We start from the raw sequence: 144,179 nt of genomic DNA, 5'->3' as shown, positions 1-144,179 counted from the left end.
TGGTATATTTCAGAGAACAATGACTCTTATTGTAAAAAAAGATATATCCTCATACAAACCTAGAAAGAAGCTTTCTGAGTCTTCTTTGTGATGTGTAATATCATGTCAGAGAGTTACACTGTTCTTTTAATTGAACAGTTTGCTAATACTGCTTTCTTGGAATCTGCAATGGGATATTTTGGAGTGCATTGAAATTTGTGGTGACAAAGGAAATATCCTCATATAAAAACTAGAAAGAAACTTTTTGAGAAACCATTTTGTGATGGGTTAATTCATCTCACAGAGTTACACGACTGTTTTCATGGATCAGTTTGGTAGTACTGTTTTTGGGTAAACTGAGAAGGGGTATTTTGGATGGCATTGAAAAATATGGCGACCAAGGAAATATCCTCATATTAAAACTAGAAAGAAGATTTCTGAGAAAGTTCTTCATGATGTGAGAAATCATATCATCGAGTTACTACTTTCTTTTCATGGAGCAGTTGGCTAGTGCTGTTTTCCCATAAAAAAGGACATTTTCCAGATTCTCATGAAAAAGGAATCTGCAAAAGTACATTTAGGAGCACATTGAGGCTTATTTTGAAAAAGGGCATATTCTCCATGAAAAACTTGAAAGAAGCTTTCTGAGAAATTGCTTTGTGATGTGTGAATTCATCTCTTAGAGTTACACAGTTGTTTTCATTGAGCAATTTGTTCACACTGTTTTCTTGGAATATGCAATGGGATATTTCAGAGTGCATTGAAGCCTACGGTGACAAAGGAAATATAATCAGATGAAAACCAAAAGGAAGCCTGTTGAGAAACTGCTTTGTGTTGTGTCAATTTATCTCACAGAGTTACACGGTTCTTTTCATTGAGCAGTTTGCAAACACTGTTTTCTTGGAATCTGCAATGGTATATTTCGGATTGCATTGAAACTTATGGTGACAAAGGAAATATCCTCTGACAAAAACAAGAAAGAATCTTTCTGATAAACTGCTTTGTGATTTGTGAATTCATCTCAGAGTTATGCGATTTTTTCATGTAGCTGTTTGGTAGCACTGTTTTCAGGGAATCTAAGAAGGGATATTTTGCATTGCATTGAAGTCTATGCTGACAAAGCAATTATCCTCAGATAAAAACTGGAAAAATCTTTCTGAGAAAGTTCTTCATGATGTGTGAATTCACCTAACAGACTTACACCGTTCTTTTCATGGAGCAGTTTTGTATCACTGTTTTATGGAATATGCAAAGGGATATTTGGAAGCGCATTGAGACCTAGTGTTAAAAAGGAAATATCCTCACATAAAAACTAGAGAGAAGCTTTCAGAGAAACTTCTTTGAGATGTGTGGATTCATCTCTCAGAGTTACAACTTTCTTTTCATGGAACAGTTTGCTAACACTGTTTTCGTGGAATCTGCAAAGGGATATTTGGGCATGCATTGAGGCCTATGTGGATAAAGGAAATATCCTCATAGAAAAAATTGAAAGAAGATTTCTGAGAAACTGCTTTGTGATGTGTGAAATCAAGTCACAGAGTTACATTGTTGTTTTCATTGAGCAGTTGCTAACACTGTTTTCTTGGAATCTGCAATGGCATGTTTGGGAGTGCATTGAAGCTTATTGTAAAAAAGGAAATATCCTCAGACAAAAACTAAAAATAAGCTTTCTGAGAATCTGCTTTGTGATGTGTCAATACATCTCACAGAGTGTTTCACTGTTTTTCCATTGATCAGTTTGCTATAGTGTTTTCTTGGAATCTGCAATGGGATATTTTGGAGTACATTGAAGCTTGTGGTGACAAAGGAAATATCCTCATATAAAAAGAGAAACTTCCTGAGAAATCGCTTTGTGATGTATTAATTCACCTCACTGAGTTACATGATTGTTTTCTTGGATCACTTTGGTAGCACTGTTTTTGGGGATCCTGAGAAGGGACATTTTGGATTACCTTGAATCCTGTGCTGACAAAGGAAATATTTTCAGATAAAAACTAGAAAGAAGATATCTGAGAAACTGCTTTCTGATGTGTGAATTCATGTCACAGAGTTACACTGTTCTTTTCATTGAGCAGTTTGCTCACCCTGTTTTCTTGGAATCTGCAATGGGATATTTCAGAGTGCTTTGAAGCTTATGGTTACAAATAAAGAGCCTCATAAAAATAGAAGGAATCTCTCTGAGAAACTGCTTTGTGATGTGTTAATTCATATCACAAGGTTACATGATTGTTTTCATGGATCAGTTTGGTGATGTGTGAATTTATTTCACAGAGTCAGTCACACCTTTCTGTTCATTTAGCAGTTTGCTAACAGTGTTTTCATGGAATCGGCAAAGGGATATTTGGGAGTGCATTGAAGTCTATATTGAAAAAGGAAATATCCTCAGATAAAACCAGAAAGAAGCTTTCTGAGAAAGGTCTTTCTGATGTGTGAATTTATCTCATAGAGTTACACCTTTTCAATCATGCAGCAGGTGGCTTTCACAGTTTTCATTTAATCTGCAACGGGATATTTGGGAGTGCATTTAGGCCTATAGTGAAAAAGGAAAAATCTTCAGATAAAAACTAGAGAGAAGCTTTCTGAGAAACTGCTTTGTGATGTTTGAATTCATCGCATAGAGATACACCACTCTTTTCATTGAGCAGTTTGATAACTCTGTTTTTGTGGAATCTGCAAAGTTATATTTGGCAGCATGTTGTGGAATATAATATATAAGGAAATATCCTCAGATAAAAACTACAAAGAAACTTTCTTCAATACTGCTTTGTGATGTGTGAATTCATCTCACAGAGTTACATCTTTCTTTTCATTGAGCAGTTTGCTAATACTCTTTTCATGGAAACTACAAAGTGATACTTGGGATCTCATTGAGGTCTATAATGAAAAAAAAAATATCCTGAGATAAAAACTAGAAAGAAGTTTTCTGTGAAAATGCTTTGAGGTATGTGAACTCATCTTACAGAGTTACACTGTTCTTTTTATTTATAAGTCTGCTAAAATTGCTTTCTTGGAATCTGCAAAGGGATAATTCAGAGCTCATTGAAGCTTATGGTGAAAAAGTTAATATCCTCAGACAAACACTAGAGAAGCTTTCTGAGAAACTGCTTTGTGATTTGTGATTTCATCACTCAGTGTTACACGACTCTTCTCATGGATCAGTTTGATAGCACTGGTTTTGGGGAATCTGAGAAGGGATATTTTGGATCGCAATGAAGCCTATGATGACTGGAGAAATATCCTCAGATAAAAACTATAAAGAAGCTTTCTGAGAAAGTTCTTTGTGATGTGTGAATTCATCTCACAGTTTTACAGTTTTCTTTTCATGGAGAAGTTTGCTAACACTGTTTTTGTAGAATCTGCAAATGGACATTGGGGAGTGCATTGATGCCTATAGTGAATAAGGAAATATTCTCATAGAAAAACTAGAAAGAAGTTTGCGGAGAATCAGCTATCTGATGCTTGAATTCAACGCACAGTTTCACTGTTGTTTTCATGGAGCAGTTTTCTAACACTGTTTTCTTGGAATCTACAATGGCATATTTCAGAGTGCATTGAAACTTAATGTGAAAAAGGAAATATGCTCAGACAAAAACTAGAAAGAAACTATCAGAGAAACTGCTTTGTGATGTGTGAATTCATGTCAGAGAATTATACTGTTCTTTTCATTGAGCAGTTTGCTAACACTGTTTTCTTGGAATCTGCAATGGGATATTTCAGAGTACATTGAAGCTTATGGTGACATCGGAAATATCCTCTTATAAAAACTAGAAGGGAGCTTTCTGAGAAATTGTTTTGTGTTGTTTTAATTCATCTGACAGAGTTACACGATTGTTTTCATGGATCAGTTTTGTAGCACTGATATTGGGGAATCTAAGAAGGGATATTTTGTATCGCATTGAAGCCAGTGGTGACTGAGGACATATCCTCAGAAAAAACCTAGAAAGAAGCAATCTGAGAAAGTTCTTTGTAGTGCATGAATTCATCTCACAGAATTACACCTTTCTTTTCATGGGAAAGTTTGTTAACACACTTCTTGTGGAATCTGCAAAGGGATATTTGGGAATGCATTGAGGCCTATAGTGAAAAAGGAAATATCCTCATAGAAAAATCAAAAAGAAGCTTTCTGAGAAGCTGCTTTGTGATGTGAGAATTCAATTCACAGAGTTACCCTCTTCCTTTCAATGATGAGTTTGTTAAAACTGTTTTCTTGGAATATGCAAGATTTTCCGGAACACATTGAAACTTGTTGTGAAAAACGAAATATAATCAGACAAAAACTAGAAAGATATTTTCTGAGAAACTGCTTTGTGATTTGTGAATTCATCTCAGTGAGTTTCATGATTGTTTTCATGGATCAGTTTGATAGCACTGTTTTGGGGGAGTCTGAGAAGGGATATTTTGGATATCATTGAAGTCTATGGTGACTAATGAAATATCCTCAGATAAAAACTGGAAAGACGTTTTCTGAGAAACAGCTTTGTGATGTGTGAATTCACTTCACAGAGTCACACCACTGTTTTCATGGAGCAGTTTCGTAGCACTGTTTTTGGGGAATCTGATAAGGGATACTTTAAAAAGCATTTAAGCTTATAGTGACAAAGGAAATATCCTAAGATAAAAATTGAAAGAAGCTTTTTGAGAAAGTTCTTCATGATGTGTGAATTCATCTCACAGAGTTACAACTTTCCTTTCATGGAGAAGTTTGCTAACAGTTTTTGTGGAATCTGAAATAGGATACTTGGGAGCACATTGAAGACTATGGTGACTGAGGAAGTATCCTCAGAGAAAAACCAAAAAGAATCTTTCTGAGAAACTTCTTTGTGATGTGTGAATTTATCTCACAGATTTACACTTTTTCTTTCCTGGAACAGTTTGCTAATACTATTTTCATGGAATCTGAAAAGGGATATTTGTGAGTGCATTGAAGAATAAGTTGAAAAAGAAAATATACTCATATAAAAACTAGAAAGAAGGTTTCTGTAAAACTGCTTTGTGATGTGTCTATTCATCTCACAGAGTTAAACGATTCTCTTCATTGAAAAGTTTGCTAACACTTTTCTTGTGGAATCTGCAATGGGATATTCCAGAGCACAATGAGGAATATGGAGAAAAAGGAAATATCCTTAGATAAATACTAGAAAGAAGCTGTCTGAGAAACAGCTTTGTGATGTGTGAATTCATCTCACATAGTTACACCATTCTTTTCATGGAACAGTTTGGCAGCACTGTTTTTGGGGAATCTGATAAGGGATATTTTGGATGCAATGGAAGCCTAGGGTGACAAAGCAAATATCTTGAAATAAAAACTAGAAAGAAGCTTTCTCAGAAACTTCTTTGTGATGTGTATATTCACCTCACAGAGTATCACCTTTCTCTTCATGGAGTACATTGCTAACACAGTTTTCATGGAATCTGCAAAGGGATGTTTGGGAGTGCATTGAGGCCTATGGTGAAAAAGGAAATATCCTCAGAGAAAAAGTAGAAAGAAACTTTCTGAGAAACTGCTTTGTAATGTGTGAATTCATCTTACAGATTTACACTGTTCATTTCATTGAGCCGTTTGCTAACACTGTTTTCCTGGAGTCTACAATGGAATATTTTGGAACGCATTGAAGCTTATGGTGACTAAGGAAATATCCTCATATAAAAACTAGAAAGAAACTTTCTGAGTAACCACTTTGTGATGTGTTAATCCATATCAAAGAGTTACATGATTCTTTTCATAGATTAGAATCTATGAAAAGATTTTGGGGAATCTGAAGAGGGATATTTTGGTTTACATTGAAGCCTATGGTTACAAAAGAGATATCCTCAGATAAAAACCTGAGAAAGATCTTTGTGATGTTTGAATTCATGTCACAAATTTACACCTTTCCATTCATGAAGGTTTTTGCTAACACTGTTTTCATGAATCTGCGAAGGGATATTTGAGAGGGCATTGAGGCCTATAGTGAAAAAGGAAATATACCAAGATAAAAACTAGAAAGAAGATTTCTGAGAAATTGCTTTGTGATGTGTGAATTCATCTTACAGAGATACACCATTCTTTTCATTGAGCAGATTGATAACACTGTTTTTGTGAAATCTGCAATAGGATATTTGAGAGTGCATTGAAACCTGTGGTGACAAAGGAAATATCCTCAGTTAAAAACCAAAAAGAAGCTTTCTAAGAAACTGCTTGTGTTGTGTCAATTCACCTCAGAGAGTTACGTCTTTGTTTCCATGGAGCAGTTTGCTAACACTATTTTCGTGGAATCTACAATAGGATATTTGGGAAGGCATTGAAACCTATGGTGACTAAGGATATATCCTCAGAGAAAAACCAGAGTATTTTGTAAAAATTGCTTTGTGATGTGTGAATTCATCTCACAGATTTACACTTTTCTTTCATGGAGCAGTGTGCTAATACTATTTTCATGGAATCTGAAAAGGGATATTTGCGAATGCATTGAGGAATATCTTGAAAAAGGAAATATACACATACAAATACTAGAAAGAGCTTTCCGTGAAACTACTTTATGATGTGTCAATTCATTTCACAGAATTACACCATTCTTTTCATTGAGAAGTTTGCTATCACTTTTTTTCATGGAATCTGCAATGGGATATTCCACAGTGCATTGAGGAATATGGAGAAGAAGGAAATATCCTCAGATAAATAACAGAAAGAAGCTGCCTGAGAAACAGCTTTGTGATGTGTAAATTCATCTCACATAGTTACACCATTCTTTTCATGGAGCAGTTTCGCAGCACTCTTTTTGGGGAATCTGAGAAGGGATACTTTGGATCACATTGAAGCCTAGGGAGACAAAGGAAATACCTTCAGATAAAAATTAGAAAGAAGCTTTCTCAGAAACTTCTTTGTGATGCGTGTATTCACCTCAGAGAGTATCACCTTTCTGTTCATGTAGCAGATTTCTAACACAGTTTTCATAGAATCTGCAAAGGGATGTTCAGGAGTGCATTGAGGTCTGTGGCGAAAAACGAAATATCCTCATAGAAAAAGTATAAAGAAGCTTTATGAGAAACTGCTTTGTGATGTGTGAATTCATCTTACAGATATACACTGTTCATTTCATTGAGCCGTTTGCTAACAGTTTTCCTGGAGTCTACAATGGGATATTTTGGAGCACATTGAAGCTTATGGTGACCAAGGAAATATCCTCATATAAAAACTAGAAAGAAACTTTCTGAGTAACTGCTTTGTGATATGTTAATTCATCTCACAGTGTTACACAATTCGTTTCATGAATCAGTTTTTTAATACTGTTTTTGGGGAATCTGAGAAAGGATATTTTGGATCACATTGAAGCCTATGGTGACAAGGAGGTAAATTCAGATAAAAACTAGAAAGAATCTTTCTGAGAGAGTTCTTTGTGATGTTTGAATTCACGTCACAGATTTACACCTTTCTATTCATGAAGCCATTTGCTAACACTGTTTTCTTTGAATCTGCAAAGGGATATTTGAGAGCACATTGAGGCCTATAGTGAAAAAGAAAATATTCTCAGATAAAAACCAGAAAGAAGATTTCTGAGAAGCTGCTTTGTGATGTGTGAATTCATCTTACAGAGTTACACCCTTCTTTTCATTGAGCAGTTTGATAGTACTGTTTTCTTGGATTCTGCAATGGGATATTTCGGAGCACATTGAAGCTTATTTTGACAAAGGAAATATCTTCAGACAAAAACTAGAAAGAAAGTTTTTGAGAAACATCTTTGTGACGTGTGAGTTCATCTCACAGAGTTACACCACAGTTTTCATGGAGAAGTTTGGTAGCACTGTTTTTGGGGAATCTGAGAAGGGATATTTTGAATCATCTTGAAGCCTTTGGAGACAAAGAAAATATCTTCGGATAAAAACTGGAAAGAAGCTTTTAAAGAAACTTCTTTGTGATGTGTGAATTCATATCACAGCGGTACACCATTCTCTTCATGTAGCAGTTTGCTAATACTGTGTTCGTGGAACCTGCAAAGGGATATTTGGGAGTGCATTGAGGACTCCAGAGAAAAATGAAATAACCTCAGATAAATCTAGAAACAAATTGCCTGAGAAACTGCTTTGTGATGTGGGAATTCATCTCACAGGGTTACACTGTATTTTTCATTTGGCAGTCTGATAACATTGGTTTTGTGGAATCTATAATAGGATACTTGGGAGCACATCGAAGCCTGTGGTGACTAAGGATATATCCTCAGATAAAAACCTAAAAGAAGCTTTCTGAGAAACAGCTTTGTGATGTGTGAATTCATTTCACAGAGTTACACTGTTCTTTTCATAGATAAGTTTGCTAACACTGTTTTCATGGAATCTGCAAAGGGATATTTGGGAGCTCATTGAGGCCTGTAGTGAAAAAGGAAATATCCTCAGATACGAACTAGAAAGAAGCTTTCTGAGAAACTGTTTTGTGATGTTTGAATTCACCACAGAGAGTTACACCATTATTTTCATTGAGCTGTTTGATAATACTGTTTTCGTGGAATGTGTAATAGGATATTTTGGAGGGCGTTTAAGCCTATGGTGAGAAACGAAACATCCTCAGGTAAAAAGCAAAAGGAAGCTTTCTGAGAAACTTCTTTGTGATGTTTGAATTCATCTCACAGACTTACACTGTTCTTCTCATTTAGCAGTTTGGTAACACTGTTTTCTTGGAATCTGCAATGGGATATTTTTGAATGCACAGAATCTTATGGCGACAAACGAAGTATCCTCATCTAAAAAATAGAAGGAAGTTTTCTGAGTAACTGCTTTGTGATGAGTTAACTTATCTCAAAGAGTTACATGATTCTTTTCATTTAGAAGTTTGTTTGCACTGTTTTTGGGGAATCTGAGAAGGGATATTTGGGATCACCTTGAAGCCTATAGTGACAAAGTAAATATCCTCAGATAAAAACTAGAAAAAAGCTTTCTGAGAAAGTTCTTTGTGATTTGTGAATTCACCTAATAGACTTACACTGTTCTTTACATTGAGCAGTTTGATAACCCTGTTTTCATGAAATCTACAACAGAACATTTGGGAGGGCATTGAATCTTTTGGTGACAAAGGAAATATCCTCAGATAATAAACTGAAAAGAAGCGTTCTGAGAGATTGCTTTGGGATGTGTGAATTGATATCACAGAGTCACACTTTTCTTTTCATTGAGCAGTTTACTAACACTGTTTTCTTGGAATCTGGAATAGGATATTTGGGAGCACATTGAAACCTATAGTGACAAAGAAATATCCTTAGATAAAAATGAAAAAGATGCTTTTTGAGAAACTGCTTTGTGATGTGTGAATTCAAGTCACAGAGTTACACTGTTCTTTTCAACGAGCAGTTTGACAACACTGTTTTCATGGAATATGCAATAGGAAATTTGTTAACACGTTGAAGCCTATGGTGACAAAGGAAATGGATAAAAACTAGAAGGAAGCTATCTACGAAATTGCTTTGTGATGTGTGAATTCATTTCCCAGAGTGACTCTGTTCTTCTCATTGGGCAGTTTGCTGAAACTGTTTTCTTAGAATCTGCAATGGGATATTTCAGAGCGCATTGAAGCTTATGCTCACAAAGGAAGTATTCTCAGATAAAAACCAGAAAGAAGCTATCTGAGATATTTATTTGTGATGTGTGAATTCAACTAACAGAGGTTCAGCTTTCTTTTCTTGGAGCAGTTTGCTAGCACTGTCTTAAGGTGACCTGCAAAGGGATGTTTAAGAGTGCATTGAAGCCTATGGTGAAAAAGTAAATATCCTCAGATAAAAACTAAAAAGAAACTTTCAGAGAGATTGCTTTGTGATGTGTCAATTGATCTCACAGAGTTACACTGTTGTTTTCATTGAAAAGTTTACTAGCAGTGTTTTCTTGGAATATGCAATGAGATATTTCAGAGAGCAAGGAAACTTAGGGTGACAAAAGAAATACCCTCATGTAAAACCTAGAGAGAAGGTTTCTGAGGAAACGTTTTGTGATGTGTGAATTCATCTCACAGAGTTACAGGATTCTTTTCATGGAGCAGTTTGCTATCACTGTTTTTGGGGAATCTGAGAAAGGATATTTTGGATCGCATTGAAGTCTATGGAGACAAAGGAAATATCCTCAGATAAAAACTGGAGGGAAGCTTTCTGAGAAACTTCTTTGTGATGCGTGAATTGATCTCATAGAGTTAGAGTTTTATTTTCATGGAGGAGTTTGCTAACACTGTTTTCATGGAAACTGCAAAGGGATATTTGAGAGTGCATTGAGGCCTACCTTGAAAAAGTAAGCATTCACAGATAAAAATTAGAAATAACCGTTTTGAGAAACTGCTTTGTGTTGTGTGAATTCATCTAACAGAGTTACACAATTATTTTCATACAATAGTTTGCTAACACTGTTTTGGTGGAATCTGCAAAGGGATATATGGGAGTGACTTGAGGCCTATGGTGAAAAAGGAAATATCCTCAGATAAAAACTAGAAAGAAGCTTTCTGAGAAACTGCTTTGTGGTGTATGAATTCATTTCATACAGTTTCACGGTTTTCTTCAATGAACAGTTTGCTAACACTGCTTTCATGGAATCTGCAAAGGGATATTTGGGAGAGCATTGAAGCCTATATTGAAAAAGGAAATATCCTCAGATAAAAATCAAAAATAAGCTTTCTGAGGAACTGCTTTGTGATGTGTGAATTCATCTCATGGAGTTACACTGTTCTTTTCATTTACCACTTTGCTAACACTCTTTACTTGGATTCTGCAATGGGATATTTCCAAGCCCATTGAAGCTTATGGTGACAAAGGAAATATCCTCATATAAACACTAGAAAGAAGCATATTGAGAAACTGCTTTATGCTGTGGTAATTCATCTCACAGAGTTAACATGACTTTTTTCATGGATCAGTTTGGTAGCACTGTTTATGGGGAATCTGAGAAGGGATAGTTTTGATCACCTTGAAGCCTGTGGTGACAAATGAAATATGCTCAGATAAAAACTAGAAAGAAGCCATCTGAAAAACAGCTTTGTGATGTGTGATTTCATCTTACAGAGTTTCACCATTCTTTTCAGTAAGCAGTTTGATAACACTGTTTTTGTGCAATGTGCAATAGGATATTTCAGAGTGCATTGAAGCCTATGGTGACAAAGGAAATATCCACAGATAAAAGTCCAAAAAGTAGCTTTCTGTTAAACTGCTTTGTGATGTGAGAATTCATCTCACAGAGTTATACCATTCTTTTCATTGAAAAGTTTGCTAACACCTTTTTCATTTAATCTGCTATGGGATACTGGGGAGCGCATTGATTAAAATGGTGAAAGGGGAAATATCCTCAGATTAAAACTAGAAGGAAGTTTGCTGAGAAATATCTTTTTGATATGTAAAGTCATCTCACAGAGTTACACCATTCTTTTCATGGAATAGATTTTTAGCACCATTTTTGGGGAATCTGAGAAGGGATATTTTGGGTCACATTGAAGCCTATGGAGACAAAGGAAATATTCTCAATTAAAAACTGGAAAGAAGATTTATGAGAAACTGCTTCATCACGTGTGACTTAATCTCAGAGTTACAATGTTGTTTCCATTGAGCAATTTGATAACACTCTTTTCGAAAACTCTGCAATAGGATATTTGGGAGTGCATTGAAGCCTATGGTGACAAAGGAAATATCCTCAGACAAAAATCAAAAAGAAGCTTTCTGAGAAACTGCTTTGTGATTTGTGAATTCATCTCACAGAGTTGCATCTTTCTTTTCATGTAGCAGTTTGCTAACACTGTTTTTTTTTTTTTTTGAATTCACAAAGAGATATTTGTGAGTGCTTTGAGGCCTATGCTGAAAAAGGAAATATCCTCACATAAAAACTAGAAGAAGCTTTCTCAGAAACTGCTTTCTGATGTGTAAAGTCATCTCACAGAGTTACACTGTTATTTTGATTGAGCAGTTTGCTAACACCGTTTACTTGTAATCTGCAATGGGATATTTAGGAGCGCATTGAAGCTTATGGTGATAAAGGAAATATCCTCATATAAAAACTAGAAAGAAGCTCTCTGAGAAACCGTTTTGTGATGTTTTAATTCATCTCACAGAGTTACATGATCCTTTTCAAGGAGCAGTTTGGTAGCACTGTTTTTGTTTAATATGAGATGGGATATTTTGGATCGCATCGAAGTCTTTGGTGACTAAGGAAATATACTCAGATAAAAACTGGAAAGAAGCTTTCTGAGAAAGTTCTTTGGGATGTATGAGTTCATCTCACTGAGTTACACTTTTCTTTTCATAGAGCAGTTTGCTAAAACTGCTCTCCTGGTATTTGCAAAGGGATATTTGGGAGTGACTGGAAGCCTACAGTGACAAAAGAAACATCCTCAGACAAAAACTAGAAAGAAGCTTTATGAGAAACTCCTTTGTGATTCATGAATTCATCTCACAGAGTTACACCTTTCTTTTCATTTAGCAGTATGGTAGCACTGTATTTGGGGAATCTGCAAAGGTTTTTCGGGAGCCTGTAGAGGCTGATGGTGAAAAAGGAAATATCTGCAGATAAAAACTGGAGAGAAGGTTTTTGAGAAACTATTTTGTGATGTGTGTATTCACCTCAGAGAGATAAACCATTTTCTTGATTGAACAGTTTGGCATCACTGTTTTTGTGGTGTCTGAGAAGGGTTATTTGGGAATGCATTGAGGCTGATGGCGGAAAAGTAAATATGCTGCACAGACTAGAGCTAGAAAGGAGCTTTCTGAGAAATCTCTTTGTGGTGGGTGAATTCATCTCCCAGAGGTAACTACTCTTTTCGTGGAGCAGTTTGTTAACCCTGATTTTGAGGAATCTACAAAAGGATATTCAGAGCACAGAGAAGCCTATGGTGAAAAAGGAAATACCTTCAGATAAAAACTAGAAAGAAACTTTCTGAGAGACTGTTTTGAGTTGGGTGGGTTCATCTCAGAGTCAAATCTTTCTTTTTATTGAGCAGTTTGGTAACACTGTTTTGTTGAATCCGTAATGGGATATTTAGGAGCACATAGAGGCCTAAGGTGAAAACAGAAAATTATCCAGGTAAAAACTGGAAAGAAGCTTTCAGAGAAAATCCTTTGTGATTTGTGCATTCATCTCATAGAGATAAACGTTTCTGTTGAGGGAGTACTTTGGCATCACTGTTTTTATGGTGTCTGAGAAGGGATATTTAGGAGCACATTGAATCCTATGGTTTAAAAGGAAATATCCGTATATAAAAACTAGAAAGAATCTTTCTGAGAAACTGCTTTGTGATGTGTGAGTTCATCTCAGAGAGTTACACGATTCTTTTCATGGAGCAGTTTGGTAGCACTGTTTTTGGGGAATCTGATAAGGGATATTTTAGATTGCAATGAAGCATATGGTGAAAAAGGAAATATCCTCAGATAAAAAATAGAAAGAAGCTTTCTGAGAAAGTTCTTTGTGATGGGTGAATTCATCTCACAGGATTGTACCTTTCTTTTCATTGAGCAGTTTGTTAACACTGCTTTTGTGGAATCTGCAAAGGAATATTTGGGAGCGCATTGAGGACTATAGTGAAAAAGGAAATATCCCCAGATAAAAACTAGAAAGAAATTGTCTGAGAAACTGCTTTGTGATGTGTGAATTCATCTCACAGAGATACACTGTAGTTTTCATTGGGTAGTCTGATAACATTGATTTCATAGAATCTGTAAAAGATACTTGGGAGTGCATTGAAGCCTATGGTGTTATTGTGAGAGAGGAAGTATAATCAGATAAAAACCAAAAAGAAGCTTTCTGAGAAACTACTTTGTGATGTGTGAATTCATCTCACAGAGTTACACCACTCTTTTCATTGAGCAGTATGCTAACACTGTTTTCGTGTAATCTGCAATAGGATATTTGGGAGTACATTGAAGCCTATTGTGAAAAAGGAAATATCCTCAAATAATAACTAGAAAACAGCTTTGTGAGAAACTGCTTAGTGATATGTGAATTCATATCACAAAGTTACACTGTTCTTTTCATTGAGTAGTAGGTTAACACTGTTTTCTTGTAATCTGTGATGGGATATTTTGGAGTACATTGAAGCTTAAGGTGAGAAAGGAAATATTCTCAGACAAACACTAGAAAGAAGCTTCTGAGAAACTGCTTTGTGATTTCTGAACTCATCTCACAGAGTTGCACAATTATTTTCATGGAGCAGTTTGGTAGCACTCTTTTTAAGGAATCTCAGAAGTGATATGTCACATCACATTGATGCCAAAGGTGACCAAGAAAATGTCCTCAAAAGAAAACTAGAAGGAAGCTTCCTGATAAACTGCTTTGTGATTAGTGAATTCACTTCACAGAGTTACACATTTCTATTCATGTAGCAGGCTGCTAACACTGTTTTCATGGAATTTGCAAAGGGATATATGGGAGCACATTTAGGCCTATGGAGAAAAGGAAATATCCTCAGATAAAAACGACACAGAAGCTTTCTGAGAAACTGCTTTTTGATGGGTCAATATATCTCACAGAGTTACATCATTCTTTTCAAGGAGCAATTTGTTAGCACTGTTTTTGTGGAATCTGCAGAGGGATATTTTAGAGCGCATAGGAGTGCAAGGTGAAAAAAGAAAATTCTTCAGGTAACAACTGGAGAGAAGCTTTTGGACAAACTCCTTTGTGATGTGTGCATTCATCTCATAGAGCTCTACGTTTCTGTTAAGGGAGCACTTTGGCATCACTGTTTTTGTGGTGTCCGAGAAGAGATATTTGGGAGCATATTGAAGCCTCTGGTGGAAAAGGAAATATCCTCAGATAAAAACCAAAAAGAAGAATTCTTAGAAACTGTTTTTGATGTGTGAATTCATCTCACAGAGTTACACTGCTCTTTTCATTGTATAGTTTGCTAACACTGTTTTCTTGGAATGTGCAATGGGATATTATGGAGCACATTGAAGCTAATGGTGACAAAGGAAATATACTGATATAAAAACCGGAAAGAAGCTTTATGAGAACCCGATTTGTGATGCGTTGATTCATCTCACAATGTTACAGGATTCTTTTCATTGATCAGTTTGTTAGCACTGTTTTTTGTGGTGTCTGAGAAGAGTTATTTTAGGAGTGCATGTAAGCTGACGGTGGAAAGGGAAATATCCTGAGACAAAAACTACAAAGAAGCTTTCTGAGGAATTTCTTTTTGATGGGTGAATTCATCACACCATGTTACACCATTCTTTTCTTTGAGCAGTTTACTAGCACTGTTTTTAAGGAATCTGCAAAGAGATATTCGAGAACTCCTAGAGGTCTATGGTGAAAAAGGAAATAACTTCAGGTAAAAACTGGAGAGAAGATTTTCGAGAAACAGTTTTGTGATGTGTGTATTCATCTCATAGAGCTTAACGTTTTTGTTGATTGAGCAGTTCAGCATCACTGTTTAGTGGTATCTGAGAGGAGATATTTGGGGGCATTATGAAGCCTATGGTGAAAAAGGAAATATCTTCAGCTTTAAACTAGAAAGAAGCTTTCTGAGAAACTACTTTGTGATAGGTGAATTCATCTCACAGAGTTACACCTTTCTTTTAATTGAACACTTCAGTAACACTGTTTATGTGGAATCTGCAAAGGGATATTCGGGAGTGCACAGAGTCCAGTGGTGAGAAAGGAAATATTTTCAGATTAAAAAGTGGAGAGAAACTTTTTGAGAATCTCCTTTGTGATGTGCGCATTAATCTCATAAAGCTAAGTGTTTCTGTTATGGGAGCACTTTGGTATCGCTGTATTTGTACTGTCTGAGAAGGGTATTTGGGAGTGCATTGAAGGCTAGGGTGGAAAAGAAAATATCCTCAGAAAAAAATTAGAAAGAAACTTCCTGAGAAACTGATTGGTGATGTGTTAACTCATCTCACAGGGTTACATGATTCATTTCATGGAGCAGTTGGTAGTACCGTTGTTTGGGAATCTGAGAAGGGATAATTTGGATCACATTGAAGGCTATGGTGACAAAGGAAATATCCTCAGATAAAAAGAAAAAATAAGTTTTCTTAGAAACTGCTTTTTGATGTGTAAATTCATCTCACACAGTTACACTGTTGTTTTCATTGAGAAGTTTGCTAACACTGTGCTCTTGGAATCTGCTATGGGATACTTCTGAGCTCAATGAAGTTTAGGTTGACAAAGCAAATATCCTCAGACAAAAACTAGTAAGAAACTTTCTGACAAACTGTTTTATGATTTGTGAATTCATCTCCAAAAGTAACAAGACTGTTTTCATGGAGCAATTTGGCAGCACTGTTTTGGGGAAACTGAGAAGGGATATTTGTGAGAACTTTGAGGCCTATAGTGAAAAGGAAATATCCTTAGATAAAAAATAGAAAAAAACTTTCTGAGAAACTTCTTTGTGATGTGTGAATTCATCTCACAGAGTTACACTATTATTTTCATGGAGCAGTTTGATAACACTATTTTCTTGGAATCTGCAATAGGATAGTTGCGAATGCATTTATGTCTATTTTGACAAAGGAAATATCCTCAGAACAAAATCAAAAAGAAGCTTTCTGTGAAACTGCTTTGTGATGTTTCCATTAATCTCACAGACTCACAAAGTTCCTTTAATTGAGAAATTTGCTAACACGTTTTTCCTGGAATCTGCAATGAGATACTCCAGAGCTCATTAAGGAATATGGTGAGAAAGAAATATCCTATGTTAAAAACCAGAAAGAAGCTATCTGAGAAACAGTCTTGGATGTGTGAATTAATCTCACAGAGTTACACCACTCTTTTCATAGAGCAGTTTTGTAGCAATCATTTTGGGGAAACTGAGAAGGGATACTTTGAATAGCATTGAAGCCTAGGGTGACAAAGAAAATATCCTCAGATCAAAACTAGAAAGAAGTCTACTGAGAAACTGCTTTGTTATGTGTCAATTCATCTCACAGAGTTACACCATTCTTTTCATGGAGCAGTTTTGTAGCACAGTTTTTTGGAAGTCTGGGAAGGGATATTTTGGATATCATTGAAGCCTATGGTGACAAAGAAAATATCCTCAGAAAAGAACTAGAAAGAAGCTTTCTGAGAAACTGCTTTGTGTTGTGTGAATTCATCTCACAGAGCTACACTACTCTTTTCATGGAGCAGTTTGGTAACACCATTTTTGGGGAATCTGAGAAGGGATATTTTGAATCTCCTTGAAGACAAGGGTGACAATGGAAATATAATCAGATAACAACCAGTAAGAAACTGTCTGAGAAACTTCTTTGTGATGTGTGTACTCATCTCATAGAGTAACACCTTTCTCTTCATGGAGCTGTTTGTTAACACAGTTTTCATAGAATCTACAAAATGATATTTGGGAGTGAGTGGAGACCTATGGTGAAAAACGAAATATGCTCAGATAAAAACTAGAAGGGAGCTTTCTGAGAAAATGCCTTGTGATGTGTGAATTCATCTCAGAGAGTTACACCACACTTTTCTTGGAGCAGTTTGCTAACACTGTTTTTGTGGAATCTGCAATAGGATATTTCGGAGTGCATTGAAGCCTTTGGTGACAAAAGAAATAGCATCAGACAAAAAAAAAAGAAGCTTTCTGTGAAACTGCTTAGTGATATGTGAATTCACCTCACAAAATTACACCTTTATTTTCATGGCACAGTTTGGTAGCACTCTTTTTGGGGAATCTCAGAAGGGATGTTTTGGATCACATTGAAGCCTATGGTGACAAAGGAAATATCGTCAGACAAAAACTAGAAAGAAGCTTTGTGAGAAATCGCTTTGTGATGTATTAATTCTTCTCAGAGAGTTACATGATTTTTTTCATGGATCATTTTTGTTGCACTGTTTTTGGGGAATCTGAGAAGGGTTAATTTTGATTGCAATGAAGCCTAAGTTGATAAAAGAAATATCCTCAGATAAAAACTAGAAAGAAATTTTCTGAGATATTTCTTTGTGATATGTGAATTCATCTCACAGAGTTATACCTTTCTTTTCATGGAGCAGTTTCCTAATGTGGTTTTCGTGGAATCTCCAAAGGGATAGTTTGGAGTGCACTGAGGCCTATACTGAAAACGGAAATATCCTCAGAAAAAAACAAGAAACATTCTGAGAAACTGCTTTGTGATGTGTGAATTCATCTTACAGAACTTTACCATTCTTTTCATTGAGTCATCGGATAACACTGTTTGCATGGAATCTGCAAAAAGATATTTGGGTGTGCATTGAAGTTTATGTGGCAAAGGAAGTATCCTCAGATAAAAAACAAAAATAAGCTTTCTGAGAAACTTATTTGTGATGTGTGAATTCATCTCACAGTGTTACACCATTCCTTTCATTGAGAAGTTTGCTAACACTTTTTTCCTGGAATCTGCATTGGGATATTCGGGAGTGAATTGAGGCCTATGGTGAAAGAGGAAATATCCTCAGGGAAAACCTAGAAAGAACCTTTCTGAGAAACAGCTTTGTGGTGTGTGAATTCATGTCACAGAGTCACACAATTATTTTCATGCAGCAGTTTGGTAGCACTGTTTTTGGGGAATCTGAGAAGGGATAATTTTTATTGCACTGAAGCCTATGGTGAAAAAAGAAATATTCTTAGATAAAAACTAGAAAGAAGTTTTCTGAGAAACAGCTTTGTGATGTGTATATTCATCTGACAGAGTTACAGAATTCTTTTCTTGGACTAGGTTGCTAACATTGTTTTCATGGAATCAGCAATAGGATATTTGTTATCACCTTGAAGTCTACGGTGACAAAGGAAATATCCTCAGACTAAAACTAGAAAGAAGCTTTCTGAGAAACTGCTTTGTGATTTGTGAATTCATCTCACAGAGTTGCAGAATTCTTTTCATGGAGCTGTTTGGTAGCATAATTTTGGGGAATCTCTGAAGTGATATTTTACATTTCATTGAAGCCTATGGTGACAAAGGAAATATCCTAAGATAAAAAATAGAAATAAGCTTTCTGAGAAAGACCTTTGTGATGTGTGAATTCATCTCACAGAGTTACATCTTTAGTTTCAGTGATCAGTTTGTTGACACCGTTTTCGTGGAGTCTGCAAAGGGATATTTGGGAGCACATTGAGGCTTATAGTGCAAAAGGAAATATCCCCAGATAGAAACTAGAAAGAAGCTTTCTGAGAAACTGCTTTGTGATGTGTGAATTAATCTTACAGAGTTACACTGTTCTTTTCATTGATCTGTGTGCTAACAGTATTTTCTCGGAATCTGCAATGGGATATTTTGGAGCACTTTGAAGTTTATAGTGACAAATGAAATATCCTCATATAAAAACTAGAAAGAAGCTTTCTGAGAAACTGCTTTGTGGTGTGTTAATTCATCTCACAAAGTAACATGATTCCTTTAATGGATCAGTTTGGTAGCACTGTTTTTGAGGTATCTGTGAAGGGATATTTGGGATTGCATTGAGGCCTTTGGTGAAAAAGGAGAAGTTTTCTAGCACTTCTTCCAAGGAATCCGGAATGGGATATTTGGCAGTCCATTGAGGCCTAGGGTGTAAAAGGAAATATCCTCAGATAAAAACTAGAAAGAAGTTTTCTCAGAATGTGCTTTGTGATGCATGAGTTCATCTCACAAATAACACCATTGTTGAAGCCTATGGTGACAACAGAAATATCTTCAGACAAAAAGTAGAAAGAAGCTTTCTGAGAAACTCTTTGTGATTTGTGAATTCATCTCACAGAGATACACTGTTCTTTTCATGGAGCAGTGTGATAGAACTGCTTTTGGGGTATCTGAGAAGGAATATTTTGGATCGCATTGAAGCCTATGGTGAGAAAGGAAATATACTCAGATAAAAACCAGAAAGAAGCTTTCTGAGAAAGTTCTTTGTGATGTGAGAATTCAACTCACAGAGTTATACAGTTCTATTCATGAAACAATTTGCTAAAACTGTTTTCATGGAATCTGCAAAGTGATATTTGCTAGCACATTGAGGCCTATGGTGAAAAAGGAAATATTCTCAGATAAAAACTAGAAAGAGGCTTTTTGAGAAACTAATTTGTTCTGTGTGAATTCACCTTACAGAGTTACACCTTTCCTTTCATTGAGGAGTTTGATAAAACTGTTTTCGTGGAATCTGCAGTAAGATATTTGGGATCGCATTGAAGCCTATGTTGATCAAGGAAATATTCCCAGATAAAAACCAAAAAGATGCTTTCTGAGAAACTGCTTGTCATTTGTGAATTCAACTCACAGAGTAACACTGTTTTTTCCGTGGAGCAGTTTGCTAACACTGTTTTCTTGGTATCTGTAATGGGATATTTTGGAGCCCATTGATGTGTATGGTGACAAAGGAATTATCCTCAGACAAAAACTACAAAGAAGCTTACTGAGAAACTACTTTGTAATTTGTTAATTCATCTTACAGAGTTACATGATACTTTTCATGGAACAGTTTGGTAGCACTTTTTTTGGGGAATCTGAGAAGGGACATTTTGGATAGCATTGAAGCTTACATTGACAAAGCAAATATCCTCAGATAAAAACTAGAAATAAGCTTTCTGTGAAATTGTTTTTTAATGTGTGACTTCATCTCACAGAGTTAAACCATTCTTTTCATGGAGCAGTTTGCCAACACTGTTTTCGTGGAATATGCAGAGATGTTCAGGAGCGCATTGACGCCTATGGTGAAAAATGACATATCCTCAGATAAAAACAAGAAAGAAGCTTTTTGAGAAATTGTTTTATGATGTGTGAATTCATCTCACAGAGTTGTAGGATTCTTTTCATGAAGCAGTTTGATAGCGGTGTTTTTGGGGAATTTGAGAAGGGATTCTTTGGATCGCATTGAAGCCTATGGTGGAAAAGGAAATATCCTCAGAACAAAACTAGAAAGAAGCTATCTGAGAAAACACTTTATCATGAGTTAATTCATCTCCCAGAGTTACACGAATCTTTTCATGGAGCAGTTTGGTATTACTATTTTTAGGGAATGTGAGAAGGGATATTTTTTAATTGCATTGAAGCCTAAGGTGACAAAGGAAATATCCTAAGATAAAAACTAGAAAGAAGCTTTCAGAGAAACTTCTTTGTGATGTGTGAATTCATCCCACAGAGTTACCCCCTTCTTTTCATGGAGCAGTTTGCTAACAAGGAGCAATCTGCAAAGGGATATTTGGAACTGCAATGAGGCCTATAATGAATAACGAAATATCCTCAGATAAAAAGTAGAAAGAAACTTTCTGAGAAACTGCTTTGTGATGCTTGACTTCATCTTACAGAGATACACTGTTCTTTTCATTGAGCAATTTGATAACATTGTTTTTGTGGAACCTGCAATAGAATATTTGGGAGCTCATTGAAGCCTACAGTGACAAAGGAATTATACTCAGATAAAGACCAAAAAGAATCTTTCTGAGAAACTGCTTTGTGATGTGTGAATTCATCTCACAGAGTAACACTGTTCTTTTCATTGAACAGTTTGCTAACACTGTTTTCTTGGAATCTGCAATGTGATATTTCGGAGCAAATTGAAGCTTCTAGTGATAAAAGAACTATCCTCAGCAAAAACTAGAAAGAAGCTTTCTATGAAATTTCTTTGTGATGTGTGAATTCATCTCACAGAGTTACACAGCTCTTTCCTTTGATCATTTTGCTGACACTGTTTTCTTGGAATCCACACTGTGATATTTTGGAGCACATTTTAAGCTTATCGTGACAAAGGAAATGCCCTCATATAAAAAGAAGAAAGAAGCTTTCTGAGAAACCATTTTGTGATGTGCTAATTCATCTCACAGGGTTACACAATTCTTTTCATGGATCAGTTTTTAGCACTGTTTTTGGGGAATCTGAGATGGGATATGTTGGACTGCATTGAAATCTCGGGTGACAAAGGAAATATTCTCAGATAAAAACCAAAAAAAAGCTTTCTGAGAAAGTTGTCTGTGATGTATGATTTCATCTCACAGAGGTACATCTTTCTCCTCATGGAGAAGTTTGAGAACACTGTTTTTGTGGAATTTGCAAAGGGTTATTTAGAAGAGAATTGAGGCCTAAGGTGAAATTGGAAATATCCTTAAATAATAACTAGAAAGAAGCTTTCTGAGAAACTGCTTAGTGATTTTTGAATTCGTCTTACAGAGTTACACTGTTATTTCCATTGAGAAGTTTGTCTACACTGTTTTCTTGGAACCTGCAATGGGATATTTTGGAGCATCTTGAAGCTTATGGTGACAAAGGAGGTGTCCTCATATAAAAACTAGAAAGAAGCTTTCTGAGAAGCTGACTTGTGATGTGTTAGTTTATCTCACAGAGTTACACAATTCTTTTCATGGATCATTATGGTAGAAGTGTGTTTGGGGAATCTGAGAAGGGATATATTGTATCTCATTGAAGCCTATGGTGAGAAAGGAAATATTCTCAGGTTAAAAACTAGAAAGAAGCTTTCTGAGAAACGTCTTTGTGACGTGTGAATTCATATGACAGAGGTACACCTCTCTTTTCATCGGGCATTTTGTTAGCACTGTTTTCATGGAATCTGTAATAAGATAGTCCAGTGCACATTGAGGCTTATAGTGAGAAAGGAAATAACCTCATATAAAAACTAGAAAGAAGCTTTCTGAGAAACAGCTTTGTTATGTATTACTTCATATCACAGAGGTACATGATTATTTTCATGTATGAGTTTGGTAGCAATGTTTTTGGGGAATCTGAGAAGGGATATTCTCTATGGCATTGAAGTCTATGGTGACAAAGGAAATATTCTCTGATAAAATCTAGAAAGAATCTTTCTCAGAAAGTTCTTTGTGATGTGTGAATTCATCTCACAGAGTTAAACCTTCTTTCTCATGGAACAGTTTGACAACACTGTTTTCCTGGAATCTGCAATAGAATATTTGGGAATGCATTGAATCTATGGTGACAAAGAAACTATCCTTAGATAAAAACCAAAAAGCAGCTTTCTGAGAAATGGCTTGTGATGTGTGAATACATCTCACAGAGTTACCGCATTATTTCCATTAAGAAGTTTGCTAAAACTTTTTTCCTTTATTCTGCAAAGAGATACTTGAGAGCACATTGAAGAATATGGTGAGAAAGGAAATACCCTCAGATAAAACCTAGAAAGAAGCTTTCTGAGAAACTGCTTAATGATTTGTGAATTCGTCTCACAGAGTTACACTGTTCTTTGCATTGAGCAGTTTGTCTACACTGTTTTCTTGGAACCTGCAATGGGATATTTCAGAGCATCTTGAAGCTTATGGTGACAAAGGAAATATCTTCATATAAAAACTAGAAAGAAGCTCTCTGAGAAACTGATTTGTGATGTGTTAGTTTATCTCACAGAGTTACACAATTCTTTTCATGGATCATTATGGTAGCAGTATTTTGGGGGAATCTGAGAAGGGATATTTTGAATCTCATTGAAGCCTACGGTGAGAAAGGAAATACCCTCAGATAAAAATTAGAAAGAAGTTTTCTGAGAAACGTAATTGTGATGTGTGAATTAATCTGACAGAGTTACATCTCTCTTTTCATGGAGTAGTTTGTTAACACTGTTTTCAAGGAATCTGCAATAAGATAGTCTGGAGCGCAATGAGGCCTACAGTAAAAAACGAAATATCCTCATATAAAAACTAGAAAGAAGCTTTCTGAGAAACAGCTTTGTTATGTATTATTTTATCTCACAGAGGTACACGATTATTTTCATGGATCAATTTGGTAGCACTGATTTTGGGAAATCTGAGAAGGGATATTTTGGATCACTTTGAACCCTACTATGGCAAAGGAAATATCCTCAGATAAAAACTACAACGAAGCTTTCTGAAAAATTTCTTGTGATGTGTGAATTCATCTCACAGAGTTACACCTTCTTCTCATGGAGCAGTTTGATAACACTGTTTTCGTGGACTCTGCAATAGGATATTTTGTTGTGAATTGATGCCTATGGTGACAGAGGAACTATCCTCAGATAAAAACCATAGAGAAGCTTTCTGTGAAATGGCTTTGTCATGCGTGCATTCTCCTCACAGGGTTACACCTTTTTTTTTCATTAAGAAGTTTGCTAACACTTTTTTTGTTTATACTGCAATGGGATATTCGAGAGCGCATTGAGGAATATGGTGAAAAAGGAAATATCCTCAGATAAAAACTGGAAAGATGTTTTGAGAGAAACTGCATTGTGATATGTGAATTCATCTCACAGAGCTACACCATTCTTTTCATAGAACACTTTGGTAGCACTGTTTTCGGGAATATGAGAAGGGATATTTTGGATCACATTGAAGCTTATGGTGACATAGGAAATATCCACAGATAAAAACTAGAAAGAAACTTTCTGAGAAAGTTCTTTGCATTGTGTGAATTCATCTCACAGCGTTACACCTTTCTTTTATTGCACAGTTTACTAACACTGTTTTCCTGGAATCTGCAATGGGATATTTAAGAGCACATTGAGGCCTATGGTTAAAAAGCAAATATCAGAGGGGCAGAGCAATATGGCCGAATAGGAACAGCTCCAGTCTCCAACTCCCAGCACCAGCGACACAGAAGACCGGTGATTTCTGCATTTTCAACTGAGGTACTGGGTTCATCTCACTAGGGAGTGCCGGACAATCAGTGCTGGTCAGCTGCTGAAGCCCTACCAGCGAGAGCTGAAGCAGGGTGAGGCATCCCCTCACCTGGGAAGTGCAAGGGGGAAGGGAATCCCTTTTCCTAGCCAGGGGAACTGAGACACACAACACCTGGAAAGTCGGGTAACTCCCACCGGAATACTGCGCACGTGGGCATACCAGGAGATTATATACCACACCTGGCGGGGAGGGTCCCACGCCCACGGAGCCTCCCTCATGGCTAGCACAGCAGTCTGTGATCTAACCTCAAAGCAGCAGTGAGGATGGGGGAGGGGCGCCCACCATTGCTGAGGCTTAAGCAGGTAAACAAAACCGCTGGGAAGCTCGAACTGGGTGGAGCTCACAGCAGCTCAAGGAAACCTGCCTGTCTCTGTAGACTCCACCTCTGGGGACAGGGCACAGATAAACAAAGGCAGCAGAAACCACTGCAGACGCAAACTACTCTGTCTGACAGCTTTGAAGAGAGCAGTGGTTCTCCCAACATGGAGGCTGAGAACTGAGAAGGGACAGATTGCCTGCTCAAGTGGGTCCATGACCCCTGAGTAGCCTAACTGGGAGACATCCCCCACTAGGGGCAGTCTGACACCCCACATCTCACAGGGTGGAGTACACCCCTGAGAGGAAGCTTCCAAAGCAAGAATCAGACAGGTACACTCGCTATTCAGCAATATTCTATCTTCTGCAGTCTCTGCTGTTGATACCCAGGCAAACAGCGTCTGGAATTGACCTCAAGTAATCTCCAACAGACCTACAGCTGAGGTCCTGACTGTTAGAAGGAAAACTATCAAACAGGAAGGACACCTACACCAAAACCCCATCAGTACGTCACCATCATCAAAGACCAGAGGCAGATAAAACCACAAAGATGGGGAAAAAGCAGGGCAGAAAAGCTGGAAATTCAAAAAATAAGAGAGCATCTCCCCCGGCAAAGGAGCGCAGCTCATCACCAGCAATGGATCAAAGCTGGACAGAGAATAACTTTGACGAGATGAGAGAAGAAGGCTTCAGTCCATCAAACTTCTCATAGCTAGAGGAGGAATTACGTACAAAGCGCAAAGAAACTAAAAATCTTGAAAAAAAAGTGGAAGAATTGATGGCTAGAGTAATTAATGCAGAGAAGGTCGTAAACGAAATGAAAGAGATGAAAACCATGACACGAGAAATACGTGACAAATGCACAAGCTTCTGTAACTGACTCAATCAACTGGAAGAAGGGTATCAGCGACTGAGAATCAAATGAATGAAATGAAGCGAAAAGAGAAACCAAAAGAAAAAAGAAGAAAAAGAAATGAACAAAACCTGCAAGAAGTATGGGATTATGTAAAAAGACCAAATCTACGTCTGATTGGGGTGCCTGAAAGTGAGGGGGAAAATGGAACCAAGTTGGAAAACACTCTTCAGGATATCATCCAGGAGAACTTCCCCAACCTAGTAGGGCAGGCCAACATTCAAATCCAGGAAATACAGAGAAAGTCACAAAGATACTCCTCCAGAAGAGCAACTCCAAGACACATAATTGCCAGATTCACCAAAGTTGAAATGAAGGAAAAAATCTTAAGGGCAACCAGAGAGAAAGGTCGGGTTACCCACAAAGGGAAGCCCATCAGACTAAGAGCAGATCTCTCAGCAGAAACTCTACAAGCCCGAAGAGAGTGGGGGCCAATATTCAACATTCTTAAAGAAAAGACAACGCAGAATTTCATATCCAGCCAAACTAAGTTTCATAAGTGAAGGAGAAATAAAATCCTTTGCAGATAAGCAAATGCTTTGAGATTTTTTCACCACTAGGCCTGCCTTACAAGAGACCCTGAAGGAAGCACTAACATGGAAAGGAACAACTGGTACCAGCCATTGCAAAAACATGCCAAAATGTAAAGACCATCAAGGCTATGAAGAAACTGCATCAATTAACGAGCAAAATAACCAGTTAATATCATAATGGCAGGATCAAGTTCACACATAACAATATTAACCTGAAATGTAAATGGACTAAATGCTCCAATTAAAAGACACAGACTGTAAAACTGGATAAAGAGTCAAGACCCATCAGTTTGCTGTATTCAGGAGACCCATCTCACATGCAGACACACACATAGGCTCAAAATAAAGGGATGAAGGAAGATTTACCAAGCAAATGGAGAACAAAAACAAGCAGGGGTTGCAATACTAGTCTCTGATAAAACAGACTTTAAACCATCAAAGATCAAAAGAGACAAAGAAGGCCATTACATAATGGTAAAAGGATCAATTCAACAGGAAGAGCTAACTATCCTAAATATATATGCACCCAATACAGGGGCACCCAGATTCATAAAGCAAGTCCTTAGAGACTTACAAAGAGACTTAGACTCCCATACAATAATCATGGGAGACTTCAACACTCCACTGTCAACATTAGACAGATCAACGGGACAGAAAGTTAACAAGGATATCCAGGAATTTAACTCATCTCTGCAGCAAGCAGACCTAATAGACATCTATAGAACTCTCCACCCCAAATCAACAGAATATACAATCTTCTCAGCACCACATTGCACTTACTCCAAAATTGACCACATAATTGGAAGTAAAGCACTCCTCAGCAAATGTACAAGAACAGAAATTACAACAAACTGTCTCTCAGATCACAGTGCAATCAAACTAGAACTCAGGACTAAGAAACTCAATCAAAACCGCTCAACTACATGGAAACTGAACAACCTGCTCCTGAATGACTACTGGGTAAATAACGAAATGAAGGCAGAAATAAAGATGTTCTTTCAAACCAATGAGAACAAAGATAAAACATACCAGAATCTCTGGGACACATTTAAAGCAGTGTGTAGAGGGAAATTTATAGCACTAAATGCCCACAAGAGAAAGCAGGAAAGATCTAAAATTGACACTCTAGCATCGCAGTTAAAAGAACTAGAGAAGCAAGAGCAAACTCCTTCGAAAGCTAGCAGAAGGCAAGAAATAACTAAGATCAGAGCAGAACTGAAGGAGATAGAAACACAAAAAAACCTCCAAAAAATCAATGAATCCAGGAGTTGGTTTTTTGAAAAGATCAACAAAATTGACAGACCACTAGCAAGAATAATAAAGAAGAAAAGAGAGAAGAATCAAATTGACACAATAAAAAATGATAAAGGGGATATCACCACTGACACCACAGAAATACAAACTAACATCAGAGAATACTGTAAACACCTCTATGCAAATAAATTGGAAAATCTAGAAGAAATGGATAATTTACTAGACACTTATACTCTTCCAAGACTAAACCAGGAAGAAGTTGAATCCCTGAATAGACAAATAGCAGGCTCTGAAATTGAGGCAATAATTAATAGCCTACCAACCAAAAAAAGTCCAGGACCAGATGGATTCACAGCCGAATTTTACCAGAGGTACAAGGAGGAGCTGGTACCATTCCTTCTGAAACTATTCCAAATAATAGAAAAAGAGGGAATCCTCCCTAACTCATTTTATGAGGCTAACATCATCCCGATACCAAAGCCTGGCAGAGACACAACAAAAAAAGAGAATTTTAGACCAATATGCCTGATGAACATCGATGCAAAAATCCTCAATAAAATACTGCCAAACGGGATTCAGCAACACATCAAAAAGCTTATCCACCATGATCAAGTGAGCTTCATCCCTGGGATGCAAGGCTGGTTCAACATTCGCAAATCAATAAACATAATCCAGCATATAAACAGAACCAAAGACAAGAACCACATGATTATCTCAATAGATGCAGAAAAGGCTTTTGACAAAATTCAACAGCCCTTCATGCTAAAAAGGCTCAATAAATTCGGTATTGATGGAATGTACCTCAAAATAATAAGAGCTATTTATGACAAACCCACAGCCAATATCATACTGAATGGGCAAAAATTGGAAAAATTCCCTTTGAAAACTGGCACAAGACAGGGATGCCCTCTCTCACCACTCCTATTCAACATAGTGTTGGAAGTTCTGGTTAGGGCAATTAGGCAAGAGAAAGAAATCAAGGGGATTCAGTTAGGAAAAGAGGAAGTCAAATTGTCCCTGATTGCAGATGACATGATTGTATATTTAGAAAACCCCATTGTCTCAGCCCAAAATCTCCTTAAGCTGATAAGCAACTTCAGCAAAGTCTCAGTATACAAAATTAATGTGCAAAAATCACAAGCATTCTTATACACCAGTAACAGACAAAGAGAGAGCCAAATCATGAACGAACTTCCATTCACAATTGCTTCAAAGAGAATAAAATACCTAGGAATCTAACTTACAAGGGATGTAAAGGACCTCTTCAAGGAGAACTACAAACCACTGCTCAGTGAAATAAAAGAGGACACAAACAAATGGAAGAACACACCATGCTCATGGATAGGGAGAATCAATATCGTGAAAATGGCCATACTGCCCAAGGTCATTTATAGATTCAATGCCATCCCCATCAAGCTACCAATGAGTTTCTTCATAGAATTGGAAAAAAACTGCTTTAAAGTTCATATGGAACCAAAAAAGACCCCGCATCTCCAAGACAATCCTAAGTCAAAAGAACAAAGCTGGAGTCATCATGCTATCTGACTTCAAACTATACTACAAGGCTACAGTAACCAAAACAGCATGGTACTGGTACCAAAACAGAGATATAGACCAATGGAACAGAATAGAGTCCTCAGAAATAATACCACACATCTACAGCCATCTTATCTTTGACAAACCTGAGAGAAACAAGAAATGGGGAAAAGATTCCCTATTTAATAAATGGTGCTGGGAAAATTGGCTAGCCATAAGTAGAAAGCTGAAACTGGATCCTTTCCTTACTCCTCATATGAAAATTAATTCAAGATGGATTAGAGACTTAAATGTTGGACCTAATATCATAAAAAGCCTAGAGGAAAACCTAGGTAGTACCATTCAGGACATAGGCATGGGCAAAGACTTCATGTCTAAAACACCAAAAGCAATGGCAGCAAAAGCCGAAATTGACACATGGGATCTCATTAAACTAAAGAGCTTCTGCACAGCAAAAGAAACTACCATCAGAGTGAACAGGCAACCTACAGAATGGGAGAAAATTTTTGCAATCTACTCATCTGACAAAGGGCTAATATCCAGAACCTACAAAGAACTCCAACAAATTTACAAGAAAAAAACAAACAACCCCATCCAAAAGTGGGCAAAGGATATGAACAGACATTTCTCGAAAGAAGACTTTCATACAGCCAACAGACACATGAAAAAATGCTCATCATCACTGGCCATCAGAGAAATGCAAATCAAAACCACAATGAGATACCATCTCACACCAGTTAGAATGGCGATCATTCAAAAGTCAGGAAACAACAGGTGCTGGTGAGGATGTGGAGAAATAGGAACACTTTTACACTGTTGGTGGGATTGTAAACTAGTTCAACCATTATGGAAAACAGTATGGCGATTCCTCAAGGATCTAGAACTAGATGTACCATTTGACCCAACCATCCCATTACTGGGTATATACCCAAAGGATTATAAATCATGCTGCTATAAAGACACATGCACACGTATGTTTATTGCGGCACTATTCACAATAGCAAAGTCTTGGAATCAACCCAAATGTCCATCAGTGACAGACTGGATTAAGAAAATGTGGCACATATACACCATGGAATACTATGCAGCCATAAAAAAGGATGAGTTTGTGTCCTTTGTAGGGACATAGATGCAGCTGGAAACCATCATTCTTAGAAAACTATGGCAAGAACAGAAAACCAAACACCGCATGTTCTTACTCAAATAAAAACTGCAAACAAACTTTCCTAGAAACTCCTTTGTGATGTGTGCATTCATCTCATAGAGCTAAACGTTTCAGTTGAGGGAGCACCTTGGCATCACTGTTTTTGTGGTGTCTGAGAAGGGATATCTGAAGCTTTCTGAGAAACTGCTTTCTGATGTTTGAATTCATCTCACAGATTTGCACCTTGTTTTCCATGGAGCAGTTTACTAACACTATTTTCATGGAATCTGCAAACGTATATTCACAAGTGCATTGAGGCAAGCAGTGAAAACAGAAATATCCTCAGACAAAAACTAGAAAGAATCTTTCTGACAAACTGCTTTGTGATTTGTGAATACATCTCACAGAGTTACTTGGTTCATTTCATGTAGCAGTTTGATAGCACTGTTTTTGGGGAATCTGAGAAGGGATAATTTGTATTGCATTCATACCTATGGTGACAAAGGAAACATCCTCAGATAAAATCTAGAAAGAAACATTCTGAGAAACATCTTTGTGATGTGGGAATTCACCTCACAGAATTACACCGTTCTTTTCACTGTGATGTTTACTAAAACTTTTTTCATGGAATCTGTGATGGGATATTACAGAACGCGTTTAGGCCTATGGTGGAAAAGGAAATATCCTCATATAAAAAATAGAAAGAAACTTTCTTAGAAACTGCTTTGTGATGTGTGAATTCATCTCACAGAATTACACCCCTGTTTTCATGGAGCACTTTTGTAGCACTGTTTTTGTGGACTCTCAGAAGGGATATTTTGGATCGCGTTGAAGCCTATGGTGACAAAGGAAATACCTTCCAATAAAAACAAGAAAAAAGCTTTCAGAGATGGTTCTTTGTGATGTGTGAATTCTTCTCACAGAGTTACACCTTTCCTTTCATGGATCAGTTTACAAACACTGTTTTCATGGAATCTGCAAAGTGATGTATGGGAGCGCATTGAGGCCTATGATGTAAAAGGAAATATTCTCGGATAAAAACTAGAAAGAAACTTTTTGAAAAATTCTTTTTGATGGGTGAATTTATCTCACAGAGTTACACCTTTCTTTTCATTAATCAGTTTGGTAGCATTGTTTTTGGGGGTCTGAAAAGGGACTTCTAGGAGCTCATATAGGTCTATGGTAAAAAAGAAAATATCTTCAGATAAAAACTGGAGAGAAGTTTTTTGAGAAGTAGTTTTGTGATATGTGTATTCACTCATAGAGATAAACCATTTTGTTGATTCAGCAATTTTGAATCACTCTTTTTGTGGTGTCTGAGAAGGGATATTTGGAAACATATTGAGGCTGATGGTGGAAAAGTAAATATGCATAGATAAAAATTTGAAATGAGATTTCTGAGAAATTTCTTTGTGATGAGTGAATTCATCTCCCAGAGGTAAACTATTCTTTTCATTGAGCAGTTTGGTCACCCTGCTTTTGTGAAATCAACAAAGGGACATTAGGAGTGCAGAGAGGCCTGTGGTGAAAAAGGAAATACCCTCAGATAGAAACTAGAAAGAAACTTTCTGAGAGATTGTTTTGTGATGGGTGAATTGATCTCACAGAGTTAAATCTTTATTTCCATTGAACAGTTTGGTAACACTCTTTTTGTGGAATATGCAAAGGGATATTCAAGAGTGGAAAGAGGCCAAGGTTGAGAAAGGTAATATCTTCAGGTAAAAAACTGGAGAGAAGTTGTCTGAGAAACTCCTTTGTGAAGTGTGCATTCATCTCATAGAGGTAAAGCTTTCTGTTGAGAGAGCAGTTTGGCATCACTGTTTTTGTGGTGACTCAGAAGGCATATTTGGGAGTGCGTGGAAGGTGATGGTGGAAATGCAAATATCCTGAGACAAAAACTAGAAAGAAGCTTTTTGAGAAATTTCTTTGTAATGAGTGAATTCATTACACAGAGTTACACCTTTGTTTTATTTGAGCAGTTTGGTAGCACAGTTTTTATGGAAACCGCAAAGGGATATTTGGGAGGACTTAGAGGCCTAGGTGAAAAAAAGAAAATTTTCCAGGTAGAAACTGGAGAGAATTTTTTGGAGACACCCCGTTGTGAAGTGTGAATTTATCTCAAAGAGGTAAATGTTTCTGTTGAGGGAGGACTTTGGCATCACTGTTTTTGTGGTGTCTGAGAAGGGATATTTGGGAGTGCATTGAAGCCTATGGTGACAAAGGAAATATTCTCAGACAAAAACCAAAAAAGATGCTTTCTGAGAAACTGCTTTGTGATGTGTGAATTCATTTCAGAGATTTACATCTTTCTTTTCATAGAGCATTTTCCTAACACTATTTTTGTGGATTCTGCAAAGGGATATTCACAAGCGCATTGAGGCAAATGTTGAAAAAGGAAATATCCTCAGACAGAAACTAGAAAGAAGCTTTTTGAGAAACTGCTTTGTAATTTGTGAATTCATCTCACAGAGTTACATGATCTTTTTCATGGAGTAGGTTTGTAGCACTGTATTTGGGGAATCTGAGAAAGAATATTTTGGATCACATTGAAGCCTATGGTAACAAAGGAAATATCCTCAGATAAAATCTACAAAGAAACTTTATGAGAAATCTCTTTGTGATGTGTGAATTCATTTCACAGAGATACACCGTTCTTTCAATGAGAAGTTTGTTAACACTATCTTCGTGGAATCTGAGATGGGATGTTTGGGAGCGCATTGAAGTCTATGGTGAAAAAGTCAATATCCTCAGATAAAAACTAGAAAGAAACTTTCTGATAAGCTATTTTTGAATGTGTGCATTTATCTCACAGTGATACATTGTTATTTGTATTGAGCAGTTTGATAACACTGTTTTTGTGGAAACTGAAATAGGACATTTGGGAGCACATTGAAGCCTATGGTGACAAAGGAAATATCCTCAGACAAAAAACAAAAAGAAGCTTTCTGATAAACTTCTTTGTGATGTGTGAATTCATCTCACAGATTTACACTTTTCTTTTCATGGAGCAGTTTGCAAACAATGTTTCTGGGGATTCTGCAAAGGGATATTTTGTAGTTCAATAAAGCCTATAGTGACAAAGGAAATATCCTCAGATAAAAACCAAACAGAAGCTTTATGAGAAAGTGATTTGTGATGTGTGAATTCATCTCACAGAGTAACTCTGTACTTTTCATTGAGCAGTGTGCTAACACTGTTTACTGGAAATCTACCATTCGATATTTTGGAGCGCACTGAAGCTTATGATGACAAAGGATATAACCTCAGACAAAACTAGAAAAAAGCTTTCTCAGAATCTGCTTTTTGATTTGTGAATTCATCTCACGGAGTTACACGATTCTTTTCATGGATCAGTTTGGTAGCACTGTTTTTGGGGAATATGAGAAGGGATCATTGTAATCACATTGAATCCTATGGTGACAGAGGAATATCCTCAGATAAAAACTAGAAAGAATTCTTCTGAGAAACCTCTTTGTGATGTGTGAATTCCTCCCTCAGAGTTACACCATTCTTTTCATTGATAATCTGCAATGGGATATTCATGAGTTCATTGAGGAATTTTTTGAAAAAGGAAATATACTCAGATGAAAACTAGAAATAATCTTGTTGAGAAACAGCTTTGTAATGTGTGAATTCATCTCACGGTGTTACATCATTCTTTTCATGAGGCAGTTTGGTAGCACTGTTTTTGGGGATCTGTGAAGGAATATTTTGGATTACATTGTAGTCTATGGTGACAAAGGAGACAACCTCAGATAAAAACTAGAAAGAAGCTTTCTGAGAAGCTTCTTTGTGATTTGTGTATTCAGCTAAAAGAGTAACACCTTTCTGATAATGGAGCAGTTTGCTAACGCTCTTTTTGTGGAATCTGCAAAGGTATGTTTGGGAGAACATTGAGGCCTATGGTGAAAAAGAAATATCCTCAGTTAAAAACTACAAAGAAACTTTCTGAGAAACCACTTTGTGATGTGTTAATTCATGTCACAGAATTGCATGATTATTTTCATAGAACACTTTGGCATCTCTGTTTTTGGGGAATCTGAAAAAGGATATTTTGGATCACATTTAAACCTGTGGTGACAAAGGAAATATCCTCAGATAAAAACTAGATGAAAGTTTCTGAGCAAGTTCTTTGTGATGCTTGAATTCTTCTCACAGATTTACACCTTTCTTTTCATCAAGCAGTTTGCAAACACTTTTTTTTGTTGAATCTGCGAAGGGATATTTGGAAGTGCATTGAAGCCTATAGTGTATAAGAAATTATCCTCACATAAAAAAGAGAAGGAAGCTTTCTGAGAAACTGCTCTGTGACGTGTGAATTCATCTTAGAGATTTACACTGTTCTTTTCAATGAGCAGGTTGATAACGCTTTTTTCATGGAATTTTCAATAGGATATTTGGAAGTGCATTGAAGATTATCGTGACAATGGAAATATCCTCAGACAAAAACTGAAAAAAAGCTTTCTGAGAAACTGCTTTGTGATGTGTGAATTCATCTCACTGTTTTACACATTTCTTTTCATGGAACAGCTTGCTAACACTATTTTCGTGGAATCTGCAAAGGGATATTCATTAGCATTTTGAGGCCCATAGTGTAAAAGGAAATATCCTCATACACAAACTAGAAAGAATCTTTCTGAGAAACTACATTGTGAATTGTGAGTTCCTCTCACAGAGTAACACAGTTCTTTTCACGGAGCAGTTTGGTATCACTGTTCTTTGGGAATCTGAGAAGGGATATTTTTAATCGTATTGAAGCCTATGTTGACAAAGGAAATATTCTCAGATAAAAACTAGATAGAAGCTTTCTGACAAAATTCTTTGTGATGTGTGGATTCATCTCAAAGAGGTACACCATTCTTTTCTGGAGCCACACCGTTCTCTTCATTGAGTAGTTTGATGACACTGTTTTCATGGAATCTGCAATATTATATTCGGGAGTACATTGAAGTCTATGGTTACAAAGGAAACATCCTAAGATAAAAGAGAAAGAAGTTTTCTGTGAAACTGCTTTGTGATGTGTGATGTCATCTAACAGACTTACACCGTTCTTTTCACTGAGAAGCTTGCTAACACTTTGTTCATGGAATCTGCAAATTGATAGTCGGGAACACTTTGAGGAACATGGTGATAAAGGAAATAGCCTCAGATAAAAACTAAAGAGAAGTTTCTAGGAAACAGCTTTGTGATGTGTGAAAGCATCTCACAGAGTTACAACATACTTTTCATGGGAAGTTTGGTAGCCCTGTTGTTGGGGATCTGATAAGCTATATTTTGGATCGCATTGAAACCTATGGTGAAAAAAGAAATATCATCAGATAACAACTAGGAAGAGACTTTCTGAGAAACTGCTTTGGGATGGGTGTATTCATCTCACAGAGTTCCAGGATTTTTTTCTTGGAGCATTTTTCTATTCTGTTTTCATGAAATCAGCAACAGAATACTTGGGATCGCATTGAAGCCTATGGTGACAAAGGAAATATCCTCAGACAGACACCAAAAAGAAGCTTTCTGAGGAAGTAATTTTTGATGTTGAATTCATTTCACAGATTTGCACCTTTCTTTTCATGGAGCAGTTTATTAATGCTTTTTTTGTGTAATTGACAAAGAGATATTCGTGAGTGCATAGAGGCCTACAATGAACAATGAAATCCCCTCAGACAAACACTAGAAAGAAGCCTCCTGAGAAACTACTTTGTGATTTCTGAATTCTTCTCACACAGTTACACGATTCTTTTCATGGATCAATTTGGTAGCAGTGGTTTTGGGGAATCTGAGATAGGATACTTTGGATTGCATTGAAGTCTATGGTGACAAAGGAAATATCCTCAGATAAAAACCAAAAAGTAGATTTCTGAGAAACTGCTTTGTGATGTGTGAATTCATCTCACAGAGTTACACCATTCTTTTCATTGAGAAGTTTGCTAACAATGTTTTCATCGAATCTGCAAAGGGATATTTCAGGGTACATTGAGGCTTAAGGTGACAAAAGAAATACACTCATATAAAAACTAGAAAGATGCTTTCTGAGGAAACGCTTTCTGATGTGTTCATTCTTCTAACAGAGTTACATGATTCTTCTCATGGAGCAGTTTGGTGACACTGTTTTTTGGAATCTAAGAAAGGATATTTTGGATAGCGTTGAAGACTATGATGACAGAGGAAATATTCTCAGATAAAATCTAGAAAGAAGCTTTCTGAGAAAGTTTTTGTGACATGTCAATTCATATCACAGAAATACACCTTTCTTTTCATGGAGCGGTTTTCTAACACTGTTTTCATGGAATCTGCAAAGCAATATTTGGGAGCTCATTGAGGCCTACAGTGAAAAATGGAATATCCTCAGATAAAAACTAGAAAGAAACTTTCTGAGAAACTGCTTTTTGATGTGTGAATTCATCTCACAGAGTTACACTGTTCTTTTCATTGAGCAGTTTGCTAACACTGTTTTCACGGAATCTGCAATGGGATATTTTGGAGCACATTGAACCTTCTGATGACAAATGAAATATCCTCAGAAAAAACTAGAAATAAGCTTTCTGAGAAACTGCCTTGGGATTTGTGAATTCATCTCAAAGAGTTAAATGATTCATTTTATGGATCAGTTAAGTAGCACTGTTTTTGCGGGATCAGAAAATTTATATTTGGCATCATATTGAACTCTATTTTGAAAACTAAATACCCTCAGAAAAAAAAAACTAGAAATAAGCTTTCTGAGAAAGTTCTTTGTGACGTGTGAACTCATCTCACAGAGTTACACTGCTCTTTTCAATGAACAGTTTGGTAACACTGTTTTTGTGGAAACTGCAGTACTATATTTGGCAGCACATTGAAGCCTATGGTGATGAAGAAATATCCTCAGATAAAAACTAAAAAGAAAATTTCTGAGAAACTGCTTCATGATGTGTGAATAAATCTCACCGAGTTACATCATTCTTTTCATTGAGAAGTTTGCTAACACTTTTTTCATGGAATCTGAAAAGGGATATTTCAGAGTGCATTGAAGCTTAAAGTTACAAAGAAAATACACTCATATAAAAATGAGAAAGACACTTTCTGAGGAAATGCTTTCTGATATGTTAATTCATCTCACAGAGTTCCACAATCCTTTTCATGGAGCAGTTTGGTTACACTGTTTTGTGGAATCTGAGAAGGGACATTTTGGATAGCATTGAAGACTATGGTGGCAAAGGAAATATTCTCAGATAAAAATCAAAAAGCAGATTTCTGAGAAACTGCTTTGTGATGTGTGAATTCATCTCACAGAGTTTCACCTTTCTTTTCATGAAGCAGTTTTCTAACACTGTTTTCATGGAATCTGCAAGGAGTATTTGGCAACACATTGAGGCCTACAGGGAAAAATGCAGTATTCTCACATAAAAACTAGAAAGAAGCATTCTGAGAGACTACTTTGTCATGTGTGAATTTATCTCAAAGAGTTACACTGTTCTTTTCACACTATTTTCTTATAATTTGCAATGGGATATTTTGGAGCCCATTGAAGCTTTGGGTGACAAAGGAAATATCCTCAGACAAAAACTAGAAAGAAGCTTTCTGAGAAACTGCTTTGTGGTTTGTGAATTCATCTCACAGAGTTACACGGTTGTTTTCATGGATCACTTTAGTAGCACTGTTTTTTAGGGAACCTGAGAAGGGATATTTGGCATTGCATTGAAGCCAAAGGTTATCAATTAAATATCCTCAGATGAAAACTGGAAAGAAGCTTTCTGAGGAAGTACTTTGTGATGTGTAAATTCATCTCACAAAGATACAACATCCTTTTCATGGAACCGTTGGCTAACAATGTTTTCATGGCATCTTCAAAGGGATATTTGGGAGCACAGTGAGGCCTATTGTGAAAAACCAAATATCCTCAGATAGGAACTTGAATGAAGCATTCTGAGAAACGGCTTTCTGATGTGTGAATTCTTCTCTCGGAGTTACACTGTACTTTTCATTGAGCAGTTTGATAACACTGTTTTCGTTTAATCTGCAAAGGGATATTTGGGCGCGCTTTGAGGCCTATAGTGAAAAAGAAAATATCCTGAGATAAAAACTAGCAAGAAGCTTTCTGAGAAAGTACTCTGTGATGTTTGAATTCATCTCAGAGAGCTACACCATACTTTTCATAGAGCGGTTTGATAACACTGTTTTCATTTAATCAGCAAAGGGATATTAGGGAGAGTATTAAGGTCTATGGTGAAAAACTAAATATCCTCATATATAAACTAGAAAGAAGTTTTCTGAGAAACTGCTTTGTGATATGTGAATTCATCTCAGAGAGTTACACTGTTGTTTTCATTGAGCAGTTTGCTAACACTATTTTGTTGGAATCTACCAAGGGAAATTTGGTGGCAAGTTGAGGTCTATAGTGAAAAAGGAAATATCCTCTGTAATAAAATTGAAGAAGCTTTCCGAAAAACTGTTTGTGATGTGTGAATTCATCTCACTGAGTTACGACACTCTTTTCATGGAGCAGTTTTGTAGCACTGTTTTTGGGGAATCTGAAAAGGGATAATTTGAATCACATTGAAGCTTATACAATATACAATTGAAGCCTATACAAAGGAAATAACCTCATATAACAACTATAAAGAAGCTTTCTGAGAAAGTTCATTGTGATGTGTGAATTCCTCTTACAGAGTTACACCTTTCTCTTCATGGAGCAGTTTGCTAACATTGTTTTCATGGAATCGACAAAGTAATATTTGGGAGCACATTGAGGCCTATCGTGAAAATGGAAATAACCTCAGATAAAAACTAAAAAAAAAGCTTTGTGAGAAACTGCTTGTGATGTGTGTATTTGTCTCCCAGAGTTACACTGTTCTTTTCTTAGAACAGTTAGCTAACACTGTTTTCTTGGGTTCTGTAATCTGATATTTTGGAGATCATTAAAGCTGAAGGTGACAAAGGAAATATTATCATATAAGAAGTAGAGAGAAGCTTTCTGAGAAACAGTTTTGTGATGTTTAACTCATCTCACAGAGTTACAAGATTCTTTTCATGGATCCAATTGGTAATACTGGTTTTGGGGAAACTGAGAAGGGATATTTTAGATCTCGTTGTAGCCTATGTTGAGAAAAGAAATATCCTCAGATAAAAGTAAAAAGAAGATTTATGAGAAACTTCTTGGTGATGTGTGAATTCATCACAACGTGTTACACCTTTCTACATTTGGATATTTGGGAACGTATTGAGTGTTATGTTGAAAAACAAAATATCCTCAGAATAAAACTGGAAAGAACCCTCCTGAGAAACCGCTTTGTGATATGTGAATTTATCTCACAGTTACACCATTTTCATTGAGCAGTTTTCTAACACTGTTTCTGCAGAATCTGCAAAGGGATATATGGGAGCACATCAAGGCATATGAGGTAAAAGGAAATATCCTCAGTTAAAAACTAGAAAGAAGCTTTCTGAGAAGCTGCTTTGTGATGTGTGAATTCATCTCTCAGTGTAACAGTGTTCTTTTCATTGAGCAGTTTGCTAACACTGTTTTCTTGGATTCTGCAATTGGATATTTCTGAGTGCACTGAAGCTTATGGTGACACAGGAAAAATCCTCATAGAAAAAATAGAAAGAAGCTTTCTGAAAAACTGCTTTGTGATGTGTTAATTCATCCCACAGAGTTACATGATTCTTTCCATGGATCAGTTTGGTAGCACTGTTTTTGGGGAATCTGAGAATGGATATTTGGGATCGTATTGAAGCCTATAGTGACAAAGCAAATATCCTCAGATAATAACTAGAAAGAAGCTTTCTGAGACAGTTCCTTTTGATGTGTGAACTCACCTCACAGAGTTACACCATTCTTTTTATTGAGCAGTTTGATAAGACTGTTTTTGATGAATCTGCAGTAGGCTATTTGGGAGTACATTGAAGCCTATGGTGACAAAGAAAATATCTTCAGATAAAAACCAAAAAGCGGCTTTCTGAGCATCTGCTTTGTGATTTGTGAATTCATCTCACAGAGTTACATCTTACTTTTCATGGAGCAGTTTGCTAACACTGTTTTCGTGGAATATGCAAAGAGATATTTGGGAGCGCATTAAGGCCTATAGTGAAAAAGGAAATATCCTGAGATAAAAACTAGAAATTAGCTTTCTGAAAAACTGCTTTGTTATGTGTGAGTCCTTCTCACATATTTACACCATTGTTCTCATTGAGCAGATTGATAAAACTGTTTTCATGGAATCTGCAATAGGATATTTTGGAATGCATTGAAGCTTATGGTGACAAAAGAAATATCCCCAGATAAAAACCAGAAAGAAGCCTTCTGTGAAACTGCTTTGTGATGCGTGAATTCATCTCACAGAGTTACACCTTTCTTTTCATTGAGAAGTTTGATAACACTTTTTTCATGGAGCCTGCAGTGGGATATTCAGGAGCACAGTGAGAAATATGATGAAAAAGGAATTATCCTCAGATAATAACTAGAAAGAAATTTTCTGAGAAACAGTTTTGTGATGTATGAATACATCTCATAGAGTTACACCTTTCTTTTCATGGAGCAGTTTGTTAATGCTGTTATCATCTAATCAGCAAAGGAATATTTCAGAGCAAATTGTGGACTACAGTGGAAAAGGAAATATCCTCAGAAAAAAAAACCAGAAAGAAGCTTTCTGAGAAACTGCTTTGTGATGTGTGAATTCATCTCACAGAGATGCACTGTTCTTTTCATTGAGGAGTTTGCTAACACTGTTTTCTTGGAATTTGCAATGGTATATTTGGGAGCGCATTTTAGTTTATGGTAACAAAGGAAATATCCTCATATAAAAACTAGAAAAAAGTATTTCTGAGAAACTGATTTGTGATGGGTTTGTTGATCTCACAGAATTACAAGATTCTTTTCATGGATCAGTTTGGTAGCACTGTTTTGGGGGAATCTGAGGAAGGATATTTTTAATGGCATTGAAGCCTATGGTGACAAAAGAAATATCCTCAGATCAAAACTAGAAAGAAGCTTTCTGAGAAACTTCATCATGATGTGTGAATTCAACTCATAGAGTTACATGCTTCCTTTCAAGGAGCATTTTACTAACACTGCTTTCATGGAAACTGTAAATTGATATTGGGGAGCATATTGGGGTCTATGGTAAAAAAGGATATATCTTCACATAAAAACTAGAAAGAAATTTTCTGAGAAATTGTTTTGTGATGTGTGAATTCATCTCAGAGAGTTACAATGTTGTTTCCATTAAGCAGTTTGCTAACACTATTCTCTTGGAATCTGCAATTGGATATTTCAGAGTACATTGAAGGTTATGGTGACAAAGGAAGTATCTTTATAAAAAAAACTAGAAGAAGCTTTCTGAGAAACTGCTTTGTGATTTTTGAATTCATCTCACAGAGTTACACCATTCTTTCAATGGAGAAGTTTAATATCACTGTTTTTAGGGAATGTGAGAGGGGATAATTTTGATTGTCTTGAAGCCTATGGTGAAAAAGGAAATACCCTCAGTTAAAGATGAGAAGGAAACTTTCTGATAAACTTCTGTGTGATGTGTGTATTCATCTCACAGAGTAGCACAACTCTTTTCTTGGAGCAGTTTGGTAAAACTGTTTTCGTGGAATCTGGTATAGGATATTTGGGAGTGCATTGAAGCCTATGGTGGCAAAGGAAATATCCTCAGGCAAAAACTAGAAAGAAGCTTCTTACGCAAATGCTTTCTGACTTGTGAGTTCATCTCATAGACATACACGATTCTTCCCATGGAGAAGCATAGTAGCACTGTTTTTGGGGAATCTGAGAAGGGATATTTTGGACAACATTGAAGTCTATGGTGACAAATGGAATATTCTCAGATAAAAACTAAATAGAAGCTTTCCAAGATACTGCTTTGTGATATGTGCATTCATCTCATAGAGTAGCACAATTCTTTTCTTGAAGCAGTTTTCTAAAACTGTTTTCATGGAATCTGCAAAGGGATATTCTGGAGCGTATTGAGGAATACGGTGAAAAAGGAATTATCCTCAGATAAAAAGTACATAGAAGCTGTCTGAGAAACAGTTTTGTGATGTGAGAATTCACCTCACGGAGTTACACCACACTTTGCATGGTGAAGTTTATTAGCACTGTTTTTGGGGAATTGGAGAAGGGATATTTGGAATTGCATTGAAGCCTGGGGTGACAAAGGAAATATCCTCAGAATAAAACTTGAAAGAAGCTTTCTGAGAAACTGCTTTGTGATATGTGAAATCACCTCAGAGAGTTACAATGTTGCTTTCATTGAGTAGTTTGCGAATACTGTTTTCTTGGCATCTGCAATCAGATCAGATATTTCAGACCTCATTGAAGGTTATGATGACAAAGGAAATATCATCATATAAAAACTAGAAAGAAGCTTTCTGAGATACTGATTAGTGATGTGTTAATTCATCTCACAGAGTTACATGATTCTTTTCATGGATCCGTTTGGTATCATTGTTTTTGGAGAATCTGCAATAGGATATTTGGTAGTGCATTGAAGCCTATGGTGACAAACTAAATATCCTCAGACACAAACCAAAAAGAAACCTTCTGAGGAACTGCTTTGTGATGTGTGAATTCATCTCAGAGATTTACACCTTTCTTTTCATGGAGCAGTTTGCTAACACTATTTTCGTGGAGTATGCAAAGGTATTCACGAGTGCTTTGAGGCCTATTATGAAAAAGGAAATATCCTCAGACAAAAACTAGAAAGAAGCTTTCTGAGAAACGGCTTTGTGATATGTGAATTCATCTCACAGTGTTACATGATACTTTTCATGGAGCAGTTTGGTAGCACTGTTTTCTTGTAATCCACAATGGGACATTTTGGAGTGCATTGAAGCTTATGGTGACAAAGAAAATATCATCAGCAAAAAAAAAAACAAAAAGAAACTTTCTGAGAAACTTCTAAGTGATGTGTGAATTCATCTCAGAGATTTACACCTTTCTTTTCATGGAGCAGTTTGCTAACACTATTTTCATGGAATCTGCAAAGCTATTCACGAGCATATTGAGATCTATTATGAAAAAGGAAATATCCTCAGATAAAAATAGAAAGAAGCTTTCTGAGAAACTGTTTTGTGATATGTGAATTCACCTCACAGAGTTACACTGTTCTTTTCATTGTGTAATTTGCCAACACTATTTTCTTGGAATCTGGAATGGGATATCTCGGAGCACATTGAGGCTGATGGTGACAAAGGAAATATCATCAGACAAAAACTAGAAACAAGCTTTCTGAGAAACTGCTTGGTGATTTGTAAATTCATCTCAGAGTTACATCTTTCTTTTCATGGAGCAGTTTGCTAACACTGTGTTCGTGGAATTTGCAAAGGGATATTTTGGAGTGCATTGAGGCCTATGGTGAGAAAGGAAATATCCTCTGATTAAAACAAGAAAGAAGCTTTCTGAGAAAGTACTTTGCCAGGTGTGAATTCATCTCACAGTGTTACACTGTTCTTTTCATTGAGCAGTTTTCTAGTACAGTTTTCTTGGATTCTGCAATGAGGTATTTCAGAATACATTTAATCTTATGGTGACAAAGGAAATAACTTCATATAAAAACTACAGTGAAGCTTTTCGAGAAATTGCTTCATTCTGTGTTAATTCGTTTCAGAGAGATACACAGCCCTTTTCATGGATCAGATTGGCAGCACGGTTTTTGGTTAATTTGAGAAGGGATATTTTGGATAGCATTGAAACCTAGGGTGACATAGGAAATATCCTCAGATAATAATTAGACAGAAGCTTTCTGGAAAAGTTCTTTGTGAAGTTTGAATTCATCTCACAGAGTTACACCATTCTTTTCCTGGTACAGTTTGCTAAAACTTTTTCCTTGGAATCTGCAAAGGGATATTTGGGAGTGCATTCAGGCCTGTAATGAAAAAGGAAATATCCTCAAATAAAAACCGAAAAGAAGCTCTCTGAGAAACTTTGTGATGTGTGAATTCATCTCATAGGGTTACACTGTTCTTCTCATTGGGCAGTTTACTAGCACTGTTTTGTTGGAATCTCCAATGGGATATTTTGGAGCACATTGAAGCTTATGGTGACAAAGGAAATATTCTTAGACAAAAACTAGTAAGAAGTTTTCTGAGAAACTGCTTTGTGACTTGTGAATTCATCTCACAGAGCTACACGTTTCTTTTCATGTAGCAGTTTGGTACCACTGTTTTTGAGAAATCTGAGATGAGATATTTTGGATTGCATTGAAGCCTTTGGTGACAAAGGAAAATCTCAGATAAAAACTAGAAAGAAGTTTTCAGAGAACCTGCTTTATGATGTATGGTTATATCTCACAGATTTACACATTTCCTTTCATGGAGCAGTTTGCTAACCTGGTTTTCATGGAATCTGCAAAGAGATATTCCGGAGCACCTTGAGGCCTGTAGTGAAAAAGAAAATATCCTCAGATAAATACTAGAAAGAAGCTTTCTGAGAAACAGATTTGTGATGTGTGAATTCATCTTACAGAGCTACACCATCATTTTCATTCAGCAGTTTGATAACCCTGTTTTTGATTAATCTGCAGTAGGATATTTGGGAGCACATTGAAGCCTATAGTAACAAAGGAAATATCCTCAGATAAAAAACAAGAAGCTTTCTGTGAAACTTCTTTGTGGTGTGTGAATTCATCTCACAGGTTTACACCTTTCTTTTAATGGAGCAGTTTACTAACACTGTTTTCCTGGATTCTACAAGGGGATATTTGTGAGCACATTGAGGCGAAAGGTGAAAAAGGAAATATCCTCAGACAAAACTAGAAAGAAGCTTATGAGAAACCACTTTGTGATTTGTAAATTCATCTCTCGGAGTTACATGATTCTTTTCATGCAGAAGTTTGGTAGCACTGTTTTTGGGGAATCTGAGAAGAGATAATATGGATTGCATTGCAGTCTATGGTGACAAAGAAAATATTCTAAGATTAAAATTTTATAGAAGCTTTCTGAGAAAGTTTTTTGTGATGTGTGAATTCATCTCACAGAGTTACACCATTTTTTTTCATGGTGCATTTTGTTAACCCTGTTTCCCTGGAATCTGCAAAGGGATATTTGGGAGCGCATTCAGGCCTGTAGTGAAGAAAGAAATATTCTCGAATAAAAAACGAAAAGAAGATCTCTGAGAAACTGCTTTGTGATGTGTGAATTCACCTCGCAGAGTTACACTGTTCTTCTCATTGGACAGTGTGCTAACACTGTTTTGTTTTAATCTGCAGTGGGATATTTCAGAGCACATTGAAGCTTATAACAAAGGACATATCCTCAGACAAAAACTAGTAAGAAGCTTTCTGAGAAACTGTTTTGTGATTTGTGAATTCATCTCATAGAGTTACACGTTTCTTTTCATGTAGCAGTTTGGTAGCACTGTTTTGGGGGAATCTGAGAAGGGATATTTTGGATTGCAATAAAGCCTATGGTGACAAAAGAAAAACTGAGATAAAAACTGGAAAGAAGCTTTATGAGAAACTTATTTGTGATGTGTGAATTCATCTCACAGAGTTACACCTTTCTCTTCATGAAGCAGTTTGCTAACATTGTTTTCATGGAATCTGCAAAGTGATATTTCAGAGTACATTGAGGCCTATGGTGAAAAAGGAAATATCCTCAGATAAAAACTAGAAAGAAGCTTTCTGAGAAACAGCTATATGATGTGTGAATTCATCTTACTCTGATATACCATTGTTTTCATTGAGCAGTTTGATAACACTGTTTTCAAGGAATCTGCAATAGGATATTTGGGAGCACATTGAAGCTGAGAGTGAAAAAGGAAATATCCTCAGATAAAAACCAAAGAGAAGCTTTCTGTGAAACTGCTTTGTGATGTTTGAATTAATCTCACAGGTTTACACCTTTCATTTCATGAAACAGTTTGCTAACGCTCTTTTCCTGAAATCTACAAAGGGATATTCGTGAGCACAATGAGGTAAAAGGTGAAAAAGGAAATATCCTCAGATAAAACTAGAAAGAAGATTACTGAGAAACTGCTTTGTGATTTGTGAATTCATCTCTCAGAGTTACATGATTCTTTTAATGCAGAAGTTTGGTAGCACCATTTTTGGGGAATCTGAGAAGGGATAATTTGGATCACATTGAAGCCAATGGTGACAAAGAAAATATCCTCAGATAAAATCTTGAAAGAATCATTCTGAGAAACTTCTTTGGGATGTGTGAATTCATCTCACAGAGTTACACCATTCTTTTCATTGAGAAGTTTGCTAACACTTTTTTTCATGGAATGTGTTATGGGATATTCCAGAGGGCATTGAAGAATATGATGAAAAAAGAAATATCCTCAGATAAAAACTAGAAAGAAGCTTTCTGAGACACTGATTTGTGATGCATGAATTCACCTCACAGAGTTACACCATTTTGTTCCTGGAGCATGGTTTTTGGGGAATCTGAGAAGGGATATTTTGTATCACCTTGAAGCCTATGGTAACATAGGGACTATGCCCAAATAAAAGCTAGAAAGAAGCTTTCTGAGAAACTTCTTTGTGATGTGTGAATTCATCTCAAGTAGCTACACGATTCTTTTCTTGGAATAGTTTGCTAACACTACTTTTGTGAAATCTGCAATAGGATATTTGGGCATGTCTTGAAGCCTATGGTGACAATGGAAATATCCTCAGACAAAAATCAAAAAGAAGCTTTCTGATAAACTGCTTTGGGAAGTGTGAATTCATCTCACAGATTTACACCTTTCTTTTCATGGAGTAGTCTGCTAACACTGCTTTTGTGGAATCTACAAAGGTATATTTGAGAGTGCTTTGAGGCCAATGGTATCAAAAGAAATATCCTCAAATAAAAACTAGAATGAAGCTTTCTCAGAAACCACTTTGTGATGTGTTATTTCCACTCACTGAGTTACATGATACTTTTCATGGATCAGTTTCACAGCACTCTTTTCGTGCAATCTGCAATAAGATATTTGGGAGTGCATTGAAGCCTATTGTGACAAAGGAAATATCCTCAGATAAAAACTAGAAAGAAGCTTTCTGGGAAACTTCTCTGTGATGTGTGAATTCATCTCACAGTGTTACACCTATCTTTTCATGCAGGGGTTTGTTAACACTGCTTTTGTGGAATCTGCCAAGTGATATTTTGGAGTGCATTGTGTCCTATAGTGAAAAATGTAGTATCCTCATATATTAAATAGAAAGAAGCTTTCTGAGAAACTGCTTTGTGACTTGTGAATTCATCCCACTGACTTACACGATTCTTTTTAGAGAACAGTTTGGTAGCACTGTATTTGGAGAATCTGAGAAGGGATATTTTGGATCACATTGAAGCCTATGATGACAAAGGAAATATCTTCAGATTATAAACCAGATAGAAGCTTTCTGAGAAAGTTCTCTACGATGTGTGAGTTAATCTCACAGAGTTACACCTTTCCTTTCATGGAGCAGTTTGCTAACACTGTTTTCGTGGAATCTGCAAAGGAATATTTGGGAGCACATGGAAGCCAATGATGGAAAAAGAAATATCCTCAGATAAAAACTAGAAAGAAGCTTTCTGGGAAACTTCTCTGTGATGTGTGAATTCATCTCACAGTGTTACACCTATCTTTTCATGTAGGGGTTTGTTAACACTGCTTTCGTGGAATCTGCCAAGTGATATTTTGGAGTGCATTGTGTCCTATAGTGAAAAATGTAGTATCCTCATATATTAAATAGAAAGAAGCTTTCTGAGAAACTGCTTTGTGACTTGTGAATTCATCCCACTGACTTTCATGATTCTTTTCAGAGAGCAGTTTGGTAGCACTGTATTTGGAGAATCTGAGAAGGGATATTTTGGATCACATTGAAGCCTATGATGACAAAGGAAATATCTTCACATTATAAACTAGATAGAAGCTTTCTGAGAAAGTTCTCTATGATGTGTGAGTTAATCTCACAGATTTACACCTTTCCTTTCATGGAGCAGTTTGCTAACACTGTTTTCGTGGAATCTGCAAAGGAATATTTGGGAGCACATGGAAGCCAATGATGGAAAAGGAAATATCCTCAGATAAAACTAGAAAAAAGCTTTCTGAGAAATTTCTATGTGATGGGTGAATTCAGCACACAGAGTTATCCATTTGTTTTCTTTGAGTGCCGTGGTAGCACTGTTTTTATGGGATCTGTAAAGTTATATTCGGGAGCTCCTAGAGGCTTAAGATTAAAAAGTAAATACCTTCAGGTAAAAACTGGAGAGAAGCTTTTCCAGAAATGGTTTTGTGATGTGTGTATTCATCTCATAGAGTGTATCCTTCTTCTTGATGAAGCAATTCAGCTTAACTCTTTTTCTGGTACCTGAGAGGAGTTATTTGGGAGTGCATTGAAGCCTTTGGTGACAATGGAAATATCCTCAGAAAACAACAAAGACGAAGCTTTCTGTGAAACTGCTTTGTGATGTATGAATTAATCTCACAGAGTTTTACCATTGTTTTCATTGAGAAGCTTGCTAACAATTTTTAAGTTTAATCTGCAATGGGATATTCAGGAGGGCATGGAGGAATATGGTGAAAAAGGAAATATCCTAAGATAAAAAGTATAAAGATGTTTTCTGAGAAACATCTTTGTGATTTCTGATTTCATCTCCCAGAGTTACACGATTCTTTTCATGGATCAGTTTGGTAGCACTGTTTTTGGGGAATCTGAGACAGGATATCTTGGATCACATTGAAGCCTACAGTGACAAATGAAATATCCTCAGACAAAAACTAGAAAGAATCTTTCTGAGAAACTGCTTTGTAATGTGTGAATTCATCTTACACAGTTACACCATTCTTTTAATTGATCAGTTTGCTAACACTGTTTTTGTGGAATCTGCAAAGGTATACATTGGAGTACATTGAGACCTAAGGTGAAAAAGAAAACAATCTCAGATAAAAAGTAGAAAGAATCTTTGTGAAACTGTTTTGTGATTTGTGAATTCATCTCACAGTATTACACTGTAGTTTTCCTTGAGCCGTTTACTAACACTGTTTTCTTGGAATGGGCAATGGGATAGTTTGAAGCACACTGAAGCTTATGGTGACACAGGAAATATCCTAATATGAAAACTAGAAAGATTCTTTCTGAGAAACGACTTTATGCTGTGTTAATTCATCTCAAAGAGCTACACAGTCCTTTTCATGGATCAATTTGGTTGCAGAGTTTTTGGGGAATCTGAGAAGGGATAGTTTGAATCACATAGAAGCCTATGGTATCTAAGGAAATACATTCAGATAAAAACTAGAAAGAAGCTTTCTGAGAAAGTTCTTTGTGATGAGTGAATTCATCTCAGAAAGTTACAGCTTTCTTTTCTTGGAGAAGTTTGTTAACACTGTTTTCATATAATCTGCAATGGGATATTGTTGAGTGCATTGAGGACTATAGTGAAAAAGTAAATATCCTCATGTAAAAATTAGAAGGAAGCTTTCTGAGAGACAGCTTTGTGATGTGTGAATTCACCTTACTGAGTTACAACGCTCTTTTCATTGAGTAGTTTGATAACACTGACTTCGTGGTATCTGCAATAGAATATTTTCGAGGGCATTGAAGCCTATGGTGACAAAGGAAATATACTCAGATAAAAACAAAAAGAAGCTTCCTGAGAAACTGCTTTGTGATGTGTGAATTCATCTCACCGAGTAACAGTGTTCTTTTCATTGAGAAGTTTGCTAACACTTTTTTCATTTAATCTGAAATTGGATATTCAGGAGTCCATTGAGGGTTATGGTGAAAAAGAAAATATCCTCAGACAAAAACTAGAAAGAAGCTTTCTGAGAAACTGCTTTGTGATGTGTGAATTTATCTCACAGCGGTACACCATTTTTTTCATTCAGCTGGTTGATAACACTGTTTTCATGGACTCTGCAATAGGATATTTGGGAGCACATTGAAGCCTAGGGTGGCAAAGGAAATATCCTCAGATCAAAACCAACAGGAAGATTTCTTAGAACTGCTTTGTGATGTGTGAATTCATCTCACAGAATTACACTGTTGTTTTCATGGAGCAGTTTGCTAACACTCTTTTTGTGGAATCTGCAATGGGATATTTAGGATCGCCTTGAAGCTTAGGGAGACAAAGAAAATATCCTTAGACAAAAACTAGAAACAATCATTCTGGGAAACTACTTTGTGATTTGTGAATTAATCTCACACAGTTACATGATTTTTTTTCATGGAACAGTTTGGTAGCACTGTTTTGGGGTAATCTGAGAAGGGATATTTAAGATCACATTGAAGCCTATGATGACAAAGGAAATATCCTAAGATTAAAAACTATAAAGAAGCTTTCTGAGAAAATTCGTTGAGTTGTGTGTATTCATCCCACAGAGTTACACCTTTCTTTCATGGAGCAGTTTACTAAAACTGTTTATGTGGAATCCACAAAGGGATATTTGGGAGTGCACTGAGGCCTATAGTGGAAAAGGAAATATCCTCAGATAAAAACTAGAAAGAAGGTTTCAGGGAAACTGCTTTGTGATGTGTGAATTCATGCCACAGAGTTACATAGATCTATTCATTGAGCAGTTTGCTAACACTGTTTCCTTGGAATCTGCAATGTGATATATCAGAGCACATTGAAGCTCATGTGGACAAAGGAAACATCCTCATATAAAAACTAGAAAGAAGTGATCTGAGAAACCCCTTTGTGATTTGTTAATTCATCTCACAGAGTTACACGATTCTTTTTATATATCTGTTTGGTAGCACTGTTTTTGTGCTGTCTTAGAAGGGATATTTCAGAGCACATGAAGCCGATGGTGGATAAGGAAATATCATTAGATAAAAACTAGACAGAAGCTTTCTGATAAATTTCTTTGTGATTGGTGATTTCATCACACTGAGTTAATCCTTTGTTTTCTTTGAGCACATTGGTAGCACTGTTTTTGCGGAATCCGCAAAACGATATTTGGGAGCTCCTAGAGTCCTATGGTGAAAAAGGTAATAACTTCATACAAAACTTGGAGAGAAGCTTTTCAAGAAATGGCTTTGTCATGTGTATATTCATCTCATGGAGTTTAACCTTTTTGTTGACTGAGCAGTCCGGCATCACTGTTTTTGTGGTATTTGAGAAGAGATACTTTTCTTCATAATTTTTGTGATGTGTGAATTCAAATCACAGAGTTACACCATTCCTATCATTGAGTAGTTGGCTAACACTGTTTTCTTGGGATATGCAATGGGATATTTCAGAGATCATTGAAGCTTAGGGTGGCAAAGGAAATATCCTCAGACAAAAGCTAGAAAGAAGTTTTCTGAGAAATTGCTTTGTGATTTGTGAATTCATCTCACATAGTTACATGATCCCTTTCAAGGAACAGTATGGCAGCACTGTTTGTGGGGTATCTAAGAAGGCACATTTTCAATTGCAATTAAGCCTATGGTGACAAAGTAAATATTCTCAGATAAAAAGTAGAAATCAGCTTTCCAAGAAGATTATTTTTAATGTATGGGTTCATCTCACAGAGTAACACCTTTCTTTTCGTGGAGCAGTTTGCTAAAACTTTTTTCATGGAATCTGCAAATGGATATTTGTGAGCGCTTTGAGGCCTATAGTGAAAAAGGAAATCTCCTCAGATTAAAATGAGAAAGAAGATTTCTGAGAAACTGCTTTGTAATGTGTGACTTCACCTCACAGAGTTACATTGTTATTATCTTTGAGCAGTTTGATAACACTGTTTTCTTGTAATCTGTAATAGGATATTTGGGAGTGCATTGATGTCTACTGTGATAAAGGAAATATCCTCAGATAAAAACCAAAAATAATCTTTCTGTGAAACTGCTTTGTAATGTGTCAATTCACCTGACAGTGTTACACCATTGCTTTCATTGAGAAGTTTGCTAACACATTTTTCCTGGAATCTGGAATGGGATATTCCAGAGCTCATGGAGGAATATGGTGAAACAGGAAATATTCTCAGTTAAAACTAGAAAGAAGCTTTTTAAGAAACCGCTTTGTTATGTGTCAATTCATATTACAGAATTACACCATTATTTCCATGGAGCAGTTTGATAGCACTGTTTTGGGGGAGTCTGAGAAGGGATATTTTGGATTGCATTGAAGCTTATGGTGACAAAGGAAATATCCTCAGATAAAACTAGAAAGAAGCTTTCTGAGAAACTTCTTGTGATAAAAGTATTCATCTCACAGAGTAACACCTTTCTTTTTGTGGAGCAGTTTGCTAGCATTGTTTTGGGGGAATCAACAAAGGGACATTTGGGAGCGAGGAGAGACCTATGTTGAAAAAGGAAATATCCTCAGAAAAAAAAAAACTGGAAAGCAGCTTTCTGAGAAACTGGTTTGTGATGTGTGAATTCATCTTACAGAGTTCCACCTTTCCTTTCATGGAGCAGTTTGTTAACACTCTTTTAGCAGAATCTACAAAGGGATATTTGGGAGCACTTTGAGGCCTTTAGTGTAAAAGGAAATATCCTCAGATAAAAACTAGAAAGAAGGTTTCTGAGAAAGTTCTTTGTGATGCTTGAATTCATCTCACAGAGTTACACCTTTCCTTTCATGGAACCGTTTGCTCACATTGTTTTCATGGAATCTGCAAAGGGATATTTGGGAGCGCATTGATTCCTATAGTGAAAGAGGAAATATCCTCAGATAAAAATCAAAAAGAACCTTTCTGTGAAACTGCATTGTGAGGTGTGAATTCATATCACCGAGTTACCCTGTTCATTTCATTGAGAAGTTTGCTAACACTTTTTTCATGAAATCTGCAATGGGATATCCCAGAGAGCATTGAAGAATATGGAGAAAAAGGAAATATCCTCAAATAAAATCTAGAAAGAAGCGTTCTGAGAAACAGACTTGTGGTGTGTGAATTTATCTCACAGAGGTACACCATTCTATTCATGGAGCAGTTTGGTAGCACTGTTTTTGGGGATGTGAGAAAGGATATTTTGGATTGCATTGAAACCTATGCATGACACTGGAAATATAATCAGATGAAAGCTAGGGGAAGCTTTCTGAGAAACTTCTTTGTGATGTGTGTATTCATCTCTCAGAGTAATATCTTTCTTTTCATGGAGCAGTTTGCTAACACTGTTTTTGTGGATTCTACAAAGTGATATTTGGAAGTGAGTTGAGATCTATGGTGAAAATAAAATATCCTCAGTTAAAAACTAGAAGGAAGATTTCTGAGAAACTTCTTTGTGATGTGTGAATTCATCTCACAGAGTTACACCACCCTTTTCATGGAGCAGTTTGATAACACTGTTTTCATGGAATCTGCAATATAATATTTTGGAGCACATTGAAGTCTAAGGTGAGAAATGAAATATCTGCAGACAAAAACCAAAAATAAGTTTTCTGTGAAGCTCCTTTGTGATGTGATAATTCATCTCACAGGGTTAGACTTTTCTTTTCATGGCACAGTTTGATAGCACTGTGTTTGGGGAATATGAGAAGGAATATTTTGTACTGAAATGAAGCCCATGATGACAAAGGAAATATCCTCAGATAAAAACTAGAAAGAAGCTTTATGAGAAACTTGTTTGTGATGTGTGTATTCATCTCACGTAGTAACACCTTTCTTTTCATGGAGCAGTTTGCTAACACTGTTTTTGTGAAATCTGCAACAGGATATTTTGTAGGGCATTTAAGCTTTTGGTGACAAAAGAAATATCCTCAGATAAAAGTCAAAAAGAAGCTTTCTGAGAACCTGTTATGGGATTCATGAATTCATCTCACAGGGTAACAGTTTTCTTTTCATTGATCAGTTTGCAAACACTGTTTTCTATTAATCTGCAATGGGATATTTCACAGCACATTGAAGCTTATGGTGACAAAGGAAACATCCTCATATAAAAATTAGAAAGAATCTTTCTGAGAAATGGCTTTTTGATTCGTGAATTTATCTCACAGAGTTACACAATTCTTTTTATGGAGCAGTTTGGTAGCACTATTGTTGGGGAATCGGATAACAGATATTTTAGGTCACATTGAAGCCTATGGTGACAAAGGAAATATTGTCAGATAAAAACTAGAAAGAATGTTTCTGAGAACATTGGTTGGGATGTGAGAATTCATCTCACACAGTTGCACCTTTCTTTTCATGGAGCAATTTGATAACAATGTTTTCATTGAATCTGCAAAGGGATATTTGGGAGTGCATTGAAGACTCTGGTGATGAAGGAAATATCATCAGAGAAAAACCAAAAAGAAACTTTCTGTGAAATTGCTTTGTGATGTGTGACTTCATCTCACAAACTTACACCGTTCTTTTCATTGAGAAGTTTGTTAACACTTTTTTCGTGGAATCTGCAATGGGATACTCGGAAGTGCATATAGAAATATGGAGAAAAAGGAAATATCCTCAGATAAAAGCTAGTAAGAAGCCTGCTGAGATAAAGCTCTGTGATGTGCGAATTTATTTCTCGTAGTTACACCATTCTTTTCATCGAGCACTATGGTAGCACTATTTTTGGGGAATCTGCAATAGGATATTTGGGAGCACACTGAAGCCTATGGTGACAAAGGAATTATCCTCAGATGAAAATCAAAAAGAAGCTTTCTGAGAAACTGCTTTGTGATGTGTGAATTCAACTCATAAATTTACACCTTTCTTTTCATGGCGCAGTTCACTAACACTATTTTCGTGTAATATGCAAAGAGATATACGTGAGTGCCTTGAAGCCTATGGGGAAAAAGGAAATATCCTCCGACAAAAACTAGAAAGAAACTTTCTGAGAAGCTGCTTTGTGATTTGTGAATTCATCTCACAGAGTTACACCATTATTTTCATGGAACAGTTTGGTAGCACTGTTCTTGGGGAATCTGAGAAGGGGTTTTTGGATCGCATTGATGTCTATGTTGACGAAGGAAATATAATCAGATAAAAACTAGAAAGAAGCTTTCTGAGAAACTTACTTGTGACATGTGTATTCATCTCACAGAGGAACAATTTCTTTTTATGCAACAGTTTGTTAACTGTGTTTTCGTGGAATCTACAAAGGGATATTTGGGAGTCAGTTGACAACTATGGTTAAAAAGAAAATATCCTCAGATAAAAACAAGAAAGAAGGCTTCTGAGAAACTTCTTTGTGATTGTGTATTCATCTCACAGATTAACATCCTTCTTTTCATGGAGGAGTTTGCTAACAATGTTTGCTAGGAATCTGCAATTGCATATTTCAGAACACATTCAAGTTCATGGTGACAAACGAAATATCCTCAGATAAAAACTGCAAAGAACTTTTCTGGGAAAGTTTCTTGTGATGTGTGAATTCATTCCAAGGGTTACACCTTTCCTTTCATGGAGCATTTTGCTAACACTGTTTCCAGTGTTTCTCTTCCATGAAAACAGAGTTAGCAAACTACTCCATGGAAAGAAAGGTGTAACTCTGTGAGATGAATTGACCCATCACAAAGAAGTTTCTCAAAAAGCTTCTTTCTAGTTTTTATCTCAGGATATTTCCTTTGTCACCATAGTCTTCAAAGTGATCCAAAATATCCCTTCTGAGATTCCCCGAAAACTGTGCTACCAAACTACTCCATGAACGGTAAAGTGTAACTCTGTGATATGAACTCACAAATCGAAAAGCAGTCTCTCAGAAAAAATTGTTTTTGGTTTTTATCTGAGGATATGTCTTTTGTCACCATATGCTTCAATGTGCTCCCACATATCCTATTGCAGATTCCATGCAAACAGTGTTATCAAAGAGATCAATGAAAAGTATGGTGTAACTCTGTGAGTTGAATTCCCACATTACAAAGCAGTTTTACATGAAGCTTCTTTCTATTTTTTATCTGAGGATATTGAGTATTTCACCATAGGCCTCAAGGTGCTCCCAAATATCCCTTTGCAGATTCCATGAAAACAGTGTTAGCAAGCGACTCCATGAAAAGAATGGTGTAATTCTGTGAGGTGAATTCACACATCGCAAAGAGCTTTCTCAGATGGATTCTTTCTAATTTTTATCTGAGGATATTTACTTTGTCACCATAGGTTTCAATGCGATCCAAAATATCCCTTCTCAGGTTCCCCAAAAACAGTGCCACCAAACTGCTACAAGAAAGGAATCGTGTAACACTGTGAGATGAATTAACACATCAGAAAGCGTTTATTTAGAAAGCTTCTTCTAGTTTTTATATGTGGATATTTTCTTTGTCACCAAAAGCTTCAATGCACTCTGAAATATCCCTTTGGAGATTCCACAAAACCTGTGTTCCCAAACTACTCACACAGAGGTACTGTGTAACTCGTTGAAATGAATTTACACATCAGAAAGCCGTTTCTCAGAAAGCCTCTTTCTAGTTTATATCTGAGGATATTGCCTTATTGCGTTTTTCACTGCAGGCCTCAATGTGGTCCCAAATATCCCTATTAGGATTCCACAAAAAGAGGGTAAGCAAACTGCTCCAAAGCAAGAAAGGTGTAATTCTGTGAAATCAATTCACACATCACAAATAACTTTCCTAGAAAATTTCTTTCTAGTTTTTATCTGAGGATATTTCCTTTGTCACCTTAGGCTTCAATGCGATTCAAAATATCCCTTCTCAGATTCCCTGGAAACACTGCTACCAAACTGCTCCATGAAAAGAATCGTGTAAATCTGTGAGATAAATTCTCAAATCAGAAAGTAGTTTCTCAGAAAGCTTCTTTCTGTTTTATGTCTCAGGATATTTCCTTTGTCACAATAACCTTCAATGTTCTCCAAAATATCCCATTGCAGATTCCAAGAGAGCAGTGTTAGCAAACTGCTGAATGTAAAGAACAGTGGAACTCTGTGAGGTGAATTCACATATCACAAAGCAGTTTCTCAGAAGTCTTCTTTTTGGATTTTTTATGTAGATATTTCCTTTGTCACCATAGGCTGCAGTGTACTCCCTAATATCCTATTACAGATTCCATGAAAACAGTGTTACAAACAGATACACGATAAGAAAGGTTTAACTCTGTGAGGTAAATTCACACTTAACAAATAAGTTTCTCAGAAAGCTTCATTCCAGTTGTTATCTTAGGATATTTTCTTTGACACTATTGGCTTCAAAGTGATCCAAAATATCCTCGCTCAGATTCCACAAAAACAGTGCTAACAAACTGATCCATGAAAAGCATCGTGCAATGCTGTGAGATGAATTAACACATCACAAAGTGGTATATCAGAAAACTTCTTTTTAGTTTTCATGTGAAGATACTTCCATTGTCACTGTATACTTCAATACGGTCCAAAATATCCCATAGCAGATTCCAAGAAAATAGTGTTAGCAAACTTCTCAATGAAAAGAACAGTTTAACTCTGTGAGATGAAACCACACACCACTAAGGAGTTTCACAGAGCCTTCTTTCTAATTTTAATCCGAGGATATTTGCTTTTCACCATAGACGTCAATGCAATTCAAAATATGCTGTCTCAGACCTCCAAAAATAGTGCTACCAAACAACTCCATAAAAACTGAGGTGTAACTCTGAGAGATGAATTCACATGTCTCAAAGCTGTTTCTCAGAAAGCTTCTTTCTAGTTTCTTTCAGAGTTTATATCCTTTTTTTTTATTTTATTTTTACTTTTTCATGGATTGGAATAATTTTATTTATTTATTTATTATTATTATTACACTTTAAGTTGTAGGGTACATGTGCATAACGTGCAGGTTTGTTACATATGTATACTTGTGCCATGTTGCTGTGCTGCACCCATCAACTCGTCATTTACATCAGGTATAACTCCCAACGCAATCCCTCCCCCCTCCCCCCCCCATGATAGGCCCTGGTGTGTGATGTTCCCCTTCCCAAGTCCAAGTGATCTTATTGTTCAGTTCCCACCTATGAGTGAGAACATGCAGTGTTTGGTTTTCTGTTCTTGTGATAGTTTGCTAAGAATGATGGTTTCCAGCTGCATCCATGTACCTACAAAGGACACAAACTCATCCTTTTTTATGGCTGCATAGTATTCCATGGTGTATATGTGCCACATTTTCTTAATCCAGTCTGTCACTGATGGACATTTGGGTTGATTCCAAGTCTTTGCTATTGTGAATAGTGCCGCAATAAACATACGTGTGCATGTGTCTTTATAGCAGCATGATTTATAATCCATTGGGTATATACCCAGTAATGGGATGGCTGGGTCATATGGTACATCTAGTTCTAGATCCTTGAGGAATCGCCATACTGTTTTTCATAATGGTTGAACTAGTTTACAATCCCACCAACAGTGTAAAAGTGTTCCTATTTCTCCACATCTTCTCCACCACTTGTTGTTTCCTGACTTTTTAATGATCGCCATTCTAACTGGTGTGAGATGATATCTCATAGTGGTTTTGATTTGCATTTCTCTGATGGCCAGTGATGATGAGCATTTTTTCATGTGTCTGTTGGCTGTATGAATGTCTTCTTTTGAGAAGTGTCTGTTCATATACTTTGCCCACTTTTTGATGGGGTTGTTTGTTTTTTTCTTGTAAATTTGTTTGAGTTCTTTGTAGGTTCTGGATGTTAGCCCTTTGTCAGATGAGTAGATTGCAAAAATTTTCCCATTCTGTAGGTTGCCTGTTCACTCTGATAGTAGTTTCTTTTGCTGTGCAGAAAGTCTTTAGTTTAATGAGATCCCATTTGTCATTTTTGGCTTTCGCTGCTGTTGCCTTTGGTGTTTTAGACATGAAGTCTTTGCCCATGCCTATGTCCTGAATGGTACTACCTAGGTTTTCCTCTAGGATTTTTATGGTATTAGATCTAACATTTAAGTCTCTAATACATCTTGAATTAATTTTCGAATAAGGAGTAAGGAAAGGATCCAGTTTCAGCTTTCTACTTATGGCTAGCCAATTTTCCCAGCACCATTTATTAAATAGGGAATTCTTTCCCCATTTTTGTTTCTCTCAGGTTTGTCAAAGATCAGATGGCTGTAGATGTGTGGTATCATTTCTGAGGACTCTGTTCTGTTCCATTGGTCTATATCTCTGTTTTGGTACCAGTACCATGCTGTTTTAGTTACTGTAGCCTTGTAATATAGTTTGAAGTCAGGTAGCGTGATGCCTCCAGCTTTGTTCTTTTGACTTAGGATTGTCTCAGAGATGCGGGGTCTTTTTTGGTTCCATATGAACTTTAAAGCAGTTTTTTTCCAATTCTGTGAAGAAACTCATTGGTAGCTTGATGGGGATGGCATTGAATCTATAAATTACCTTGGGCAGTATGGCCATTTTCACGATATTGATTCTTCCTATCCACGAGCATGGTATGTTCTTCCATTTGTTTGTGTCCTCTTTTATTTCACTGAGCAGTGGTTTGTAGCTCTCCTTCAGGAGGTCCATTACATCCCTTGTAAGTTGGATTCCTAGGTATTTTATTCTCTTTGAAGCAATTGTGAATGGAAGTTCATTCCTGATTTGGCTCTCTGTTTGTCTGTTACTGGTGTATAAGAATGCTTGTGATTTTTGCACATTAATTTTGTATCCTGAGACTTTGCTGAAGTTGCTTATCAGCTTAAGGAGATTTTGGGCTGAGATGATGGGGTTTTCTAAATATACAATCATGTCAACTGCAAAGAGGGACAATTTGACTTCTTCTTTTCCTAACTGAATCCCCTTGATTTCTTTCTCTTGCCTAATTGCCCTAAACAGAACTTCCAACACTATGTTGAATAGGAGTGGTGAGAGAGGGCATCCCTGTCTTGTGCCAGTTTTCAAAGGGAATTTTTCCAGTTTTTGCCCATTCAGTATGATATTGGCTGTGGGTTTGTCATAGAAAGCTTTTATGATTTTGAGGTACGTTCCATCAATACCGAATTTATTGAGCCTTTTTAGCATGAAGGGCTGTTGAATTTTGTCAAAAGCCTTTTCTGCATCTATTGAGATAATCGTGTGGTTCTTGTCTTTGGTTCTGTTTATATGCTGGATTATGTTTATTGATTTGTGAATGTTGAACCAGCCTTGCATCCCAGGGATGAAGCCCACTTGATCATAGTGGATAAGCTTTTTGATGTGTTGCTGAATCCCGTTTGGCAGTATTTTATTGAGGATTTTTGCATCGATGTTCATCAGCGATATTGGTCTAAAATTCTCTTTTTTTGTTGTGTCTCTGCCAGGCTTTGGTATCAGGATGATGTTGGCCTCATAAAATGAGTTAGGGAGGATTCCCTCTTTTTCTATTGATTGGAATAATTTCAGAAGGAATGGTACCAACTCCTCCTTGTACCTCTGGTAGAATTCAGCTGTGAATCCATCTCGTCCTGGACTTTTTTGGTTGGTAGGCTATTAATTATTGCCTCAATTTCAGAGCCTGTTATTGGTCTATTCCGGGATTCTAATTCTTCCTGGTTTAGTCTTGGAAGAGTGTAAGTGTCTAGGAAATTATCCATTTCTTCTAGATTTTCCAGTTTATTTGCGTAGAGGTGTTTATAGTATTCTCTGATGGTAGTTTGTATTTCTGTGTGGTCAGTGGTGATACCCCCTTTATCATTTTTAATTGCGTGAATTTGATTCTTCTCTCTTTTCTTCATTAGTCTTGCTAGTGGTCTGTCAATTTTGTTGATCTTTTCAAAATACCAACTCCTGGTTTCATTGATTTTTTGGAGGGTTTTTTGTGACTCTATCTCCTTCAGTTCTGCTCTGATCTTAGTTATTTCTTACCTTCTGCTAGCTTTCGAATGTGTTTGCTCTTGCTTCTCTAGTTCTTTTAATTGCGATGTTAGAGTGTCAATTTTAGATCTTTCCTGCTTTCTCTTGTGGACATTTAGTGTTATAAATTTCCCTCTACACACTGCTTTAAATGTGTCCCAGAGATTCTGGTATGTTGTATCTTTGTTCTCATTGGTTTCAAAGAACATCTTTATTTCTGCCTTCTTTTCGTTATGTACCCAGTAGTCATTCAGGAGCAGGTTGTTCAGTTTCCATGTAGTTGAGTGGTTTTGATTGAGTTTCTTAGTCCTGAGTTCTAGTTTGATTGCACTGTGGTCTGAGAGACAGTTTGTTATAATTTCTGTTCTTGTACATTTGCTGAGGAGTGCTTTACTTCCAAGTATTTGGTCAATTTTGGAGTAAGTACGATGTGGTGCTGAGAAGAATGTATATTCTGTTGATTTGGGGTGGAGAGTTCTATAGATGTCTATTAGGTCTGCTTGCTGCAGAGATGAGTTCAATTCCTGGATATCCTTGTTAACTTTCTGTCTCGTTGATCTGTCTAATGTTGACAGTGGAGTGTTGAAGTCTCCCATTATTATTGTATGGGAGTCTAAGTCTCTTTGTAAGTCTCTAAGGACTTGCTTTATGAATCTGGGTGCTCCTGTATTGGGTGCATATATATTTAGGATAGTTAGCTCTTCCTGTTGAATTGATCCCTTTACCATTATGTAATGGCCTTCTTTGTCTCTTTTGATCTTTGATGGTTTAAAGTCTGTTTTATCAGAGACTAGTATTGCAACCCCTGCTTTTTTTTGTTCTCCATTTGCTTGGTAAATCTTCCTCCAGCCCTTTATTTTGAGCCTATGTTTGTCTCTGCGTGTGAGATGGGTCTCCTGAATACAGCAGACTGATGGGTCTTGACTCTTTATCCAGTTTGCCAGTCTGTGTCTTTTAATTGGAGCATTTAGTCCATTTACATTTAAGGTTAAGATTGTTATGTGTGAACTTGATCCTGCCATTATGATATTAACTGGTTATTTTGCTCGTTAGTTGATGCAGTTTCTTCCTAGCCTCGATGGTCTTTACATTTTGGCATGTTTTTGCAATGGCTGGTCCCGGTTATTCCTTTCCATGTTTAGTGGTTCGTTCAGGGTCTCTTGTAAGGCAGGCCTAGTGGTGATGAAATCTCTAAGCATTTGCTTATCTGTAAAGGATTTTATTTCTCCTTCACTTATGAAACTTAGTTTGGCTGGATATGAAATTCTGGGTTTAAAATTCTCTTCTTTAAGAATGTTGAATATTGGCCCCCACTCTCTTCTGGCTTGTAGAGTTTCTGCCGAGAGGTCTGCTGTTAGTCTGATGGGCTTCCCTTTGTGGGTAACCTGACCTTTCTCTCTGGCTGCCCTTAAGATGTTTTCCTTCATTTCAACTTTGGTGAATCTGGCAATTATGTGTCTTGGAGTTGCTCTTCTCGAGGAGTATCTTTGTGGCATTCTCTGTATTTCCTGGATTTGAATGTTGGCCTGCCCTACTAGGTTGGGGAAGTTCTCCTGGATGATATCCTGAAGAGTGTTTTCCAACTTGGTTCCATTTTCCCCCTCACTTTCAGGCACCCCAATCAGACGTAGATTTGGTCTTTTTACATAATCCCATACTTCTTGCAGGTTTTGTTCATTTCTTTTTCTTCTTTTTTCTTTTGGTTTCTCTTCTCGCTTCATTTCATTCATTTGATTCTCAATCGCTGATACTCTTTCTTCCAGTTGATCGAGTCGGTTACTGAAGCTTGTGCATTTGTCACGTATTTCTCGTGTCATGGTTTTCATCTCTTTCATTTCGTTTATGACCTTCTCTGCATTAATTACTCTAGCCATCAATTCTTCCACTTTTTTTTCAAGATTTTTAGTTTCTTTGTGCTGGATACGTAATTCCTCCTTTAGCTCTGAGAAATTTGATGGACTGAAGCCTTCTTCTCTCATCTCATCAAAGTCATTCTCCGTCCAGCTTTGATCCGTTGCTGGAGATGAGCTGCGCTCCTTTGCCGGGGGAGATGCGCTCTTATTTTTTGAGTTTCCAGTTTTTCTGCCCTGCTTTTTCCCCATCTTTGTGGTTTTATCTGCCTCTGGTCTTTGAAAGTGGTGATGTACTGATGGGGTTTTGGTGTAGGTGTCCTTCCTGTTTGATAGTTTTCCTTCTAACAGTCAGGACCCTCAGTTGTAGGTCTGTTAGAGATTGCTTGATGTCCACTCCAGACACCGTTTGCCTGGGTATCAGCAGCAGAGGTTGCAGAAGATAGAATATTTCTGAACAGCGAGTGTACCTGTCTGATTCTTGCTTTGGAAGCTTCCTCTAAGGGGTGTACTCCACCGTGTGAGGTGTGGGGTGTCAGACTGCCCCCAGTGGGGTATATCTCCCTGTTAGGCTACTCAGGGGTCAGGGACCCACTTGAGCAGGGTGTCTGTCCCTTCTCAGATCTCAACCTCCGTGTTGGGAGATCCACTGCTCTCTTCAAAGCTGTCAGACAGAGTCGTTTGCGTCTGCAGAGGTTTCTGCTTCGTTTGTTATTGTTTACTGTGCCCTGTCCCCAGAGGTGGAGTCTACAGAGACAGGCAGGTTTCCTTGAGCTGCTGTGAGCTCCACCCAGTTCGAGCTTCCCAGCAGCTTTGTTTACCTACTTAAGCCTCAGCAATGGAGGGCACCCCTCCCCAGCCTCGCTGCTGTTTTGCTGGTAGATCACAGACTGCTGTGCTAGCAATGAGGGAGGCTCCGAGGGTGTGGGACCCTCCCGTCCAGTTGTGGGATATAATCTCCTGGTGTGCCTGTTTGCTTAAAGCGCAGTATTGGGGTGGGAGTTACCCGATTTTCCAGGTGTTGTGTGTCTCAGTTCCCCTGGCTAGGAAAGGGATTCCCTTCCCCCTTGTGCTTCCCAGGTGAGGCAATGCCTCGCCCTGCTTCAGCTCTTGCTGGTCGGGCTGCAGCAGCTGACCAGCACCGATCGTCCGCACTACCCAGTGAGATGAACCCAGTACCTCAGTTGAAAATGCAGAAATCACCGGTCTTCCTTGTCACTTGCGCTGGGAGTTGGAGACTGGAGCTCTTCCTATTCGGCCATCTTGCTCCGCCTCCCAGAGTTTATATCCTTTTTGACAGTAATCCTCAATGTGCTATGAAATACTCCATTGCAGATTACACAAAAAAAAAGTGTTGGCAAATTTCTCAAAGAATAGAAAGGTGTAACTCTGTGAGATGAATTAACACATCCCAAAGCTGTTTCACAGAAAGCTTCTTTCAGTTTTTATCTGAGGATAATTTCTTTTTCACTATAGGCTTCCATATACTCCCAAATATCCTATTGCAGATTCCATGAAAACATGTCATCAAGCTGCTCAATGAAAAGAATGATGTGACTCTGTAAGATGAATAAACACATCACAAAGCAGTTTCTCAGAAAGCTTCTTTCTTGTTTTTATCTGAGGACATTGCCTTGTTTACTATAGGCCTCAATGCACTCCCAAATATCCCTTTGCAGATTCCACGAAAGTGGTGATAGCTAATTGCTCTATGAAAAGAAAGTGTAAATCTGTGAGATGAATTCAAACACCTCAAAGAACTTTCTCAGAAAATATATTTCTAGTTTTTATCTCAGGTTCTTTCCTTTGACACCATAGGCTTCAATATTATCCAAAATGTCCCTCCTCAGATTCCCCAAAAACAGTGGTACGAAACTGAAGCATGAAAAGAATCGTGTAACTCTGTGAATTGAATTAACACATCACAACGCAGTTTCTCAGAGAGCTTCTTTCTAGTTATTATCTGAGGATAATTCCTTTGTCACCATAAGGTTCAAAGTGCTCCCAAATATCCCACTGCAGATTCCAAGAAAACAGTGTTAGCAAACTGCTCAATGAAAAGAACAGTGTAACTCTGTAAGATGAATTCACACATCATGAAGCAGTTTCTTAGAAAGCCTCTTTCTAATTTTTATCTGAGAATATTTTCTTTTTCACCATAGACCTCAATGCGCTCCCAAATATGCCTTTGCAGGTTCCACGAAAACAGTGTTAGCAAACTGCTCCATGAAAAGAAAGGTGTAACTCTGTGAAATGAATTCACCCATCTCAAAAAACTTTCTCAGAAAGCTTCTTTCTATTTCCTATATGAAGATATTTCATGTCACCATACTCTTCAATGTGAACCAAAGTATTCCTCCCCAAAAACAGTGCTACCAAACTGATCCATGAAAAGAATCATGTAACTCTGTGAGAGGAATTCATACATCACAAAGCAGTTTCTCAGAAAACTTCTTTTTGCTTTTTATCTGAGGGAATTACGTTTGTCATCATATGTTTCAAACCACTCCCAAATATCCTAATGCAGATTCCACGAAAAAAGTGTTATTAAACGGCTGCAAGAAAGGAATCGTGTAAGTCCTTGAGATGCATTCACACATCACAAAGAAATTTCTCAGAAAACTTCTTTTTAGTTTATATCTCAGGATATTTCCTTTGTCACCATAGGCTTCAATGCAGTCCAAAATATCCCTTCTACAATTCCCCATAAACAATGTCACCAAATTGATCCATAAATATAAAAGTGTAACTCAGAGAGATGAATTAACACATCACAAAGTGGTTTCTCTGAAAGTTTCTTTCAAGTTTTTTTCTGAGAATATTTTCTTGTTCATCATAGACCACAAATCACTCATGAATATCCCTCTGCAGATTCCACAAAAATAGTGTTAGCAAGCTGCTCCATGAAAATAAAGGTGTAAATCTGTCAGATGAATTCACACATCACAAAGCAGTTTCTCAGATGTCTTTGTTTTATTTTATATATGAGGATATTTCCTTTGTCACCATTAGTTTCAAGGTGTTCCCAAATATCCTATTGCAGATTCCACGAAAACAGTTTTATCAAACTGGTGAAAGAAAAAAATCCTGTAACTCTGTGAGGTGAATTCACACATCAAAAAGAAATTTCTCTTTGTGGAAGAGCATATTGAGGCCTATGTGGAAAAAGGAAAATATCCTCAGATATAAAGCAGAAAGAATTTTTCTGGGAAACTGCTTTGTGATGTGTGAATTCATCTCACAGAGTTACACTGTTCTTTTCATTGAGCAGTTTGCTAACACTGTTTCCTTGGAATCTGCACTGGGATATTTCAGAGCACATTGTAGCTTATGCTGACAAAGGAAATATCCTCAGATAACAACTAGAAGGAAACTTTCTGAGAGAATGCTTTGTGATTTGTGAATTCTTCTCACAGAGTTTCAGGATTCTTTCCCTGGAATAGTTTTGTAGCACTGTTTTTGGGGATTCAGAGAAGGGATACTTTGGATCACACTGAAGTCTATGGTGACAAAATAAATATCCTCAGATAAAAAATAGAAAGAAACTTTCTGAGAAACTTCTTGTGATGTGTGAATTCATCTCACAGAGTTAAATCTTCGTCTTCATGGAGTGGTTTACTCACACTGTTTCCATGGAATCTGCAAAGGGACGTTTGAGAGTGCATTGACACCTAGAATGATAAAGGATATATCCTCAGATAAAAACTAGAAAGAAACGTTCTGAGAAGTTACTTTGTGATGTGAGAATTCACCTCACAGAGTTATATCACTCTTCTTATTAAGGAGTTTGCTAACAAGTTTTCTTGGAATCCACACTGGGATATTTCAGAGCACATTGAAGCTTATGGTGACAAAGGAAATATCCTCAGATAAAAACTGGAAAGAAGCTTTCTGAGGAACTGCTTTTTGATTTGTGAATTCTTCTCACAGAATTTCATGATTCTTTGCATGGATCATTTTGGTAGCACTGTTTTTGGGGTATCTGAGATGGGATACTTTGGATCGCATTGAAGTCTATGGTGACAAAGGAAATATTCTCAAATTAAAACTGGAAAGAAGCTTTCTGAGAAACTTCTTTGTGATGTGTGAATTCATCACACAGAGTTACACTGTTTTACTCATTGAGCAGTTTGCTAGCCCTGTTTTCATGGAATCTGCAAAGGGATATGTTGGAGCGCATTGAAGCTTATGGTGACAAAGGAAATATGCTCAGATAAAAATTGCAAAGAAGCTTTCTGAGAAACTACTTTGTGATATGTGAATTCTTCTCACAGTGTTACACGATTCTTTCCATGGAGCAGTTTGCTAACACTATTTTCGTGATATCTCAAAGCAATATTTGGGAGTGTATTTAGGCCTATGGTGTAATAGGAAGTATCCTATAAGATAAGAACCAGAAAGAAGCTTTCTGAGAAACTGCTTTGTGATGTGTTATTTCATATCACAGTGTTGCATGATTCTTTTCATGGATCAGTTTGGTAGCACTGTTTTGGCATAATCTGAGAAGGGATTATTTTTTACATTGAAGCCTATGATGACAATTAATTATCCTCAGATAAAAACTGGAAGGAAGCTTTCTGAGAAATTGCTTTGTGATGTGCAAATTCATCTCCCAGAATTACACTGTTGTTTTCATTGAGCAGTTTGCTAACACTGTTTTATTGGAATCTGCAACAGGAAATTTTGGGTCGCATTGAAGCCTATGGTGATAAATGAAATATCCTCAGATAAAAACTAGAAAGAAGCTTTGTGAGAAGGTTCTTTGTGATGTGTGAATTCATCTCACAGAGCTACTTCTTTGTTTTCTTGGAGAAGTTTGTTAACACTGTTTTCATGGAATCTGCAATGGGATATTTAGGATCGCATTGAGGACTACAGTGAAAAACGAAATATCCTCAGATAAGAACTATACAGAAGCTTTCTGAGAAGCTGCTTTGTGATGTGTGAATTCATCTCACAGAGTTACACCATTCTTTTTATTGAACAGTTTGATAACACTGCTTTTGAGAATCTGAGAAGGGATTTTTGGATGGCATTGGAACCTAGAGTGAAAAAAGAAATATCCTCAGATAAAAACTAGAAAGAAGCTTTCTGAGAGACTGCTTTGAGATGTGTAAATTCATCTAACAGAGTTTCACTGTTCTTTTCATTGAGCAGTTTGCTAACACTGCTTTCATGGAATCTTCAAAGCCATATTTGAGAGCACATTGAGGCCTATGGTGAAAAAGGAAGTATACTCCAATAATAACTAGACAGAAGCTTTCTGAGAAACTACTTTGTGATGTGTTAATTCATCTCACAGAGTTACACCATTGTTTTCATTGAGCAGTTTGATAATACTGTTTTCCTGGAATATGCAATGGGATATTTCAGAGTGCATTGAAGCCTATGGTGTCAAAGGAAATATCCTAAGACAAAACTAGAAAGAAGCCTTTTGAATACATGCTTTGTGATGTGTGAATTCATTCCCCAGAGTTACACTGTTCTTTTCATTGAGCAGTTTAATAACACTGTCTTTGTGGAATCTGCGAAAGGTTGTTTGGGAGTGCATTGAGGCCTACAGTGAAAAATGAAATATCCTCAGATAAAAACTAGAAAGATGATTTCTGAGAAACTGCTTTTTTGTGTGTTAATTCATCTCACAGAGTTAAACCTTTATTTTCATTGTGCTGTTTGATAATACTGGTTTTGTGGAATCTTCAAGGGGATATCTGGGAGCGCATTGAATCCTATGGTGACACAGGACAGATACTACATAAACACAAAAAGAAGCTTTCTGAGAATCTCCTTTGTGATGTGTGCATTCATCTAATAGTGTTACATGAATCTTTTCATGGAGCAGTTTGCTAACTCTGTTTTTGTGGAATCTGGAATAGGATATTTGGGAGCACATTGAAACCTATGTTGACAAAGGAAATATCCTGAGATAAAAACTAGAAAGAAGCTTTCTGCAGAAATTCTTTGTGAAGAGTGAATTCATCTCACAGAATTAAACCTTTCTTTTCAAGGAGCAATTTGCTAACACTGTCTTCCTGGACTCTGCAAAGGGATAACTGGGAGCACATTGAGTCCTATGGTTAAAAAGTAAACATCATCAGATTAAAACTAGAAAGAAGTTTTCCGATGAACTGCTTTTTGACGTGGGAATTCATCTCACAGAGTTACACCACTCTTTTCATTGAGCAGTTTGATAACACTGTTTTCTTCGAATCTGCATTGGCATATTTTGGAGTGCCCAGAAGCTTATTGTGACAAAGGAAATATCCTCATACAAAAACTAGAAAGAAGATTTATGAGAAACCACTTTGTGATATCTTAATTCATCTCACAGAGTTAAACAATTCTTTTGATGGATCATTTTGGTTGCACTGTTTTTGGGGAAACTGACAAGTGATATTTTGGATTGCATTGAAGCCTATGTTGACCTAGTAAATCTCCTCAGATAAAAAGAAGAAAGAAGCTTTCTGAGAAACTCCCTTGTGATGTGTGAACTCATCTAACAGAGTTACACAATTGTTTCATTGGAACAGATTGCTAACACTGTTTTCAGGGAATCTGCAATTGAATATTTGGGAGCACATTCAAGCCTATATTGATAAAGGAAAGATCCTCAGACAAAAACCAAAAAGAAACTTTCTGAGAAACTGCTTTGTGATGTGTGAATTCATCTCACAGATTTATACATTTCCTTTCATGGAGCAGTTTGTTGACACTATTTTCGTGGAATCAAAAAAGGGATATTTATGTGTGCATTGAGGTCTGTGGTGAAAAAGTATATATCCTCAGAAAAAAAATTGAAAGAAACTTTCTGAGAAACTGTTTTGTGAGTTGTGAATTTTTCTCACATAGTTACACTTTTCCTTTAATTGAGCACTTTTCTAACACTTTTTTTGTGGAATTTGCAATGGGACATTCTGGAGCACATTGAGGATTGTAGTGAAAATGGAAATATCCTCAGGAAAAAAAACCAGAAAGAAGCTTTCTGAGAGACAGTTTTGTGATGTGTGAATTCATCTCACAGAGTTACACAATTCTTTCCATGGAGCAGTTTCATAGCACTGTTTTTTGGGTATCTGAGAAGGGATAAATTTGATCGCCTTGAAGCCTATGGTGACAAAGGAAATATCCTTAGATAAAAAACAAAAAGAAGAGTTTTGAGAAACTGTTTTCTGATTCCTGATTTCATCTCACAGATTTACACCTTTTTATTCATGGATCTGTTTGCTAACACTTTTTTCATGTAATCTGCAATGGGATATTTGGGAGCGCTTTGAGGAATATAGTGAAAAAGGAAATATCCTCAGATAAAAACTAGAAAGAAGCTTTCTGAGAAATAGCATTTTGATGTGTGAATTTATCTCACAGATTTACACCCTTCTTCTCAAGGAGGAGTTTGGTAGGCCTGTTTTGGGGAATCTGAGAAGGGACATTTTGGATCTCATTGAAGCCTATGTTGAAAAAGGAAATACCCTTAGATAAAAACGAGAAAGAAGCTTTCTGATAAGCTGTTTTGTGACATGTGAATTCATCTCACCCCATCACAAGTTTCTTTTTTGGAGCAGTTTTCTAACACTGTTTTTGTGGAATCTGCAATAGGATAGTTGGGAGCGCATTGAAACCTATGGTGACAATGAAAATACCCTCAGACAAAAACCAAAAAGAAGCTTTCTGAGATACCAGTTTGTGGTGTGTGAATTAATCTCACAGATTTACACCTTTCTTTTCATGGAGCAGTATGCTAACACTATTTTCGTGAATACGCAAAGGGCTATTTGCAAGTGCATTGAGGCCTATGGTGAAAAAAGAAATATCCTCAGATAAAAAAACAGAGAGTCTTTCTGAGAAATTGCATTGCAATCTGTGAATTCGTCTCACAGAGTTCCACTGTTCTTTTCATTGAGCAGTTTGCTAACTCTGTTGTCTTGGAATCTGCAATGGGACACTGCGGAGCGCTTTGAAGTTTAATTTAACAAAGGAAATATCCTCATACAAAAACTAGAAAGAAGCTCTCTGAGAAAGAGCTTTGTGATGTGCTAATTCATCTCACAGAGTTACACGATTACTTTCATGGATCAGTTTGATAGCACTCTTTATGGTGGATTTGAGAATGGACATTTTGGATTGCATTGAAGTCTATGGTGACAGAGGAAATAGCCTCAGGTAAAAATTAGAAAGAAGCTTTCTGAGAAACTTCCTTGTGATTCATGTATTCATCTCAGAGAGTAATACCTTTCTTTTCATGGAGCAGTTTTCTAACACTTTTCGTGAAGTCTACAAAGGGATATTTGGGAGCGAGTTGAGGCCTCTGGTGAACAAGGAAATATCCTCAGATAAAAACTAGAAAGAAGCTTTCTGAGAAACAACATTTTGATGTGTGAATTCATCTCACAGATTTACACCCTTTTTCTCAGGGAGGAGTTTGATAGGCCTGTTTTGGGGAATCTGAGAAGGGACATTTTGGATCTCATTGAAGCCTATGTTGAAAAAGGAAATATCGTCATATAAAAAATAGAAAAAAGCTTTCTGAGAAACTGCTGTGTGATGTGTGAATTCATCTCAGACAAATACACCAATTCTTTTCATGGAGCAGTTTGGTAGCACTGTTTTTGGGGAATCTGAGAAGCGATATTTGGATCTCATTGCAGTCTATGGTGACAGACACAATATCCTCAGACAAAAACTAAAAAGAAACTTTCTGAGAAACTACTTTGTGAGGTGTAAATTCATCTCACAGGTTTACACCTGTCTTTTCATGGAGCAATTTGCTAACACTATTTTCATGGAATCTGCAAAGGGATACCCATGAGTATATTGAGGCCTAGGGATAAAAAGGAAATATCCTCAGATAAAAAAGAAAGAAGCTTTCTGAGAAACTGCTTAGTGATGTGTGAATTTATCTCACAGAGTTACACTGTTCTCTTCATATAGCAGTTTGCTAACAGTGTTTTCTTGGAATCCACAATTGACATTTCAGAGTGCATTGAATCTGATGGTGACAAAGGATATATCCTTAGAGGAAACCTAGAAAGAAGGTTTCTGAGAAACTGCTTTGTGATTTGTGAATTCCTCTCACAGAGTCAAGCTTTTTTTTTCATGGATCAGTTTGGTAGCACTGTTTTTGGGGAATCTGAGAAGGGATATTTTGTATCAAATTGATGTCTATGGTGAGAAAGGAACTATCTTCAGTTAAAAACTACAAAGAAGCTTTCTGAGTTCTTTGTGATGTGTGAGTTCATCTCACAGAGTTACACCTTTCTTTTCATGGAGCTGTTTGCTAACACTGTTTTCGTAGAATCTGCAAAGGTGTATTTGAGAGAACATTGAGACTTATTGTGAAAAAGGAAATATCCTCAGATAAAAAATAGAAAGAAGTTTTATGAGAAACTACTTTGTGATATGTGAATTCATCTCACAGAGTTACACCATTCTTGTAATTGTGCAGTTTGATTACACTGTTTTCGTGGAATCTGCAGCAGGGTATTTGGGAGCACATTGAAGCCTATGGTGACAAAGGAAATATCCTCAGATAAAAAGCCATAAGAAAATTTCTGTGAAACTACTTTGTGACGTGTGAATTCATCTCACAGATTTACACCATTCTGTTCATTGAGAAGTTTCCTAACCATTTTGTTGTGGAATCTGCAACGGGGTATTCCAGAGCATATTGGGGAATACAGTGAAAAAGAAAATATCCTCAGATAAAAACTAGAAAGAAGCATTCTCAGAAACAACATTCTAATTTGGGAATTCATCTCAGAGAGTTACACCATTCTGTTAATGGAGCAGTTTGGTGGCACCGTTTTTGTGGAATTTGAGCCGGGATATTTTGGATCTAATTGAAGCCTATGGTGACAAAGGAAATATCCTCAGATTAAAACTAGAAGAAAGCTTTCTGAGAAACATCTTTATGATGTGTGAATTCATCTCACCGAGTTACATCATTCTTCTTATTGAGAACTTTGCTAACACTTTTTTCATGGAATCTGCAATGGAATATTTGGGAGCACATTGAGAAATATACTGAAAGAGAAAATATCCTCAGATAAAAACTAGAAAGAAACATTCTGAGAAACTGCCTTGTGATTTGTGAATTCATCTCACAGAGTTACACAATTCTTTTCATGGCACGGTTTGTTAGCATTGTTTTTAGTCAATCATAGAAGGTATATTTTGATCATATTAAAACCTATGGTGTAAAAGATAATATCCTCAGATTATAAGTAGAAGGAAGCTTTCTGAGAAAATTCTTTGTTATGTGTGAATTCACCTCACAGTGTTACACCTTTCTTTTCATGGAGCAGTTTGCTAACACTGTTTTCCTCGAATCTGCAAAGGAATATTTGGGAATGCATTGAGGACTACGGTGAAGTAGGAAGTACCCTCAGATAAAAACTAGAAGGAACCTTTCTCAGAAACTGCTTTGTGATGTATGATTTCATCTCACAGAGTTACACTACTCTTTTCCTTGAGCAGTTTGATGGCACTGATTTTGTGGAATCTGCAATAGGGTATTTGGGAGTGCATTGAATCCTATGGTGACAAAGGAAATATCCTCAGAAAAAAACGAAACAGAAACTATCTGAGAAACTGCATTGTGATGTGTGAATTCATCTCACCGTGTTACACCTTACATTCCATGGAGCAGTTTGCTAACACTCTTTTTGTGGAATATGCCAAGGGATATTTGGGAGTGCTCTGAGGCAAATGGTGATAAAGCAAATATCCTCAGATAAAAACTAGAATGAAGCTTTCTGAGAAACTACTTTGGGACATGTTAATTCATCACACGGAATTACACAATTCTTTCATGGGTCAGTATGGTAGCACTGTTTTTGGCAAATCTGAGAAGGGATATTTTGGATCACATTGAAGCCTATGGTGACAAAGGAAATATCCTCAGAGAGGAACTAGAAAGAAGCTTACTGGGAAAGATCCTCATGATGTGTGAATTCATTTCAGAGTTACACTGTTCTTTTCATTGAGCAGTTTGCTAACAGTTCTCTTGGAATGTGCAATGAGATATTTGGGAGTGCATTGAAGCTTTTGGTGACAAATGAAAACCCTTATATAAAAACTAGAAAGAATATTTCTGAGAAGCTGCTTTGTGATGTGATCATTCATCTCACAGAGTTACACAATACTTTTCATGGAGTAGTTTGGTAGCACTGTTTTTGGGGAAACTGAGAATGGATATTTTGGATTGCATTGAAGCCTCTGGTGATGAAGGAAATATCCTCAGTTAAAAACTAGAAAGAAGTTTTCTGAGAAAGGTCTTTGAGATGTTTGAGTTCATCTCACAGAAGTACACCATTCTTTTCATGGAGCAGTTGGCCAAAACTTTTTTTGTGAAATATGCAATAGGGCATTTGAGAGCACATTGAGGCCTATAGTGACAATGGAAATATCCTCAGATAAAAACTAGAAAGAAGATTTCTGAGAAACTGCTTTGTGATGTGTGAATTCATCTCAAGAATTACACCATTACTTTCAATGAGCAGTTTGATAACACTGTTTCTGTGGAATCTGCTATAGGATATTTGGGAGAGAATTGAAGCCTATGGTGACAAAGGACATATTCTCAGATAAAATCAAAAACAAACTTTCTGAGAAACTGCTTTGTGATTTGTGAATTCATTTCACAGAGTTACACAATTCTTTTCATGGAGCAGTTTGGTAGCACTCATTTTGGGAATCTGAGAAGGGATATTTTGGATTGCATTGAAGCCTATGGTGACAATGGAAATATGATCAGATATACAATAGAAATAAACTTCCTGAGAAAGTTATTTGTTATGTGTGAATTCATCTCACAAAGTTACACTGTTCTTTTCATTGAGTAGTTTGATAACACTGTTTTCTTGGAATCTGCAATGGGATATTTAGGAGTGCATTGAAGCTTATGGTTATAAAGAAAATATCCTCATACAAAAACTAGATAGAAGCACTGTGAGAAACCACTTTGTGATGTGTTAATTCATCTCACAGAGTTATATGATCTTTTTCATAGATCAGTTTGGTAGCTCTGTTTTTTGTGGAATCCAAGAAGGAATATTTTGGATCACATTGGATCCTTTGGTGACTAAGGAAATATACTCAGATAAAAACTAGAAAGAAGCTTTCTGAGAAAGTTCTTTGTGATGTGTGAGTTCATCTTCCTGAGTTACACCTTTCTTTCCAAGGATCAGTTTACTGAAGCTGCTTTCCTGCAATTTGCAAAGGGATATTTGGGAGCACTTTGAGGCCTAAGGTAAAAAAAGAAACATCCTATGATAAAAACTAGAAAGAAACTTTATTAGAAACTGCTTTGTGATGGTTGAATTCATCTCATGGAGTTGCACCTTTCTTTTCATTGAGCAGTCTGGTCGCACTTTTTTTGGGTAATATGCCAAGGGATATTAGGGAGCTCATAGAGGCTGATGGTGAAAAAGGAAATATCTTCAAATAAAAACTGGAGAGAAGGTTTTTGAGAAACTGTTTTGTTTTGATATGTGCATTCACTTCATAGAGATAAACCATATTTTTGATTGACCAGTTTGGCATCAGTTTTTGTGGTGGAGATATGTGGGAATGCTTTGAGGCTGATGGTGGAAGAGTAAATATGCTGCACAGATGAAAGGTACAAAGGAGCCTTCTGAGAAATTTCTTTGTGATGGGTGAATTCATCTCCCAGAGTTAAACCATTCTTTACATTGAGCAGTTTGTAAACCCTGTTTTTGTGGAATCTACAAAGGGTTATACAAAGCATGGAGAAGCCTATGGTGAAAAGGAAACACCATCAGATAAAAACTAGAAAGAAGCTTTCTGAGAGACTGTTTTGTGATTGGTGAATTCATCTCACAGAGTTAAATATTTCTATTCATTCAGCAGTTTGGTAACACCGGTTTTTTTGGAATACAGAAAGGGATAATCAAGAGCAGATAGATGCCAAAGTTTAAAAAGGAAATATCTTCAGGTTGAAACTGGAGAGAATGTTTCTGATAACTGCTTTGTGATGTGTGCATTCATCTCATAGAGGTGAAGCTTTCTATTGGGAGAGCAGTTTGGCATCAGTGTTTTTGTGGTGTCTGAGAAGGGATATTGGGGAGTGCATGGAAGCCAATGGTGGAAGAGGAAATATCCTGAGATAAAAACTAGAAAGAATCTTTCTGAGAAATTTCTTTGTGATGGGTGAATTCAACACACAGAGTTCCACCTTCCTTTTCTTTGAGCAGTTTGGCTGCACTGTTTTTATGGAATCTGCAAAGGGATATTCGGGAGCTCCTAGAGGCCTATGGTGAAAAAGGAAAAACATCAGATAAAAACTGGAGAGAAGCTTTTCAAGAAATGGTTTTGTGGTGCGTGTATTCATGTCATAGAGTTTCACCTTTTTGTTTATTGAGCAGTTCGGCATCACTGTTTTTGTGGTATATGAGAAGAGTTTTTGGGTGCACATTGAGGCCTATGGTGGAAAAGGAAATAGCCTCAGATTTAAACTAGAAAGAAGCTTTCTGAGAAACGTCTTTGTGATGGTTGAATTCATCTCACAGAGTTACACCTTTCTTTTCACTGTCCAGTTTGGTAGCACTGTTTTTGTGAAAATGGCAAGGGGATATTTGGAAGTGCATAGAGGCCTAAGGTGAAAAAAGAAAATTCTTCAGGTAAAAACTGGAGACAAACTTTCAGAGAAAATCCTTTGTGATGTGTGCATTCACCTCATAGAGCTAAACGTTTCTGTTGAGGGAGCACTTTGGTATCACTTTTTGTGGTGTCTGAGAAGGGATATCTGGGAGTGCATTGAAGACAATGGTGGAAAAGGAAATATCCTCAGATAAACACCAGAATGAAGCTTTCTAAGAAACTACTTTTGGATGGGTGAATTCATCTTACAGAATTACACAGGTGTTTTCATTGAGCAGTTTGATAATACTGTTTTCATGGAATCTGCAATAGGATATTTGGGAGTGCATTGAAGTCTATGGTGACAAAGGAAATATCCTCAGGAAAAAAGAAAAAGGAAGCTTTCTGAGAAACTGCTTTGTGATGTGTGAATTCATCTCACACATTTACACCTTTATTTTCATGGAGCAGATTGCTAACACTGTTTTCATGGAATCTGCAAAGGGATTTTGGCGAGTGTATTGCGGCTTATGGTGAAAAAGGAAATATCCTCAGACAAAAACTAGAAAAAAGATTTCTGAGAAACTGCTTTGTGATTTGTGAATTCGTCTCACAGAGTTACATGATTCTTTTCCTGGAGCAGTTTGGTAGCACTGTTTTGAGGGAATCTGAGAAGGCGTATTTTGGATCGCATTGAAGCATATGGTGACAAAGGAAATATCCTCAGATTAAAACCGAAAAGAAGCATTCTGAGAAACTGTTTTGTGATGTGTGAATTCATCTCACAGAGTTACACCTTCCCTTTCATGGAACAGTTTCCTAACACTGTTTTCATGGAATCTGGGATATTTATGAGTGATTTGAGATGCTTGGTGAAAAAGGAAATATCCTCAGATTAAAACTAGAAAGAAGCTTTCTGAGAAACTGCTTTGTGATGTGTGAATTCATCTCACAGAGTTACATTTTTCTCTGCAATGAGCATTTTGCTAACAATGTTTTCGTGAAATATTCAGTAGTATATTTTGGAGCACATTGAAGACTATGGTGACAAAGGAATTATCCTCAGATAAAAACTGAAAAGAAGCTTTGTGAGAAACTGCTTTGTGATGAGTGAATTCATCTCAGAGAGTTACACTGTTCTTTTTATTGAGCAGTTTGCTAACCCTGTGTTTTTAGAATCTGCAGTGGGATATTTTGGAGCATATTCAAGTTTAGGGTGACAAAGAAAATATCCTCAGACAAAAACTAGAAAGAAGCATTCTGAAAAACTGCTTTGTGATTCGTGAATTCATTTCACAGAGTTACATGATTCTTTTCATTGAGCAGTTTGGTAGCACTGTTTTTATGGAATCTTCAAAGGGATATTAGGGAACTCCTAGAGGCCTGTGGTGAGAAAGGAAATAATTTCAGATAAAAACTGCAGAGAAGATTTTTGAGAAATGACTTTTGATGTGTTTATCCATCTCATGGAATTTAATCTTTTTGTTGATTGAGCAGTTGAGCATCACTGTTTTTGTGGTATCTGAGAGGATATATTTGGGAGCACATTGAAGCCTACGGTGTAAAAGGAAATATCCTCAGATTTAAACTAGAAAGAAGTTTTCCGAGAAACTGCTTTGTGATGGGTAAATTCATCTCATGGAGTTACTCCATCCTTTTCATTGAGCAGTTTGGTAGTACTGTTTTTGTGGAATCTGCAGAGGGATATCTGGGAGCACATAGAGGCCTAAAGTGAAAAAAAATTCTTCAGGTAAAAACTGGAGAGAAGCTTTCTGAGAAACTACTTTATTATGTGTGTATTCATCTCATAGAGCTAAATCTTTCTATTTAGGGAGCACTTTGACTTCACTGTTTTTATGGTGTCTGAGAAGGGATATTTGGGAGTCCATTGAAGTCTATGGTAGAAAAGAAAATATCCTCAGGTAAAAACTAGATAGAAGCTTTCTGAGAAACTGCTTTCCAATTTGTGAATTCATCTCACGGAGTTACACCTTTGTTTTCTTGGAGCACTTTACTAACACTGATTTCGTGGAATCTGCATAGGGATATTTGCAGACACCTTGAGGCCTATGGTGAAATAGGAAATATCCTAAGATAAAAACTAGAAATAAACTTTCTGAGAAACTGCTTTGTGATGTGTGAATTCAACTCATAGAGTTACACTGTGCTTTTCATTGGGCAGTTTGCTAACACTGCTTTCAGGGTACCTGCAAAGGGATATATGGGAGCGCGTTGAGGCCTATACTGAAACAGGTAATATCCTCAGATAAAAACTACAAGGAATTTGTCTGAGAAACCCCCCTGAGATGTGATAATTCATCTCACTGAATTAAATGATTGTTTTCATGGAGCAGTTTGGAAGCACCGTTTTTGGGAATCTGAGAAGTGATATTTTGGATCACATTGAAGCCTATGGTGACAAAGAAATATCCTCAGAAAAGAGGTAGAAATAAGATTTCTGAGAATGAACTTTGTTTTGTGTGAATTCATCTCACAGAGTTACAGCTCAATTTTCATGGAGCAGCTTGCTAACATTGTTTTACTGGAATCTGCAAAGGGATATTTGGGAGTGCATTGAGGACTATGGTGAGAAAGGAAACATAGTCAGACAAAAACTAGAAGGAAGAGTTCCGAGAAACTGTTTTGTGAAGTGTGAATTCATCTCACAGAGTTACACTGAAGCTGTTTGCTAACACAGTTTTCTTGGAATCAGTAGTGGGATTTTTCTGAGCACATTGAAGATTATGTTGACAAAGGAAATATTCTCAGTTGAAAAATAGAAAGAAGCTTTCTGAGAAAGTGCTTTTTGATTTGTGAATTTATCTCACACAGTTACACAATCATTTTCATGGAGCACTTTGGTAGTACTGTTTTTGAGGACTCTGAGAAGGGATATTTTGGATCGCATTGAAGCCTATGGTGAAAAAAGGTAATATCATCAGATACATACTAGAAAGAAGTTTTATGAAAGGACTTTGTGATGTGTGAATTCATCTCACAGTGTTACACCTTTCATTTCATGGAGCAGTTTGTGAAATCTGTTTTCTTGGAATCTGCAATGGGATATTTGGGAGCGCATTGAGGCCTATAATGAAAAAGGATATGTCCTCAGATAAAAACTAGAAAGAAGCTTTCTGAGAAACTTCTTTGTGATGTGTGAATTCACCTCAGAAAATTACACGGATCTTTTCACTGAGCAGTTAGATACCACTGTTTTCATTTAATCTGCAATAGGATATTTGGGAGTGCAATGAAGCTTATGGTGACAAAGGAAATATCCTCAGATAAAAACTAGAAAGAAATTATCTGAGAAACTTCTTTGTGATGTGTGAATTCATCTCACAGAGTTAGACCTTTCCATTCATGAAACAGTCTTCTAACACTGTTTTCGTGAAATCTGCAAAAGTATATTTGGGAGCACATTGATGTCTATGGTGAAGAAGAAACGTCCTGGGTTAAAAACTAGAAAGAAGCTTTCTGAGAAACTCCTTTTTGATGCGTGAATTCATCTCACAAATTTACACTATTATTTTCATTGAGCCGTTTGTAAACACCATTTTCTTAGAATCTGCAATCTGATATTTTGGAGTGCATTGAAGTTTATGGTGACAAAGGAAATATCCTCATATAAAAACTAGAAAGAAGCATTTTGAGAAAGTTCTTTGTGATATGTGAATTCATCTCACAGAGTTACACCTTATTTTCCATGGAACAGTTTCCTAACACTGTTTTCGTGGAATTGGCAAAGGGATATTTGGGAACACATGGAGGCCTATAGTGAAAAATTAATTATATTCTGATAAAAACAAGAAAGAAGCTTTCTGAGAAACTGCTTTGTGATGTCCGAATTAACCTCACAGAGTTCCACTGTTCTTTGTTTCGAGCAATTTGCTTACATTGTTTTCTTGGCATGTGCACTCTGATATGTCTTATGAATTCATCTCACAGAGTTACACTGTTCTTTTCATTGAGTAGGTTCATAACACTGTTTTCATGGAATCTGCAATAGTATATTTGGGAGCGCATTGAAGCCTCTGGTGACAAAGGAAATAATCTCATAGATAAACCAAAAAGACACTGTCTGAGAAAATGCTTTGTGATGTGTGAATTCATCTCATAGTGTTACACTGTTCTTTTCACTGAGCAACTTGCTAACATTATGAGCTAACATTGTTTTCTTGCAATCCTAAATGGAATATTTTGAAGTGCATTGAAGCTTATGGTGACATAGGTAATATCTTCCCAGAAAAAGTAGAAGGAAGCTTTCTGAGAAACCACTTTCTGATGGGTTAATTCATCTCGAGAGTTACGTGATTCTTTTCATGAATCAGTTTGGGATCACTGCTTTTGGGGAATCGGATAAAGGATATTTTGGATTGCATTGAAACCTATGGTGACAAGGAAATATCCTCAGATGAAAACTATAAAGAAGCTTTCTGAGAAAGGTCTTTGTGGTGTGTGAATTCATCGTACAGAGTTACACCAATCCTTTCATGGAGCAGTTTGCTACACTTTTTTTGTGGAATCTGCAAATGCATTTTTGGGAGGGCATTGATGCCTATGGTTAATAACTAAATATCCTCAGATAGAAACGAGAAAGAAGTTTTTTCAGAAACTGTTTTGTGATGTGTGAATTCATATCACAGAATTACACAATTCTTTTCATGGATAAGTTTGGTAGCACTGTTTTTGGGGAATCCAAGAAGGGATACTTTGGCTCACATTGAAGCTTATGGTGACAAAGGAAATATAGTCTGATAAAAACTAGAAAGACTTTCTGAGAAACTGTTTTGTGATGCGTGAATTTATCTCACAGAGTTACACTGTTCTTTTCATTGAGCAGTTTGCTAACACTGTATTCTTGGAATCTGCAATGGTATATTTCAGAGCACATTGAATGTTATGGTGACAAAGGAAATACCCTGATGTAAGAACTAGAAAGAAGCTTTCTGAGAAACCACATTGTGATGTGTGAATTCATCTCACAAGGTTACACTGTTCTTTACATTGAGCAGTTTGCTAGAACTGTATTCTTGGAATCTGCAATGGGATATTTTGGAGTACATTGAAGGTTATGGTGACAAAGAAATATCCACAGACAAAAACTAGAAAGAAGCTTTGTGAGAAATTGCATTGTGATTTGTGAATTCAAATCACATAGTTTCATAGTTCTTTTCATGGAGCAGTTTGGTAGCTCTCTTTTTGGGGAATCTGAGAAGGGATATTTTGAATCTCATTGAAGCCTATGGTGACAAAGGAAATATACTCAGATAAAAACTAGAAAGAAGTTTTATGAGAAACTGCTTTGTGGTGCATGAATTAATCTCACAGAATACACTGTTATTTTCATTGAGCAGCTTGCTAACAATGTTTTCGTGCAAACTGCAAAGGGATATTTGGGAGAACATAGAGGCCTACAGTGAAAATGGATATCCTCAGATAAAAACTAGAAAGAGTCAGTCTGAGAAACTGCTTTGTGATGTGTGAATTCATATCACAGTATTACACCGTTCTTTTCATTGAGCAATTTGCTAACACTGTTTTCATGGAATCTGCAAAGGGATACTTCAGAGGGCATTGAAGCTTAAGGTGACAAAGGAAATATCCTCATATGAAAACTAAAAAGAAGCTTTCTGAGAAATCACTTCATGATATGGTAATTCATCCCACAGAGTAAAATGATTCTTTTCATGGATCAGTTTGGTAGATCTGTTTTGGGGAATCTAAAAAGTGATATTTTGGATCACTTTGAAGCCTATGGTCAAAAAGGAAATATCCTCAGATAAAAACTAGAAAGAAGATTTCCGAGAAAGTTCTTTGTGATATGTGAATTCATCTCACAGAGTTACACCTTATTTTCCATGGAACAGTTTCCTAACACTGCTTTCGTGGAATTGGCAAAGGGATATTTGGGAGCACATGGAGAAATATAGTGAAAAATTAAATATATTCTGATAAAAACAAGAAAGAAGCTTTCTGAGAAACCACTTTCATGATGTGATAATTCATCTCACAGTGTTACACGATTCTTTCCTGTATCAGTTTGGTAGCACTGTTTTTGGGGAATCTGAGAAAGTATATTTTGGATCAGATTGAAGCCTACAGTGACAAAGGTAACACTCTCTGATAAAAACAAGAAAGAAACTTTCTGAGAAAGTTCTTTGTGATGTGTGAATTCATCTCCCAGAGTTACACTTTTCATTTCATGGAGCAGTTTGTTAACACTTTTTTACTGAAATCTGCAAAGTGATATATGGGACTGCATAGAAGCTTATGGGGACAAAGGAAATTCCCTTATATGAAAAGTAGAAAGAAGCTTCTGAGAATCTGCTTTGTGGGGTGTGAATTCATCTCACAGAGCAACACTGTTCTTTGAATTGAGCTGTTTGCTAACACTGTTTTCGTGGAATCTGCAATAGGATATTTGGGAGCACATTGAAGCCTATGGTGACAAAGGAAATATCCTGAGACAAAAACCAAAAAGAAACTTTCTGAGAAATTGATTTGTGACGTGTGAATTCATCTCACAGATTTACACCTTTATTTTCATGGAGGAGTTTGGTAACACTTATTTTTGTGGAATCAGCCTAGGAATATTCCCGTGTGACTTGAGGAATATGGTGAAAATCTAAACATCCTCAGATAAAAACCAAAAAGCTGCTTTCTGAGAAACTGCTTTGTGATGTGTGAATTCATCTCTCAGAGTTACACTGTTCTTTCCATTGAGTAGTTTGGTAACACTGTTTTTTGGAATGTTCAATGGGATATATTGGAGCACACTGAAGCTTATGGTGACAAAGGAAATATCCTCAGACAAAAACTAGAAAGAAGCTTTCTGTGAAACTACTTTGTGATGTGTTAATTCATGTCTCTCATTTACACTGTACTTTTTATTGAGCAGTTTGATAACACTGTTTTCTTGGAATCCACAAAGGGATTTTTCAGAGAGCACTGAAGCTGATCGCTACAAAGGAAATAACCTCATTTAAAAATTAGAAAGAAGATTTCTGAGAAACCACTTTGTGATGTGCTAATTCATCTCACACAGTTACACCTTTCCTTTCATGCAGTAGTTTGGTAACACTCTTTTTGGAGAACCAGAGAAGGGATAGTTTGGATTGTATTGAAGCCTATGGTGACAAAGGAAAAGCCCTCAGATAAAAAGTAGAGAGAAGCTTTCTGAGAAACTTCTTGGTGATGTGTGAATTCATCACATAGAGTTACACCTTTCTTTTCATGGAGCAGTGTTCTAATGCTGTTATCATCTAATCTGCAAAAGGATATTTCAGAGTGAATTGTGGACTACAGTGAAAAAGTAAATATCCTCAGAAAAAAAGCTAGAAAGAACCTTTTTGAGAAACTGCTTTGTGATGTGTGAATTCATCTCACAGAGTTACACCATTCTTTTCATTGAGGAGCTTGATAACTCTGTTTTCTTGGAATCTACAATGGGAGTGCATTGGAGCCTATGGTGACAAAGAAAATATCCTCATATAAAAACTAGAAAAAATATTTCTGAGAAACTGATGTGTGATGGGTTTATTGATTCCACAGAGTAACATGATTCTTTTCATGGACCAGTTTGGTAGTACTGTTTTTAGGGAATCTGAGGAGAGATATTTTCTATCAATTTGAAGCCTATGGTAACAAAGGAAATATCCTCAGATCAAAACTAGAAAGAAGCTTTGTGAGAAACTTCATCATGATACGTGAATTCATCTCACGGAGTTACATGTTTCCTTTCATGGAGCACTTTGCTAACACTGCTTTCGTGGAATCTGTAAATTGATATTTGGGAGCATATTGGGGTCTATGGTGAAAAACTATGTATCCTCACATAAAAATTAGAAAGAAGCTTTCTGAGAAACTACTTTGTGATGTGTGAATTCACCTCAGAGAGTTACGATGTTATTTTCATAGAGCAGCTTGCTAACATTTTTTTCTTGGAATCTGCAATTGTATATTTCAAAGCACATTGAAGGTTTTTGACAAAGGAAATATCCTCATATAAAAACTAAAAAGAAGCTTTCTGAGAAACTGCTTTGTGATATGTGAATTCATCTCACAGAGTTACACCATTCTTTTCATGGAAAGGTTTACTGTTTTTGGGGAATGTGAGAAAGGATGTTTTGGATCACCTTGAAGCCTATGGTGAAAAAGGAAATACCCTCAGATAAAAACTAGAAAGAAACTTTATGAGAAACTTTTTTTGTGATGTGTGTATTCATCTCACAGAGTAGTATGATTATTTTCTTGGAGCAGTTAGTAAAATTGTTTTCGTGGAATCTGCTATAGGATATTTGGGAGCACATTGAAGCCTATGGTGGCAAAGGAAATATCCCAGAGAAAAACTAAAAGAAGCTTTCTATGAAACTGCTTTCTGACTTGTGAGTTCATCTCATAGATTTACACGATTCATTTCATGGAGAAGCTTCGTAGCACTGTTTTTGGGGAATCTGAGAAGGGATACTTTGGATCACATTGAAGCCTATGATGACAAAAGGAATGTTCTCAGATAAAAACTAGATAGAAGCTTTCTGAGAAACTGCTTCGTGATGTGTGAATTCATCTTACAGAGTTTCACCATTCTTTTCATTGAGGAGTTTGATAGCACTGTTTTCATGTAATCTGCAATAGGATCTTTTGGAGTGCATTGAAGCCTATGGTGACAAAGGAAATATCCACAGATAGAAGTCCAAAAAGAAGCTTTCTGTGAAGCTGCTTTGTGATGTGTGAATTTATCTCACAGAGTTACACCACTGTTTTCATGAAAAGTTTGCTAACACTTTTTCGTTTAGCCTACTATGGGATATTGGGGAGCACATTGATTAAAATTGTGAAACAGGAAATATCGTCTGATAAAAACTAGAAAGAAGTTTTCTGAGAAACATCTTTGTGATATGTGAATTCGTCTCACAGAGTTACATCATTCTTTTCATGGAACAGTTTTGCAGGACTGTTTTTGAGGAATTTGAGTAGGGATATTTTGGGTCACATTGAAACCTATGGTGACAAAGGAAATATCCTCGATTAAGCACTATAAATAAGATTTCTGAGAAACTGCTTCATCACATGTGAATTCATCTCACAGAGTTACACTGTTGTTTTCATTGAGCTGTTTGATAACACTGTTTTTGAGGAATCTGCAATAGGATATTTGGGAGCACATTGAAGCCTATGGTGACAAGGAAAATATCCTCTGACAAAAACCAAAGAGAAGCTTTCTGAGAAACTGCTTTGTGATTTATGAATTCATCTCAGAGAGTTTTACCTTTCTTTTCATGTAGCAGTGTACTAATACTGTGTTTTTGGAATCTGCAAAGGGATATTTGTGAGCACTTTGAGGCCAATGGTGAAAAAGGAAGTATCCTCACATAAAAACTAGAAAGAAGCTTTCTCAGAAACTGCTTTCTGATGTGTAAACTTGTCTCACAGAGTTACACTCTTCTTTTCGTTGAGTAGTTTACTCACACTGTTTTCTTGAAATGTGTGATGGGATATTTAGGAGTGCATTGAAGCTTACAATGATAAAGGAAATATCCTCCTATAAAAAACTAGAAAGAAACTCTCTGAGAAACGGCTTTTGATGTGTTAATTCATCTCACAGAGTTACACAATCCTTTTAATCGACCAGTTTGGTAGCACTTTTTTGGGGAATCTGAGAAGGGGTTTTTTGAATCGCATTGAAGCCTTTGGTGACTAAGGAAATACACTCGGATAAAAACTAGAGAGAAGCTTTCTGAGAAAGATCTTTGTGATGGGTAAGTTCATCACACTGAGTTACACCTTTCTTTTCATGGAACAGTTTGCTAAAACTGCTTTTCTGGAATTTGCAAAGGGATATTTGGGAGCACCTTGAGACCTATGGTGAGAAAAGAAACATCCTCAGATAAAAACTAGAAAGAAGCTTTATGAGAAACTGCTTTGTGATGGGTGAATTCATCTGACAAAGTTACACCTTTCTTTTCATTAAGCAGTTTGCTAACACTGTTTTCTTGGAATCTGCAATAGTATATTTCAGAGCCCATTGAAGTTTATGATGACAAAGAAAATATCCTCATATAAAAACAAGAAGGAAGCTTTCTGAGAAACCACTTTGTGATGTTTTAATTCACTACACGGAGTTACCCTGTTCTTTTTATGGATTATTTTTGTAGCAGTGTTTTGGGAAATCTGAAAATGGATATTTTTGATTGCATTAAAGCCTAAGGTGATTAAGGAAATATCCTCAGATAAAAACTGCAAACAAGCTTTATGAGAAACCGCTTCATGATGTTTTAATTCATCTCACTGAATTAAAACTTTCTTTTCATGGAGCAGTTTGCTAACACTGTTTTTGTGGAATTTGCACAGGGATATTTGGGAGCACAGAGTTGCCTATAGTGAAAAAGGAAATATCCTCAGATAAAAACTAGAAAGAAGCTTTCTGAGAACCTGTGATGTGTGAATTCAACTCACAGTGGTACACCATTCTCTTCATTGCTCAGTTTGCTGACACTGTTTTCCTGGAAACTACAATAGGATATTAGGGAGTGCATTGAAGTCTATGGTGACAAAAGAAATATCTTCACAGAAAAATCAAAAAGAAGCTTTCTAAGAAACTGCTTTGTGATGTGTGAATTCATCTCACAGAGTTACATGATTCTTTTCATGGAGCAGTTTGGTGCACTGTTTTTGGGCAATATGAGAAGGTATATTTTGAATCACATGAAGCCTATGATGACAACTGGAAAGAAAACTGGAAAGAATCTTTCTGAGAAAGTTCTTTGTGATGTGTGAATTCATTTCACAGTGTTACACTGTACTTTTCACTGAGCAGTTTGCAAACACTGTTTTCATGGAAAATGCAAAGAGATATTCACGAGCGTATTGAGGCCTATGGTGTAAAAGGAAATAAACTGAGATAAAAACTAGAAAGAACTTTTCTGAGAAAACCACTTTGTGATGTGGGAATTCATCTTACAGAATTTCACTGCAGTTTTCTTTGAGCAGTTTGATAACACTTTTTTTGTGAAATCTGCAATAGGCTATTTGGGAATGCATTGAAGTCTCTGGAGACAAATGAAATATCCTCAGATACAGACCAAAATGAATCATTCTGTGAAACTACTTTGTGATGTGTGAATTCATCTCATGAAGTTACAACGTTATTTTCATTGGGAACTCTGCTAACACTTTTTTTGTGGAATCTACAATGTGATATTTGGGAGCACATAGAGGAATATGTTGAAAAGGATGTATCCTCAGATAAAATATAGTAAGTAGATTTCTGAGAAACAACAATGTGATGTTTGAAATCATTTCACAGAGTTACACCATTCTTTTCATGGATCAGTATGGTAGCACTGTTTTTGGGGAATCTGCAATAGGATATTTTGGAGCATATGGAAGGCAATGGTGACAAAGGAAATATCCTCAGAAAAAAACAAAAAGAAGGTTTCTGAGAAACTGGTTTGTGATGTATGAATTCATCTCACAAATATACACCTTCGTTTTCATGGAGCAGTTTGCTAACACTATTTTTGTGTAATCTGCAAAGGGCTATTCGTGAGTGCATTGAGGCCTACAGTGAAAATGGAAATATCCTTAGACAAAAACTTGAAAGAAACTTTCTGAGAAACTGCTTTGTGATTTGTGATTTAAATTCACAGAGTTACATGATTGTTTTCATGGAACATTTTGGCAGCACTGTTTTTGGGGAAACTGAGAAGGTTTATTTTGGATCGCATTTAAGAATATTTTCACAAAGGAAATATCCTCAGATAAAAACTAGAATGAAACATTTGGAGAAAGTTTTTCATGATGTGTGAATTCATCTCACAGAGATACACCTTTTTTTCCATGGAACAGTTTGCTAACAAAGTTTTCGTGGAATCTACAAAGGGACATTTAGGAGAGCATTGAGACCTATAGTGAAAAAATACATATCCTGAGATAAAAACTAGAAAGAAGCCTTCTGAGATGTGTGAATTCGTCTCACAGATTTACACCTTTCTTTTCATGGAGCAGTTTGCTAACACTGTTTTCATGGAATCTGCAAAGGGATATTTGGTAGCTCAATGAAACCTATGGTGACAAAAGAAATATCCTCAGATAAAAACCAAACAGAAGCTTTCTGAGAAAGTACTTTGTGATGTGTGAATTCATCTCACAGAGTAACACTGTTCTTTTCATTGAGCAGTGTGTTAACACTGCTTTCTTGGAATCTCCAATGGGATATTTTGAATTGCATTGAAGCTTATGGTGACAAAGGATATATCCTCAGGGGATAACTAGAAAGAAGCTTTCTGAGACACTTCTTTGCAATTTGTGAATTCATCTCAGAGAGTTACAGGGTTCTTTTCATGGATCAGTTTGGTAGCACTGTTTTTGGGGAATCTGAGAAGGGATCACTTGAATCGCACTGAATCCTGTGGTGACAGAGGAAATATACTCGTATCAAAACTAGAAAGAATCCTTCTGAGAAGCCTCTTTGTGATGTGTGTAAATTCATCTCTCAGAGTTACACCTTTCTTTTCATTGATAAGTTGGCTATCACTTTTTTTGTGGAATCTGCAATGGGATATTCGGTAGTTCATTGAGGAATATTTTCACAAAGAAAATATACTCAGATGAAAACTAGAAAGAACATTTTTGAGAAAAAGCTTTGTGATGAGTGAATTCATTTCACAGAGTTGCACCATTCTGTTCATGAGGCAGTTTGGTAGTACTGTTTTTGGGGATCTGTGAAGGGATAATTTGGATCGCATTGAAGCCTATGGTGACAAAGGAAATAACCTCAGATAAAAACTAGAAAGAAACTTCTTGAAAAACTTCTTTGTGATTTGTGTATTCATCTAACAGAGTAACACCTTTCTGTTAATGGAGCAGTATGCTAACATTCTTTTTTTTGGAAACTACAAAGGTATGTTTGTGAGCGCATTGAGGCTTATGGTGAAAATGGAAATATCCTCAGTTAAAAACTGGAAAAAAACTTTCTGAGAAACCGTTTTGTGATGTGTTAATTTATCTCACAGAGTTACACGATTCTTTTCATGGAACAGTTGGTACCCTGTTTTGGGGAATCTGAAAAGGGATATTTTGGATCACATTGAAATCTATGGTGAGAAAGAAAATATCCTCAGATAAAAACTAGAAGGAAGATTTATGAGAAAGCTCTTTGGGATGTGTGAATTCCTCTCACAGATTTACACTTTTCTTTTCAAGGAGTAGTTTGCTAACACTGTTTTCGTTGAATCTGCAAAGGGATATTTGAAAGTGCATTGAGACCTATAGTGAAAAATGAGTTGTCCTCAGATGAAAACGAGAAGGAAGCTTTCTGATAAACTGCTTTGTGACGTGTGAATTCATCTTACAGAGCCACACTGTTCTCTTCATTGAGCAGTTTATGACACTGTTTTCATGCAATATACAATAATATATTAGGTAGTGCATTGATGTCTATGGTTTCAAAGGAAATATCCTCAGATAAAAACAAAAAAGAAGCTTTCTGTGAAATTGCTTTGTGATGTGTGAATTCATCTAACAGACTTACACCATTCTTTTCATTGGGAAGTTTGCTAACACTTTTTTTTGTGGAATCTGAAAACTGATATTCGGGAATGCTTTGAGGAACCAGGTGAAAAAGGAAATATCCTCAGATAAAAACTAGTGAGAAGCTTTCAAGGAAACAGCTTTGTGATGTGTGAATTCATCTCACAGAGTTACAGCACACTTTTCATGGGGCACTTTGGTATCCCTGTTGTTGGGGAATCTGATAAGGCATGTTTTGGATTGCTTTGAAGCCTATGGTGAAAAAGGAAATATTCTCAGATAAAAACTAGAGAGAGAGTTTCTGAGAAACTACTTTGGGATGTGTGTATTCATCTCACAGAGTTCCATGATTCTTTTCTTGGAGCAGTTTGCTAACTCTGTTTTTGTGGAATCAGCAATAGAATACTTGAGATCGCATTGAAGCCTATGGTGACAAAGGAAATATCTTCAGACAGAAACCAAAAAGAAGCTTTCTGAGAAACTGATTTGTGATGTTGAATTCACCTCACAGATTTACACCTTTCTTTTGAAGGAACAGTTTGCTAACATTATATTCATGGAATCTGCAAAGAGATATTCATGAGCGCATAGAGGCCTATGGTAAACAAGGAAATACCTTCAGACAAACACTGGAAAGAATCTTTCTGAGAAACTGCTTTGTGATTTCCGAATTAATCTCACACAGTTACACGATTCTTTTCATGGATGAGTTTAGTAGCAGTGTTTTTGGGGAATCTGAGATAGGATATTTTGGATTGCATTGAAGCCTATGGTGACAAAGGAAATATGCTCAGATAAAACGAATTTTTACACCATTCTTTTCATAAAGCAGTTTGATTATGCTGTTTTCATTTAGTCTGCAATAGGATGTTTGGAAACACATTGAAGCCTTTCTGAGAAATTTTTTTGTGAGGTGCATATTCATCTCACAGAGTAACACCTTTCTTTTCTTGGAGCAGTTTGCTAACACTGTTTTCATAAAATATATGAAGGAATATTTTGGAGTGAGTTTCATAACACTATTATTGTGGAATCTGCACAAGGATATTTGGGAGCTCATTAAGGCCTATAGTGAAAAAGAAAATATCCTCAGATAAAAACCAGAAGGAAGCTTTTTGAGAAACAGCTTTGTGATGAGTGAATTCATCTTACAGTGTTAAACCATTCTTTTCATTGAGCAGTTTGATAACATTGTTTTCTTCGGATCTGCAATTGGACGTTTTGGAGTTTTGAAGTGCATTGAAGGATATGGTGACAAAGGAAATATCCTCAGAGAAAAACTAAAAAGAAACTTTCTGAGAAACAGTTTTGTGATGTGTTAATTCATCTCACTGATTTACACCTTTCTTTTCTTGGAACAGTTTGCTAACACTATTATCGTGGAATAGGCAATGGGATATTCACGAGCACAATGAGGCCTATGGTGAAAAAGGAAATATCCTCAGATAATAACTAGAAAGAAGTTTTCTAAGAAACTACTTTGTGATTTGTAAATTCATCTCACAGAGTTACATGATTCTTTTCATGGAACAGTTTTGTAGCACTCTTTTTGTGGAATCTGAGAAGGGATATTTTGGATCACATTGAAGCCTATGGTGACAAAGGAAATATCCTCAGATAAAAACTAGAAAGAAGCTTTCTGAGAAAGTCCCTCACGATGTGTGAATTCATCTCACAGAGTTACATGTTTCTTTCCATGGAGAATTGTGCTAATAGTGTTTTTGTGGAATCTACAAAAGGATTTTTGGAAGTGCTTTGAGGTTAAAACTAGAAAGAAGCTTTCTGAGAAACTGCTTTGTGACTTGTGAATTCATCTCACAGAGTTACACTGTACTTTTCATTGAGAAGTTTGCTAAGACTGTTTTCTTGGAATCTGCAATGGTATATTTCGGAGCACATTGAAGCTTATAGTGACAAAGAAAATATCCTCATATAAAAACAAGAAAGAAGCCTTCTGAGAAACTGCTTTGTGATGTGTCAATTCATCTCACAGAGTTGCACGATTCTTTTCATGGATCAGTTTGGTAGCAGTGCTTTGGGAAATCTGACAATGGATATTTTGGATCCCTTTGAAGTCTATGGTGACCTAGGAAATATCCTCAGATAAAAACTGCAAACCAGCTTTCTGAGAAACTGCTTCATGATGGATTAATTCATCTCACTGAGTTAAAACTTTCTTTTCCTGGAGCAGTATAGTAACACTGTTTTCCTGGAATCTACACAGGGATATTTGAGAGTGCAATACTGCCTAAAGTGAAAAAGGAAATAGCCTCAGATAAAAGCTAGAAAGAATCTTTCTTAGAACCGGTTTTGTGATGTGTGAATTCATCTAACAATGGTACACCATTCTTTTCATTGCCGAGTTTGCTGACACTGTTTTCGTGGAATCTGCAATAAGATATTAAGGAGTGCACTGAAGTCTATGGTGACAAAAGAAATATCCTCACAGAAAAACAAAAAGGAACTTTCTGAGAAACTGCTTTGTGATGTGTGAATTCATCTCACAGAGTTACACGATTGTTTTCATGGAACAGTTTGGTGGCACTGTTTTTGTGCAATCTGACAGGTATATTTTGAATCACATTGAAGCCTATGGTGACAAAGGAAATATCCGCAGACACAAACTGGAAAGAATCTTTATGAGGAAGTTCATTGTGACGTGTGAATTCGTCTCACAGTGTTACAATATACTTTTCACTGAGCAGTTTGCTAACACTGTTTTTCTAGAATCTGCCAAGGGATATTTCGAGTCCTTTGAGGCCTATGGTGAAAAAAAAATATATCCTCAGATGAACACTAGAGAAAAGATCTCTGAGAAACTGCATTGTGATGATCGAATTCATCTCAGAGAGTAACACTGTTCTTTTCATTGACCAGTTTTCTAACACTGTTTTCTTGGAATCTGCAATGGGATATTTCTTACTGCATTGAAGCTTATGGTGACAAAGAAAATATCCTCAGACAAAAACTAGAAAAAGGCTTTTTGAGAAACTTCTTTTTGATTAGTGAATTCATCTCAAAGAGTTACACAATACCTTTCAGGGAGCAGTTTGGTAGCAATTTTGGGGGGGAATCTGAGAAGGGATGTTTAAGATCGCCTTGAAGCCTATGGTGACAATGGAAATATCCTCAGATGAAAATTATAAAGAAGCTTTCTGGGAAACGTCTTCATGATGTGGGAATCCGTCTCACAGTGTTACTCCTTTTCTTTCATGGAGCTAACACTCTTTTTGTGGAATCTGCAAAGGTATATTTTTTGTGCATTGAGTTCTATGGTGAAAAAGGATTTATCCTCAGATAAACACTAGAAAGAAGCTTTGTGAGAAACTACATTGTGATGTGTGAATTCATCTCACAGGGTTACACTGTTCTTTTCAGTGAGCAGTTTGCTAACAATGTTTCCTTGGAATCTGCATTGGGATATTTTGAGTACATTAAAGCTCAGAGTGATAAATGAAATATCATCATATAAAAATAAGAAAGAAGCTTTCTGAGAAATTGCTTTGAGATGTGTGAATTCATCTCACAGAGATACAACTTTCTTTTCATTGAACAGTTTGGTAGCACTGTTTTGGGGAAATCTGAGAAGGGATATTTTGGATCACACTGAAGGCTACGGTGACAAAGAAAATATCCTCAGATAAAAACTAGAAAGAAACTTTCAGATAAAGTCCTTTGTGATGTGTGAATTCACCTCACGGAGTTACAACATTGTTTACATGGAGCAGTTTGGTAGCACTGTTTTCATGGAATCTGCAAAGGGATATTCGGGAGCGCATTGAGGCCTATAGTGAAAAAGGAAATATCCTCGGATAAACACTAGAAAGAAGCTTTCTGAGAAACTGCTCTGTGGTTTATAAATTCATCTCACAGTGTTGCATAATACTTTTCACTGAGCAGTTTGGTAACACTTTTTATGTGGAGTCTGAGAAGGGATATTTTGGAAAATATCGAAGGCTATGTTGACAAAGGAAATATCCACAGATAAAAACTAGAAAGAAGCTTTCTGAGAAACTGCTTTGTGATGTATGAATTCATCTCACTGAGTTACACTGTGCTTCTCATTGAGCAGTTTGCTAGCACTGTTTTCTTGGAATCTGCAATGGGCTATTTCAGAGCGCATTCATGCTTATGGTGACAAATTAAATAATATCATATAAAAGCTAGAAAGAAGCTTTCTGAAACCGCTTTGTAACATGTTAATTCATGCCACAGAGTTACACGATTCTTTTCTTAGAGCAGTTTGGTAGCACTGCTTTTACTGATCTGAGAAGGTATACCTTGGATTACATTGAAGCCTATGGTGACAAAAGAATTATCCTCAGATAAAAACTGGAATGAAACTTTCTGAGAAACTGCTTTGTGATGTGTGAATTCTTCTCACAGAGATATACCACTCTTTTATACAGGCATTTGCTAGTACTTCTTGTGCAATCTGAAAAGGTGTATTTTTTATCACTTTGATAACTATGGTGACAAAGAAGTATCCTCAAATAAATACTTGAAAGAAGCTTTCAGAGAAACTGATTTGCGATGTGTGAATTCAACTCACAGAGTTATACCATTCTTCTCTTTGAGCAGTTTGCTAACACTGTTTTCGCAGAAACTGCAATATGATATTCGGCAGTGCATTGAGGCCTGTGGTAAAAAAGGAAATATCCTCAGATAAAGTAAGAAAGAAGTATTCTGAGAAACTGCTTTGTGATGTGTTAATTTATCTCACAGTGTTACACCTTTCTTTTCATGGAGCAGCTTGCTAACACTGTTTTCATGGATTCTGCAAAGGGATATTTTTCAGCACAATGAGGTGTATAATGGAAAGGGAAATAACCTCAGATAAAAACTAGAAAGAAACTTTTTGAGAAACTGTTTTGTGTTGTGAGAATTCATCGCACAGAATTACACTGTTCTCTTCATTGAGCAGTTTTCTAGCACTGTTTTCTTGGAATCTACAATGAGATATTTTGTAGCGCATTGTAGCTTTTGCTGACAAAGGAAATATCCTCAGATAATAACTAGAAAGAAGCATTCTGAGAAATTGCTTTGTGATGTCGTAATTCATCTCACAGAGTTCACGATTCTTTTTATTTATTTATTTATTGTTATTGTTATTATACTTTAAGTTCTAGGGTACATGGGCATAACGTGCAGGTTTCTTACATATGTATACTTGTGCCATGTTGGTGTGCTGGACCCATCAACTCGTCAGTACCCACCAACAGGTCATTTACATCAGGTATAACTCCCAAAGCAATCCCTCTCCCTCCCCCCCATGAAAAGCCCCGGTGTGTGATGTCCCCCTTCCCAAGTCCAAGTGATCTAAATGTTCAGTTCCCACCTATGAGTGAGAACATGCGGTGTTTGGTTTTCTGTTCTTGTGATAGTCTGCTAAGAATGCTTGTTTCCAGCGGCATCCATGTCCCTACAAAGGACACAAACTCATCCTTTTTTATGGCTGCATAGTATTCCATGGTGCATATGTGCCACATTTTCTTAATCCAGTCTGTCACTGATGGACATTTGGGTTGATTCCAAGTCTTTGCTATTGTGAATAGTGCCGCAATAAACATACATGTGCATGTGTCTTTATAGCAGCATGATTTATAATCCTTTGGGTATATACCCAGTAATGGGATGGCTGGGTCATATGGTACATCTAGATCCTTGAGGAATCGCCATACTGTTTTCCATAATGGTTGAACTAGTTTACAATCCCACCAACAGTGTAAAAGTGTTCCTATTTCTCCACATCCTCTCCAGCACTTGTTGTTTCCTGAGTTTTCAATGATCGCCATTCTAACTGTTGTGAGATGGTATCTCATTGTGGTTTTGATTTGCATTTCTCTGATGGCCAGTGATGATGAGCATTTTTTCTTGTGTCTGTTGGCTGTATGAATGTCTTCTTTTGAGAAGTGTCTGTTCATATCCTTTGCCCACTTTTTGATGGGGTTGTTTGTGTTTTTCTTGTAAATTTGTTTGATTTCTTTGTAGGTTCTGGATATTAGCCCTTTGTCAGATGAGTAGATTGCAAAAATTTTCTCCCATTCTGTAGGTTTCCTGTTCACTCTGATGGTAGTTTCTTTTGCTGTGCAGAAGCTCTTTAGTTTAATGAGATCCCATTTGTCAATTTTGCCTTTTGAATGGTACTACCTAGGTTTTCCTCTAGGATTTTTATGGTATTAGGTCTAACATTTAAGTCTCTAATCCATCTTGAATTAATTTTCGTATAAGGAGTAAGAAAAGGATCCAGATTCAGCATTCTACTTCTGGCTAGCCAATTTTCCCAGCACCATTTATTAAATAGGGAATCTTTTCCCCATTTCTTGTTTCTCTCAGGTTTATCAAAGATCAGAGAGCTGTAGATGTGTGGTATTATTTCTGAGGACTCAGTTCTGTTCCATTGGTCTATATCTCTGTTTTGGTACCAGTACCATACTGTTTTGGTTACTGTAGCCTTGTAGTATAGTTTGAAGTCAGGTAGCGTGATGCCTCCAGCTTTGTTCTTTTGACTTAGGATTGTCTTGGAGATGCAGGCTCTTTTTTGGTTCCATATGAACTTTAAAGCCGTTTTTCCAATTCTGTGAAGAAACTCATTGGTAGCTTGATGAGGATGGCATTGAATCTATAAATTACCTTGGGCAGTAGGGCCATTTTCATGATATTGATTCTTCCTATCCATGAGCATGGTATGTTCTTCCATTGGTTTGTGTCCTCTTTTATTTCACTGAGCAGTGGTTTGTAGTTCTCCTTGAAGAGGTCCTTTACATCCCTTGTAAGTCGGATTCCTAGGTATTTTACTCTCTTTGAAGCAATTGTGAATGGAAGTTCATTCATAATTAGGCTCTCTGTTTGTCTGTTACTGGTGCATAAGAATGCTTGTTATTTTTACACATTAATTTTGTATCCTGAGACTTTGTTGAAGTTGTTTATCAGTTTAAGGAGATTTTGGGCTGAGACAATGGGGTTTTCTAAATATACAATCATGTCATCTGCAAACAGGGACAATTTGACTTCTTCTTTTCCTAACTGAATACCCTTGATTTCTTTATCTTGCCTGATTGCCCCAGCCAGAACTTCCAACACTATGTTGAATAGGAGTGGTGAGAAAGGGCATTCCTGTCTTGTGCCAGTTTTCAAAGGGAATTTTTCCAGTTTTTGCCCATTCAGTATGATATTGGCTGTGTGTTTGTCATAAATAGCTCTCATTATTTTGAGGTACGTTCCATCAATACCGAATTTATTGAGCGTTTTTAGCATGAAGGGCTGTTGAATTTTGTCAAAAGCCTTTTCTGCATCTATTAAGATAATCATGTGGTTCTTGTCGTTGGTTCTGTTTCTATGCTGGATTACGTTTATTGATTTGCGAATGTTGAACCAGCCTTGCATCCCAGGGATGAAGCCCACTTGATCATGGTGGATAAGCTTTTTGATGTGCTGCTGAATCCGGTTTGGCAGTATTTTATTGAGGATTTTGCGTTGATGTTCATCAGGGATATGGGTCTAAAATTCTCAGTTTTTTTGTTGTGTCTTGGCCAGGCTTTGGTATCAGGATGACGTTGGCCTCATAAAATGAGTTAGGGAAGATTCCCTCTTTTTCTATTGATTGGAATAGTTTCAGAAGGAATTGTACCAGCTCCTCCTTGTACCTCTGGTAGAATTCGGCTGTGAATCCATCTGGTCCTGGACTTTTTTTTGTTGGTAGGCTATTAATTATTGCCTCAATTTCAGAGCCTGCTATTGGTCTATTCAGGGATTCAACTTCTTCCTGGTTTAGTCTTGGAAGAGTGTAAGTCTCCAGGAAATTATCCATTTCTTCTAGATTTTCTAGTTTATTTGCATAGAGGTGTTTATAGTATTCTCTGATGGTAGTTTGTATTTCTGTCGGGTTGGTGGTGATATCCCCTTTATCATTTTTTATTGCATCTATTTGATTCTTCTCTTTTTCTTCTTTATTAGTCTTGCTAGCAGTCTATCAATTTTGTTGATCTTTTCAAAAAACCAACTCCTGGATTCATTGATTTTTTGGAGGATTTTTTGTGTCTCTATCTCCTTCAGTTCTGCTCTGATCTTAGTTATTTCTTGCCTTCTGCTAGCTTTCGAATGTGTTTGTTATTGCTTCTCTTGTTCTTTTAATTGTGATGTTAGAGTGTCAATTTTAGGTCTTTCCTGCTTTCTCTTGTGGGCATTTAGTGTTATAAATTTCCCTCTACACACTGCTTTAAATGTGTCCCAGAGATTCTGGTATGTTGTATCTTTGTTCTCATTGGTTTCAAAGAACATCTTTATTTCTGCCTTCATTTCGTTATGTACCCAGTAGTCATTCAGGAGCAGGTTGTTCAGTTTCCATGTAGTTGAGCGGTTTTGATTGAGTTTCTTAGTCCTGAGTTCTAGTTTGGTTGCACTGTGGTCTGAGAGACAGTTTGTTATAATTTCTTTTCTTGTACATTTGCTGAGGAGTGCTTTGCTTCCAATTATGTGGTCAATTTTGGAATAAGTGCGATGTGGTGCGGAGAAGAATGTATATTCTGTTGATTTGGGGTGGAGAGTTCTATAGATGTCTATTAGGTCTGCTTGCTGCAGAGATGAGTTCAATTCCTGGATATCCTTGTTAACTTTCTGTCTTGTTGATCTGTCTAATGTTGACAATGGAGTGTTGAAGACTCTCATTATTATTGTATGGGAGTCTAAGTCTCTTTGTATGTCTCTAAGGACTTGCTTTATGAATCTGGGTGCTCCTGTATTGGGTGCATATATATTTAGGATAGTTAGCACTTCCTGTTGAATTGATCCCTTTACCATTATGTAATGGCCTTGTTTGTCTCTTAGAAACTAAAAATCTGGAAAAAAAAGTGGAAGAATTGATATCTAGAGTAATTAATGCAGAGAAGGTCATAAACGAAATGAAGGAGATGAAAACCATGACACGAGAAACACTTGACAAGTGGACAAGCTTCAGTAACTGACTCGATCAACTGGAAGAAACAGTATCAGCGACTGAGGATCAAATGAATGAAATGAAGTGAAAAGAGAAACCAAAAGAAAAAGAAGAAAAAGAAATGAACAAAACCTGTAAGAAGTATGGGATTATGTAAAAAGACCAAATCTACGTCTGAATGGGGTGCCTGAAAGTGATGGGGAAAATGGAACCAAGTTGGAAAACACTCTTCAGGATATCATCCAGGAGAACTTCCCCAACCTAGTAGGGCAGGCCAACATTCAAATCCAGGAAATACAGAGAATGCCACAAAGATACTCCTCGAGAAGAGCAACTCCAAGACACATAATTGCCAGATTCACCAAAGTTGAAATGAAGGAAAAAATCTTAAGGGCAGCCAGAGACAAAGGTCAGGTTACCCACAAAGGGAAGCCCATCAGACTAACAGCAGATGTCTCAGTAGAAACTCTACAAGCCAGAAGAGAGTGGGGGCCAATATTCAACATTCTTAAAGGAAAGAATTTTCAACCCAGAATTTCATATCCAGCCAAACTAAGTTTCATAAGTGAAGGAGAAATAAAATCCTTTACAGATAAGCAAATGCTTAGAGATTTCATCACCACTAGGCCTGCCTTACAAGAGACCCTGAAGGAAGCACTAAACATGGAAAGGAACAACTGGCACCAGCCATTGCAAAAACATGCCAATATGTAAAGACCATCGAGGCTAGGAAGAAACTGCCTCAACTAACGAGCAAAATAATCAATTAATATCATAATGGCAGGATCACGTTCACACATAACAATATTAACCTTAAATGTAAATGAATTAAATGCTCCAATTAAAAGACACAGACTGGCAAACTGGATAAAGAGTCAAGACCCATCAGTCTGCTGTATTCAGGAGACCCATCTCACATGCAGAGACATACATAGGCTCAAAATAAAGGAATGGAGGAAGATTTACCAAGCAAATGGAGAACAAAAAAAAGCAGGGGTTGCAATACTAGTCTCTGATAAAACAGACTTTAAACCATCAAAGATCAAATGATTCTTGTAATCAAGCAGTTTGGTAGCACTCTTTTTTGGGAATCCTGAAGGGATATTTGGGATCACATTGAAGACTACGTTGACTAAGAAAATATCCTCAGAAAAAACTAGAAAGAAACCTTCTGAGAAATTTCTTTGTGAGGTCTGAATTCATCTCACAGAGTTACACCATACTTTTCACTGAGAGTTTGCTAACACTTTTTTTGCTGGATGTGCTATGGGATATTCTGGAGCACATTGAGGCCTATGGTGAAAAAGGAAATATCTTTAGATAAAAACTAGAAAGAAGCTTTCCAAGAAACTTCTTTGTGATGTATGAAATCATCTCACAAAGTTATACCGTTCTTTTGATTGAGCATTTTAATAACACTGTTTTTGTGAAATCTGCAATAGGATATGTTGGATCGCATTGCAGTCTATGGTAACACAGAAAATATCCTCAGATAAAAACTAGAAAGAATGTTTCTGAGATAGCTCTTCGTGATGTGTGATTTCATCTCACAGGGTTACACCATTTTTTCAAGGAGCAGTGTTCTAAAACTGTTTTCATGGAATCTGCAATGTGATCTTTGGGAGCACATTGATTCATTTAGTGAAAAAGGAAATATCCTCAGATAATAAGTAGAAAGTAGCTTTCTGAGAAACTGCTTTGTGATGTGTGAATTCATCTCACAGATTTACACTGTCCTTTTAATTTACCAAGTTGCGAACACTCTTTTCTTGGATTCTGCAATGGGATATTTCCAAGCTTATTGAATCTTATGGTGACAAAGGAAATATCCTCATATAAAAAATAGAAAGAAGCATATTGAGAAATTGATTTCTGATGTGTTAATTCAGCTCACAGTGTTACATCATTCCTTTCATGGATCAGTTTGCTAGCACTGTTTTTGGGGAATCAGAGAAGGGATATTTTTTATTGCATTTAAGCCTATGGTGACAAAGGAAATATCCTCAAATAAAAACTAGAAAGAAGGTTTCTGAGAAAGTTTTTTGTGATGTGTGAGTTCATCTCACAGTTACACCTTTCTTTTCATGGAGGAGTTTGCTGATACTGTTTTCGTGGAATCTACAAAGGGATATTTGGGAGCACTTTGAGGTCTAGGAAATATTCTCAGATAAAAACTAGAAAGAAAGTTTCTGTGAATTCATCTCACAGAGCTACACTTTTGTTTTTATTGAGCAATTTATAACACTAGTTTCGTGGAATCTGCATTAAGATACTTGGGAGCGAATTGAAGCCTATGGTGACAAATTAAATATCCTCATAATAAAACCAAGAAGAAGCTTTCTTAGAAACTGCTTTGTGATGTGAGAATTCATCTCAGAGATTTACTCATTGCTTTTCATGGAGCAGTTTGCTAACACTATTTTCATGGAACCTGCAAAGTGCTGTTCATGAGTGCATTGAAGCAACTGATGAAAAAGGAATTATCCTCAGAAAAACACTGGAAATAAGCTTTCTGAGAAACTGCTTTGTGATTTGTGAATTCATCTCACAGAATTACATGATTCTTTTCATGAGACAGTTTGGTAGCACTGTTCTTGAGTAATCTGAGAAGGGATGTTTGGGATTGCATTGAAGCCTGTGGAGACAAAGGAACTATCCTCAGATAAAATCTAGAAAGAAACTTTCTGAGAAATTTCTTTCTCATGTGTGAATTCATCTCACAGAGTTACTCCATTCTTTTCCTTGAGAAGTCTGCTGACACTTTTCTCATGTAATCTGCAATGAGATATTCAGGAACACATTCGGGAATATAGTGAAAAAGGAAATATCCTCAGATAAAAACTAGAAAGAAGCTTTCTGAAAAACAACTTTTGGATGTGTGAATTCCTCTCACAGAGTTCCAACATTCCTTTCATGGAGTACTTTATTAGCACTGTTTTTGGGGAATCTCAGAAAGGATATTTAGAACAGCATTGAAGCCTAAGGTGACAAAGGAAAAATCCTCAGATAAAAACCAAAAAGAAGCTTTCTGTGAAATTGCTTTGTGATGTGTGAATTCATCTCACCGAGTAACACTGTTCTTTTCATTGAGAAGATTACTAACACTTCTTTCGTTCAATCTGCAATAGGATACTCAGGAGCACGTTGAGGAATATGGTGAAATAGGAAATACCCTCAGATAAAAATGACAAAGAAGCTTTCATGGAAACTCCTTTGTGTTGTGTGTATTCATCTCATATAAGTAAACGCTTCTGTTGAGGGAGCACTATTTATTATTATTATTATTATTATTATACTTTAAGTTCTAGGGTACATGTGCATAATGTGCAGGTTTGTTACATATGTATACTTGTGCCATGTTGCTGTGCGGCACCCATCAACTCGTCAGCACCAATCAACTCGTCATTTACATCAGGTATAACTCCCAATGCAGTCCCTCCCCCATACCCCTTCGCCATGATAGGCCCCGGTGTGTGATGTTCCCCTTCCCGAGTCCAAGTGATCTCATTGTTCAGTTCCCACCTATGAGTGAGAACATGCGGTGTTTGGTTTTCTGTTCTTGTGATAGTTTGCTAAGAAAGATGGTTTCCAGCTGCATCCATGTCCCTACAAAGGCCACAAACTCATCCTTTTTTATAGCTGCATAGTATTCCATGGTGTATATGTGCCACATTTTCTTAATCCAGTCTGTCACTGATGGACATTTGGGTTGATTCCAAGTCTTTGCTATTGTGAATAGTGCCGCAATAAACATACGTGTGCATGTGTCTTTATAGCAGCATGATTTATAATCCTTTGGGTATATACCCAGTAATGGGATGGCTGGGTCATATGGTACATCTAGATCCTTGAGGAATCGCCATACTGTTTTCCATAATGGTTGAACTAGTTTACAATCCCACCAACAGTGTAAAAGTGTTTCTATTTCTCCACATCCTCTCCAGCACCTGTTGTTTCCTGAGTTTTCAATGATCGCCATTCTAACTGTTGTGAGATGGTATCTCATTGTGGTTTTGATTTGCATTTCTCTGATGGCCAGTGATGATGAGCATTTTTTCTTGTGTCTGTTGGCTGTATGAATGTCTTCTTTTGAGAAGTGTCTGTTCATATCCTTTGCCCACTTTTTGATGGGGTTGTTTGTTTTTTTCTTGTAAATTTGTTTGAGTTCTTTGTAGGTTCTGGATATTAGCCCTTTGTCAGATGAGTAGATTGCAAAAATTTTCTCCCATTCTGTAGGTTTCCTGTTCACTCTGATGGTAGTTTCTTTTGCTGTGCAGAAGCTCTTTAGTTTTATGAGATCCCATTTGTCAATTTTGGCTTTTGCTGCCGTTGCTTTTGGTGTTTTAGACATGAAGTTTTTGCCCATGCTTATGTCCTGAATGGTACAACCTAAGTTTTCCTCTAGGATTTTTATGGTATTAGGTCTAACATTTAAGTCTCTAATCCATCTTGAATTAATTTTCGTATAAGGAGTAAGGAAAGGATCTAGTTTCAGCTTTCTACTTATGGTTAGCCAGTTTTCCCAGCACCATTTATTAAATAGGGAATCCTTTCCCCATTTCTTGTTTCTCTCAGGTTTGTCAAAGATCAGATGGCTGTAGATGTGTGGTATTATTTCTGAGGACTCTGTTCTGTTCCATTGGTCTATATCTCTGTTTTGGTACCAGTATCATGCTGTTTTGCTTACTGTAGCCTTGTAGTATAGTTTGAAGTCAGGTAGCATGATGACTCCAGCTTTGTTCTTTTGACTTAGGATTGTCATGGAGATGCGGGCTCTTTTTTGGTTCCATATGAATCTTAAAGCCGTTTTTTTCCAATTCTGTGAAGAAACTCATTGGTAGCTTGATGGGGATGGCATTGAATCTATAAATGACCTTGGGCAGTATGGCCATTTTCACGATATTGATTCTTCCTACCCATGAGCATAGTATGTTCTTCCATTTGTTTGTGTCCTCCTTTATTTCACTGAGCAGTGGTTTGTAGTTCTCCTTGAAGAGGTCCTTCACATCTCTTGTAAGTTGCATTCCTAGGTATTTTATTCTCTTTGAAGCAATTGTGAATGGAAGTTCGTTCATGATTTGGCTCTCTCTTTGTCTGTTACTGGTGTATAAGAATGCTTGTGATTTTTGCACATTAATTTTGTATACTGAGATTTGCTGAAGTTGCTTATCAGCTTAAGGAGATTTTGGGCTGAGACAATGGGGTTTTCTAAATATACAATCATGTCATCTGCAAACAGGGACAATTTGACTTCTTCTTTTCCTAACTGAATACCCTTGATTTCTTTCTCTTGCCTGATTGCCCTAGCCAGAATTTCCAACACTATGTTGAATAGGAGTGGTGAGAGAGGGCATCCCTGTCTTGTGCCAGTTTACAAAGGGAATTTTTCCAGTTTTTGCCCATTCAGTATGATATTGGCTGTGGGTTTGTCATAAATAGCTCTCATTATTTTGAGGTACGTTCCGTCAATACTGAATTTATTGAGTGGTTTTAGTATGAAGGGCTCTTGAATTTTGTCAAAAGCCTTTTCTGCATCTATTGAGATAATCATGTGGTTCTTGTCTTTGGTTCTGTTTATATGCTGGATTATGTTTATTGATTTGAGGATGTTGAACCAGCCTTGCATCCCAGGGATGAAGCCCACTTGATCATGGTGGATAAGCTTTTTGATGTGTTGCTGAATCCGGTTTGCCAGTATTTTATTGAGGATTTTTGCATCGATGTTCATCAGGGATATTGGTCTAAAACTCTCTTTTATTGTTGTGTCTCTGCCAGGCTTTGGTATCAGGATGATGTTGGCCTCATAAAATGAGTTAGGGAGGATTCCCTCTTTTTCTATTGTTTGGAATAGTTTCAGAAGGAATGGTACCAGCTCCTCATTGTACCTCTGGTAGAATTCGGTTGTGAATGCATCTAGTCCTGGACTTTTTTTGGTTGATAGGCTATTAATTATTGCCTCAATTTCAGAGCCTGCTATTGGTCTATTCGGGGATTCAACTTCTTCCTGGTTAATCTTGGAAGAGTGTAAGTGTCCAGGAAATTATCCATTTCTTCTAGATTTTCTAGTTTATTTGCATAGAGGTGTTTATAGTATTCTCTGTTGGTGGTTTGTATTTCTGTGGGGTCTGTGGTGATATCCCCTTTATCATTTTTTATTGCATCAATTTGATTCTTCTCTGTTTTCTTTTTTATTAGTCTTGCTAGTGGTCTGTCCATTTTGTTGATCTTTTCAAAAAACCAACTCCTGGATTCATTGATTTTTTGGAGGTTTTTTGTGTCTCTATCTCCTTCAGTTCTGCTCTGATCTTAGTTATTTCTTGCCTTCTGCTAGCTTTCGAATGTGTTTGCTCTTGCTTCTCTAGTTCTTTTAACTGCGATGTTAGAGTGTCAATTTTAGATCTTTCCTGCTTTCTCTTGTGGGCATTTAGTGCTATAAATTTCCCTCTACACACTGCCTTAAATGTGTCCCAGAGATTCTGGTATATTGTATCTTTGTTCTCGCTCATTTCAAAGAACATCTTTTTTTCTGCCTTCATTTCGTTATGTACCCAGTAGTCATTCAGGAGCAGGTTGTTCAGTTTCCATGTAGTTGAGCGGTTTTGATTGAGTTTCTTAGTCCTGAGTTCTAGTTTGATTGCACTGTGTTCTGAGAGACAGTTTGTTATAATTTCTTTTGTTGTACATTTGCTGAGGAGTGCTTTACTTCCAATTATGTGGTCAATTTTGGAGTAAGTGCAATGTGGTGCTGAGAAGAATGTATATTCTGTTGATTTGGGGTGGAGAGTTCTATAGATGTCTATTAGGTCTGCTTGCTGCAGAGATGAGTTCAATTCCTGGATATCCTTGTTAACTTTCTGTCTCGTTGATCTGTCTAATGTTGACAGTGGAGTGTTGAAGTCTCTGAGGGAGCACTTTGGCATCACTGTTTTTGAGGTGTCTGAGACGGGATATCTGAGAGCGCTTTGAAGCCTATGGTGGCAAAGGAAATATCCTCAGAAAACAACCAAAAAGAATCTTTCTGAGAAACTGCTTTCTCATGTTTGAATTCTACTCCCAGAAATACACCTTGCTTTTCATGGAGCAGTTTGTTAACATTATTTTCATGGTATCTGCAAAGGCATATACACAAGTGCATTGAGGCAAATGGTGAAAAAGGAAATATCAACATACAAAAACTAGAAAGAAGTTTTATGACAAAATGCTTTGTTATTTGTGAACACATCTCACAGAGTTACATGATTCTTTTTATGAAGCAGTTTGGTAGCACTGTTTTTGGGAAATCTGAGAAGTGAAAATTTGGATCACTTTGAAGCCTATGGTGACAAAGGAAATATCCTCAGATAAAGTCTAGAAAGAATCTTTCTGAGAAGCTTCTATGTGATGCAGGATTTCATCTCACAGAGTTACACTATTCTTTTCATTGAGAAGATGGGTAACACTTTTTTCATGGAATCTGCGATGGGATATTCCAGAGTGCATTGAGACCTATGGTGAAAAAGGAAATATCTTCAGATAAAAACTAGAAAGAAGGTTTCTGACAAAGAGCTGTGTGATGTGTGAATTCATCTCACAGAGTTACACCATTATTTTCATGGAGCAGTTTGGTAGCACTGTTTTTGGGGAATCTGAGATGGGATATTTTGGATCGCATTGAAGCCTATTGTGACAAAGGTAATATCATCCGATAAAAAGAAGAAAGAAGTTTTCTGAGAAAGTTCTTTGTGATGTGTGAATTCATCTCACAGAATTACACCTTCTTTTTCGTGAAGGAGTTTGCAAACACTGTTTTCGTGGAATCTACAAAGTGATATATGGGATCGCATTGAGGTTTACACTCTAAAAGGAAATATACTCAGATAAAAGGAAATATACTGAGATAAAAACTGGAAAGAAGCTTTCTGAGAAACTACTTTGAGATGAGTGAAGTCATCTCACAGAGATACACTGATGTTTTCATTGAGCCCTTTGAAGACACTGTTTTCGTGGAATCTGCAATAGGATTTCGGGAGTGCACTGAAGCCTACAATGACATTGGAAACATCCTCAGACAAAATCCAAAAAGAAGCTTTCTGAGAAATTGCTTTGTGATGTGTGAATTCATCTCACAGATTTACACATTTCTTTTCTTGGAGCAGATTGATAGCACTGATTTTGTGGAATCCACAAAGGGATATTAAAGAATGAATTGAGGCCTATGGTGAAATAGGAAATATCTTCATTCAAAAACTGGAAAGATTTCTGAGAAACTGCTTTGTGATTTGTGAATTCATCTCAAAGAGTTACATGATTCTTTTCATGGAACTGTTTGGTAGCACTGTTTTTGGGGTGTCTGAGAAGGGATAATTTGGATCGCATTGAAGCCTATAGTGACAAAGGAAATATCCTCAGAAAAAACTAGAAAGAAGCTTTCTGAGAAACTGCTTTGTGATGCGTGAGTTGATCTCACTGAGTTACAACTTTCTTTTCATTGAACAGTTTGGTAGCACTGTTTTTGGGGAATCTGCAAAGGGATTTTCAGGAGATCATATATGCCTCTGGTGAAAAAGGAAATATCTCCAGATAAAAACTGGAGAGAAAGTTTTTGAGAAGCTGTTTTGTGAGATGTGTATTCACCACATAAAGATAGGCCATTTTGTTCATTGAACAGTTTGGCATCACTGTTTTTGTGATGTCTGAGGTGGAATTTTTGAGAGTGCATTGTGACTGATGGTTTAAAATTCAATATGCAAAAATAAAAACTAGAAAGGAACTTTCTGAGAACTTTCTTTGTGATAGGTGAATTTGTCTCCCAGAGGTAAACCATTCTATTCATTTAGCAGTTTGCTAACCCTGTTTTAGTGGAATCTCCAAAGGGATATTCGGATAACAGAGAAGCCAATAGTGAAAAAGGAAATACCCTCAGATAAAAGCTAGAAAGAAGCTTTCTGAGAGCCTTTTTCGTGATGGTTGAATTCATCTCACAGAGTTAAATCTTTCTTTTCTTTGAGCAGTTTGGTAACACTGTTTTTGTGGAATATGCAAAGGGATACTCGGGAGACGATAAAGGCCAAGGTTGAAACAGGTAATATCTTCAGGTAAAATGTGGAGAGAAAGTTTCTGATAACTCCTGTGTGATGTGTGCCTTCATCTCATAGAGTAAAGCTTTCTGTTGAGAGAGCAGTTTGGCATCACTGTTTTTGTGGTGTATGAGAAGGGATATTTTGGAGCACATGGAAGTCGATGGTGTAAAAGGAAATATCCTGAGATAAAATCTAGAAAGAAGCTTTCTGAGAAATTTCTTTGTGATGAGTGAATTTGTCACACAGAGTTACACCTTTGTTTTCTTTGAGAAGTTTGGTAGCACTGTTTTTATGTAATCTGCAAAGGGATATTTGGGAGCCCATAGAGGCCTATGGTGAAAAAGGAAATAACCTCACATAAAAAATGGAGAGAAACTTTGAGAAACGGTTTTCTGGTATATATTCATATCATACAGTTTAACCTTTTTGTTCATTGAGCAGTTTGGCATCACAGTTTTTGTGGTATCTGAGAGGAGATATTTTGGAGCACATCGAAGCCTATGGTGAGAAAGGAAACATCGTCAGATTTAAACTAGAAAGAAGCTTTCTGAGAAACTACTTTGTGATGTGTGAATTCATCTCAGAGTTTCAATTTTGTTTCCATTGAGCTATTTGGTAACACTATTTTTGTGGAATCTGCAAAGGGATATTCGGGAGTGCATAGAATCTAGTGGCAAAAAGGAACTATCTTCAGGGAAAAACTGGAGTGAAGCTTTCCGAAAACAGTTTTCTGGTGTATATTCATATCATAGAGTTTAACCTTTTTTTTCATTGAGCAGTTTGGCATCACGGTTTTTGTGGTATCTGAGAGGAGATATTTGGGAGTGCATTGAAGCCTATGGTGGAAAAGGAAATATCCTCAGATAAAAACTAGAAAGAAACTTCCTGAGAAACTGCTTTGTGATGGGTCAATTTATCTCACAGAGTTACATCATTATTTTCATAGTGTAGTTTGTTAGCCCTGTTTTTCTGGAATCAGCAGAGGGATATTTGGCAGTGCATAGAGGCCTAAGGTGAAAAAAGAAATTTCTTCAAGTGACAACTGGAGAGAAGCTTTCAGAGAAACTCCTTTGTGATGTTTGCATTCAACTTATAGAGCTAAACGTTTCTGTTGAGGGAACACTTTGTCATCAATGTTTTTGTGGTGTCTGAGAAGGGATATTTGGAAGTAAATTGATGCCAATGGTGGAAAAGTAAATATGCTCATATAAAACCTAGAAATAAGCATTCTTCAAAATTGCTTTGTGATGTGTTAAATCATGTCACAGAGTTACATGATTCTTTTCATGGAGCAGTTTGGTAAAATTGTTTTTGTGGAATCTGCAAAGGAATATTTGGGATTGCATTGAGGCCTATAGTGAAAAAGGAAATATCCTCAGATAAAACCAAGAAAGAAACTTTCTCAGAAACTGCTTTCTGACATGTGAATTCATCTCACAGAGTTGCACCGTTCTTTACATTGAGCAGTTTTCTGACAATGTTTTCGTGGAATCTGCAATAGCATATTTTGGAGTGCATTGAAGCCTATGGTGACAAAGGAAATATCCTCAGATAAAAAAAGAAGCTTGCTGAGAAACTGCTTTTTGATGTTTGAATTCATCTAACAGAGTCACACCATTCTTTTCATTGAGCAGTTTGCTAACACTCTTTTTTTGAAATCAGCAATGCAATATTTCTGAGTGCACTGAGGCTTACTTTGACAAATGAAATATCCTCGTATATAAACAAGAAAGTTTCTCAGAAACTGCTTTGTGATGTGCTAATTCATCTAAGAGAATTACATGATTCTTTTCATGCATCAGTTTGGTAGCACCATTTTTGAGGAATCTGAGATAGGATACTTTGGATCGCATTAAAGCCTAAGGTGACAAGGTAAATATCCTTAGATAGAAACTAGAAAGAAGCCTTCTGGGAAAGTTCTTTGTCGTGTGTTAATTCATCTCACAGAATTACGCCTTTCTCTTCATGGAGCAATTTGCTAACACCGTTTTCATGGAATTTGCAAAGGGATATTTAGTAGTACATTGAGGCTTAGGGTGAAAAAGTAAATATCCTCAGATAAAAACTAAAAAGAAGATTTCTGAGAAATTTCTTTTTGGTGGATGAATTCATCTCAGAGAGTTACACCGATATTCTCATTGAGAAGTTTGCTAACACTTTTTTCATGGAATCTGTGATGGGATATTCCAGAACTCATTGAGGATTATGGTAAAAAGGGAAATATCCTCAGATAAAAACTAGAAACAAGCCTTCTGAGAAACAGCCTCATGATGGGTGAGTTCATCTCGCAAGGTTACAACACACTTTTCAGGGAGATGTTTGCTAACACTGTTTTCATGGAATCTGCAAAGGGATCTTTGGGAGCTTTCTAAGAAACTGCTGTATGATGTGTGGATTCAGCTTACAGAGTTTCACTGTTCTTTTCATTGAACAGTTTGCTATCACTGTTTTCTTGGAAACCTCAATGTGATATTTCAGAGCACATTGAAGCTTATGGTGACAATGGAAATATCTTCATATAAAAACTACAAAGAAGTTTTCTGAGAAACTGCTACATGATTTTTAAATTCATCTCACAGGGATACATGATTCTTTTCATGGCTCAGTATGATACCACTGTTTTTGGGGAATTTGAGAAGAGATACTTCAGATTGCATTGAAGCATATGGTGACAAAGAAATATCCTAAGATAAAAACTAGAAAGAAGCTTTCTGAGAAAGTTCTGTGTGATGTGTTTTTTCATCTGGCAGAGTTACACCTATCTTTTCAAGGAGCAGTTTGCTAACAATGTTTTCATGGAACCTGGAAAGGTATATTTGGGAGGGCATTGAGGCCTACAGTGAAAAGAGAAATATCCTCATTTAAAAACTAGAAAGAAGCTTTCTCAGAAACTGTTGTTTGATGTGTTAATTCATATCACAAAGTTACACATTCCTTTTCATCGAGCAGTTTGATAACACTGTTTTCATGGAATCTGCATTACGATATTTGGGAGTGCATTGAAGCCTATGGTGACAAAGGAAATATCCTCAGATGAAAACCAAAGGAAGCTTTCTGAGAAACTGCTTTGTGATGTGTGAATCATCTCACAGAGTTACACTGTTCCTTTCATTGAGCAGTTTGCTAACGTTGTTTTCTTGGAATCTGCATTGGGATATTTCAGAACACATTGAAGCTTATGGTGACAAAGGAAATATCATCAGACAAAAAGTAGAAAGAAGCTTCTGAGAAACTGCTTTGGGATTTGTGCATTCATCCCACAGTGTTAAATGATTCTTTTCATGCAGCAGTTTGTTAGCACTCTTTTTGCGGAATCTGAGAAGGTATATTTTTTATCACATTGAAGCCTGCGGAGACAAAGGAAATATCCTCTGATAAAAACTAGAAAGAAGCTTTCTGAGAAAGTTCTTTGTGAAGTGTGAGTTAATCTCATAGAGTTACACCTTTCTTTTCATGGAGCAGTTTCCTAACACTGTTTTCATGGAATATGCAAAGGGAGCACATTTGGGAGCACATTTAGGCCTGTAGTGAAAAATTAAATATCCTCTGAAAAAAACTTGAAAGATGTTTTCTGAGAAACTGCTTTGTGATGTGTTAATTCATCTCACAGAGTTACAAGATTCTTGGAATCTGCAATGTGATATTTCAGAGTACGTTGAAGATTTTGGTGACAAAGGAAATAGCCTCAGATAAAAAATAGAAAGAAGATTTCTGAGAAACCACTTTGTGATGTGTTAATTCATCTCACAGAGTTACAGGTTTCTTTTCATGGAGAAGTTTGCTACAAATGTTTTTATGGAACCTGCAATGGGATATTCAGGAGTTCCTGGTGGCCTACAGCGAAAAAGGAAATAACTTCAGACAAAACTGGAGAGAAGTTTTTCCAGAAACGGTTTTGTGATGTGTGTATTCATCTCAGAGAGTTTAAACTTCTTGTTGATTGAGCAGTTTGGCATCACTGTTTTTGTGGTATCTGAGAGGATATATTTGGGAGCACACTGAAGCCTACAGTGAAAAAGGAAATATCCTCAAATTTTAACTAGAAAGAAGATTTCTGAGAATCTGCTTTGTGATGTAGATGTTTCTTTTCATGGAGCAGTTTGCTAACACTGTGTTCGTCTAATCTGCAAAGGTATATTTGAGAGTGCATTGAGGCATATGGTGAAAAAGGAAATATCATCAGACAAAAATTAGAAAGAAACTTTCTGAGAAACTGCTTTGAGATTTGTGCATTCATTTCACAGGGTTACACCATTCTTTTCATGGAGCAGTTTAGTAGCACTGTTTTAGGGGAATCTTAGAAGGGATATTTTGAATTGCATTGAAGCCTATTTTGAAAAAGGAAATATCCTCAGATAAAAAGTAGAAAGAAGCTTTCTGAAATACTGTTTTGTGATGTGTGTATTCATCTCACAGAGTAGCATGACTCTTTTCTTGGAGCAGTTTGCCGAAACAGTTTTCGTGGAATCTGCAATGGGATATTTGGGAGTGCACTGAAGAATATGGTGACAAAGGAAATATCCTCTGACAAAAACCAAAAAGAAGCTTTCTGAGAAACCAGTTTGTGATGTGTCAATTAATCTCACAGATTTACACCTTTCTTTTCATGGAGCACTATGCTAACACTATTTTCATTTAATCTGCAAAGGGATATTTGCAAGCACATTGAGTCCCACGGTGAAAAAGAAAATATCCTCAGACAAAAAAATGTGTGAATTCATCTCACGGAGTTACACTGTTCTTTTCATTGAGGAGTTTGTTAACACAGTTTTCTTGGAATCTGCAATGACATATTTTGGAGCGCATTGCAGCTTATGCTTACATAGGAAATATCCTCATATAAAAACTAGAAAATGCTTTCTGAGAAACTGAGTTGTGGTGGGTTAATTCATCTCACAGAGTTACAAGATTCTATTCATGGATCAGTTTGGTAGCACTGTTTTGGGGTAATCTGGGTCTGGATATTCTTGATTGTTTTGAAACCTATGGTAACAAAGGAAATATACTTATGTCAAAACTATAAAAAAGCTTTCTCAGAAACTTATTCATGATGTGTGAATTCATTTCACAGTTACACGTCTCTTTTCATGGATCAGCTTGCTAACACTGCTTTCACAGAATCTGTAAGGCATATTTGAAGCGGGTTGGGTCCTAGGGAGAAAAAGGAAATCTCCTCACAGAAAAACTAGAAAGAGGTTTTCTGAGAAACTGCTTTGTGATGTGTGAATTCATCTCAGAGAGTTACAATGTTGTTTTCATTGAGTAGTTTGCTAGCACTGTTTTCTTGGAATCTGCAATCGGATATTTTGGAGCACATTGAAGCTTATGGTGACAAAGGAAATAAACTCAGATAAAAACTAGAAAGAAGATTTCTGAGAAACTTATTTGTGATTTATGAATCCATCTCACAGAGTTACACCATTCTTTTCATTAAGCAGTTTGAAAACACTGTATTTGTCGAATCTGCAGTAGAATATTTGGGAGCACATTGAAGCCTATGGTGACAAAGGAAATATCCTCAGAAATAAACTAGAAAGAAGCATTCTGAGAAACTGCTTTGTGAAGTGTGAATTTATCTCACAGAGTTACACTCATTTCTTCAATGAGCAAGTTGCCAACACTGGTTTCTTGGAAACTGCAATGTGATATTTCGGAGCACATTGAAGTTTTTGTTGACAAAGGAAATATCCTCAGACAAAAACTAGAAAGAAGCTTTCTGAGAAACTGTTTTGTGATTTGTGAATTCATCTCACAGAGTTACACAATACTTTTCATGGAGCAGTTTGGTAGCACTGTTTTTGGTTAATCTGAGAAGTGATATTTTGGATTGCACAGAAGCCTATGGTGACATAGGAAATATCCTCAGAATAAAACTTGAAAGAAGCTTTCTGAGAAACATCCTTGTGATGTGTGAATTCATCTCACAGAATAACACGATTCTTTTCATAGAGCAGTTTGGTAGCACAGTTTTTGGGGAATCTGAGAGGGGATATTTTGGATCTCATAGAAGCCTAGTTTAACAAAGGATATATCCTCAGATACAAACTAGAAAGAAGATATTTGAGAAACTTCTTGTGATGTGTGAATTCACCTCACAGAGTTACACCTTTCTTTTCATGGGGCAGTTGAATAACACTGTTTTCATGGAATCTGCAAGGGATATCTGGGATGGGATTGAAGCCTATGGTGAGAAAGGAAATATCCTCAGATAAAAACTAGAAGGAAGCCTTCTGGGAAACTGCATTGTGATGTGTGAATTCATCTCACAGAGTTACACTGTTCTTTTCATTGAGCAGTTTGCTAACCCTGTTTTCTTGGAATATGTAATGGGCTATTTCAAAGCGTGTTGAAGTTTATTGTGATGCAGGAAATGCCCTCATATAAAAACTAGAAAGAAGCTTTCTGAGAAACTGCTTTGTGATGTGTGAATTAATCTCACAGAATTACACAGTTCTGTTCATTGAACAGTTTCTGAATCCTGTTTTCGTGGAATCTGCAATGGGACATTTTGGAGCGCATTGAAACTTATGGTGAAAAAGGAAGCAACCTCAGACAAAAACTAGAAAGAAGCTTTCTGAGAAACTGCTTTGTGATTTATGAATTCATCTCACAGAGTTACACGATTCTTTTCATGGAGAAGTTTGCTAACACTGGTTTCATGGAATCAGAAAAGGGATATATATATGGAAGTGCATGAGGCCTATGGTGAAAAAGGAAATATCCTCATATAAACACTAGAAAGAAGCTTTCAGGGAAAATAATTTGTGATGTTCAAATTCATCTCACAGTGTTACATGTTCAGTCTACTGAGCAGTTAGCTAAAACAGTTTTCTTGGACTCTTCAATGCGATATTTTGGAGTGCATTGAAGCTTATCGTGACAAACGAAATATCCTTGTATAAAAACTAGAAAGAAGCTTTCTGAGAAATGGCTTTGTGATGTGTTAATTCATCTCACAGAGTTACACAGTACTTTTCATGGATCAGTTTGGTGGCACTGACTTTGGGGAATCTTAGAAGGGATATTTTGGATCACATTGAAGTCTTTGGTGTCAATGGAAATATCCTGAGATAAAAGCTATACAGAAGATTTCTGAAAAACTTACCTGTGATGTGGGAATACATTTCACTATGTTACTCCTTCCTTTTTATGGAGCGGTTTGCTAACACAGTTTTCATGGAATCTGCAAAGGTTTATTTGGGAGCACATTGAGGCCCATGGTGAAAAAGGAAATATCCTCAGTTAAAAACTAGAAAGAAACTTTCTGACAAACTTGTTGTGATGTGTGAATTCATCCCAAAGAGTTACACTGTTCTTTTCATTTAGCAGTCTGCTAACACTGTTTTCTTGGAATCTGCAATGGGATATTTTGGAGCACATTGAAGTTTCTGGTATCAAAGGAAATACCTTCATATAAAAGATAGAAAGAAGTTTTCTGAGAAACCGCTTTGTGATGTGTTAATTCATCTCACAGAGGTACATGATTCTTTTCATGGGTCAGTTTCATAGCACTGTTGTTGGGAAAACCAAGAACGGATATTTTGTGTCACATTGAAGCCCTTGATGCCTAAGGAAATATCCTCAGATTAAAAACTACCAAGAAGCTTTCTGAGAAAGTTCCTTTTAAATGTGTGAATTCATCTTACAGGTTTACACCTTTTTTCATGGAGCTGTTTGCCAACACTTTTTTCATGGAATCTGCAAAGGGAAATTTGGGAGTGCATTGTGGCCTAGAGTGAAAAAGGAAATATCCTCAGATAAAAATTAGAAGGAAACTTTCTGAGAAACTGCTTTGTGATGTGTGAATTCAATTGACAGAACAACATCATTCTTTCATTGAGCCGTTTGATAACACTTTTTTTTGGAATCTGCCAATGGATATTTGGGAGTGCATTGAAGTCTGTAGTGACAAAGGAAATATCCTCAGATAAAAACTGAAAAGAAGCTTTCTGAGAAACTACGTTGTGTTGTATCAATTCATCTCACAGAGTTACACTGTTATTTTCATTGTGCAGTTTGCTAACACTGTTTTCTTGGAATCTGCAATGGGTTATTTTGGAGCGCATTGAAGATTACAGTGAAAAAGGAAATATCCTCAGACAAAAATTAGAAAGATTCTTTCAAAGAAACTGCTTTGTGAATTGTGATTTCATCTCAGAATTTCACGATTCTTTCCATGGAGCAGTTTGCTAGCACTGTTTTTCCAGAATCTCATGAGGGACATTGTGGATCGTATTGAAGTCTATGGTGACAAAGGAAATATCCTCAGAAAAAAACTAGAAAGAAGCTTTCTGGGAAACTGCTTTGAGATGTTTTAATTAATTTCACAACATTACATGATTCTTTTCATGGATCAGTCTGTTAGCACTGTTTTGGGGAATCTGAGATAGGATATTTTGTATCGCATTAAAGCCTATGGTGACAAAGGAAATATCCTAAGATAAAAACTAGAAAGAAGTTTTCTAAGAAAGTTGTCTTGGATGTGTGAATTCATCTCACCAAGTTACACCATTCTTTTCATGGTGGAGTTTGCTAACATTGTTTTCGTGGAAACTGCAAAGGGATATTTGGGAGTGCTTTGAGGCTTATAGTGAAAAATGAAATATTCTCATAGAAAAACTAGAAAGAAACTTTCTGAGAAACTACTTTGAGATGTGTGAATTCATCTCACAGAACCACGCTGAGCAGCTTGATAACACGTTTTTCATGGAATCTGTAACAGGATATTTGGGAGTGCATTGAAGCCTATGGTGACAAAGTAAATATCCTTAGACGAAAACCAAAAAGGAGATTTCTGAGAGACAGCTTTTTGTGGTGTCAATTCATCTCACAGAGATACACTGTTCTTTTCATTGCACATTTTGTTAACACTAATTTCTTGGAATCTGCAATGGGATATTTCGGAGTGAATTGAAGCTTATGGTGACAAAGGAAATATCCTCATCGAAAAACCAAAAAGACACTTTCTGAGAAACTGCTTTGTAATGTGTGAATTCATCTCCCAGAGTTACAATGTCCCTTTCTTTGAACAGTTTGCTAACACTGTTTTCTTGGAATCTACAATGGTATTTTTTGGAGCACATTCAAGCTTATTGTGAAAAACTAAATATCCTCAGAGAAAAACTAGAGAGAAACATCCTGAGAAACTGCTTTGTGATTTGTGAATTCATCACACAGAGTTACATGATTCTTTTCATGGATCAATTTGATCGCACTGTTTTGGGGGAATCTGAGAAGGGATATTATGGGTCGCATTGAAGCCTATGTTGACAAAAAAATATCCTCAGATAAAAACTAGAAAGAAACTTTCTGAGAAAGTTCCTTGTGATGGGTGAATTCATCTCATAGAATTAGACCTTTCTTTTCATGGAGCGGTTTGCTAACAGTGTTTTGGTGGAATACTCAAAGGGATATTTGGGATGCATTGAGGCTTAGAGTGAAAAAAGATATATCATCAGATAAAAACTAGAAAGAAGTTTTCTGGGAAGCTGGTTTGTGATGTATGAATTCATCTCACAGAATCACACCGTTCTTTTCATTGAGCAGTTTGATAACACTGTTTTCATGGAACCTGCAATAGGATATATGGGAGCACTTTGAAGTCTATGGTGACAAAGGAAATATCCTCAGATAAAAACCAAAAAGAAGCTTACTGAGAACCTGCTTTGTGATATGTCAATTCATTGCACAGAGTTACACTATTCTTTTCATTGAGCAATTTGCTAAGACTGTTTACTTGCAATCTGCTATGGGATATTTAGAAGTGCATTGAAACTTACTGTGAAAAAGTAAATATCCTCAGACAAAAGCTAAAAATAAACATTCTGAGAAACTGCTTTGTGATTTGTGAATTCTTCTCACAGAGATACGCTTTTATTTTCATGGTTCAGTTTGCTAGGACTGTTTTTGGGGAATCTGAGAAAGGATATTTTGGATCGCATGGAAGCCTGTACTTACAAAGGAAATATCCTCATAGAAAAACTAGAAAGAAGCATTCTGAGAATCTTCTCTGTGATGTTTGAATTCAAGGCCCAGTTTTACACTGTTGTTTTCATGGAGCAACTTGCTAGCCCTGTTTACCTGGAATCTACAATGGCGTATATCAGAACACATTGAAGCTTAGTGTGAAAAAGGAAATAGCCTCAGAGAAAAACAAGAAAGAAGCTTTCTGAGAAACTGCTTTGTGATGTGTGAATTCATATCAGAGAGATACACTGTTCTTTTCATTGAGCAGTTGATAACACTCTTTTCTTGGAATCTCTGGTGGTATATTTCGGAGCACCTGGAAGCTTATGGTGACAAAGGAAATATCCTCATATAAAAACTGGAAAGATACTTTCTGAGAAACTGCTTTGTGAAGTGTTAATTAATCTCACAGTGTTACAGGATTGTTTTCATAGATCAGTTTGGTAGCACTGTTTTTGGGGAATCTGAGACGGGATACTTTGGATTGCATTGAAGCCTATGGTTACAAAGGAAATATCCTCCGATAAAAACTAGAAAGCTTTCTAGAAAGCTTTTGTGATGTGTGAATTCATATCACAAAGCTACACTGTGCTTTTGTTTGTGCCGTTTGATAGCATTGTTCTCATGAAGGCTGCAATAGGATATTTGGGAGTGTCTTGAAGCCTATGGTGACAAAGAAAATATCCTCAGAAAAAAACTAGAAGAAAACTTTCTGAGAAATTGCTTTTTGATGTGTGAATTCATCCCACGGTGTTACTCTGTACTTTTCATTGAGCAGCTTGCTAACACTGTTTTCATGGAATGAGCACAGGGACATTTGGGAGCTCATTGAGGCCTATAGTGATAAAGGAAAGAACCTCAGATACAAATTAAAAGGAAGCTTTCTGAGAAAGTTCCTTGTGATGTGTGAATTCATCTCACAGAATTACACTTTTCTTTTCATGCAGCAGTTTTCTAACACTGTTTCCGTGGAGTCTGCAAAGGGATATTTGGGAGTGTATTGTGGCCTATCATGAAAAAGCAAATATCCTCAGATAAAAATTAGAAAGAAGTTTTCTGAGAAACTGCTTTGTGATATGTGAATTCATCTCACAGTGATACACAGTTGTTTTCATTGAGCAGTTTGATAACACTCTTTTCCTATAATTTGCAATGAGATATTGTGGAGCGCATTTAATCTTAATGGTGACAAAGGAAATACCCTCAGACATAAACTATGTTTTATGAGAAACAGTTTTGTGATTTTTGAATTCATCTTGCAGAGTTACACAATCCTTTTCATGGAGTAGTTTTTTAGCACTGTTTTTCGGGAATCTGAGAAGGGATATTTTTGATCGCATTGAAGCCTTTGGTGACAAAGGAAATATCCTCATATAAATGCAAGAAAGAAGCGTTCTGAGAAACCACTTTGAAATGTGTTAATTCATCTCACAGTGTTACATGATTATTTTCATGGATCAGTCTGTTAGCACTGTTTTTGGGGAATCTGAGAAAAGATATTTTGGATTGCATTAAAGCCTACGGTGACACAGGAAATATCTTCAGATTTAAAACTACAAAGAAGATTTCTGAGAAAGTTCTTTGTGATGTGTGAATGCATCTCACAGTGTTACACTTTTCCTTTAATTTAGCAGTTTCCTTACACAGTTTTCATGGAATCTACAATAGGCTATTTGGGAGTACATTGAAGCCTATGGTGACAAAAGAAAATATCCTTAGATAAAAACCATAAAGAAGCCTTCTGAGATACTGCTTTGTGATGTGTGAATTCATCTCACGGAGTTACACTGTTCTTTTCATTAAGCAGTTTGCTAAAACTGTTTTCTTGGTATCTGAATGGGATATTTCAGAGCACATTGAAGAATATGGCAACAAAGAAAATATCCTAAGAAAAAAACCAGAATGAAGATTTCCGAGAAACTGCTTTGTAACTTTTGAATTCACCTCCACAAGTTACACTATTCTTTCCATGTAGCAGTTTGGTAGCACTGTTTTTCGGGAATCTGAAAAGGGATGTTTTGGATCACATTGAAGCCTATGGTGACAAAGGAAATATTCTCCTATAAACATTAGAAAGATGCTTTCTGAGAAACTGTTTGACGTCTTAGTTTATCTCACCACTTTACACGATTATTTTCATGGATGAGTCTGCTAGCACTGTTTCTCAGGAATCTGAGAAAGGATATTTTGGATCGCATTGAAGCCTATGGTGAAAAAGGAAATATCCTTAGATAAAAACCAGAAAGAACTTTTCTGAAGAAAGTTCTTTGTGATATGTGAATTCATCTCACAGTGTTACACCTTTCTTTTTATGGAGCAGTTTGCTAACACGGTTTTCATGGAATCTGCAATAGGATATTTGGAAGCACATTGAAGACTGGTGACAAAAGAAATATCCATAGATAAAAACCAAAAAGAAGCTTTCTGAGAAAATGCCTTGTGATGTGTGAATTCATCTCACAGAGTTTCACTGTTTTTTTAATTGAGCAGTTTGCTAACACTGTCTTCTTGGAATCTGCAATGGAATACTTTGGAGCACATTGAGGCTTATGGTGACAAAGGAAATATCCTTAGTCAAAAACTAGAAAGAAGCTTTCTGAGAAACAGCTTTGTGATTTGTGAATTCATCTCACAGAGTTACACCTTTCTTTTCTTGGAGAGGCTTGCTCAAACTGTTTTCATGGAATCTGCAAGGGGATATTCTGGAGCTCATTGAGGCCTATGGTGGAAAAGGAAATATCCTCAGATAAAAATTAGAAAGAAGCTTTCTGAAAAACTGCGTTGTGATATGTGAATTTTTGTCAGAGAGTTACACTGTTCTTTTCACTTAGCTGTTTGATAACCCTGTTTTCTTGCAATTTGCAGTGAGGTATTTCAGAGTGCACTGAAGTTTATAGTGACAAAGGAAATAGCCTCACATAAAAATTAAAGAGAAGCTTTCTGAGAACATGTTTTGCGATGTGTTCAATTCATCTCACAGAGATACACGATTCTTTTCATGGACCTCTTTGGTAGCACTGTTTTTGGGGAATCTGAGAATGGATATTTTGGATCATGATGAAGCTGCTGGTGACAAAAGAAATAAACTCAGATAAAAACTAGAAAGAAGTTTTCTGAAAAAGCACTTTGTGGTGTGTAAATTCATCTCACACAGTTAACCATCTCATTTCATGTAGTACTTTGCTACACTGTTTTTGTGGAATCTGTAAAGGGATATTTGGGAGTACATTGAGGCCTATAGTGAAAAAGGAAATATCCTCAGATTAAAAACTAGGAAGAAGGTTCTGAGAAACTGCTTTGTGATGTGTGAATTCATCTCACAGAATTACACCGTTCTTTTCATTGAACAGTTTGATAACACTGTTTTCATTGAATCTGCAATAGGATATTTGGGAGCACATTGAAGCTTATGGTGACAAAGAAAATATCCTCAGATAAAAGCCAAAAAGAAGCTTTCTGTGAAACTGCTTTGTGATGTATCAATTCACCTCACAGAGTTACACTATGGCTTTCATTGAGAGATTTTCTAACACTTTTTTTCCTGGGATCTGCAATGTGATATTCAGGAGCAGAGTGAGGAATATGGTTAGAAAGGAAATATCCTCAGATAAAAACTAGAAAGAATCTTTCAGAGAAACAGCTTTGTGATGAGTGAATTCATCTCACTGATTTACAAAATTCTTTTTCATATAAAAATTAGAAAGAAGCTTTCTGAGAAACCACTTTTGATGTGTTACTTCATCTCATGGATTTACATGATTCTTTTCATAAATCAGTTTGGTAGAACTATTTTTGGGGAATCTGAAAAGGGATATTTTGGATTGCATTGAGGCCTATGGTGACAAACGAAATATCCTCAGATAAAAACTAGAAAGAACCTTTCTGAGACATTTCTTTGTGATGTGTGAATTCATGTCACAGAGTTACATCTTTCGTTTTATGGAGCAGTTTGCTAACACTCTTTTTGAGGAAACTGCCAAGGGATATTTGGGAGTGCAATAAGGCCTATAGTGAAAATGGAAATGTCCTCAGATAAAAACTAGAAAGAAGCTTTCTGAGAAACTGCTTTGAGATGTGTGAATTCATATCACAGAGTTACATGGTTCTTTTCATTGAGTAATTTACTTACACTCTTTTCGTGGAATCTTCAAAGGGACTTTTCGGAGCACATTGAAGCTTAAGGTAACAAAGGAAATACTCTCATATAAAAACTAGAGAGAAGCTTTCTGAAAAAAGGCTTTATGATGTGTTAATTCATCTCACAGTGTTACATGATTCTTTTCATGGAGAAGTATGGTGGCACTGTTTATGGGAAATTCGAGAAGAGATATTTTGGATCACATTGAAGCCTATGGTGAGAAAGGAAATATCCTCAGACAAAAACTAGAAAGAAGTTTTCTTTGAAAGTTCTTTGTGGTGAATGAACTCATCTCACAGAGATACACCATTCTTTTCATTGAGCATTTTGATCACATTATTTTTGTGAAATCTGCAATAGGATATTTGGGAGTGCATTGGAAGCTATGGTGACAAAGAAAATATCCTCAGATAAAAACCGAAAAGCAGCTTTCTGAGAATCGCTTTGTGATGTTTGAATTCACCTCATAGAGTTACACCATTCTTTTCAATGAGAAGTTTGCTAACACTGTTTTCTTAGAATCTGCAAAGAGATATTTCAGAGCCCATTGAAGCCCAAGTTGGCAACGGAAATACCTGCATATAAAAACTAGAAAGAATGTTTCTGAGGAAACATTTACTGATGTGTTAATCATTCTCACAGAGTTACATGATTCTTTCCATGGAGAAGTTTGGCAACACTGTTTTTGTGGAATCTGAGAGGGGACATTATGGATCACATTGAAGCCTATGGTGACAAAGGATATATCCTGAGATTAAAAACTAGAAAGAACCTTTCTGAGAAAGTTCTCTGTGACGTGTGAATTCATCTTACAGAGTTCCACCTTTCTTTTCTTTGAGCAGTTTTATAACACTGTTTTCGTGGTACCTGCAAAGCAATATTTGGAAGCACATTGAGGTCTATTGTGAAAAAGGGATTATCCTCAGATAAAAGCTAGAAAGAAGCTTTCTGAGAAACTACTCTGTGATGTGTGAATACATCTCACAGTGTTACACCATTCTTTTCATTGAACAGTTTGCTAACACTGTTTTCTTGGAGTCTGCAATGGGATATTTTGGAGTGCATTGAAACTTACTGTGTCAAAGGAAATATCCTCAGACAAAAATTAGAAAGAAGCTTTCTGAGAAACTTCTTTGTGATATGTGAATACATCTCACAGAGTTACACCTTTCTTTCCATGAAGCAGTTTGCTAACACTGTTTTCTTGTAATCTGCAAAGGGATTGTTGGGAACGCATTGTGGCCTATGGTGAAAAACTAAATATCCTCAGATAAAAACCAAAAAAGAGCTTTCTGAGAAACTGCTTTGTGATGTGAGAATTCATCTTACAGATTTACACTGTTCTAGTCTTTGAGCAGATTGATAACACTGTTTTTGTGGAATCTACAATAGGATATTTCAGAGCTCATTGATGCCTATGGTGATGAAGGAAATATTCTCAGATAAAAACCAAAAAGAAGGTTTCTGTGAAACTGTTTTATGATTTGTGAATTGATCTCACAGTGTTACATGATTCTCTTCATGTATCATTTTGGTAGCATTGTTTTGGGGGAATCTGAGAAGGGATATTTTGAATCACATTGATGCCTATCGTGACAAAGGAAATATCCTCTGATTAAAAACTAGAAAGAATCTTTCTGAGAAAGATCTTTGTGACATGTGAATTCATCTGACAGAGTTACACCTTTTTTTTCATGGAGCACTTTGCTAACACTGTTTTTGTGGAATCTGGAAAGGTATATTTGGGAGTGCATTGAGGTCTATAGTGAAAAGGTAAATATCCTGAGATGAAAACTAGAAAGAAGCTTTCTGAGAAACTCCTTTGTGATATGTGAATTCATCTCTCAGAGTTACACTATTCTATTATTAGAGCAGTGTGATAACACTGTTTATGTGGAATCTGCAAAAGGATAATTGAGAGGACACTGAAGCTTAGGGAGATAAAGGAATTATCCTCAGACAAAAACTAGAAAGAATGTTTCTGAGAAACTTCTTTTTGATGTTGAATTCATCTCAAAGAGTTACATGATTCTTTCCATGGATCAGTTTTTTAGCACTGTTTTCAGTTAGTTTGAGAAGGGATATTTGTCATCGCATTGAAGCTTGTGGTGACCAAGGAAATATCGTCAGATAAAAACCAAAAGAAGCTTTCTGAGAAACTGCTTTGTGATGTGTGAATTCATCTCATAGAATTCCACTCTGCTTTTCATTGAGCAGTTTGATAACACTGTTTTCATGGAATCTGCAACAGGATATTTGGGAGCGTATTGAAGCCTATATTGAAAAAGGAAATATCCTCAGATAAAAACCAAAAAGAAGATTTCTGAGAGACTGTTTTGTGATATGTGAATTCATCTCATAGAGTTACACCTTTCTTTTAATAGAGCAGTTTCATAGCACTCTTTTTGGGGAAGTTGAGAAGGGATATCTTGAATCGCATTGAAGCCTATGGTGAGAAAGGAAATATCCTCAGATAAAAACTAGAAAGAAGCTTTCTGAGAAACTGTTTTGGGATGTCTGTATTCATCTCAAAGAGTTACACCACTCTTTTTATGGAGCACTTTGCTAACACTCTTTTCGTAGAATCTGTGATAGGATATTTCAGAGTGCATTGAAGCCTAGGGTGCAAACGAAATATCCTCAGACAAAAACCAAAAGAAAGCATTCTGTGAAACTGCTTTGTAATGTGTGAATTCACTGTTTTCTTGGAATCATTAATGCGATATTTTGGAGCACTTTGAAGCTTACAGTGACAAGGAAATATCCTCATATAAAATCTAGAAAGAAGCTTTCTGACAAGCTACTTTCTAATTTGCGAATTCATCTCACAGAGTTACAATTTTCTTTCATGGAGTAGTTTGTTAGCAATGTTTTTGGGGATCCTGAGAAGGAATATTCTGGATCTCCTTGAAGCCTATGCTAACAAAGAAAATATCCTCAGATAAAAACTAGAAAGAAGCTTACTGAGAAACTTCTTCGTGATATGTGAATTAATCTCACAGTGTTACACGTTTCCTTTCCTGGAGCATTTTGCTAACACTGCTTTCTTGGAATCTGTAAAGGGATATTTGGGAGTGCATTGGGGACTATGTTGAAACAAGAAATATCCTCACATGAAAACTAGAAAGAAGCTTTCTGAAAAAGCAGTTTGTGATGTGTGAATTCTTCTCAGAGAGTTACATTGTTGTTTTCATTGAGCAGTTTGCTATCTCTGTTTTCTTGGTATCTGCAATGGGATATTTCAGAGTTCATTGAACCTTATGGTGACAAAGGAAATACCATCATATTAAAACAAGAAAGAAGCTTTCTGAGAAACCGCTTTGTGATGTGACAATTCCTCTCATGGAGTTACACGATTATTTTCATGGAGCAGTTTGGTAGCACTGTTTTTGGGGAATCTCAGAAGGGATATTTTGGATTGCATTGAAGCCTAGGGTGACAAAGGAAATATCCTCAGATAAAAACTAGAAAGAAGCTTTCTGATAAACTGCTCTGTGATGTGGGAATTCATCTCACAGAGTTACACTCTTCTTTTCATTGAGCAGTTTGCTAACACTGTTTTGTTGGAATCTGCAATGGGATGTTTCAGAGTGCATTGAAACTTATGTTGACAAAGGATATTTCTTTTTTCACCATAGGACTCAGTGCACTCCATAATATCCCAATGCAGATTCCAAGAAAACAGTGTTAACAAACTGCTTAATGAAAAGAACAGTGCAACTCTGTGAGATGAATTCACAATTCAGAAAGCAGTTTCTCAGAAAGTTCTTTTTAATTTTTATTTGAAGATACTTTCTTTGTCACCATAGGCTTCAATGACATCCAAAATATTCCTTCTCAGATACCCCAAAAATCGTGCTGCCAAACTGATCTATGAAAAGAACCATGTAACTCTGTGAGCAGGATTAACATATAACAAAGCAGCTTCTCAGAAAGCTTCTTTCGAGTTTTTATATGTGTATATTTCCTTTGTCACCATAAGGTTCAATGTGCTCCAAAATATCCCATTGCAGATTACAAGAAAACAGTATTAGCAAACTGCTCAATGAAAAGAACAGTGTAACTCTGTGAGGTGAATTCACACATCACAAAGTGGTTTCTCTGAAGGCTTATTTTTGGTTTTTAACTGAAGATATATCCTTTGTCACCCTAGTCTTCAATGCGCTCCAAAACATCCTACTGCAGATTCCACAAAACAGTGTTAGAAAACTGCTCTATGATGAAAATGGTGTAACTTGGTGAGATCAATTCACTCATCACAAAGCGGTTTCTCAGAAAGTTTCTTTCTATTGTTTAGCTGAGGACATTTCTTTTATCTCTATAGGCCTCAATGTGTTCCCAAATATCCCTTTGCAGATTCCATGAAAACAGTGTTAACATACTGCTCCATGAAAAGAAAGTTATAAACCTGTGAGATGAATTCAAACATCACAAGGAACTTTCTAGGAAAGCTTCCTTCTAGTTTTTATCTAAGGGTATTTCCTTTGTCAGCATGGGCTTCCACCGGTTCTAAAATATCCCTTTTCAGATTCCCCAAGAACAGTGTTAACAAACTTCTCCATGAAAAGAATCATGTAACTCTGTGAGACGAATTCACAAATTATAAAGCAGACTCTCAGAAAGCTTCTTCCTAGTTTTTGTCAGAAGATATTTCTTTTGTCGCTGTATGCTTCAATGTGATCTGAAATATCCCATTACCGATTCTGAGAAAACAGTGTTAGCAAACTGCTCGATTGAAAGGACAGTGTAACTCTGTGAGATAAATTGACACATCAGGAAGCAGTATCTCAGAATCCTTCTTTTTGATTTTAATCTGATGATATTTCCTTTGTCACTATAGGCTTCAATGTACTCCCAAACATCCTATTGCAGATTTCACAAAAAGAGTGTTATCAAGTTGCTCTGTGAAAAGAACAGTGTAACTCTGTGAGACGAATTCACACATCACAAAGTCATTTCTCTGAAATCTTCTTTCTAGCTTTTATCTCAGGATATTTCCTTTTTCCCTTTAGGCCACAATGTGCTACTATGAATATCCCTATTCAAATTCCACAAAAACAGTGTTAGCAAACTGCTTCATGAAAACATAGGTGTACCTTTGTGAGATGAATTCACACATCACAGAGAGTTTTCTCAGAAAGCTTCTTTCTAGTTTTTATCTGAGGATATTTCCTTTGTCATCATAGTTTTCAATGTGATCTAAAATATTTCTTCTCTGATTCCCCAAAAACATTGCTACTAAACTGCTCCATGAAAAGAATCATGTAGCTCTGTGACACGAATACACAAATCAAAAAAGCATTTTCTCAGAAAGCTTTTTTCTAGTTTTTGTCTGAGGATGTTTCCTTTTGTCACCATAAGCTTCAAAGCACTCCGAAATATTCCATTGCGGATTCCAAGAAAACAGTGCTACCAAACTGCTCTATGAACAGAATCATGAAACACTGTTAGACGAATTCACAAATCACAAAGCAGTTTCTCAGAAAATATCTTTCTAGTTTTTCTGTGAGGATATTTCCTTTTTCAAATTAAGTCTCAATGCACTTGTGAATACCCCTTTGCAGATTCCACGAAAATAGTGTTAGCAAACTGCTCCATGAAAAGAAAGGTGTAAATCTCTGAGAAGAATTCACACATCACAAAGTAGTTTCTCAGAAAGTTTCTTTTTGGCTTTTGTCTGAGGATAATTCCTTTGTCACCATATGCTTCCATGTGCTCCCAAATATCCTATTGCACATTCCCCAAAAACAGTGCTACAAAACAGACCCATGAAAAGAATCGTGTAATTCACTGAGATCAATTAACACATCACAGAGTGGTTTCTCAGAAAGCTTCTTTCTAGTTTTTATACGAGTATATTTCACTTGTCACCGAAGATTAAATGCACTCCGAAATATCTGATCCAATTGTAGATTCCCAGAAAACAGTGTTTGAAAACCGCTCCGTGAAAACAACATTGTAACTCTCTGAGATGAATTCACACATCACAAAACAGTTTCTCAGAAAGCTTCTTTCTGGTTTTAGTCTGAGGATATTTTCGTTTTTCAAAAAAGGCCTCAATGCGCTCAGGAATATTCCTTTGCAGATCCCATGAAAATAGTGTTACCAAACAACTCCATGAAAATAAAGGTGTAAATCTCTGAGAGAAATTCACATATCACAAATCAGTTTCTCAAGAAGTTTCTTTTCTTTTTTTTCTGATATTTCCCTTGTCACCATAGGCTTCAATTCACTCCCAAATATCCTATTTCAAATTCCCCAAAAACGGTGCTACCAAACTGATCCATGAAAATGATCGTGTAACTCTGTTAGATGAAGTATCACATCACAAAGTGGTTTCTCATAAAGCTCCTTTCTAGTTTTTATAAGAGAATATTCCCTTTGTCACCATAAGCTTCAATGCACTCCAAAATATACAATCCAATTGCAGATTCCAAGAAAAGAGTGTTCGCAAACTGCTCAGTGAAAACAACATTGTAACTCTCTGAGATGAATTCACACATTAGAAACCAGTTTCTCAGAAAGCTTCTTTCTAGTTTTTATCTGAGTATATTTCCTTTGTCACCATAAGCTTCAATGCACTCCCGAATATCTTATTGCAGATTTCATGAAAAGATTTTTACCAAACTACTTCAAGAAAATAATTATGCTGCTATGTGAGTTGAATACACACATCACAAGGCAGCTTCTCTCAAAGATTCTTGCCAGTTTTTATCTGAGTATATGTCCTTTGTCAACATAGGCTTCGGTGCAATCTGAGATAACCTTCTCATATTCCCCCAAAATAGTGCTGCCAACTGATAAAAGAAAAGAATGGTGTAACTATGTGAGATGATTTCACACATCACAAAGCAGTTTCTCTGAAAGCTTCTTTATAGTTTTATCTGAGGATATTTCCTTCTTCACCATAGGCATCAATGTGTTCCCTAGTATCCCTTTGTAGATTCAACAAAAATAGTGTTAGCAAACTGCTCCACAAAAAGAAAGGTGTAACTATGTGAGAAGAATTCACATATCACAAGGAACTGTCTCAGAATCCTTTTTTCTAGTTTTTATCTCAGAGTATTTCCTTTGTCACCATAGGCTTCAAGGAGACCCAAAATATCCCTTCTCAGATTCCCCCAAAACAGTGCTACAAAATTGCTGCATGAAAAGAAAGGTGTAACTCTGTGAGATGAATTCACACTTCACAAAACAATTTCTCAGAAAGTTTCTTTCTATAGTTTATCTTAGGATATTTCCTTTGTCACCACAGGCTTCAAAGCAATAGAAATTATCCCTTCTCAGATTCCACAAAAACAGTGCTACCAAACTGATCCATGAAAAGAATCATGTAACTCTGTGAGATAAACTAACACATCGCAAAGCAGTTTCTCAGAATGCTTCTTTCTATTTTTTATATGACGATATTTCCTTTGTCACCATAAGTTTCAATGTGCTCAAAAATATCCCCTTGTAGATATTTGACAAACTACTTTCTAATTTGCAAATTCATCTCATGGAGTTACATGATTCTTTTCATGCAGCAGTTTGGTAGCACTGTTTTTGGATAATCTCAGAAAGGATATTTTGGAATGCTTTGAAGCCTATGTTGACAAAGGAAATATTCTGAGATAAAAACTAGAAAGAAACTTTCTGAGAAACATCTTTGTGATGTGTGAATTCATCTCACAGAGTTACACTGTTCTGTTCATTGAGAAGTTTGCTGTCACATTTTTCATGGAATGTGTGATGGGATATTTCAGAGTGCATTGAAGAATATGGTGAAAAAGGAAATATCCTCAGATAAAAACTAGAAAGACGCTTTCTGAGAAACAGCTTTGTGATGTGTGTATTTGTCTCAGAGAGTTACACCATTCTTTTCATGCAGCAGTTTCGTAGCCCTGTTTTTGGGTAATCTGAGAAGGGATATTTTCAATTGAATTGAAGCCTGGGGTGACAAAGGAAATATCCCCAGAAAAAAACTAGAAAGATGCTTTCTGAGAAACTGTTTTGTGATGTGTGAATTCATCTCACAGATATACACCTTTCTTTTCATGGAGCAGTTTTTAACAATGTCTTCATGGAATGTACAAAGGGATATTTGGGAGCACTTTGAGGCCTGTGGTGAAAAAGGAAATATCATCAGATAAAAACTGTAAAGAAGCTTTCTGCAAAACTGCTTTGTGGTGTGTGAATTAATCTCACAGAGATAAATCATCCTTTTCTTTAAACACTTTGTTAACACTGTTTTTTTGAAATATGCAAGGGATATTCAGGAGCCAATAGAGGCCAATGTTGAATAAGGAAATATCTTCAGGTAAAAACTGGACAGAAAGTTTCTGATAATTCCATTGTGATGTGAGCATTCATCTCAGAGTTAAAGCTTTATGTTGAGAGAGCATTTTGTTGTCACTGTTTTTGTGGTGTCTGATAAGGGATATTTGGGAGCACATGGAATCCGATGGTGGAAAAGCAAATATTCTGAGATAAAAACTAGCAAGAAGCTGTCTGAGAAATTTCCTTGGGATGGGTGAATTCATCACACAGTATTACACGTTCCCTTTCTTTGAGCAGTTTGGTAGCACTGTTTTTATGGAATCTGCAAAGGGATATTCAGGAGCTCCTAGAGGCCTATGGTGAAAAAAGAAATAACTTCAGATAAAAACTGGAGAGAAGCTCTTCAAGAAAAGGTTTTGCCTTGGGTGTATTCAGCTCATAGAAGTTAACCTTTTTGTTAATTGGGCAGTTCATCATCACTCTTTGTGGTATCTGAGGAGGGATATTTGGGAGCACATTGAAGCTTATTGTGGAAAAGGAAATATCCTCAGGTAAAAACTAGAAAGATGCTTCCTGAGAAACTGCTTTGTGATGGGTGAATTTATCTCACAGTGTTAAAACTTTCTTTTCATTGCACAGTTTGGTAGGACTGTTTTTGTGTAATCTGCAGAGGGATATTTGGGAGCACACAGAATCCAAAGGTGAAAATAGAAATTTCTTCAAGTAAAAACCGGAGATTTGATTTCAGAGAAACTCCTTTGTGATGTCTGTATTCATCTCATAGAGCTAAAATTTTTTGTTGAGGAAGCACTTTGGCATCTCTGTTTTTGTGGTGTCTGGGAATGGATATTTGGGAACACATTGAACCCTGTGGTGGAAAAGGAAATATCCTCATATAAAAGCTAGAAAGAAGATTTCTGAAATACCACTTTGTGTTGTGTTAATTCATCTCACAGAGTAACATGATTCTTTTCATGGATCAATTTGGTAACACTATTTTTGGAGAATATGGGAAGGAATACTTTATATCCCTTCAAAGCCTATGGTGACAAAGGAAATATCCTTAGATTTAAACTAGAAAGAAGCTTTCTGAGAAACTTCTTTGTAATGTGTGAATTCATCTTTCAAAGTTACACCATTCTTTTAATTGATCAGTTTGCTAACACTGTTTTCATGGAATCTGCAAACGTATATATTGGAGTGCATTGAGGCCTGTGATTAAAAAAGAAAATATTCTCAGATAAAAATAGAAAGAATCTTTCTGAGAAAGTGCTTTGTGATATGTGAATACATCTCACAGTATTACACTGTAGTTTTCATTGAGCAGTTTACTAACACTCTTTTCTTGGAATCTGCAATGGGATATTTTGGAGTGCATTGAAGCTTTTGGTGACATAGGAAACATCTTCATATAAAAACTAGAAAGAGGTTTTCTGAGAAACTGCTTCATGATGTGTTAATTCATCTCACGGAGTTACACCATACTGATGGTGGAAAAGTAAATATGCACAGATAAAAACTGGAAAATAGTTTTCGGAGAAATTTCTTTGTGATGGTTGAATTCGTCTCCCAGAGATAAACCACTATTTTCAATGAGCAGTTTGATAACCCCGTTTACTTGGAATCTACAAAGTGATATTCAGAGGACAGAGAAGCCTATGGTGTAAAAGGAAATACCCTCAGATAAAAACTAGAAAGAATCTTTCTGAGAGACTGTTTTGTGATGGATGAATTCATCACACAGTTATATCTTTCTTTTCATTAAGCAGATTGGTAACTTTTTTTTGGAATACGGAAAGGGATATTCGAAAGTGGATAAAGGCTGACGTTGGAAAAGGAAATATCTTCTGGTTGAAACTGGAGTGAAAGTTTCTCATAACTCCTTTGTGATGCGTACATTCATCTCATAGAGGTAAATCTTTCTGTTGGGAGAGTAGTTTGTCATCACTGTTTTTGCGGTGTCTGAGAAGGAATATTTGGGAGCGCATGGAAACCGATAGTGGAAAAGGAAACATCCTGATATAAAAACTAGAAAGATGCTTTCTGAGAAAATTCTTTGTGATGGGTGAATTCATAACACAGAATTCATCACACAAAGAAAACACAGTATTACACGTTTCCTTCCTTTGAGAAGTTTGGTAGCACTGTTTTTATGGAATCTGCAAAGGGATATTCAGGAGCTCCTAGAGGCCCACGGTGAAAAAGGAAATAAAATCAGATAAAAACTGGAGAGAAGTTTTTGAGAAATTGTTTTGTGATGTGTGTATTCATCCCATAGAGTTTAATCTTTTTGTTGATTGAACAGTTCAGCATCACTGTTTTCGTGGTATCTGAGAAGAGTTATTTGGGGGCACAATGAAGCCAATGGTGAGAAAGGAAATATTCTCAGATTTCAACTAGAAAGAAACTTTATGAGAAACTTCTTTGTGATGTGTGCATTCATCTCATAGGGATAACGTTTCTGTTTAGGGAGCACTTTTGCATCACTGTTATTGTGGTGTCTGAGAAGGGATACTTGAGAGTGCATTGAAGCCTATTTTGGAAAAGGAAATATCCTTGGTTAAAAACTTGAAAGAAGCCTTCTGAGAAACTACTGTTGGATGGATGAATTCATCTCACAGAGATACACAGGTTGTTTTCATTGAGCAGTTTGATAACACTGTTTTCATGGAATCTGCAATAGGATATTTGGGAGTGAATTGAAGACTATGGTGACAAAGGAAATCTCCTCAGATGAAAACCAAAGGAAATTTTTCTGAGAAACTGCTTTGTGATATGTGAATTCATATCACACATTTACACCTTTCTTTGGAGCAGTCTGCCAGCACTGTTTTTGTGGAATCTGCAAAATGATATTCACAAGTGCATTGAGGCCTATGGTCAAAAAGGAAATATCCTCAGACAGAAACTAGAAAGAAGATTTCAGAGAAACTGCTTTGTGATTTGTGAATTCACCTCACAGTGTTACATGATTCTTTTCATGGAGCAGTTTTGTAGCACTGTTTCTGGAGAATCTGAGAAGGGATATATTGGATTGTATTGAAGCTGATTCTGACAAAGGAAATATCCTCAGATAAAATCTAGAAAGAAGCTTTCTGAGAAACTGCTTTGTGAGGTGTGCATTCATCTTATAGAGGTAAACGTTTCTGTTGAGGGAGCACTTTGGTATCACAGTTTTTGTGGTGTCTGAGAAGGGATATTTGGGAGTGTATTGAAGCCTACAGTGGAAAAGGAAATATCCTCATATAAAAACTAGAAAGAAGCTTTCTGAGAAAACGCTTTGTAATGTGTTAATTCATCTCAGAGAGTTATACAATTAACAGTTTGGAAGCACTGTTTTTGGGTAATCTAAGAAGGGATATTCTGGATTGCATTCAAGCCTACGGTGACAAAGGAAATATCCTCAGATAAAAACTAGAAGAAAGCTTCCTGAGAAAGTTCTTCGTGATGTGTGAATTCATCTCAGAGAGCTACATGATTCTTTTTATGGAGCAGTTTTGTAGCACTGTTTTTGGAGAATCTGAGAAGGGATATTTTGGATCACCTTGAAGCCTATTCTGACAAAGGAAATATCCTCAGTTAAAAACTAGAAAGAAGGTTTCTGAGAGACTGCTTTGAGATGTGTGAATGCATCTCACAGAGTTACACCTTTCCTTTCATGGGACAGTTTGCTAAAACTGTTTTTGTGGAATCTGCAAAGAGATACTTGGGAGCGCTTTGAGACCTGTGGTGAAAAAAGAAATATTCTCATATAAAAACTAGAAAAAAAGCCTTCTGAGAAACTGCTTTGTGATGTGTGAATGCATCTCACAGAGTTACACCTTTCCTTTCATGGAACAGTTTGCTAAAACTGTCTTCATGTGATCTACAAAGAGATATTTGGGAGCGCTTTGAGACCTATGTTGAAAAAAGAAATATCCTCAGATAAAAACTAGAAAGAAGCTTTCTGAGAAATTGCTTTGTGAGGTGTGCATTCATCTCATAGAGGTAAACGTTTCTGTTGAGGGAGCACTTTGCTATCACTTTTCTTGTGGTGTCTGAGAAGGGATTTTTGGGAGCGCATTGAAGCCTACAGTGGAAAAGGAAATATCCTCATATAAAAACTAGAAAGCTTTCTGAGAAAACGCTTTGTAATGCGTTAATTCATCTCACAGAGTTATACAAATATTAGTTTGGTAGCACTGTTTTTGTGGAATCTGAGAATGGATATTTTGGATCGCATTCAAGCCTATGGTGACAAAGGAAATATCCTCAGATAAAAACTAGAAGAAAGCTTTCTGAGAAAGTTCTTTGTGATGTGTGAATTCATCTAACAGAGTTACACCTTTATGTCATGGAGCAGTTTGCTAACACTATTTTCATGGTATCTGCAAAGGGATATTTTGGAGTGCATTGAGGTCTATGTTGAAATAAAGTTCTTCAAGTAAAAACTGGAGAGAAGCTTTCTGAGAAAGTCTTTGTGATGTTGGATTCATCTCATAGAGCTAAACATTTCTGTTGAGAGAGCACTTTGGTATCATTGTTTTTGTGTTGTCTGAGAAGGGATATTTCGGAGCGCATTGAAGCCTATGGTGGAAAAGAAAATATCCTCAGATAAAAACTAGAAATAAGATTCCTAAGAAACTGCTTTGTGATGGGTGAATTTATGTCACAGAGTTTAACCTTTCTTTTCATTGCACAGATTGGGAGCACTGTTTTTGTGGAATCTGCCAAGGAATATTTGGGAGCACCTAGAGGCATAAGGTGAAGAAAGAAAATTCTTCAGGTAACTACTGGAGAGAGGCTTTTGGATAAACTCCTTTGTGATGTATGCATTCACTTCATAGAGCTAAATGTTTCTGTTGAGAGAGCACTTAGGCATCACTGTTTTTGTGGTGTCTGAGAAGGGATATTTGGGAGTGCATTGAAGCCTACAGTGGAAAAGGAAATATCCTCAGATAAAAACTAGAAAGAAGTGATCTCAGAGGCTGCTTTGTGATGTGTGAATTCTTCTCACAGAGTTACACGATTCTCTTCATGGAGCAGTTTGGTAACACTGTTTTTGGGGAATCTGAGAAGGGATATTCTTGATCGCATTGAATCCTATGGTGAAAAAGGAAGTATACTCATGTAAAAACTAGAAAGAAGCTTTCTGAGAAAGTGCTTTGTGATGTGTGAATTCAACACACAGTTACATCTTTCTTTTCAAGGAGAAGTTTGCTAACACTGTTTTCATGGAATCTGCAAAGAGATAACTGGGAGCACATTGAAGGATATAGAGAAAAAGGAAATGTCCTCAGAAAAAAAAACTAGAAAGAAGCTTTCTGAGAAACTGCTTTTTGATTTGTGAATTCATCTCACAGATTTACACCATTCATTTTCATTGAGCATTATTCTCACAATGTTTTCACGGAATCTTCAGTAGGATGCTTATTAGTGCTTTGAAGCCTATGGTGCCTAAGGAATTATCCTCAGATAAAAACCAAAACCAAAATTTCTGAGACACTGCTTTGGGATATGTGAATTCATCTCACAGAGTTACAGGGTTCTTTTCATTGATCAGATTGCTAACACTGTTTTCTTGGAATCTGCAGTGGGATATTTTGGAGAGCATTAAGGCTTAGGGTGACAAAGGAAATATCCTCAGACAAAAACTAGAAAGAAGCTTTCTGAGACACTGCTTTGTGAATTGTAAATTCATCTCACAGAGTTACACCTTTCTTTTCATGGAGCAGTTTGGTAGCATGGTTTTGATGAATCTGAGAAGGGATATTTTTGATCACATTGAAGCCTACGGTGACAAGGAAAAACTCAGATTAAAATCTAGAAGGAAGATTTCTGAGAAGCTGTTTTGTGATATGTGGATACATCTCACAGATTTACAACTTTCTTTTCTTGGAGCAGTTTGCTAACACTGTTTTCATGGAATCTGCAAAGGGATATTCCAAAGCACCTTGAGGCCTATATTGAAAAAGGAAATATCCTCAGAAAAAAAAACTAGAAAGAAGCTTTCTGAGAAACAGCTTGGTGATGTGTGAATTTATCTTACCGTGATACACTGCTCTTTTCATTGAACAGTTTGATAACACTATTTTGAGGAAGCTGCCACAGGATATTTTGGAGTACACTGAAGCCTATAGTGACAAAGGAAATATCCTCAGATGAAAACCAAAAAGAAGCTTACTGTGAAACTGGTTTGCAATGTGTGAGTTCATCTCACAGGTTTACACCTTTCTTTTGATGGAGCAGTTTGCTAACACTATTATGTATAAAGGGATATTTATGAGCACATTGAGACCAAAGGCGAAAAAGGAAATATCGTTAGACAAAAACTAGAAAGAATTCCTCTGAGAAACAGCTTCATGGTGTGTGAATTCATCCCACAGAGTTACACCACTCTGTTCATGAAGCATTTGGTAGCCCTGTTTTTGGGAAATCTGAGAAGGGGTATTTTGGATCACATTGAAGCATATGGTGGCAAAGGAAGTATCGCCAGATAAAAAATTGAAAGAAACTTTCTGATAAACATCTTTGTGATGTGTGAATTTATCTCAAATAGTTACACGATTCTTTTCTTGAAACGGTTTGCTAACACTGTTTTAGTAATATCTGCAATAGGATATTTGGGTTAGCATTGAAGCCTGTGGTGACAAAGGAAATATCCTCAGATAAAAACCAAAAGAAGCTTTCTGGTAAACTGATTTTTGATATGTGAATTCATCTCACAGACTTACACTGCTCTTTTCATTGAGCAGTTTAATAACACTGTTTTCTTGGAATCTGCGATGGCATATTTCTTAGTGCATTGAAGCTTATGGTGACAAAGGAAATATCCTCAGACAAAAACTAGAGAGATTTCAGAGAAACTGCTTTGTGATTTTTGATTTCATCTCACAGCATTACAAGATTCTTTTCATGCAGCCGTTTGGTAGCCCTGTTTTGGGGGAATCTGTGAAGGGATACTTTGGATCGCATTGAAGCCTATGATTAACAAAGGAAGTATCCTCAGATAAAAACCAAAAGAAGCTTTCTGAGAAACTGATTTGTGATATGTGAATTCATCTCAGAGTTACACCATCCTTTTCATTGAGAAGTTTACTAACACTTTTTTCGTTTAATCATCAATGGGATATTTGGGAGTGCATAGAGGAATATGGTGAAAAAGGAAATATCCTCAGATAAAAACGAGAATGAAGTTTTCTGATAAACTGCTTTGTGATGTGTTAATTCATCTCTCAGAGTTACACGACTCTTTTCGTGGAACAGTTTGTTAGCACTGTTTTTGGGCTATCTGAGAAGGGATATTTTGGATCGCATTGAAGCCTATGGAGAAAAAAGAAATATTGTCAGATAAAAACTAGAAAGAAGCTTTCTGAGAAAGTTCTTTGTGATGTGTGAATTCATTCCTCAGAGTTACACCATTCTTTTCATTGAGCAGTTTTATAACACTGCTTTCGTGGAATCTGCAAAAGGATGATTGGGAGTGCTTTGAGGCCTATGGTGAAAAATTTCATATCCTCAGATAAAAACTGGAAAGAAGCCTTCTGAGAAACTACTTTTTGATGTGTGAATTCATCTCACAGAGTTACACTGTTCTTTTTATTCAGCAGTCTCATAACCCTGGTTTCATAAAATCTCTAATAGGGTACTTGGGAGCACATTGAAGCCTAGCATGTCAAAGGAAATATCCTCTGATAAAAACTAGAGAGAAGCTTTCTGAGAAACAGTTTTGTTATGTGTGAATTCCTCTCACAGAGATACACCACACTTTTCATGGAGCTGTTTGGTAGCACTGTTTTCAGGTAATCTGAGTAGGGATATTTTCAATTGCATTGAAGAGTATGGTGATAAAGGAAATATCCTCAGACAAAGCTAGAAAGAAGTTTTCTAAGAAAGCTCTTTGTGATATGTGAATTCATCTCACAGAGTTAAACTTTCTTTTCATGGAGCAGTTTTCTAACACTGTTTCTTGAAATGTGCAAAGGGATACTTTGGAGTGCATTGAGGCCTATAGTGAAAAAGGAAATATCCTCAGATGAAGAAGAGAAAGAAGCATTCTGAGAAAACACTTTGTGATGTCCTAATTCCTCTCACAGAGTTACACGAGTCTTTTCATGGATCATTTGGCAGCACTGTTTTGGGGGAATCTGATAACAGATAGTTTGGATCACATTGAAGCCTATGTTGATAAAGGAAATGTCTTCAGAAAAAAAACTAGAAAGAAGGTTTCTGAGAAAGTTGTTTGTGATGTGAGAATTCATCTCACAGAGGTACACCTTTCTTTACATGGAGCAGTTTGATAAAACTGTTTTTGGGAATCTGCAAAGGGATAAACGGGAGTGCATTGAGGCCTATGGTGAAATAGGAAAATCCTCAGATAAAAACTAGAAAAAAGCTTCCTGAGGAACTGCTTTGTGATGTGTGAATTTATCTTACAGAGTTACACCATTCTTTTCATTGAACAGTTTGATAACACTGTTTTCGTGGAATCTGCAATAGGTTATTTTGGAGTGCATTGAAGCCTCTGGTGACAAAGGAAATATCCTCAGATAAAAACCAGAAGGAAGTTTTCTGTGAAACTGCTTTGCAGTGTGTGAATTCATCTCACAAAGTTACACCATTCTTTTCATTGAGAAGTTTCCTCACACTTTTTTCATAGTATCTACAAAGGAATATTCAGTAGTGCCTAGAAGAACATGATGAAAAAGGAAATATCCTCAGATAAAAACTAGTAAGAAGCTTACTGAGAAATAGCTTTGTAATGTGTTAATTCATCTCACACAGTTACATGATACTGTTCATGGAACAGTTTGGTAACACTGTTTTTAGGGAATCTGAGGAAGGATATTTTGGATTGCATTAGCGCCAATGGTGACAAAGGAAACATCCTTAGATAAAAGCTATAAAGAAGCTTTCTGAGAAAGTTCTTTGTGATGTGTGAATTTATATCACAGAGTTACACCATTCCTTGCATAGAGCAAACTACTAACCCTGTTTTCATGGAAACTGGAAAGGGACATTTTAGAGCGCAATGATTCCTAGGAGGGAAGAGGAAATATCTTCAGATAAAAACTAAAAAGAAGTTTTCTGAGAAATTTCTTTGGATGTTTGAATTCATCTCACAGAGTTACACCTTTCTTTTCGTTGAGCAGCATGCTAAAGCTGTTTTCAATGGATCTGCAAAGGGATATTTGGGAGCCCATTGAGGAATGTGGTGAAAAAGGAAATAACTTTAAAAAAAAAACTAGAAAGAAGCTTTCTAACAAACTGCATTGTGATGTGTGAGTTCAACTCACGGATTTACACTCTTCTTTTCATTGATCAGTTTGCTAATACTGTTTTCTTGGTATCCTCAATGGGATATTTCAGAGCATATTGAAGCTTTTGGTGACAATGGAAACATCTTCATATAAAAACTAAAAGAAGCTTTCTGAGAAATCGCTTTGTGATTTTAAAGATCATCTCACAGAGTTACACCATTCTTTTCGTGGATCAGTTTGGTAGCACTGTTTTTGAGGAATCTGAGAAGGGATATTTTGGATTCCATTGAAGTCTATGGTAACAGAAGAAATATCCTCAGATAAAGACAAGGAAGAGGCTTTCTGAGAAACTCCTTTGTGATGTGTTAATTCATCTCACAGAGTTACACCTTGCTTATCATGGAGCAGCTTGCTAACACTGTTTTCTAGGTATCTGCAAAGGGATATTTTGGAGTGCATTGAGGCTTCTGATGTAAAAAGTAATATCCTCAGATGAAAACAACAAAGAAGGTTTCTGAGAAACTGCTTTGTGATGTGTGAAATCATCTCACAAAGATACACCATTCTTTTTATTGAGTAGTTTGCTAACACTGTTTTTGTGGAATCTGCAAAGGGATATTTGGGAGTGCATTGAGGCCTAGAGTGAAAAAGGAAATACCCTCAGATAAAAACCAAAAAGAAGCTTTCTGAGAAACTGCTTTGTGATGTGTGAAATCATCTCACAGAGTTACACTGTTCATTTCTCTGAGCAGTTTGATAACACTGTTTTCTTGGAAAGTGCAATGTGATATTTCAGAGCGCTTTGAAGCTTATGGTGACAAAGGAAATATCCTCAGAAAACAACCAGAAACAAGATTTCTGAGAAACTTCTTTGTGATTTGTGAGTTCATCTCACAGAGTTACATGATTCTTTTTATGGAGCACTTTTGGTAGCACTCTTTTTGGGGAATCAGAGAAGGATATTTTGAAATGCATTGAATTCTATGGTGACAAAGGAAATATAATCAGATAAAAATTAGAAAGAAGCTTTCTAAGAAACCACTTTGTGATGTGTGAATTCATCTCACAGAGTTCCACAATTCTTCTCTTGGAGCAGTTTGCCAACACTGTTTTCGAGGAACCTGCAATGGGATATTTAAGAGCACATTGAAGCTTAGGGTGGCAATGGAAACATCATTAGACAAAAACTAGAAAGAAACTTTCTGAGAAACTGCCTGGCGATTTGTGAATTCATCTAACAGCGTTACAACGTTCTTTTCGTTGAGCAGTTTGCTAACAATGTTTTCGTGGAATCTGCAAAGTAATATTTCAGAGCGCATTGATACTTACGGTGACAAAGGAAATCCCCTCATACAAAAACTAGAAAGAATCTTTCTGAGGAAATGATTTCTGATGTGTTAATTCATCTCACCAAGTTACAAGTTTCTTTTTATGGAGCAGTTTTGTAGCACTGCTTTTGGGATATCTGAGAAGGAATATTTTTGATCACATTGAAGCTAATGGTGACAAAGTAAATATCCTCAGATAAAAAGTAGAAGGAATCTATCTGAGAAAGTTCTCTGTGATGTGTGAATTAATCTCACAGAATTACACCATTATTTTCATTGAACAGTTCAATAACACTGTTTTCATGGAATCTGCAACAGGATATTTGGGAGCACACTGAATCCTATGTTGACAGAGGAAATATCCTCAGATAAAAACTGAAAAGAAGCTTTCTGTGAAATACTTTGTGATGTGTGACTTCATCTCACAGAATTATAGTGTTCTTTTCATTCAGCAGTTTGCTAACACTGCTTTCTTGGAATCTGCAATGGAATATTTCGGATCACATTTTAGCTTATGGTGACAAAGGAAATATCCTCATACATAAAATAGAAAGAAGAATTCTGAGAAACAGCTTTGTCAAGTGTTAATTCATCTCACAGAGTTAGATCACTCATTTCATGCAGCAGTGTGGTAGTAATGTTTTTGGGGAATCTGAGAAGGGATATTTTGGATCACATTGAAGCTTATAGTAACAAAGGGAATATCCTAAGATAAAAACCAAAAGGAAGTTTTCTGATAATCTACTTTGTGATTTGTGAATTCAAGTCACAAGGTTTCACCTTTATTTTCGTGGACAAGTTTGCTAACACTGTTTTCCTGGAATTTGCAAAGGAATATTTGGGAGTGCCTTGAGGCCTATGGTGAAAAAAGAAACACCCTCAGATAAAAACCAGAAAGAAGCTTTATGAGAAACTACATTGTGATGGTTGAATTCATCTCACAGAGTTACACCTTTCTTTTCATTGGTCAGTTTGGTAGCACTGTTTTTGGGGAATCTCCAAAGGGATATACGGGAGCTCATAGAGGCTGATGGTGAAAAAGGAAATATCTTCAGATAAAAACTGGAGAGAAGGTTTTTGAGAAATTCTTTTGTGATGTGTGTATTCATCTCAGAGAGATAGACCATTTTACTGATTGAGAAGTTTGGCATCACTGTTTTTGTGGTGTCTGAGAAGGAATATTTGGGAATGCAATGAGGTTGATGGTGGAAAAGTAAATATGCTGCAGAGGTGAAATTTAGCAAGGAGCTTTCTGAGAAGTTTCTTTGTGGTGGGTGAATTCATCTCCCACATGTAAACCACTCTTTTCATTTATCAGTTTGTTAACCCTGTTTTTGTGGAATCTACAGAGGGATATTCCAAGCATAGAGAAGCCTATGATAAAAAAGAAAATACCCTCAGATAAATCTAGAAAGAACCTTTCTGAGAGACTGTTTTTTGATGAGTTAATTCATCTCACAGAGTTAAATCTTTCTTTTCATTGAGCAGTTTGGTAACACTGTTTTTGTGGAATCTATAATAGGATATTTGAGGGCACATAGAGGCCTAAGGTGAAAAAAAATTTCTCCAGGTAAAAACTGGAGAGAAGCTTTCAGAGATATTCCTTTGTGATTCGTGCATTCATCTCATAGAGCTAAACATTTCTTTTGAGGGAGCACTTTGGCATCACTGTTTTTGTGGTGTCTGAGAAGTGATATTTGGGAGCACATTGAAGCCTATGCTTTAAAAGGAAATATCTGCATACAGAAACTAGAAAGAAGCTTTCTGACAAACTGCTTTGTGATATGTGAATTCATCTCACAAAGTCACACGGTTCTTTTCATTGAGCAGTTTGATAACACTGTTTTCTTGGCATCTGCAATGGCATATTTCAGAGCGCATTAATGCTTACCTTGAGAAATTAAATAATATCATATAAAAACTAGAAAGAAGCTTTCTGAGATACTGCTCTGTTATGTTTTAATTCATCCACAGAGGTACACAATTCTTTTCATGAATCAATTTGCTAGCAGTGTTTTTGGGGAAACTAAGAAGGGATATTTTGGATCACATCGAAGCCTATGGTGACAAAGGAAATATTCTCATATAAAAACTGGAAAGAAGCTTTCTAAAAAACTGTTTGGTGATGTGTTAACTCACATCACAGAGTTACAACTTTCTTTTCTTGGAGCGTTTTGCTATCATTGTTTTTGTGGATTCTGTAAAGGGGTATTTGGGAGTGCTTTGAGGCCTGTAGCGAAAAAGTAATTATCCTCAGATAAAAACTAGAAAGAAGCTTTCTGAGAAACTGCTTTGCAATGTATTAACTCAGCTCAAAGTGTTACACAATTCTTTTCATGGAGCAGTTTTGTAGCACTGTTTTTCAGGAATCTGAGAAGGAATATTTTCAATCGCATTGAAGCCTATGATGACAAAGTAAATATCCTCAGAAAAAAAATAGAAAGAAACTTTCTGAGAAAGTTCCTTGTGATGTGTGAATTCATCTCTCAGAGGTACACCTTTCTTTCCATGGAGCAGTGTGCTAACCATGTTTTCATGGATTCTGTAAAGGGATATTTTGGAGCGCTTTGGGGCCAATAGTGATAAAGGAAATATCATCAGATAAAAACTAGAAGGAAGCTTTCTGAGAAACAGCTTTGTATTGTGTGAATTCATCTCACAAAGTTGCACCATTCTTTTCTTTGAGAAGTTTGATAACACTGTTTTCTTCGAATCTGCAGTGTGATATTTCAGAGCCCATTGAAGTTTAGGGTGAGAAAGGAAATATTCTCATATAAAATTTAGAAAGAAGCTTTCTGAGAAACCATTCTGTAATGGGTTAAATCATCCCACAGAGGTACACGATTGTTTTCTTGGAGCAGTTTGGTAGCACTGTTTTTGGGGTATCTGAGAAGGGATATTTTGGATCACATTGAAGCCTATGGTGACAAAGGATATATCCTCAGATAAAACCAAAAATAAGCTTTCTGAGAAACTGCTTTGTGGTGTGTTAATTCATCTCCCAGACTTACACAATTCTTTTCATGAAGCAGTTTGGTAGCACTGTTTTTGATGAATCTGAGAAGGCATAATATGGATCGCATTGAAGCCTATGGTGACTATGGAAATATCCTCAGATAAAAACTAGGAAGAAACATTCTGAGAAAGTTCTCTGTGATGTGTGAATTCAATTCACAGAATTACACGTTTTTTTTTTAATGGAGCAGTTTGTTAACACTGTTTTCGTGGAATCTGCAAAGGGATATTTGGGAGTGCATTGATGCTTACCTTGACAAATTAAATAATATCATATGAAAACTAGAAAGAAGCTTTCTGTGATACCACTCTGTGACGTTTTAATTCATCCCACAGAGTTATACGAATCTTTTCATGGATCAGTCTGCTAGCAGTGTTTGAGGAAACTGACAAGGGATATTTTGGATCTCATTGAAGCCTATGGTGACAAAGGAAATATCCTCATGTAAAAACAAGAAAGAAGTTTTCTGAGAAACATTTTTGTGAGGTGTGAATTCATCTCTCAGAGGTACACCTTTCTTTTCATGGAGATTTCAGAGCACTTTGAGGCCTATGGTGGCAAAGGAAATATCCTCAGATAAAAA

This window comes from Chlorocebus sabaeus, chromosome 4 (genome assembly GCF_047675955.1).
Source record: "Chlorocebus sabaeus isolate Y175 chromosome 4, mChlSab1.0.hap1, whole genome shotgun sequence".
Taxonomy (NCBI): Eukaryota; Metazoa; Chordata; class Mammalia; order Primates; family Cercopithecidae; genus Chlorocebus; species Chlorocebus sabaeus.
This window is presented reverse-complemented; position numbering follows the sequence as displayed.